Source organism: Saccopteryx bilineata, chromosome 9 (genome assembly GCF_036850765.1).
Source record: "Saccopteryx bilineata isolate mSacBil1 chromosome 9, mSacBil1_pri_phased_curated, whole genome shotgun sequence".
Taxonomy (NCBI): Eukaryota; Metazoa; Chordata; class Mammalia; order Chiroptera; family Emballonuridae; genus Saccopteryx; species Saccopteryx bilineata.
The window spans coordinates 35,438,795-35,582,973 of record NC_089498.1 but is presented as its reverse complement, the minus strand read 5'-3'; the positions used below and the strand labels follow the sequence as shown (position 1 = coordinate 35,582,973).

The 144,179-nt window shown below is 47.0% G+C and overlaps 1 pseudogene; it reads right to left on the bottom strand.

Moving 5' to 3' along the window:
* Nucleotides 1-43,273: 43,273 nt before the first annotated feature.
* Nucleotides 43,274-121,479, bottom strand: LOC136313598 (large ribosomal subunit protein uL5-like; annotated as a pseudogene).
* Nucleotides 121,480-144,179: the final 22,700 nt, after the last annotated feature.

The window sequence follows — 144,179 nt, the reverse complement described above, 5'->3', positions numbered from 1 at the left end:
TCATTTAGTGACTCTACATTTAATTGTTTCAGGGGCTACCAGGTGGTTTTCCAGCAGCTGCACCATTTTATATTCACACCAGCACTTTACGAGAGTTTCGATTTCTCTACATCCTCGCCAACACTTGGGATTATTTGTTTTTTTTAGAGTGACTGCTCTTTCCTGCCCTGAATCCTGAGTGAAACTGTAGCTAATTGAGGATAGAGCTTCATACTTGTACTTGATAAAGCTGTCTCCTGGACATAATCCTTAGTTTACATTTCTATACGTTGTGACAGTTTGCAAAGCATCCTCAGGTATAGCAACTCATTTAATCCTCCTAATATCTGTGAGTCAGGTAAGGGAGGTGCTCTTATTCCCATTTTATCAATGAGGAGACTGAGGCCCATGCAGGTTCTGTGAGTGTCCTAAGCTCACAGAGTGAGGTCAGTAACCCAGGTTGTTTCATCCCCAGCCCACCCCCAAGGAGCCTCATGTGATGCATTTTGTCCAATAGACCAGCCAGGTTGACCAGTTGCTCTATAATCATTCAGAAGAAATAAGAACCCAAGGTTGCCATTTTAACACACTGGTTTAATTAGAAGTTTTAAATTAGTTCTGAACAAGTTGGTAGAGAAAGCCAAGTTGAGCTTTTTTGTAGTGATTTCCAGCAGAGAGGGAAGAGGTCACGCCACCAAGGCCCAAGAGCAGGGTCTATTGTTTAGCATCTCAGGGCCCCAGCCCGTCACAGGAAATCCACAGCAAGGTGAAGGTCGTGCTTGCCAAGTCTTTGAAAGCAGTTCCTCTCCTGCTCGAGAGTTCCGTACTGAAGCCACCATCCACCCACACTTCCTGGGGCACTGTCTGCAGTACAAAAAGAGAAGAGAATATTTGGACGAAGTGTGGCACTGAGGTTGGTATCCCACGGAGGCGCTGGAGACTCAAGTGATGCTTCAGCTTTGAGAACAAACTGAGTTGAACTGGAAACTGAATGAATCCTCAACAAGAGTTGGTTAATAAAATATGGGCCATTGATTAGATGCAATCCAACCCTCTATTGAAAAATCTTCTTTTAGAAGACTGCTTGATGGCCTGAAAAAAAATGTTTATTGTCTATGGGTAGTAAAATAAGAAGGTTATTATAGAATCGTTTTCAACTGGGTAAAAGGGCCAAGGACATCTGACAATATCTGGAGACATTTTTGGTTGTTACAACTTGGGTGTGCTACAGGCATGTAGGGGCCAGCCAGATGCCATTGATCATCTTACAGGGCACAGGGAAGCCCATCACGACAAATAATTGTTCAGTCCGAATGACAATGGTGCCAAGGTTGAGAAATCTGCTATAAAATGTACATCATACAATTCCCATTTTTGTTGCATAAAAATGTTATATGCTTTATATGATCTAAAGAATGTTTTCTTTTTGGGTAAGAGAAAAGGTAAACTTTGAGGGCTCTTCCATAGTTTCTAGTCTCTGCAATCAGTTATAAAAAAGTAAAACGACAATACAAATAGAGAGCCCTGTCAATGAGCTGTTGGGTTCTAGTTTCTCAAGCTCAGTCCAGTTTGGTCACGAGCAGCCTGGGGTGTGTCCCTGAGTCGGTGATCTCTCTCTGAACCTCGGTGCCCTCTTTTAGGAAGCTGACTTTTCCATATTTGTGTTTCATGTCTTCCCTCTATCATCTTTCTTCTCTTCAAACTCAATGTAGCCAACAACAGCAATGCTTCTGCCGTGCAGGAGACAGGTTTGGGGAGCTAAGGGGTCCTTGCCTGGGGCCCCGTGACAAGCTTGGGAGAGGCACTGCCACCTGCATGGGTGAGCTGTGGCTGAGAGCCTCAGGTTCCACATCTGCACACTAGGTCTGATAACAATTAGTAATCTCAGTGGGTTGTTGGTGAGGATTAGTGTCCTAATGTGGATCAACATCTGTCACATCACTGGCCCACAACATAGGTATCTTATTTCCCTTAAGAGTATCATACAAGCCTGACCAGGCAGTGGCACCGTGGATAGAGAGCATCAGGCTGGAATGCAGAGGACCCAGGTTCGAAACTCTGAGGTCATCGGCTTGAGTGCAGTGTCGCTGGCTTGAGTGTGGGATCATAGACATGACCCCATGGTCACTGGCTTGAGCAAGGGGTTGCTGGCTGGGGCTGTAGCCCCCTGGTCAAGGCACATAGAGAAAGCAATCAACGAATAACTAAGGTGCCGCAACAAAGAATTGATGCTTCTCATCTCTCTCCCTTCCTCATCTCTCTCCCATCTCTCTGTCTGTCCCTCTCTGTCTCTCTCGCTAAAATAAATAAATAAATAAATAAATAAATAAATAAATAAATAAATAAAGGGAGGGCATCATACAATAGTCCAAGCTAGTGCTTATTTTCAGTATTTTTTTTATTCATGTATTCATTCAACAAATATTAATGTGAATGCCTACTCTGTGCCAGCTCTGTTTTTGTTGCTGACAGGTCAACAGTAAGGAAAAATGGTATTCTTATTTGTATTAGTTATCTATTGTTATGTAAAAAGTTATCTCAAACTTAATGGCTTAAAACAACAAATGTTTATTATCTCATTGTTTTTGAGCATCTCAGAAACGATTTTTAGCTGGGTGTTTCTGATGATCAGGGTGTTTCATGATGACACAGCTGGAATATTAGCAGGGGTTGTCACCTCACGTGATGGCTCAATTGAGGGACTACCTCCCAGGATGGCTCCCTCACATGGCTATTGGCAGGAGGCCTCAGTTCCTCACAATAAAGGGCCACTCTATAGGGCTGCTTGAGCTTCCTCACTACATGGCAGCTGGCTTCCCCAGAGTGAGTGATCTAAGAGAGACCTAGGTAGAAGCCGCAGGGCCTAGAGTGACCAGGCCTCCAAAGTCACGCAGTCACTTTCATTTATTCTGTTTGTTAGAAGCGAGTTACAAAATTGGGTCTACACTCAGGGAAAGGGGAATTGACTTCCATCTCTCAAAAGAAGGACTGTCAAAAAAATTGCAGAAATATTTTTAAATCACCATACTATCCTTAGGAGATGATGGTCTGGTGGTCGTTTTTACAACAGAAAAAAACTTTGAAAACGTGGAACACTTCACAAAGAAAATAAAGAGCAAATAGCCCACACAATCCTACCACCGAAGATAATCTAGTCATGTTCATGACTTCCCCCAGCCTTATTGAAAAGTAACTTCTGCATCTCTTCTGCCCAGTCTATACTTCTTGACATCTTAGGGACTTAAAAAAAATATATGTCTTGGTCCTGGCCGGTTTGCTCAGTGGTAGAGCATTGACCTGGCGTGTGGAAGTCCTTGGTTTAATTTCTGGTTAGGGCACAAGGAAGAGGTGACCATCTGCTTCTCCACCTGTCCCCCTCCCCCTTCTCTCTCTCTTTCTTATTTCCCCTCATGTAGCCATGGCTTGATTGGTTTGAGTGAGTCAGACCCAGGTGCTGAGGATGGCTCCATGGAACCTCTGCCTCAGATGCTGAGGAGAGCTCCATTGCGAACGCCGTCCCGAAGGGCAGAGTGCCGGCATCAGATGGGGTGGGGTGAGCATGTAGATCCTAGTAGGGGCATATGCGGGAGTTTGTTTCTCTATCTCCCCTCCTCTCACTTGGAAAAGAAGAAGAATATATATATATATATATATATATATATATATATATATATATATATATATATGTCTTTTCTTTCAGCTAATAGAGATGTGGTGGTGGTGGGGGGTGCTTAGGTGCTTTAGGTATTGATCTGTGGGATGAATAGGGAGGTTTACCTATTCACTACCCGAGAAAAATTGCTGTATGTTGGAAGGATCAAAGGAGGCATTCTCTTTTGGGGAAGGAAGTGTATTTTTTTAGAGCAGGGGTAGTCAACCTTTTTAGACTTACCGGCCACTTTTGTATCTCTGTTAGTAGTAAAATTTTCTAACCGCCCACCGGTTCCACAATAATGGTGATTTATAAAGTAGGGAAGTCACTTTACTTTATAAAACTTATAAAGCAGAATTACAGCAAGTTAAAACATATAATAGTAATTACTTACCAAGTCCTTTATGTCGGATTTTTGCTAAGTTTGGCAGAATAAATCTTTATGAAACAACTTACTCTAGTTAAATCTATCTTTTTATTTATACTTTGGTTGCTCCGCTGCTGCCCACCATGAAAGCTGGAATGCCCACTCGTGGGCGGTAGGGACCGGGTTGACTACCACTGTTTTAGAGTGTGGTTGATTGGCTTCAGTACTATGATTGGGTACTACCTCACTTCCCCCATGCTGACCTCGGATGGATGGGGCCACTCTGAGTGTCTCCTTTCGGACAGTTGTCGCAGTCAGTACTATTTCATTGGCTCGTTTCTCTGCCTCGTCTGCTTCTCAGCCCCTGAGACCATGAGTGTCAGCTGCTAACAGTGCTCGGCCACCCTTTCTCTGCACACGTGCCCGCGGCTGGGTGGGAGCCGCCTGGACTGAAAGCTGTGCACCTGTCAACCTCCGAGACCTCGGCCAATGGCTGCGTCAAGGTGAGAGCAACTCTGTGATGCAGCTCACGTTTCAGAGTCACCCTGAGACCCCCTCCTCCCTCAGTGCCTCCCCTGTCCTTCCTCCCCAAACCTCCCTCCCCCATTTGAGAGACTTTTCCCTGTAAAGCACTGTCCCCAGGATTCCTGGAAATGCCCTAAAGTACCCAGTTGATTGTATCCCCCACCATTTCCTCCTGTGTGCTGCTGAAAAAGTCTTTTAAACATCCCAAGTCCCAGAGTCTTAGTGGGAAAATGAGCAAAATGGATTTCAGAACGATGCAAAGGTCAAAAGGGATCAAGTCTTAGAAACGCAGGTGACCAGGACAACCTCCACTCTGGGTCTGTGGGGAAGACTGTATGTCAACAGTGTTTCCCTGTTGGTTGTGGCATTACTAGTGATTTTCATTTCCTTATTTTTGCTTATATGCATTTTCTAATTTTTCTTCATGCAAGTTGTTTTATTTTTATACTGTTTTTAAACATCTTTATCACTAAGAAAGCAAATCAGAATATGCAAATAAGAGTGTTACTACAAGAGGGAGAATCACTAATCAGGCTTTACTAAGTCAGGTATAATTTATAAAATTTATCAAATTTTATAAAATTCCGATTCATAGATCAAGCCTTACTTATAAAACAAGAAATGAATAATTTGCATATCTAACAATTCTTTCTAGCAAATTCTTGTGACCTGTCACACAGGAGACCCTAACTCACCAGTGTGTCAGAAACTGTGGAGGAGAATGTTGGGAGGGCAGGAGAGACCCTATAGGAGGGGAAAATGGGGAGGGGGAGAGGCAGGCTCGTCTGGATCTTAATTAGAAATAATATCAATAATAATAACAGCTAGAATTTTTCTGAGCTTTTACTTTATGCCAGTTATGGTTTTGTTTTTTTTTTTGTTTTTTTTTTTTGTATTCTCTGAAGCTGGAAACAGGGAGAGACAGTCAGACAGACTCCCGCATGCGCCTGACCATGATCCACCCGGCACGCCCACCAGGGGCAGACGCTCTGCCCACCAGGGGGCGATGCTCTGCCCCTCCGAGGCGTCGCTCTGCCGCGACCAGAGCCACTCTAGCGCCTGGGGCAGAGGCCAAGGAGCCATCCCCAGCGCCCGGGCCATCCTTGCTCCAATGGAGCCTCGCTGTGGGAGGGGAAGAGAGAGACAGAGAGGAAAGAGAGGGGGAGGGGTGGAGAAGCAGATGAGCGCTTCTCCTGTGTGCCCTGGCCGGGAATCGAACCCGGGACCTCCGCACGCCAGGCCGATGCTCTACCACTGAGCCAACCGGCCAGGGCTCCAGTTATGGTTCTTTAACACTTTTCATGTATTAACTGCTTTAATCCAGTAGTAACCCTTGACACTGTTATCCCATTTTACAGAGAAGAAAACTAAGTCTCAGAGATGGTAAAGAAGCCTGGTTGTGAGTAGTAAAGCCTTAGCTGGGACCCAGGCCACCTGGCTCCTCAGCCTGTGTCCTTTGCCATACTGGGATGCCACGTTCCCCAGGGAGCCAACCCTACATTGGCTTCTGGGGAGTGTGCCCGGCTCTCTGGGTCCCAAACTGGGACTTTCGTACATGCTTAATGAGTCCTGGACTCCATGGAACTTGCATTAAGAACTCTTGAATATGTGTACAATTTGCTGTCTTCTTTCCAAGCTATAAAAGTTCAGTTAATGGAAAGGATAGACTCAAAAAATTTAAAAACCCTGCACATTTAGGGAAACTGACTAGCATTGCTCTCCTGCCTTCCTGACAGAGGTTCCTGGAGTTTGTAACATGTCACCTGGGTGTCAAACAGCACACGTCAAACCCCAGGGGCTTTAGCCAAATTGAGCAGTCCGGGAATGAAGTCAAGACAAAGAATAAAAGGTGGGAAAGTGAAAGCTCGTGAGGCCAGAGGCAGATCCATCAGAACCGCCTGGTGGGAATTAGAATGCTTGACTGAGAACCTGTCAGATGCTGGGGTCACTGTTAAGCACTTAATTTTCCCCTAATTGGCCCACAAACTAAATTAGGTCAGAAGCATCATCATCTCATCTCCATGATACTGAAGGTGAGGATGTTGAAGCTTAGAGAAGCTAAGTAACTTAAGGTCCCACAGCTGGTGCATCAGTTAGTATAGTTAAGATTCTGCTGCAGTAACAAATAACCCTGAAATCTCAGTGGCCTAGAAGGACAAAGGTTTAATCATGCACATGCCATATGCTCATTGTGGGTTGTTGGGACATTGAGATCACTCAGGGGCCCAGGCCAATGGAGCAGCTACATCTTGGACTCTGTTGGTAGCTGTGACAGAGGGAGAAAGGGAACTTTTGGGGTGCTCATGACAGAAATTAAATAGTGTTGCAGTCATGACTCATGGGCCAGAACTGGTTTTGTGGTCTAGGAAATGTAATTCTTGCCATGTGCTTAGAAGCTCAGAAGGAGATTTGGGTAGATTGAGAAAAGTTTTCATGCAGCACCAATAACTAGTATTGTTAGTTAGAACCAATATCTGAATCCACCTCTGCTCGACTCCAGGTCACAGTGCACCTTCTGAAAAAGCGGGCTCCCAGAAGTCACTCTCATGCATCTCCATGCAGCCTACCTCGGTCCTTTCTGCCATGAGCATACCAAACTATCCCACACTTCTCTAAGGACCAAGCATGTCTAGATGGACATGTGGGTACAAACATGACCCCACGGGCCTTAGCTCTGACTATACTTACCTTGTTTGCCATTATAAGCCATTGAATGCAGAGCCAAGTTCTTCCCAAGATAAAAACAAAATCCTTTCAAGATGAGAATGACAGTTCCCCAGGGAGAGGATTTCTAATTCAGGTTCAGGCTCAGCTGCTGCAACAAAGAGACCCTCTCAGGACAGTGGCTCATACAAGTGGAGGCTTGGTTCTCTCTTAGTAGTGGACAGATCAAGGTGGCTAGCTGTGCTCTAGAGGGTCTCACAGGGATCCAATTTCCATCAGTCTTCTTCCTGCTGTCATCTCTTAGAGTGATGTTCTTACCCACAGGATGGGAGCTGACCCACCAGCATCATGTCCATGCTCCAGCCAGGGATGGCAGAACAGAATGGAAGAGAAGTAATTTCTCACCAGGAAGTGACATAGAATCCCACACAACTCCTTGATGAGAGCACAGTGACATGACCACACCCAACAGTAGGGGAGGTTGAATCGCTTGCTTGGTGGTCACGTGTCCTACTGAGACTCCGGGAAGGCTTTCTGTTACTAACAGGAAGATGGATGAGCCCCGCCTCTTCCTCACTGCCTCCACCCAATTCTGCTAAACCTCTCTGATACTGCTTTCTTATCAACCTGGTTTCCATCCCAGATAACTGCTGGGGGAGACATCTCTCATGCATCTGTGCTACCTTCCATGGGTGTATTAATCAGCTTGGGCTGCCGTAACAAAACCCTGCAGCCTGGGCGGCTTGAACAACTGTAGGACATTTATTTCCTACACGACTGGAGGCTGGAAGGCCAAGATCAAGGTGCCAGCAGGGTTTCCTGGTGAGAGCTCTCTTCCTGGCTTGTAGAGAGCCACCTCCTCCCTGTGTTCCTCACAAGGCAGAGAGCACAATCTCTTTCTTCATATAAAGTCACTAATCCAATCATGAGGACCCCATCATCATGACTTCATCAAAGGTCCCACATCCAAACACCGCCCCAGTGGAAGCGAGGGCTTCAACCCATAAACTGGTGGGGACACATAATCCAGTCCACAGCAATGAGACTCTGAGTCTTCTGATGCCCAAACCCCATGCAGCCCGACTACCCACTGAGTCCCAGCTGTGCCAGGATCCTACAAAAGCACCACATGACTCCATTGTTCCCTATAGTTTATAGTTAGTATTTACATGATTGATTACATGGTCAGGGGAGAGGAATGGAAGCCAGCAACCCAAGACCAAATTCCACCCAGGTTGATGAATAAACCTCCTTTTAAAGCCCAGACCCCGAGGAGCTGATGTATAGGAATGCAAATTTGTTATAAGTCAATGACCATCTCCTTGGCAGTTCCAAATATCTCGAGGGCTTCCCAGCCCTTTCCAATATCCCACTGCCAAATTAAACACATGCATCCAGTTGGTGACTGTGCACCCAGACATTCAAGGGTACAAAAATAGAAGAGAGACCAGGCATGCCGCTCTCCCAGGCAGCCCGAGCGCAGGGGCTGGTGGAGAAGCCCTGGGCTGTGTGAAATAGTATTCACTGGCTTAGCCTCCCACAAGACTTGCAAACCTATTTTGGGGGATAAATGGCTGCTCAGAAAGGTTCCCACCTCTTTGTATAAATGTGATTTCACACTCTACTCAAAATGCCCCAGGAACTTGCAACGAAAAACAGGGGGCTCAGATGGGCTCCCCCAATGAACAGCTCTTTATGTCTCGCCATGGCGCAGTTTGGAAAAATGACCTTTCTTGTCCTTTCGGAAACTCCTCTGACCAGGTTGGTCTCCCAGACCTGGGCTGAGCACAGGCTGTTCCATCTGCACGGCCAGTTGACTGGTCACCGTCCTACCTATGCTGGGTCATGTCACTGTGAATGCTGTCCTTGCTGCCCTAGAATCCTTTCTATTTAAATTTTCTCTGCTTTCCCAGCCCAGTTCCTCCTGGAAGCCCTCCGAGACCATCCATTCAACTTTATTCTCATCTCTTGTCAATGTCTTGAATTGTCTCTGCTATTCCATCTAGCCAGACTGACTGCTTGATCAATGCTCTTTGGACACTTGGGTGTAGTAACCTATACAGTCTCAGAAAACAATCGTCAAATCCAGGCTCAGCTCCTCATTAGCTACATTACCATGAGCAAGGTACATGCAGCCTCCCTTCATGCCTCAGTTTCCCCTCTGCTAAGAGGGTCAGTAGATGAGCCCATGCCGAGCCCCGAGCTAGCCGTGTGTGTCAGCCCGCAGTCATGCCGTGGCCCCTGTCAGACTCCCCCTCCTTCCCCTGTACTGGCACTGAGGGCCACACAGGAGAATGTGGTGGAGGAAGAGGCAGGAAGGGCGTGGGGATAAGGACTCAGGACTCACAGGAGTTTGGAATCCAGGCTCAAGACCTAGGTTGTTATTTAGGGAACTGGGGAGGGACGTGCCCAGAGCCACAGTTAGGAAGACGGTGCAGGGGGTCTATAACTTGCCTCTCACAGGGCTGTGGTCAGGATGGGGCACAGCACTGAATGCAGAGTACCAGGCTCAGGCCCTGCACAGAGTCACTGCTGTTTGTACTCGAGTGCCCCTGACACTGAGCAGACCCTCCTCACATGTCTGCTTTGTGAACAGAAACAGAAGACCCTGCATTCTGAGTGCCCAGGAAGGAACGTGGCTGGCTACCGGCCAGAAGGCCATGCCAGGCTCCTTCTTCTAGAGCATTCCTTGGCAGAGCAAAGTCAGCGCCGCTCTTGGCGCGCACTTAAGATGGAACCCTGACACTCACTAAGGCACACGCTCAAGAACTTGGGGGAGACTCTGAACTTGGGAATGCCACCTTCCAAGACCTGCAGCTTCAGGGAGGTTGAGGGGAGGAAGGATGAGGCAGCAGGCCCTGGCTGCTGGACCGCCGTGAGACCTGTCACCTGGGGTGAGTCACTTAAGCCTCTGGGCTTCTTGGCTCTCCTGGAAGTGGACCCTGCGATGAGGATTTGAGTGAGGAGTTCATTGGGGAGGGGGACACAGGAAGCACACCCAGGCACTGGGAGGTCAGACCGGGAGGGAGGAGTCAGTGCAGATTTGTTGTTAAACCAGTTGCCAATGTGGGTAGTTGGAGCTTAAACCCACTGAGAATTCTAGAAGCCAAAGGCAAACGCACACTTTAGAAGCATCCAGAGTGGTGGCGAGGAGGCCGAGGTATTTATGTTCTAGTTTCTCCAGTCGTTGGTGGGGCTGTCTCTGCAGGGTGGTCACTCCTCAGCCCTCTGGCCAGCTCAGGCATTAACCCCCGGTCACAGGGCCAGGGGCTGGCCCTGGGACTCTCATGTCAGGTGCACGAAAGGGTCAAGGTGAGGGTTCAAAGTAGGGGCACCAAAAGTATCTGCCACAGACAGATAGAACAGGGGCCATCTCAGGAAATGTGTGAGGAGAAATGAGAGATGTCAAGTGTTAGCGAGATGCTCAACACCTAGTAAAAACTCAATAGATGTTAGTTCTTCCTCATTTCAAATGCTTAGGTCGTGTCAGGTGGGTGACTTTCCCTTAGTTGGAAGGTGGGAGGAGGAAGGCTGGGTGTTGATTCTCTCATGGTGTCACCGGGTCTCCCGATAGGCGGCGATCTGCATGGTCCTGCTCTCCATTTGTAGAACCCTGCCCCTCCCCCTCAGGTCCAGCCTCTGGGCCATCTGTGATTTCTCCGACACACTCTGTAGAGAGTGTCTTTTTATTAAACTCCCCTCGGCTGTCTCCTGCCCGGCCCCTGATGACTGACCACTAGCTCATCTATGCATGTAGTGACCACATGTCGTTTTTTTCTGGCCACCCAGAGCCCTACGTGTGTTTGGGGAGCTTCCTTCCTTTTTGCATTGTAAAGGGAAGAGGCAGAGCTCAGGACAGAAGTGGGAATTCCAGGCAGTCACCATCCCAGCCGCCCTGTATCGGGGATGAGGGCACACGACCTGGCTCCACCAGTCAGACACAACTGCATGGGACATTGAGTTGGGAGCTTGTTCTTCACTGGTTCTCTCTGACAGGGGTGGCTGCGGACAGGTGGGCACTGAGCTGCACTACCCAGGTCCCCCTTGAGAAAGAGGACTTACCCCACCAGGCTCTGAAAGGACATCTAGCAGGGCAACACTCTTTGGCTATAGCAGAAAAAACGCACCTTGCCCAAGGTTATGTCCTATTTTGGGGTGGGAGCTGCGTGCACTGACTGATCTCCCGGGGATATAAGACCCAGCCCTTCACCCCAACTTGGGACAGCTCTGAAAGGCCAGCCCAGCTCCCCATGGGGGAGGCTGAGTCCTTTGTTGGGACAGTCTCACAGCTCAGCTTCCCCTCTGTCCAATTCTGCTATCCTTTTTTGCCCCCAAGACTTCTCCCTGATAATCAGCCTTCACACTAAGCCCCGGTCTCAGCGTCTGCTCCCTGGGGTCCCCAGCTCGAACGGCCTCGGAGGGCTTGGCGGCAGCGGCCGGCACAGCAGCAGTGGTGGCAAGGCTCGGGGGCTGAGTGCTGTGGTGGATTCCATTAGTGCCGAGTCTGATTCCCCAGGCCTCCCAGCAACGATCGGCTAGAGCACGGTGTCTAATAAATGCTCTCTCTCTTTTTATCAACTAGAAATGATCCCTATGGCTTTTCAACCAATGACCGACTAACAGTTACATGCTCAAATGCTAACCCATCAAGAAGAGGATTTTCACAGATGCCCACACATGGGTTTTAGGGAGCTAGATGATCCTCTCCAAACGGAAACAGAAACAGAAACTGGACTGAGTATGCATCAGGTTATCCATATGTAAATTATGCATGTAATTTCCAGAAGAGGGTACAGAGGGTCTAATTAGAGTCCCAAAGGGCTTTTTGATAACTGCTCAATGCCTGCGAAGGTGCCCCTTGGTTCATGGTCCCTCCCATGGCTTGTGTGGGGTACTCTGTTCCTCTCAAGAGTGCGATTTCTGCCAAGTTTTTTTTTTTTTTTGGTTTTTTTGTTTTGTTTTGTTTTTGTGACAGAGACAGAGAGAGAGAGAGAGTCAGAGAGAGGGACAGATAGGGACAGACAGACAGGAAGGGAGAGAGATGAGAGGCATCAACTCATAGCTACAGCACCTTAGTTGTTCATAGATTGCTTTCTTATATGTGCCTTGACTGGGAGACTATAGCAGAGTGAATGACTACTTGCTCAAGCCAGTGACCTTGGGCTTAAGCTGGTGAGTTATGCTCAAACCAGATGAGCTTGTGCTCAAGCTGGCGACCTTGGGGTTTCAAACCTTGGTCTTCTGCATCCCATTCCGATGCTCTATCCACTGCACTACTGCCTGGCCAGGCAAGGGTGCGATTTCTATACAGTTACATGCTGATCAGCGATGGAGATGTGTTCTGAAAAATGCACTGCTGGGTGATTTGTGTGAATGTCACAGAGAGTACTTACACAAGCCTAGATCGTACAGCCTACAACACACCTGGTTCTATGGTATAGCCTGTTGCTCCTGGGCTACAAGCCTGCACAGCATGTCCCTGCACAAAACAACATGAGATTAAATCAGGCACAGAGGAAATGATGCAGTCAAGAGACAGGTAAACATGAGATGTGTGAGGCTGCTGCCAACAGAACACAGTATACTGTTTTACAGCAAGCTTTTTTTTATAAGTAGAGTGTACTCTTAATAATGATAAAAGTCAAGTATAGGAAATACATAAACCAGTAATATAGTTGTTTATTGTTATCAATGGACACAGTTGTACATGCTCCACTTTTATACAACCAGCAGCCCAGTGGGTGTGTGCACACCAGGATCCCCACAACACACAGGAGTAATGCATTGTACTACAATGTTTCAACTCTATGACATCACTAGGCAATAAAAATTTTTGAGCTCCATTTTAATCTTTAGGACCATTGTTGCATATTCATCTTTTGGAAACGGTGTTACGCAGCACATGACTGTATCTTAAATGCAATCTATAAGTGGGGTCAAGTTTTCTGAGTTCCCTGTTCATTGAGCAGTATAGTCAGGGTGGGCTTCTAGCTAGTCACTCAGGGTCCCAGGCTCTTTCCACCTCGTGGCTCTGCCCTCCCCTACAAAGCGGGGTCCTCTGCATTCAGCTTGTAAACAGGAAAGACAACATGGTTAGATGTATGCTTCTTTAGCTCCTGGGCCCTTACATTCCTTCTGCATATAGTCTATTGATGAGGCCTGGTCTCAGGTCACATGGTCCCACCTCTTTGCCTGGTGGGCTGGGGAGTGCAGTTCCTGACTGAGCGGCCACCACCCAGCAGTGATTAATACATTGGTGGACAGTTAGCTACCTTCACCCACCCTTGGGGTTGATAATAACAGCGCATCATGGAAAGGAATCTATTTTGATATGATACCCCCAGGATAGGGTATTATTTATCAAATGGGAGGGGGGGGGCTTCGATATAGATTTGTTGACTGAATAAATGAAGGAATAAAGGAATGAATGAAAGAAAAAAAGCCATCAGACTCTGTTAAGTCCAGGGAATATTTCCAGGCTATTCTGGCTTTTTGGAAAGCACTCTCAGTGTGGTTCTCCGGTCGAAAAGGAAAAAAGAATTGGCTGGATGAAGATGCCATTTTTCTCTAAGACAGTGGAAGGAAGCATTTTGACTGTTGTCCAGGATGTCCGGAGCTGGGCGGATGGATTCCTTCCCCAGCCAGGCCTCCTTCCCCAAGCCCGTGTGTTTATTTGGAAGAGGCCTGTTCCTGCTGGAGGACAGGTGTTCTAAGTGCAGCCGACGTGATACGGTTGGAGACCCAGGTCCTGCACTAGCTCGGCTGCCTGAAAATTGATGGCTTTTCTTGTGTGTGTGTGTGTGTGTTTTTTTTTTCTGGTGGGAACTGGGTGTTTCCCAGCAAAAGGTAACACGGCCTGTGGAATATTATTTCCTGAGAAGCACTGGATTTCCCCCTGTATTAGTCATCGTAGAATGTATATTATTTTAACTCTTGGACTCAGACCTGGATTTTAGAGCACTCAAAGCACAGTGGAGAGTTGCTGGTAGGGCCATATGGTTGATGACTGAGGAAGGGGCAGCTCTCTTTTCCCCTCTTGGAGATGATGTGATGCTCCCTGAAGGCACGGACAAGCCTCTTCCAGGCTCAGGACGAGGTGATTTTATTTTTGGCCCTTGGTCTCCCCGGCAGGATTGGAGGAGAGGAGAGGGAGGCGCACTCGGACTGAGACTAGCTCAGAGGGGCACTCAGTAAGGGTTAGGAGGTCTTATGTAGTAGTGACCACATATTCTGTGCAGGGCACAGGCAACGCTCTGGGGTGGAGGTAAATAGGCGACTCAGCTACAAATAATAGGGAGACACAGGTTTTACAAGCTCAGAGGAAGTGGAGACACAATCTTTATAGAAGGGGTGGATGCCCAAGGATTTAGGGAGTTTTCCAAATGAGAATAAGAGTGGCCCAGGCATCAGGATCATTGAGAACAAGGGCCTGGAGTCTAGAAAGGACAAATGTCCTCATAGAGCTGGGATTGTCCCTCTTTACTCACCCTATGTCTCCAGCCTCCCACTGCAGCCGTCCATCCACATCCTGCCAAGTTGCTGGCTATCCTGGTGGGAGGTCCCAGGAGGCTACTCATCAGTGAGGGTCCAGACCAGTAAAGGCAATGAACTTGAGGGTCTCCCCTATCCATGGGAGAAAGCTGGGAAGACCCAAGTGAAGGCTGATGGCAGTAGAGGAGGTCAGGGGCCAATTGGAGGTGAGCTGGCTCAGCTGGACGATGACCAGCTGTGGAATCAGCCAAGTGCAGGCCAGCGATGGCCCTCACTCCAGCCAGGCCCCTCTGGTCCTCTGAGTCTCCTTCCCATATGCAGGGGCGCAGGGGAAGCTCTGAGCAGATGTTCCCCTTGCAGTTGTTCGTGAACCAGGCATGGAAGGTGGGCCTGGCAGCTAAGCCAGCTGAACCCCTCCCTCTGAGGTCTTGGTGTCTGGGAAAATCCTGTTGATAATTGGCAGGTAAGACTGGTGAGACAGGTGAGGCTCCCCAGGTGTTAGAGTGAGGGCGTTGGAGCCAGATGGCCTGGTTTCAAATCCCACTCTATCATTTCTTTGCTGCGTGTTATTGAGCTAGTCTCTTCCAAGACTCATTTGTAGCACAGGAAGCAATAACAGTATCTCCCTGATAGCATTATGCAGGTTACATAAGAGACATAAATGGCAGGACCATTTGAGCCAAAGTTTTATGCTCTTATCTCAGAACAGCTGACACTCTGGGATCCCAGTCTCCTGTGTCAGGCACCTCTCCTCCCGTTTTCTCTTCCCTTTCCTCTCCTCTACTCCCCCTCTTTTCCTCTCCCCCCCCCTGCCATTTTGTTTCCTTTCTCTTCAATCTCAGGAGCCTGCTCTGCCTAAACTTTTTCTCTTGGAGGTGCTAGTGGCAGTATTAGATTTCTTGCCATTCCTGTCCGTTGATCAGAGCAGGGAGGACGTCAGGAGGGGCTCCGCTGAGCTCAGCCATCAGATACACCATTCATGCATGCTTGTTTCATGAATGGTTGTCCGGTTCTTAAGGCCCAGAACAAAAGCCCCATCCTCCAGGAAGTCCTCCCAAACTCCCTTGAGCAGCTGGTGGTACCTGACCCGCTCCCCTATAACACTGAACATTGGTGTAAAATGCTGATCCCCAAGTTCTGGCCCTGTCACCCTCCTGACTCCATAGCAACCTGTCTCTGCCTGTTGAAAACTCTGGTTCACGGAGAGGCTGCAAACTTCAGCTCTCTTTATAATCTGTGCCAGTGGAAACCTAGAGACTAGATTAAAATAGCTAAGTAAGTATTAAGGGGAAAACATGTGTAAATGAACCATGAAAACATCAAATGTAACAGGACCCAGGGTGAGAAGAGGAGGGCTCATGTTTTCTGCCGGCTCTGTTGCTGTCCCAGGCATGTTTCAGCCCGTACCTTTGACAGTCAGTACTTCCATCCCAGCACCATTTTTTTTTTTTTTGTATTTTTCTGAAGCTGGAAATGGGGAGAGACAGTCAGACAGACTCCCGCATGCGCCGGACTGGGATCCACCCGGCACGCCCACCAGGGGACGACGCTCTGCTCACCAGGGGGTGATGCTCTGCCCCTCCGGGGCGTCGCTCTGTTGCTACCAGAGCCACTCTAGCACCTGGAGCAGAGGCCAAGACTCATCCCCAGCGCCCAGGCCATCTTTGCTCCAATGGAGCCTCGGCTGCGGGAGGGGAAGAGAGAGACAGAGAGGAAGGAGAGGGGGAGGGGTGGAGAAGCAGATGGGTGCTTCTCCTGTGTGCTCTGGCCAGGAATCGAACCCGGGACTTCTGCACACCAGGCCGACGCTCTACCACTGAACCAACCGGCCAGGGCAGCACCATTTTTTAACCCTTGTTTGTCCTTGCTATTATTTTTCTTGTCGCCCTGTTCCTTGTTTCTATAGGAAAGTCTTCAGATACAACTTGAGCACATGATATGAATGTGAAGTGGCTTCCTTATTAGCCCTGACAGGCTTCCACACTTCCAGCAAGCACCGTCTGGCTGTAGAGTGACCCAGGGAAAGGAAGTCCAACTTTCATTTCAGGGGTCAGCGGATGACGGATTCTGTAAAGGGGCAGAGAGTGTATATCAGTGGTAGTCAACCTGGTCCCTACTGCCCACTAGTGGGCGTTCCAGCTTTTATGGTGGGCGCTAGCGGAGCAACCAAAGTATAAATAAAAAGATAGATTTAACTATAGTGAGCTCTTTTATAAAGATTTATTCTGCCAAACAGTGAAAATCCAACATAAAGTACTTGGTAAGTAATTATTATTATTATATGCTTTAACTTGCTGTAACTCTGCTTTATAAATTTTATAAAGTAAAGTTACTTCCCTACTTTATAAATCACCATTACTGTGGAACAGGTGGGCAGTTAGAAAATTTTACTACTAACAGAGATACAAAAATGGGCAGTAGGAATAAAAAGGTTGACTACCCTGGTGTATATTTTAGGCAGTGGTGGGATTCAAATAATTTAATAACCGGTTCTCTGCCCTGATGACTTTTAAGTATAAAAAAATGATATACCGAAAGGTAGTTTATTATTTCACGTATTTAATGCTTAAATAAGAATAAAAGAAGTACACATAAGTAGATTATAAGAGTTTTAAAATATTAATGAAAAAATATTAAATAATACCTGACAAAAAACAATAAAATTGTTATTTAAGATATTTCCATATTACTTCTTGATTGACGTCCTCACTTGCAAATTTTTTCACCTATGGATGGAATGAACATTACTACAGGCACTTAGAATATGCTGTTGCGCAGATGCACGTTAAAAAAGAGTAAGGAATGAAAAAAAAAAAAGAGTAAGGAATGTAAATTTGTGATTTCCACATTGGGTGGCTGCCCAGGTGCCCACGTTAGAGAGAACCCTGATTACAAGTGCCGTTTTAACAACCAGTTCACCAAACTCAACAAAAGATCAGGTATCGGTTCTGCCAAACCGGTGCGAACCAGCTGAATCCCACCACTGATTTTAGGGTTTGCAGCCCACATAGTCTCATTCACAACAACGGAATCACTGTAATGGTAACACAGCCAGAGACAGCTCATAAACGAATGAGGATGACTGTTCCAATAAAGTTTTATTTACAAAAGCAGATGGCGAGCTGGCTTTGGCTGTAGTTTGCTGGCCCTGGTTTTATATATACGTGTCTCTTTAAGTCCATCACACAGATACGAAGTCATCCTTAATAGCAGCAAGTCTCATAAAATGTTTTCCTCCAGTTTCCAATTCTCTTTGGTGTTTGTCACAGGTGCACTGCATCGCCCCAGCCAATGCGCCCCTCCCCCCAGCCTCACCAGATCTCTTTTCCCCCTTTCTCCCAGCCTTTGAAATGTAGATCAGGTGGGCCTCTCTGGCTGGTTTTTCTGTTTGTCTGTCTCTCCCTCTCCCTGTCTCTCATACACACATCGGATTTAAGTACAGTGCTGGCAAAGGACAGCGGAGTTTGGTGGGGTACTGAGTGGTTTGTGCGTATCGTCTTCACCGTTCGTTAACTCGTTTGCTTCTCTCAACTGTCCTGCGACTTAGGATGATGAGGCTACTTTATAAGACAGTAAATAGAGGCTCGAGCAGCTCTGGCCACTGTTCAAGGCCAGGCTGTGAGTAAATGATGTGGCTGGGACCTAAGCCAGGTCTGCATAGCCCCAACGCTCCCGGTTCTGACGTATCTCTGCCCAGATGCCTGGACTCGGAACACCCGGCTCCTACCCCTGCGGCCCGTCTCCTCACGGCACTAAGTTGTATGTCCTTGCAGGGAATTTGCATCTGAAGCTGAAGAATGAGTGTCAGTGACAGGGCCCAAAGCCTTCCTGGGACCCCCCAATATAATCTCACACAGGACCCATTCTCCTACCCACCAGCAGATGGGCGGTTGGAGCTGAGGAGTTAGGGTGGCTGGAAGGAGGGGTAATGAGAGCAACAGGCTGTTGCGTGTGTCTTAGGTCCCTTGTAAAGAGCTGTGCACTGAGAATACTCACCACTTTGCCTTCATGTTTGCGAGTGCTGGCACTATGGGGTGGCGCTGCTTCCCTGCCCTAGGGGCAAGGACTGAGGCTCAGAGAGGCTCAACTACCTTCTCAATGGAGTAGAGCGGGGTTCCAACCCTCCCCCTGGCCCCGCTACACATGCTGCCTTTAATTACTAGCTAGTGCCCTCCCCCCAGATTTATATGCTTCCTAGACATGTGGCCTTATTTGGAAATAAGGTTGCTGCAGATGTGATTAGGTAAGATGAGGTCATACTGGAGTATGTGGGCCCTTAATCCCATATGACTGGTGTCCTTATAAGAAGAGGGGAAGAGACACAGAGACAGACGCATCGAGGGAGGACGGCCAAGGGATGGCCGAGCAGGGACTGGAGTGGTGTGTCTACAAGCCAAGGAACACCAAGGCTTGCCAGAAGCTCGGAGAGAGGCATGGAACAAATTCTTTCCTAAAGCCTTTAGAGGGAGTATGGCCCTGCCGACACCTGGGTTTCAGACTTCTGGCCTCCAAATCTGAGAGAGAATACGTCTTTGTTGTCTTAAGCACCCCATTTATGGCAGTTTGTTATGACAGCCCTGAGGCGTAAATACAGCCACTGAGCCCTGCCTCCCAGGATCTAGCAATTCCAGACTCTGGTCCCCCGTCAGTCCAGCCTCCAGCGGGGACATGTGGCAGCTCAGGTCTCCAGAGCTGAAACCTTGAAGGTTCTGATGGAGGCCAAGGAGGCAGGAAGAGCCCGAAGGGCAGCCCAAGGGCCACCGGGAGCGAGTTCTTCCCAAATGTTGGCAGGCTTGGTTTCCTCTAGACTCTGTACACTTGGCGTCACCCAGGACTAAGTTTGGTCTAGAATTGGCTCTCTGTCCTCTGCTAGGTCATTTGGACCTGACTCAGCTCAGTGTGTGAGGGAGCCAAGGGTTGGGTCTTCATCCTCTCCTGCGTGTTCTTGCTTGACCACGAGACTGGAAAGGGGGTAAAGTGAATAATAGGAAAGACAGAAAAGTCAGGAGGGAGACAGAGATGGGGGAAAGAGATAGAGAGATAAGAAAGGGAGAGAGATTGAAGTGTGAGAGAGAGACAGAGAGAAATGAATGGGGAAAGAGAGAGAGGTAGAGATAGAGATAGAGATAGAGGAAAGGGAGAGAGATGGAGATGGAGAGACACAGAGAGATGGGGTGAGATGGGGTGAGATGGGGTGGAAAGAGAGAGAGAGGCAGATGGGAGACAATAACAGGGAAAGAAGTGAGGGATTGAGAAAGAGGTCGGGATGATTGGACAGACACCCAGACAAGTAACAGGTGTTGACAAGAAGACAGAGGGAGAGGAAGAAAGACAGAAACAGATAAAGTAGAAGATAGGGAAAGGCACAAAGAGAGGAGATGGCCAGACAGAAAAAAAAAAAGGTGCACAAAGGAGGAACAAGTTAGAGGGAGGGAGGGAGGGAGGGAGGGAGAGAGGGAGGGAGGGAGGGAGGGAGGGAGGGAGGGAGGGAGGGAAGGAGATGCCGAGCTGGAAGCATGCTCCCTTGCAGACTGGCTGTGCTTTAGCTGCATTGCTAGCATCCCCTACCACACAGACCACCCCTGTCGTCCGTCCATACCATGCCCACTGCGGAAAGAGCCTGCAGACCAGACCTGAGAGTGCAGCGTGGGCATGGGAGCAGCCACTGGGACAAAGGGCATGCCCCAGCCCCTAGAACCAAGGATTCGGTGTAGGGCGAGGTGAACTCACCCACCATAGAGAGGGACATGGTTAATGTTCTCAAAGTCCATGGGCCTTGGCCCTGGATTTTAATGAGGCATTTAACTGGGAAAGGATGAGGCCTTCATATTTCCCCACAGATCCAGCTGCCAGCTTTATCATGATCCCCTGCAGGACACTGTAGAGACATGGGCTTGAATGAAAGAGGATGAGGGAGGGGCATGTCAGAATCGCTGGTTCCCCAGCCCAGGTTTTGTGGGATCAGAAAAAGTATTCCAGCTCAAGGAGCTTTCATGGGGAGAAGTGGGCTTTACAGTGAGCAGAGTTTAACCCTTCAGAAGCTTCCCTAATTACTTCTCTGACACATGGGGACCTAGAAGGAGCGAGTCACTGTGTCAATGCAGCCTTGATTGCTTGCAAATGTCAGGAAGTCCAACTCAGCCTGGCTGAGACGTCTAGGGCAGTCAGCTTCAGGTCTGGAGAGATCCAGGGGTTGTGATGTGATCAGCAAGCTGTTCCTCTCTTCTTTCCTCATCTCTGCTTTCCTCTGGGGGAATTTCATTCTCAAACAGGCCCTCCCAGGTGGAAGCAAGATGATGGCTGGCAGCTCCAGTCCTGCCAGCACAGCTATTCCAAGTCCCTCCCCCACCAACTTCCCAAGCTCGACTGTCTTTGGATTACCTCAAGCGTGCCACCACTGTGACACATGACTCTCCTGGAGCTGGAGGGGAGTCATCCAAACACAAATGGCCTGAGAGCTGGGAAGGGTCCTCACGGGGAAACCAATGAGTCAGGCAGAAAATAGGAGAATGCACTACAGTCAGGGCTGAGAGACTGCATGCGTTAGCTTAGCTGTGGTGATGGCTGAAATATGGAAACATTTCTGGGTAGGTTGGTAAATAGCCATTGCCTTGAGTTTTCTTTATCTTCTTCTCTCTTCCCTTCCCTTCCCTTCCCTTCCCTTCCCTTCCCTTCCCTTCCCTTCCCTTCCCTTCCCTTCCCCTCCCCTCCCTTCCCCTCTCCTCTCCTCCCTTCCCTTCCCCTCCCCTCTCCTCTCTTCTCTTTTCTCTTCTCTTTGTGTCTTTTCCTTTCTCCTTTTCTTTTCTTTCTCTCTCTCTCTCTCTCTCTCTCTCTTTTTCTTTCTTTCTTTCTTTCCTTCTTTCCTTCTTGCCTTGAGTTTTCTGAGTGCCTCCTCCACTCACTGTCTTGGACACCTTGACCCTAAAGTTTGGGCAGCAACCCCTGGGAGAGTATAGCATGTGTCTCTGGGAAGCCATGCCCTAGCAGAGAATAAATAATTTGAACATCACCCCAGATACAGGGACCACAGAACCCTAAGACTGGGGGAAAGGACTGGGCAAGGATGCTACAACCAGAGTGAGCGGGGTTGTGTAATGCCAAAGATGGCGTGAGCAGGCCCCAGGTACTGAGCACTCCCAGTGTGCCCGGCCCCGAGCCATATAGTCGACTTGAGCAAATGCAATTAACCATACCTTGGGCTTCAGGTTCCCTTCCAGCTTTGTGAGGAAACTCAAGACTCAGGGAGGTCAACTAAACTGCCCAAGACACCAAGAAGGCAGGGGTCAACTGGTAATGACCCTTGAGTCCATCTTGGCACTATGTGCTGGGGTCTTCCTACTAAACTCGTTTTTTGGTATGGATTCTAAGGTTCAGGCTGAAAGAGGCTGGGGGATGTCAGGGTCATGGTGCAGTTTTCTGTCCTTCTCACTCATCTTCTCCCCTCATTCTGGACCTTCCAGACACTCATCACTGTTCCTGCTAACCAGGGAACCAACCCAAGCAGCCCCGAGACTCTCAGTTTCTCTCCTCAGGATCATACTCTTGCCTGGGCAGAGGTGGGGGGGATCCCCTTGCCTCTTACACAGTGATCATATGGTAACTGTTCCTGCTAACCAGGGAACCAACCCAAGCAGCCCCGAGACTCTTAGTTTCTCTCCTCAGGATCATACTCTTGTCTAGGCAGAGGTGGGGGGGATCCCCTTGCCTCTTACACAGTGATCATATGGTAACAATTCACTTATAAAAACTGTTAATGTCCTTGTCTACCAATTCTATATTTGTGTTATTTCTGGTTAGTTCCGATGAATTGACTTTTTCTTTTCATTATGAGTTCGCTTTTTCTAATTCTTTGCATACAGGATCATTTTGAATTGGATACTAGATACTGAATCTTTACCTTGTTAGGTGCTAGATTTTTTTTATTTCTCTACACACTCCTGAGTTTTTTTCTGAAACACAGTTAAACTACCTGAAAGCAGCTTGATCCATTTAATTTTTATGTGGTCCAAAAGTAACCAACTGCAATAATCATTTGAACCTCTAGGAGGTTCACAAGCTGGACTAACATTTTCTTCTCCTTCTACTAATGAATAAGCAGGTAAGCAATGGACTCATAGTTTGAAACTCGACTGTGTGTGATACTGAGCTAAGTTATCCCCAGGTCAAGAAATTGGCCTAAAAGGTAGATTTTGAGCACTCACTGAGCTCACGATTTGGGGGTAACTTCTTTCATGGTCAACCAGCAGACCAAACGACGTCCACCTTTTGACCTGCTATGAGCATGTTACCACAGTAATTTTCCTTACTGTTACGGAACCAGCGACTACGGCCATCTTTTGGGCATCCACCATGTGGAGGGTATAGAGTACAGGCAGGATTTCTTCCCTGAGATGTGGATGGGAAGGTTGGCCCCAGCCAAGGACAGAAAGCTGCAAGGCCATGAGGGTGTTACCTGCTGACAGTAGCTTTCGAAGGGGACTTTAGAGACAAGGAGTTCACATCCACTCAGAAAGAGGTGAGCTCCATTGTTCCGGGGTGGTCTCAGCGAGGCTGAGCATTTATCACGCATCTAAGGCATTATCCACACCCAAAAGCTGATTTGAATCTCACAGGGGCCTTTTTTTTTTTTTTTCTTTTCTAAGTTTGTAACATCTTTTCCTCTCTACTTCTCTGTCCAACCATTTTGGAGATGAGAAAGCAGGGTCAAGGGCGGGACCCTCATCTAAGGTGGCACCCACAGACCCAGGGCAGCGACGGGAAGTGAGCGTGTCCAACGGCAGGGCCCTCTCTCCTCCACCTCCCATTCTGCCTCTTTTCAAAGTGAGTCACAAGGAAGACAGCCGCCAGCGCGCCAGGAGAGGTGGGGAGAGCCCTGCCCCAGCTGCGTGTTCATCAAATGCAGCATTGTAAAAAGATCACTTGGCAAAAGATGAGCAATAAATTAAATTACGCAGAGAACACACTCTGCAATCAAAGGCATTGTCTCAGAGAAGCGGAGCCTTGGCCTCTCCAAGCTGGGCTCAATTAGAAGCCACGAGGAGACTCCATTGAACGCGGACTAGGCTCAGGAACCTCTCAGAAACAGCCCACGGGCCACTTCCTGGTCCCTGCCTTCCCCCGGCTTCCCTCCCATGGTGGTGGTCCCCAACCTTGGTTCTGAGGGGGCCCATGAGGAGGAGGCCTGGTTCAAACGACACTCTGCCCAGAAACCACAAGTTTATGAATCCCAGAAGTTTCGTTCGCTCAGGTCAGGCTCAGAGCTTGGCTGACTTTAGAGAAGACATTTTTCTCTGTCAGGCAACAGAACGCAGCACAAAGACGCCAGCTGCGAGGCCTCAGAGCCCAAGTCTCTAATTAAAACAGTGGAAAATTAGATAACTTCACAAATTCATCACCGCTGCCGCTGGCTGTCAGAGCGGAGGCTTCAGGGGTTACCCCGCCTTTTGTTTATATGCTAAAGGGGTCCTCCAGTTGGCCTTTTTGTGAGCGTGTGTGTGGGAGTGTGTGTGGGAGTGTGGGAGTGTGTTTATGAGGGTGTGTGAGAGTGTGTGAGTATGTGTGTGAGTGTGTGTATATGGGTGTGCGTGTGTGTGTGAGAGGGTGTGTGAGTATGTGTGTGCAAGCATGCATATTGTGTTTGCATTCTATCTTCCTCTTGGTCTAGCCTTTCTATTTTTTATTTTTTCCTTTCTTTTCTCAGGCCAGTCCATAAAATCTTCCGTAATGGTCAAAGAAGAAGAGAAAATTTCATCGAACAGTGATTTTTATCACCTCTACGAACTTGAAAAATATTACTCTTGAAAGCTATCGTACTCAAGATTTCATTTAAGTCCCCCAATAACCAGGCAATGTGTTTTTATCCACTCTGTTTTTCAAGAGGAAACTGAGGCTAGGTGAGCCTGGCTACCTGGCCCAGGTGAGCCAGCTAAGGGCTGGGCTCAGGCTTGAATCCAGCTCTGTCTGACCAAGAAGGCTTGCTCTTCTCCCCTACAGGTCTAACCTCACACAGACTCTGCTACCTTCAGGAGTCCAGCCCTGTGCCAGAAAATCACGGTGGTAGTTGTGATAACTATTATTTATTGTGCTTCACAGGCACAGTCTGTTTTCCTTCACCCAAAACAGCATGGGTTAGGTACTATAAATACCCCATTTTACAGAGAGGAAACTTGAGGCTTACAGTCTGTCTGTTGAGCAGACAATGTATCCCATTTTCTAGCTCCTTAACCATTACAACTGCCCACACCCAGGTCTCTCAGCCTGAATTTTATTCCGGCCGCTGGAGCCTTCTCTGCCCAACATGTTGGTAGACCCTAAATACTGGGTGCTAATGTCCCGAAAGAGTATAAATACCTAAGCTCTTTCATGTCAGGCAGAGTGACCCTGAGGTGTGATCTACTTGATTTTACAGGGGTTTATTATCTGGTGGGGAGACAGTTAATAAGTATCCAAATCAATGTGTGATATAATATGAGCTAGAGACACATGCAACAAAAAAGTGAAAAGCAGGGTGGAGTTTGCCAAAGAATGGGGCATGGTAGTACCACTTTGTAAGGAGTGTTCAGGGAAGACCTCTTTGAGGAAGCATTAATTGGTATACAGACATGAAAGAAGCAAGCAAAGGAGCCATGAGAAGAATTATAAAAGGGTATTCCAGGCAGGAAGAACAGGAGATCATTCATCACTATCGCCACCGTCATCACCACCATCATTTTCTTCATCATCATCATCATCACCACCATCATCATCATCACCATCATCACCACCATCATTGTCATCATCATCATTGCCACCACCATCATCATTGTCTTCATTACCACCATCATCATCGTCATCACCATCATCATCACCACCATCGTCATCATCATCATTGCCACCACCATCATCATCACCATCATCATTGTCTTCATTGCCTCCATCATTATCATCATCACCATCACCATCATCACCATCCCTACCCTCATTGTCATCACCATCATTGCCGTCATCATCATCACAATCATCACCATCACCATCATCACCATTATCATCATCATCACTACCATCACCATTCCAATTCCAATTCAGTTGGTTTGGGGTAGGACACAGTAGCTTTTTTTTTTTTTCTTTTAAGCTTCACAGATAATTGTAATACACAGACAGGGTTAGGATCTGCTGCCTTAGACTAAAGTACCTTTAAAATTTTATTTTAAAATTCCATACTCACAAAAATTCTATAGGGTTGATTTTCTTTGTCATCCCATTTTACAAACGGGAAGAGATTTAGAGAGTAAGGGAGTTGAGCAAGGCTACAAATCTGAGTTGCATGCTGTCCATGGACCCTGGCACTCACTCTCTTAGGGTGAGTTCCATGTGGCCCTATTGAGTCAGAGGGAACTTCAAAGCAGTGGCACATAATACGTGCCCAGGGAATACCTGTCAACAAATTCAAGGTCTCTGAGTTCCAGCTTAGACACCACCACTTCCCAAATTTGCTCTAAATCAGTATGCTGCCTTTCAAAGAAGGGAGCCAACCACAAAATGTCACAAAATATATAAAGGTGACAAAAACATTATAGCTGTTGCTATGACTGCTGTTTCTCACATGATAGAACACACTTGGTAAAACATCCTAAGAAATATCTTTACATCTATTATTAGCAACAACCATATGAGAAGGCTACCATTCATTTCCCCGTTGTTGTTTCTCAGTTGGGCAAATCTAAGCACAGAGAGCTTAGGAAACTTGCCCAAGGTCACACAGCTGGTGAGTGGCAGAGCCAAGATAATGAACAAGCCTAGACTTATGGGGACCCCAGCCTCATCTTCCCCACCCCTCTCTCTCACACCTGATTTTGAGGTAAAACACAGTTTGAAACTGGAGGCTCCAGGTCTGAGCAGTGATGAACTCAGGTCATCATCTCCACACATTTCCAAGCCTCAGTTTCCTAGTCTGTAAACAAGCGTGTTTCCTCCACTAACTGCATAGGGTTACTGTGCCACATAAGTAGAAGGGAGGTCGCTGTATTTTGTAAACTTCCCAGTGCTGTGCACATCATGCCCTGTTTTGTCTTATCATATGCACACATGTGGCCAAGCCTTCTTGGCCGCAGTAACTATCAGTCACTCTGTTCCCTGGCACCCCTGCCACTCCCTACTGGAGGAGGCCTCTAAACAGCGTTTGGTCTTCAAACGCCTTCTTCGTTCAGGTCTGTGTGCCAGGTTCCCCTGACCCTGTGCGCTTCCCAGTCTCACAGCCACCATTCGCCGCCATGCTGAAGGGCAGGTCAGGTGGGTACTGAAGGCAGGCTGGGAGCAGGCTGGGGTTGGAGGCTGGTGATGAAGACAGTGATGGGTCCAGAATCAGAACCTCTGGGATATTTGTTAAACATGCATGTTCTGGAGCCCAGTACAAGAGACGCCATGGGGATCTGTGTTAAAGGTCCCCAGGAAATTACATGGCCAGGAAGTATCTATTGGTCTTTACTCTGTGGTATGCTTTAAGTTCCAGCTGGTAAGGGGCTAGTGCTGGAACTGCAGTGAATGGAACCATCTATGGATCTTCCTATACCTTCAGTAGTTTCTTTCATCTCTGTGGTATATTCATCAGTAACAATAATAATGGCTAACACGTATGACCATTTACTATGAGGTAGTTACAGTGGATTGCTAGTAAATGCTCAACAACTAACTCTGTGGTGGTAAAAAAAAAAAAAAAAAAGAAAGAAAAGAAACTGACTTGTAGCATCTTCCAGTTTCCATGGTGTAAATACTCTCTTTGTGGCTAATTTTAAGCTACCAATGTGAGGTCATAGGACATGAGATTAGGAGAAGATGTGCGACAGCTCATATTGTGCGTTACCACCATAGTGATTCAATAGACATAAATAATCCAAGGGAAGAGATAATAGTAAGAATCTAGTAAAATAATTAGAAAGCAATGAGTTTTGAGTATTTATTACCTTTGCTTTTAATACGGTTTATATGGTTTCAGGTATACCTAATTTAATTTTTAATACTCGCAAAATTTTAATTCTTATTCAAATTTAACAGTTAGCTCCTGCAAGCTGGTACAAGTTAGTTCCAGCACACCCCTGGGTAGCTACTGTGATTATCTCCATTTTGCAGACGAGAACCCTAAAGACAGAGAGGTGAAGCAATTCACTCGCGGTCACAGGCAGAACCAGGATTCAAGCCCATTAGCTCGGTTTCCAAGCCTCGCCATGGGCATATCATACCAGTCTCCTAGCGTTATTTTCACGATCAGGGCATGTAACACAGTCAAGGGAATGCCCAGCATCTAGTATGTGCTCAGTCGATGCTGGTTATTATGAACAATCTTTCTGCTAATACAAGCTGGAGATCCATGAGTGCATGAAACACAAGTTCTGTCCTTGATGAACCCAACTTGCTAGGATGAGGCACAGACCTGCAAGGCACAGCTGAGGCATCTGCACATACAGCACAGGAGCACAGAGGAAGGTTGCTCAACCTTGTTTACAGAATAAGGAGGGTTTCATGGTGGAAGGAATATTTATGCCAGGTTTTGAAGAATGAGTAGGAGTTCACCAGGCAGTTTAATGAGGCAGGTAAATGAGCCCAGTCACCTGTTTGGCTAGAGGAGCCTTAGCCCAGTTGCTGCTGCTCTATTTCCCGGACCTGTCTTGCCATGAAAATTGATGCAAACTCCATCCCCAAGTGAAGACTTGGTGATATGTCTTATTCAGAGAGACAAGCCCCTCGCACCCTCGGGAGCCTGACTTGGCTGGCTGCATCTCCCAAGGAGGCTTCTGGATTGAAGCTGTGAAGCCTTATGGTTACCAATTATGGAACCTCTATGTTTGAACATGGCTCCTCTCCTGACTTTGTGATGCTGGGCACATCAAGTAACCTGACTCATTTCAGTTTCCCCATCCACAGATGGGGAGTCATACAGCTTCTACCTCGCCCGGCCACACAAAAGACACGGTGGCAATGTCTTTGTGCTTAGCATAGAGCGGGGCACAGAGAACGTGCTCGAAATAAGCTGGCCTCCAAGTGCAGGCCAGCCCTGGAAACAGCCAGTGGTCCACACTGCCTGCTCCCAGGAGGGTTGTTTGGTGTGTAAGTCAGGTGAGCTTGAGCGGCAGGTATGGGGGTCGGTGACAACTGGGTCCACCCAAACCCAGCCCCGCCGGCCCCCTGCCAGATCAGTGTGGGTGTCAGGAAGCTGGCGGCCCGGGTCAGAGCAGGCTGTCATTGTGCCTTGTCCCATGAGGTGAAAGCGTTACGGGTGATGCTGCGGCCGGCGCCCCCACCTCGCAGCCCTTCCTTTGAACTCTGACAGTGATTTCACGTGTACATGTGGCTGCCAAGCAGTGTGTCTGATCTCCTTTCCGGCTTTTGTAATGTCATTTCCCGTCAGGGATGGGGAGATGCGTTATTGATGTAGAAGAGTCACTATGTTGGCATAAATTTCCCAACCTAGGTAGAAAATCAGCATGGGCAGACCTCCTCATTCAGACGCTGTGGCACTTCGAGTGGTTGAGCTTTTCCATCATTTCTCCTCCTCCTTCTCTGCCTCCTCCTCCTCCCCTACCCCCTGCTTCTTCTTCTTCTTCTTCTAACTTGGTCACTTTGGGGATAATCAATTAGGAAAATGCACCTGCAGAAATAGAAACACCAAGGGGAAGGCCATCATTTTTACTTGTTGGTGGATTTCACTTGAGAATCAATGTAAAAAGAGACAGAGAAATTACAAATGCAAAGCCTTAAATCTTTGATACGGATGATAGCATATACAGTGAACGTGATATGATATAATGAATACAATTAATAAAGTAGAGTGTGTCCGTAAAGTCATGATGCACTTTTGACCGGTCACAGGGAAGCAACAAAAGACATAGAAATGTGAAATCTGCACCAAATAAAAGGAAAACTCTCCCAGTTTCATACCTATTCAGTGCAGTTCGATGTGGGCTCACGCACAGATTTTTTAGGGCTCCTTAGGTAGCTATCCCGTATAGCCTCTACAGACTCGTCACTGACTGATGGCCTACCAGAACGGGGTTTTTCCACCAAACTGCTGGTTTCCTTCAACTGCTTATCCCACCGAGTAATGTTATTCCTATGTGGTGGCGCTTCGTTATAAATGCGCCGATATTCACATTGCACATTGGTCACGGATTGGAATTTAGTGAGCCACAGAATACACTGAACTTTCCTCTGTACCGCCCACATCTCAACTGGCATGGCCATGGGCTGCTTCGCTGTATACACGGTGTTACGTCATCATCTGCGCATGCGCACATGCTGCCACATCATCCTACAGAAACTGGGAGGGTTTTCCTTTTATTTGGTGCAGATTTCACATTTCTATTGTCCTTTGTTGCTTTCCTGTGACCAGTCAAAAGTGCACCATGACTTTACAGACACACTGTATATTTTACAGGGTGGGGAAAAAGGTTTATAGTTTTTGTATGGAAAATAATACAATAATTCATAAATAATATTACAAGAATAAACTCTGTGTTCCATATACTCACCACTGTAAACCTACTTTTGGCTCCCCCACCCCTGTTGTACAGTCTAGTCTAGTGTAAAGATCAGGGTAGGCAAGCAGTCTTTGAAAGGGCCAGATAATAAGTATATTTTAGGCTTTACGAATCATACCATCTCTGTTGAATTATGCAGCTTTGCCATTGAAGCAGGAAGGCAACCCCAGACAGTACGTTACAGAATGGGCGTGGTTGTGCTCCAATTAAACTGTAGGTTTAAGAAACCTCCTGGTTTTGGTGGTGTGAGCATGATCTGGCAGAGGTCTTAGATGGCTGCCCCGTGTGGCCCGATACCTGTGGTTTGTCCACCTCCAGTTTGGAGCACTGGTTTCGGAGTCACGATAAGTTCATTTAAACTCCTGGCCCCACTACTTGCTTTGAGAAGTGACTTTTGAGAAGTAGTGTCAGCTCTCAGAGCCTCGGCTTCGCTGCCTGTAAAATGCAGGCGGGGACAGTGGGCAGAGCACTAGGCGCTGGGAGGTTAATCAGAGGAAGTATGGGAGACACTGAGCACGTGCCAGCAGGAAGAGGGAGGAGCATGGGCGCCGCCCTGGCTGGTGATCCTGATCATGATCATGATGGGGAGGAGCAGGGAGCAGGGTCAGGATCTACCTTGCTGACTCGGGCGAGCTGGCTTCAGTTTTCTCACCTGGCAGGTAAGGAGGTTGGACTGGGTGGTTCCCAGGCTTCCTTTTCTCTCAGTGCTCCAGGACCTTACAGGTCCCTCTGTCACACCAAATCACACAGCGGGTACCAGCAAGACTGGTGCAGTCTTAGCCATTTCGCCTTGGGCACAGCACAGAGTCACAGGCTCCAGTCATCTGAAAACCTGGATTTCATCAGAGCCACCATCCATACTCTGTGAGGCCTGCATTAGCCACTCCTTCATACACTCATCGGTGTGTTCCTTCAGAAACTCGCAAGCTTCTTCCACGAGAGGTAAGGAGCTAGAGCCATGTGGGTGGGAATAACCACATAAACTTGCCACCCTTGAAGGACCCACTCTCGCGAGAAATCTCCTTTTGGGAGGAGTAAGTCTGATCTGGCCTTGGTCACTGTAGTGGGTTGAATTGTGTTCTCCCAAAAGATCTGTCTACATTCTAACCCCTGGAACCTGGGAATATGAACTGTTTTGGAAATAGGTCTTTGATGATGTAATTAAGTTCAGAAACTCAAGATGAGATTGCCTGGATCAAGGTGGATGTTAAATCCAAGGACACATGTGCTTATAGGGGACCGATGAGGAGAAGACACAGGCACAGAGAAGTCAGGTGATGGTGGACACAGCCACAAGCCATGGGACACCTAAGGCCACTAGGGGCTGGAAGAAGCATGAAGGATCCTCGCCTAGAGCCTCCAGAGAGAGGCAGCCCTGCCAATACCTGGATTTTGGACTTCTGTGCTCCAGAACTGTGAGAGAACCCACCATTGTATCAGCCCCAGGGCAGAGACCCTGTCACCAACCATGGTGTTTCTGGGGAGAGTGCCACCTAGACTGTCCCCTTGGAGTCAGTCATGCTTCCAACATGACACTCATGTCCCTTCAGGAAATTCCATCTGCTGATAAGTGGGAATATTTTTTCACTAGAGACATTGCAGGTCCAAACTCACTAATGAGGCTCAGTGTCCTGTTTCAATGCCTGGGTCACTGCTGGTGCAGAAAACATGTTCCGGATTCTGAGCGCTCCCTGGACCAGCGAGTTCAGCCAAGTGTGTGGTGAGTCAATAAGTGATTTCTGTGTGTGCATGTGTGTGTGTGTGTGTGTGTGTGTGTGTGGCGGGGGGGGTGTCTGCACATACACGCTAAATTTTTTAAATGTTAGTGATTAAAAATAAGTTTTAAAAAGTTATAAAAACGACATAATGTTAAGTTATAAAATTATACCGTAGATTATATATAATCAATTAACATTTCACCTCATACCTTTTCATTCTGTTTGTTCTTGTTTTGATTTTGGTTTGGGCTTACATTCTATTTTGGTCAACAACTTGTTACTAAGTGTGACCAGAGTCTTGAGGGGACCCATCCGATTTCTCCACTTTGGAAAATTAACCTGGGCTTCTAAGCTTCGGTTTCCTCATTTAAAAATGGAGCTGGTCCAGGCCGTTGTGAAGGTAAAGAGAAGCTGTTCCCCTCAGTGCCCTGAGCTGTGCCACTTGTGTTGGTGTAGCATGCATGTCCCTTCCTGGTGGTGTGTGGAGGATGGAGGATGACATAACTCACTGAAGTGTCATCTCTGGTATTTTTACGCCTACATGTGTATTGAAAGCGTCCTTCACCCAGCATTTTTGAGAAATGAAACATTTCCCCAGAGTTTTTAGATAAATTGATGTTTACCCCTCTGAGCACACAAGGATCCCCCTCTGTCACTGCTCTCGAACTAAACAAAATTCACAAAACCCAAACCCCCTGCAATGAAAATGTTCTAACCTGGGGACGGGAACAGAGCAAACTTGGACTGAGAATGGCGTGCTGGCAGCCGATGATGTGTCCTGGCAATGGGGTCAGGCACAGGGCAAGTGGACATGCCTTCCATTCCCTCCTCCCCAGACCAGAAATGGCTATCTGCTTAAAGCAGGTAAAGCTCTTAACTGATGAGACTCAGCTCTGCTGTTGGGGAGGCGTGGGGTTGTAAGAGGGCTCAGCTCTGGAGCTGGGCCCCTCTGGGTTTGAATTTGGCTCCCCTATTAAGGCAGTCATTTAGCTTCTATGAGCCCCTTGGTCTATCAGTTGCTTAAATATGAGAATGTCATGGGGCTGTTGGAAAAACTGGATAAGACAAGGTTTAAAAAGCAACAAAAATAGTGATAGGCCCTTCCCCTTTTCCTAGCAGTCAGAACTGTCTGTCCAATACCTGTTTGTACCATAGTGAGTTCCCCATCAGGAGAGGCATTCAAGAACATATTGGGAAGCTTCAGAGAGGACTCATACACACAGAGCAGTGTTGCTATCCTTCTGCATTCTCTCACATTGCAGTTCCCACTGTGCTTCTTTACAGACTGAGCCCAGCTGTGCACAGGGCTCCAGCGTTTTCCAGTTCCTGCTCAGTCCGTGGTGACAGTGACCTCAGGACCAAGGCTACAGCTTGAAATTGTGTCCTATGCACTTCACTCTAGAGTCACTTCTAAGCAGTGTGCATTACTAGCCCAGAAATAAGAAAGTTAATTTGATAATATCTTATTTGGGTCACATAAAAAAATGCCAGCCTCGTTTTAAAACTCTTCATCCCAGATCTCTCTGGGTTTGTATCTGTAGCAATTCACTGGAAGGGAGGCTCCCAACCTTGGCCCCCTCAATATGACACCCTCTTGGATCTTAAGTTTTGAAACTTTTTTTTTTTTTTGCTACCAAATGATAACAACTTCCTCATTCTTTATTCATCACACACACTGATGGCAGCCAATCAGAGCATGAGATAATCAGCATGACTGTTGCCAAAAGCAGTGAAACTTGACCTTAAAGTCACTCTGATTTTGGTTCATGTACAATTTCTATTACGTTTTGTGAAATTATGAAAATAGCTCCTGGGTCACCATTGTAATCTACTTTGAATGATAAAGAGGCAGCCTGTCTTCTTTCCTCCCTCTCTCCATTTCTTTTTCTCCTTCCTTCTTCCCTTCCTTCCCTCCCTCTCTTCCTTTCTTCTCTCCTACCTCCCCTCTCACCTATTTTTTCCCTTCCCTCTCCATTTTTTCCTCCCCCCTTTTCCATCCTCTCGTTCCTCTATCCCTCTTTCTTTCCTGCAATCAATCATCGTTCCTTTAACCAAACATTCGGTTGGACGTATATCCCCTAAGTCACCCATCCCTTCATCCATTTGTTCAATAAGTCTTTATTGGGTGAACACTTCATGCCAAGCCTGTGTTGGCCCCTGGGATTTGGGCTGAATATGCTAAAACCCTGCTGTCATGGGATTTTTCCTGGTCCTAGGGATCAGATAAAAGGCTGCATGTAGCAACCAATATTTTCAAAACAATGAGATGAGGAAAATCCTGGATCGACGGGAGGATAGTAGGAGAGTTGGTGGTGCAGGAATAGGGGGTGTTGGGCATGACATTACAGAAGGAGTGGAGCTGGAGATGGATCTTAAAACAAGGGATGGAGTTCAAGTGGAGAAGGGTGTTTCCGGCAGAGGGAGCAGCATATGCACCACCGGAGGGGGGCTGTTAGGGCGTGGAGGACTGGGAGCTGGGGAATGGTTTGGGGTGCTCTCATGACTGGAAAGGTAGGTAGGAATCAGATTATACATGCCCTGGTGGGCCCTATTGGTAAGCCCAGGTATCTCCTTTGGACAAGGCTCTGGGCTCTGAATACCTAAATCACAGAAGGTATGGCTAAGGGTACAGCTCAAGTTATAGAACCTTAAACTCTTTGAATCACACAATTAAAAATGTCCCTTCCAGCTCTACCTGCATCTCAGGGGAGAAATTCTCTTCTTGACCTCAGTGGGAGCTCAGTTCTTATGGTTGAAAAAATCAGAAGCTTTCTGCCCCACCTCTAAGAAGCCAAGTTTTGATACAAGAATGAATGTGGGATACAGGAGTCTATAGGTCCTCTTCTGGGAACTGCCCCAGCGGTGTGTTCTGGAAGTACACCTGGGGTTAACACCTGAGCAGGATGCAGGACGCAAGACCAGACAGAAGGAAGAGGTGGGCTGCGATGCAGATCCATCATGACTTCAGCAGTCCAGGGGAAGCTCTGGGCCTGGGCGCCTGGTAGACCTGTCTTACTGAAGGCCAACGGTACTGGGTCCTTGCCCAAGAGGGCGGTGAGACAGCACCTTTCAGCTGAGGGGCGTGCCTGTGGACAGTCAGCATCTTGATGAGTCCCAAGTGGTGGTGGCTCCCACAGCATCCAAATTAGGAACCGAGTACAATCTCATGGAATCAGGGCCTGGACAGCACTCAGGGGCCTGAGTGTGTTGGCCCCACCAGCATTACACATGTTTGTGAGATCATGTTCTGCCTCTGTCTCTCCAGCAAGGACTTGGAGTTCTGCTTCTGTGTCAAACACTCCCATTCTCTGTGTGTCTCAGGTTCTGATCCTCCGGTGCCAAGTCTTCACCAACATGGGGGGTGGAGACTTGGGGCCAGGACAACCCCCAGAGTTGGCTGGTGAGCTTAAGTGGCAAATGTGGTCAGATGAGCCACGGCCAGGGAACATACCCTCAAGTCAGCACAAGGTCACAGGCCACAGGTCGCTTTCCTTTCTTTTCTTTTCTTTTCTTTTCTTTTCTTTTCTTTTCTTTTCTTTCTCTCTCTCTCTCTCTCCTTCCTTCCTCCCTCCCTCCCTCCCTCCCTCCCTCCCTCTCTCTTTTCCTCCCTCCCTTCCTTCCTTCCCTCCTTCCTTCCTTTCTTTCTTTCTTAATTCTGTGAGAGGAAGAGAGGCAGAGACAAACTCCCACATGTTCCCAGTCTGAGATTCTCCCAGAAAGCCCACTAGGGGTGATGATCTGTCCATCTAGGGCACTGTTTTGTTGTTCAGCAACTGAGCTCCTTCTTAGCGCCTGAGGTGGATGCCATCCTCAGCACCCCAGGGTCAATTTTTTCCATTCAAACCATGGCTGCAAGAGGGGAAGAGAGAGAGAGCTAAATGAGAGGGGAAGGGGTGGAGAAGCAGGTGAGTGTTTCTTCTGTGTGCCCTGACTGGGAATTGAAGCAGGAACATCCACACGCTGGGCTGACATTCTACCACTGAGCCTACCAGCCAGGGCCACAGGTACCTTTAAAAGGCATCTCTTGATGTGGCATGCGTTCGGTGCTTGACTCATTCAGTACAGTCTGCCAGGATGCAGGTTCCAGACTTTTCCAGCTGACTCTAGATTTAGCAAATTCAGTATAGTTAGAAGCAGCTCATATTTAATACCTCTAATAAGTAAACAGCTCACCTTTTGTCATATAGGAAGTTGCCTCCCTGAAATGTGCTAGATCTGGAAAGTGACATTAAGTCTGTCCAGTTCCATATTTGAGGCCAGGGCAGCAAAGACAGCAATGCTGCTAGCCATTTGATCCCAAACATTCCCCACCCCACCCGGCCCCAATTTTCTCGGAGGGTCATGTGACTGGTTCTGGCCAATGAACTGGGAGCTCGTATAACGCGTGCGCTCCAGATAAGAGCAGTGAAAGGTACTCAGGGAATTCTCTGGTTGGCCTCTTTTCTCCCTGAAGACCCAGGCAGCTGCAGTTTGCAGACATGCAGCTACCGGGGGTGGTGTTGCCAAGAGCTTGGGTTCCTGAATGACTACCTGGAGCACAGTACCATGAAACCCTTACTGGATGTGAGTGTGAGTGAGAAATAAAACTTTGCTGTGTTAAGCCATGAAGATTTGGAATTTAATTTGTTCCCAAAACATCGTCTAGCCCAGTGGTAGTCAATCTGGTCCCTACCGCCCACTAGTGGGCATTCCAGCTTTCATGGTAGGCGGTAGCGGAGCAACCAAAGCATAAATAGAAAGTTAGATTTAACTAGAGTAAGTTGTTTTATAAAGATTAATTCTGCCAAACTTAGCAAAAATCCAACATAAAGTACTTGGTAAGTAATTATTATTATTATATGCTTTAACTTGCTGTAACTCTGCTTTATAAATTTTATAAAGTAAAGTGACTTCCCTACTTTATAAATCACCATGACTGTGGAACCGGTGGGCAGTTAGAAAATTTTACTATTAACAGAGATACAAAAGTGGGTGGTAGGTATAAAAAGGTTGACTACCCCTGGTCTAGCCTATCCAGACTAACAGAAATTGGTGCCAGATGGGGATGTTGCTCTAACAAAAACCTAAAAGGTTCAGCGATCAGCTGGAGACAAGGTAACTCACTGGATCATGGAAAGGTGGAACCTACCCTATGCAATGACAAATGTTTGGTAGAAACTACAGGAGCTCTGGATGCAGCTTATTAACATGATGGACTTGAAGCTTTAGGGAAAGAAGTTGGAACGTGATCAGTCCCATTTGGCCAAGTGCAATAAAAAAAAGAAAAAAAAAAGAGAGACAATCTCAAGAAAACGACTCACTTGTAGCAACAGTAAAAGGGAATCAAAGGTCTCACAATACTGGAGAGCCAGATGCTTCTCAACTCCAGCGACGGAGAAGCAAAGCTGAAAAAACTTGGAAAGGCGAAGATCCAAGGAAACCTTTATAACTGACTTTAACTAATTAAGTTTTCTCTGGTCCAAGTACAAACGAATGGGATGGCAAATCATTTCAGTTGGGCAAAATGACTCCTGGCAGAGATTAACGGTGAGATCGTCCCAACAAAGGTCAACAACTTCAGTCCAGAAAGAGAAGATGGGAAGAGGGAAAACAGAGACGTATGTCTGAGCTCTGTCTTGAAATGCTCCATGGTCATGTCCCTGGACGCCTGAGATCAGCTGCAGTCAAATAGATAAGCAGCCTCCTGGGTGTTTATGGGAGTTGTACTACCAGTGAAGGACATGGTCCTCCCAGCCTTCCACAGGTGGCTGGGAAAGTGGTACATACCTTCAACATCCACTTCATAGGTGGCTCAGGAGGATGAAAAGCAAGGAAGAATCTTTTAGGGTCTTTAGAGAAGAGAGCAACAGGAAGCTCTGGTCAGGGCGACTTCCCCACTTCAGGGTGGTACTGTCCAGGGCTGCCCCAATGGACTGGAGCAGTGCCTGAGACCAGTGATGGTGTGTGGCTTGAACAGGAACGTAACTGAGGTTCTCCTGTCCCTCCTCCCCATGGTCCCCACTCTGTATGTTAGGGGTGGATGGAAAACATATCACTCTTTAGTTCAGGTGCTCCACCAACTGCCTCCACATCTGGATATATCAGAGAGACCACTATGCATACCCCTAAAGATCCTGGCTGTGAGCTGGGACAGATCCTAGGTGGGACTTGCAAGTTGTCTTGCATAGGGAGGGGTTGAACACATGTTTGTGTGGGAAGGAGGAAACCATAGGAGTATTTGGTGTCCAGAAGGCAGACTGTAGCAGAGACAGTGACACTCACTGTTACATTTAGCTATTACTGTGTAACAAATAGCCCCCATGCTTAGTGGTTTAAAATAATTACTTATTATTACTACATCTCCAAGCAAGATTGGTTAGTCTCTGCTCCACGATGTCTGGGCTCAGTTGAGCAGCTGGGTCTAAGCGCTGGGAGGGGCCCAACAGCTCGCTTTCTCCCTCTCCACTTGGCCAACTTGGGCTTCTACAAGCACAGTGGCTTCAGGGAAGCAGGACTTTTTTCCTGGCTACTTCAGGGCTTCTGTGGATAGAAGAGGGACTTTAGTCCATTTAAAGGCCAGGGCTGGAACTGGCCTAGTGTCACTTTGGCTGTATTTAGTGGGTCAAGGCAGTGAGAAGCCCATCCAGACTCAAGAGGAGGGCTATAGGTCCCAATCTCAGAGGGAAGAGTGCCAAAGTGCCAAGTATGTTATAGGCTCCTCTGCATAACCTCTGGCAAGAAGCTGGTGTCTCACAGCTGTGCAACAAACAGCCTCAGTGTCGCCGGGGCTACAGTGATGGCGGCTTCCACTCAGCTGAAGGCCCCGGGAGGCATTTGGGGCTGTTCAAATGGGTCGTCTCTTTCCAGGACCCACATGGCAATAAAAAAAAGAATAAAGCTACCATATGGATAACTCTTAAAAATATTATACCAAATGAGAGAAGCTAGACTCAAAGGTCACGTGTTGCATGATTGCATTTATATGAAATGTCCAGAATAGGCAGAGATCCATTGTGCCAGAAAGCAGATCTTTAGTAGTGACAAAGGGTAGGGGGCTTCTTTCTGAGATGATAAAAATGTTCTGAAATTGACAATGGTCATGGTTGTACATACTGTATCTCTGAATAGCACTAAAGGTAAAAAACTGCCTCTTGATTATTGACTGAAATAAAGGATTGATTTTTTTTTTTAAAGCAAGATATTATCCCAACCTTTCTATTATCCTTCCTTTGGCCCACAAGATGGAAGTCACAGGAGCTGAGGCTTTGGGGTCAAGTCCAGGGCTGTCCCATGCTGCTGTGTGACCCCAGGAAAGCTCCTCACCTCCTGAACCCAGGCTGTTGCATCTGAGTCAGATGGAGTAATAATAGCACCTGTCCCATAGGACTGTTAGGAAGAGTAAATACAATAGTCTGGGCAGCACTCTGAAGGAATCTAGCCAACAGTGAGCGCTCAAGAATGATGCTTGTCACGCTTGTGGTTGCTTTTGCATTTTAAGGAGGTAAATATTGAGTCCAGTGAGCTAATTCTCACAGGGCCTCTGAGCCAAGCCATCCCCATCCCTTCTTAGAGATTCCAGCAATAGCCCAGTTGGCAGGGGGGGTGGGGGCTAGCTGCCTGGACCAGCTGCATCTTCCCCGGGGTCCAAGTCGGGCTCAGCCACCAGGGCCAATGTGTTCATGGTGCTGATGCCGGCTCTTCAGCAGTGCCCGCTGTTGTGGTTTGGGGAGGTAATTGACATGCTGCATACTTAATCCTAAAACAACGTGAATTTTCTCTTTCTTAAGGAGCAATGACAGGAAGCTGGCAAAATGGCAAAACTGGCCACATGAGTTTCGGGCTATTTTCTGGGGGCGGGGAGGGGAGGGTGGTGTGAACTGAGACACAGGACTAAATGGAAGTCGGGAGCTGGCCTTCCCCTGCCTTTCCTCCTGGAGGCTCTGTGTGGCTCTGAGACCACTGCTCTGTGCCACGCGCTGGGCTCCCGCCTGCTCCCAGCAAGTTCGCGTTTCTGTGTCCTTGCTTAAATCTCTCTCCTTCCCTCTTTCTCATTTCATGTGAAAAAACTGAGGCCTAGGCACACGAAGTGACTTCCCAAGGTCTCACAGCCAGAGCTGCTAAGTGAGGTCCTGTCTTCCACCCCTCCTAAGCATCCATCCCCTTCCTGGCGGCCCTTCTTCATTTTGGGAACTGGTTGTAGAATTGAAGGCTGGAGAGACTCAGCAACAGTTGGTCCGACTCTCATATTTTGGAAGAGGAGACCCAAGCTCAGAGAGATTGTAAGTTGTCCCGAGTCACTCGGCTAAAGCGGCATGACGAGAGGACTCAATTGCACACCGGGGCCCTGGGCCGTGTGGATCCTGAGGCCTCGGCCCTAGTCAGCATCCTTAAGTCACTCTGGGGTGGATCTTGAACCTGGCTCAGGAAGTGCTTTGTCCCTCTCGGGTTGAGTGAGCCCCCAACACCCGCACTCTCCCGGGGCCGTCCATGAAGAGCAGCTGGGGGCCCTCTCTGCTGCGAAGGCGGCTGTGCCTGCACAAAGACCTCAGCGTCTCTGACAACCGAAACACTCGGTGCTGATTGACAAATGAGCTGGCACCTGAGCGTCTTAAGCAGAGTAATGACACCAAGTGTTAGCTGGAGGGCCGGCCAGATAAAAACAAAAGGCTGGGAAGGTCTGGGGGCAGCTGGCTGGGCCCCTCCGGCTCAGGGTCTTCATGCAGGACACGGAATCAGTCACTCCTGAATGCTAAGTCTGGGCCTGCAACTGCGTGCTGGGTGGTCCCGTGCTGGCCGCTTGTCAACTCCCACTTCTCCCACACCTCTTTCTCCTTCCTTGGGTCCTGCTGATGTGACAGTTCCCTCCTGTCAATCACTCAGCAACTCCGGTATTTATTAAGCCAGACACTGCCCCAGGCTAGCGATAACAACAACAATAGGACAACAATAATAGTAAGGATCTTTAAAACTCCCTGTTCGTGAGGGTGACTGGCATTCGTAACTCATTTAATCTTCACAACTTTTTGAAATAGATACTCTTCTCTCAGCTTTTATAGATGAGAAGCCTGGGTTACAGAGAGGTGAAGCAATTCATGGAGTAAGTGTTGGAGACAGGATTCATTAACTGGTGAGCACATTTGTCTGGCTCTAGACCAGTGAGGGACACTTGGGTGAAAAGTACATAGTTCTTGACCTTTTAGACTTTCTTGATCTTAAAAAGGCACAGAAAAAAGCAACAGTTGCTTTCTTCTACTGTACATTGCAATGTCTGCAAGGGATAGCTGGAACCCTGGCAACCCTTTTGTGATATTGAGGAAGAGCCTAACATGCTGAGGATGGAAGAAATGCAAGAGGGGGTAAATATGGATTCTTGATTAACCGTTCCTGGAGCCACTCAGCCAGCAAACTTCTTTTCCTGCAAGACTATACATATTTTTTATAATATAAACTGGCTTGACTTGGATTTCTGCTACTTCGAGTCAAACTCCTCCTATCTGATTCATGGACTGAGAAAGGAAACACCATTTCAGTAATCCTCCTGCAAGGGAGCTTCTCCACAAATGTAAGTGCTCAGTAGATGGGGGTTATGACAATGAGGATGACGATGGTGATGGTGCTGGTGGTGGTGGTGTGTAGAGTGTTGCTCACAGTTGTTTTCCCTAACGATGTGGGAGACCTGACTTTTAGAGAATTCAGGGTAGATATTGCCAGCTTGTTTCCATTCAGGCTAGGACAAAATAGTCTCAGAAAAAGCAAATAATGACAAGGAATGCTACTTTGGGTTGACCATGGAATACACCACCTTCTGCTCTTTTAAAACAGAAATTTATTTATTATTATTATTATTTTTTAGAGTGGAGGGGGGGAAAGAGAGTGAGAGAGAGAGAGAAGGGGGAGGAGCAGGAAGCATCAACTCCCATATGTGCCTTGACCAGGCAAACCAGGGTTTTGAACCGGCAGCCTCAGTGTTTCCAGGTTGACGCTTTATCCACTGCGCCACCACAGGTCAGGCACCTTCTGCTCTTTTATTCCTCAGAGTAGTTGCCACAGACTGAACCATAGCACATGCAGGGCCCTGGGCTGGGCACTTCCTTGTGTTCATACCTTCCACTCTCACATCCATCCTGTGAGATGGGTACTATCCTTATTCTCCTTTTACAGATGGGGAAACTGAGGCCCAGAGATATGAAGTGATTTATCCCAGATGACCAAGGAGGAACTGGTGACACCAGGATTTGAATTCAGGTTTGGCAAGTTGCTTAATCTGGAGAGTGAGGAGAAATGGGTGCATTCATCAGAGCCGACGAGAGTGCAAATTGCGGTGATCTTGAAAACAGCCCCATGAAGCACGCATGCAGATGTGGCCCAGAAATCTTCAGAAAAGTCATCCTGTGGAACGAAGAGCTCCAGCATGTAAGGATATATTTACAGGGATATCTGGTACTGCATCATATGGTGTGGAAGCAAAAACAAACAAACAAAAAAAGAAACAGACAAATAAGCCAAGCCACCTGGACACAAGCAGAATGTCCCTCTCTGGGGGTGGGGGTGAATCACAAAACATCCAAGCTATGGGGTATCAGCTGCCAATGAAGAAGGAATTGGAGAAGCACCAGGGAGGCTATCCCTGTGAGAAGAATAAACTGACGTGCAGAGTAATGCTTATGGTTTAATCTCATTTGGTTATCTATGGTTCTGTCTGATGTGTAAGTGTATGACAGTCATGGAAGGAAATGTTCACACACAGAAGGGTGGGGTGGGGGGAGCGTTGCAAGTGCAGGATTAGTTTTTAAACATACAGAAAATAGAGAACACCAAACACAACCAGGAACCATTTCCTAATGTAACTCACCAACATTCCTTAATGAAACATGACAATAGGTGGGTAGTAGGCAAAGTTAAGGTGGCTCCCTGACTCTCCCCACCTCCCACATCCACACCTTTGTGAACCCTTCCTCTTGAGTGTGGCACAACCTGTGATGACTTTCTTCTTCCTTTTCCTCCTCCTCCTCCTCTTCTTCTTCTTCTTCTTCTTCTTCTTCTTCTTCTTCTTCTTCTTCTTCTTCTTCTTCTTTTTCTTCTTCTTCTTCATCTTCTTCTTCTTCTTCTTCTTCTTCTTCTTCTTCGTCTTCTTCTTCATCATTATCTTCTTTCTCCTCCTCCTCTTCCTCCTCCCCCTCCTCCTTCTTCTTCTTCTTCTTCTTCTTCTTCTTCTTCTTTTTCTTCTTCTTCTTCATCTTCATCTTCTTCTTCTTTCTCCTCCTTTTCCTCCTCCCCTTCCTCCTCCTCTTTTCTCCTCCTCCTCCTCCTCCTCCTCCTCCTCTTCTGCTTCTTCTTCCTCTACATTCAATAAAAACATTGTATTGGCCTTTTGGACAGAAACAGGAATTTATTTGCCAGGAAGGCTGAGCCCGTTACACTTGGGCTGGAACCAGTGCACGACCTCCTCTTTGCAGATTCTGTGTCTGGCCCCAGCGCAGCTGTCCTGCGTTTCTTGCCTGCAGTGCTGAAACCTGGCCCTCCCAGCACCACATAGAAGTCCAGGCCATAGCTACCAATGCTTGGGCCATATTTGATCTCCAGATCAGTGTGTTCTTGGATCCCCAAACCAAAGTTTCTAGTGTCCAAGAAATTTTTTTTTCATAACTCACACTTTTGTACCTTTAAAACTTTTTCCAAAATTTCTTCTGTGTTGGCCCATTGGACTGTGGATGGCAATATTTTCATTTCTCCTGATTGGAAAGGTTCTAACGGTGTATCTGGCTTTGGAATACAGGGGTCTGTCGGACCTGTGAGCTGCTCCAGGACCGTGGCTGCCCGGGTCAGTCTGTCCACTTCCCCCACACAGATACCGAGGCAGAGCTCACAGATGAAAAGCCCTGACCTGGGGTTCTCCTTTTCACCTCAATCTGCTGTGATGAGAAAGAGGAAGCATCCACGACCTGTTTCTAACCTATGGAATATGGTGCAAGTGCAGGGATTTTGCAGATGTCGAGAAAGTCCTTAATCAAATGATTTCAAGTTCATCAAAAGGGTGATTGTCTTGGGTGGGCCTCACTTAATCAAGCAAAAGTGTATCAAAGAGAGACTGACTCTTTCTCCTTGAAGTTAAAGATTCTTTCTCCTGTTGGCCTTAAAGACACAAGCCAGTATGAGTGCCACAGCTTTAAGGGAAAGAATTCTACCAAAACCTGCGGGAGTTTTGAAGTCAGTCTGTCTGCAGCTGAGCCTCTGATGAGAACGCAGCCTGGCTAACACAATGATAGCAGCCTTGTGAGACCTCGAGCAGAGAGAGACCCAGAGACACCCACTCAGACTCCTGACCCAGAGAAACTTTGACATAGTAAGTGTGTGTTGTTTTAAGCCACTAAGTTTGTGGTACATTGTTACACAGTAATAGAAAAATACTATGCCCAGGGTTAGACAATTGAAACAGTACAGAAGGGAATAACATACAAAATCCAGGTCTGGCCCCATCCATTCTCCACCCTCGCCCCTACCCCAATCTCTCTGCTGTGTCTGATATCCCTTTTAAGTACCACTTTCTTTTTTTTTTTTTTTTTTTTAAATATTTTATTTATTGATTTTTTTAGAGAGAGAGAGAAGACAGAGAGAGAGAGAAGGGGGAGGAGCAGGAAGCATCAACTCCCATATGTGCCTTGACCAGGCAAGCCCAAGGTTTCGAACCGGCGACCTCAGTGTTCCAGGTCGACGCTTTATCCCACTGCGCCACCACAGGTCAGGCTTAAGTACCACTTTCATGCATATGAGGGCCTCAAGAGTACGGGGAGGGGCGAGTTTTCAAGTAAATGCAAACGATCCTTCCCCCCATTTACCACAATAGAATAGGTAACACACCCTGCCTTAAACAAATTTTTTGTATTTAATTTAACAATGCATTTTACAACCTTTTTATTAGTTCCCTCGGGCCCCCTGAATTCTCTTTCTCTAATGAAAATGGGTCTGACCAGATCTTTCCCCTCCATTCTCTCTGGGGGATACGGACCACAGGGAAGCAATCTTCCCCATTCCAATTTCCGACAGGGGTGAAGGTTTGGCAGAACCATGGATAACTCTAACTCTCAGGTCTCTGAAAATGATTAGGTCAGCTAATGGAGGCTTAGAGCCTATAAAATTCACGGGGCTGTCAAATCATTTCCAGACGCGGGAGGGGTGAGCAATAGAAGACTGCGGAGCTGCTGCGAGGCCGCCTCTGCTGAGGAAGAGGAAGACAATGCTGGAAGGAGGAAGGAAACGGAGGGAGGGTGAGAGGGAAGGGGGGAGTGGCCCTGCTCTGCTAATTAGGGTACTTTGGCCATTTGCATATATTTCATTGGACTTTTTACACCATAAAAAGATTATATGATTTTTTTTTTTTAAATAAGCCTAATGATTCAGAGGTAGGAAAAAGACGAGCTAGGACTTTGTGAAAGCGCACCAAGGTGCTCAGGAGTATAACCACCGCACTACTTGTGATGGGACAAATAGAAACTGCTCGATCCATTGAAAGAAGGTGGGGTAAATAAAGCAGGGTGCATCCACATGTGAGAGCACTGGGCCGCTGTAAGGTGCAAAGATGGAGTAAGTATGTCGATGCAATGAAATATTACACTGTAACATGAATGGAAGATTCATAACCATGGGCAGGCACCAACATGGACAAATCCCGCCTACTTCATGTTGATCAGAAGCAACCAGAAACAAAAGAACACACACTGTAGGGTTTTATTTATATAAAAGCATAAAAACAGGCAAAGCTAATTCATGCTGCTAGAAGTCAGGATATCAATTGCTCCGTGGAGGAGAAGGATAGAGAAGGGAGAGTTTCCGGGGACTGTCATGTCTGTGTCCCCTTTGGGGTGCTGGTTACCTGGGTGTGCTCAGTTGGTAAAGTTTTATCCTGCTGTACAGTTAGGATTTATGATTTATGCAATTTTCTGTAGGTATGAGACTTCATTAGCGTTTAAAATGCAATCCTTCTTGTCATGGCGAAATGTGACCATGTTTATAATTCAAACATTGCACAATGTTATGTATGGTACATTTTAGAAACCCATCAAAAATGGTTTATAAATGATTCCAAGAAGAAAATGAATGTTTCATTTTAAGAAAATGAAAGTTTGGGGAGCTAATAAAAGAGGATTGTAGGATACATTGTTAAATGAAAAGAGCAGAGCGGCAGCCCTCACCCACTGTGAAGCAGGAAGGGGCAGAAAGCAGGATCCAGGAAGCACTAGTTTCCTAGCAACAACCCCCTTCTCACAACTCATTGGCCAGAACAGTGTCACATGCTTACCTCTAGCTGCAAGAGAGCCTAGGAATTGTAGTATTTCAATGAGTTCTATTGGTACTCTCTAGAGAAGCACAGAAAGAATCTTGAAGTGCATATACTTGAAGAAGTGGGTATCTCCTTTACACCTATTCAGAATCAAACTCACCTAGTGAGCCCATTTTCAGGGGGTCACCAGGGATGAGGAAAAAGATGCCTTCTAGTTGAAGACAGGGATCTTTGAGGACTGAGCAAGTCTTGGCTGACTGCCTGAGTATCTATCAGCTCACAGAGACCTGCCAGGACTGCTTAACTATTCAGGGTCATTAAGAATTAAGGCAATTACGGACCATTAAGTATTAAGGCAATTATGGGCAATTAAAAAGAGGAGGAAAAGGAAACTGCCATATCTCAAGTACTTCCCATATGTGCGGCGTGTGCCTCTATGAGGTTGCAGAGCATCCTGAAAAGTGAGGAATTATCACCCCATTTTACAGATGAGGCAACAGGAGGTGAGGACCAGACAGTGGTTATGTTATGCAGGGTGCTGGACATGCTGCATGCTTTGCCTGCATTCCTCTAACCACACTTCTGGGAAGTACTATGGCTTTGGTTTTCATGACTCTTGCACAAATAAACTCAATGTCAAAGGAATTGGCCCTGACTCAGTACCTCCGAACTCTAGCTTAGACTCTCTCCCCTCATTGCCTCCTGCCAGTGGCAATTAGGCAGGTCCACGTTGAGGCTGGTGGACTCAATGCACTAGAGGAGTCTGGAAGGAAACTGGGACTCTGAAAGGCTGAGGAAGTCAGCCAAGTACACAATGATTAGAGAGAAGTGGGGCCATGGAAACCCAGTTCTGCTTGACCCCAAAGAGCAGACTTTTCCCACTATACTTCCTGGGTGCCTGAGGTCAGCTTTTTCTATTCATCCATCCACCCCATATGTAGCCCATCTGAGCGACTCCTTGGCTCTGTGGGCCATGGAGTCCTGGCCTCCGTGAAGAAGAGGAACTCTAAGTTTTCTAACACAACTTGTCCTCAGGAGGTCAAGAGCAGCATATCCTACCCTTCCCCTCGCCTCTTTGGCCATTCATTCATTCATTCATTCAGTCATCCAACACCACTAGCCCGAAGGACTCCCCCCAAGTAACCTGGAGCTCTGGGTTCACAGCACAGACATTAGACATTGATTCAGACTTCCCAACATCTAGGTTGTCACAGTGGCACACTTGGTGTGTGGACATCCACGTGTGTGGCTCTTGCTGTCCATCACAGCCCTCCCCCCTGAAGCCCACAGGAGGGTGCCTATAGACTGATCTACAGCATCTCTCCATTGGCCTATGTTCTGGACATTTCTCATTTATGAGAAAGCCCAGAAAAGCCCTGTCCTCAGCTTCATTATCTTTAATCCTTTTCTAAAGAATCTGCTTACCCATCAGTGTCCTGCCCTAGTCCCTCCCAGGTTGGTGCAGAATTATACAAAGAAGACAGCTCTTTCTGGGATGATAGATGAGCCCCTTGCTGGGGTCCCATCAGTCTCCTCAAGTCCTGGCTCCTCGGGCCAGGTATTGCTGGGGTCATGGCCCTAGGAAGGTCAAGAGGTCAGATAAGGATGATGTTCAGTCTGTCAGTGATTCCCCTGCTAGACAGACCCTGCATGAGGGGGCTGTGCTTGAGGAATTAGTGATATTTGTCATGGGGTCAGCGAGAGAGGGGAGAGGACATTGCTGGCTGAGTCACAGGGTCATTTTGCCTCGGTAACTGAGTGATTGGCTTATGGGTAATGGACATGCCCCATAGCTCTTGCTAAGCTGCGCAGGGTCTAGCATAGGCTGAAGAACCCAAGCCCAAGATAGTAATAGAGAAACTACATGGCAGGCAATTGAGTTCAAGTCCTAGCACAGTACACAGCCCATAGTAGCTGCTCAATAAATGAGTTGAGTGAATGCATGCATGAACGAATGAACTTGCTACATGACCTTGAGGCGGTGCTCATCCATGTCTTGGGGCTGCCCAGCACCACTCCACCTCGTTTTGGTCAGAGCACTCTGACTTGGCCTATATTCCGGACGTTACTTTTTAATGAGAAAGCCCAGAAAAGCCTGGGCCTCTAGCATCATTATCTTTGCTCCTTTGGAAAGAAGTATTTCTTCCAATAAAGTTTTGTATCATCATGGTTTCCTACCCTCCCCGTGCCACGGGGTGAACTGTGACTCACGCTTAGGCAGCAGCTCTTTCCCTGTCTAGAAACTTGTCTGTACACAGAAGGAAGACGGGACCATCAATGATTGAAGTTATCTATTCATTCCAGGTACATGCCCCTTGGCTGAAGAATCACAGAAATGAGGCATCAGCCTAACTCGGGGGCAGGGAGAGGAATTCTATGCATCATCTCCTACCCTAATCCTCCCCCCCTTTGGCTACTCATCCATTCATCCAACAAACACTGGTCATACCCCTGTGCATGCCACACTCCACAGGCACTGACAGAAACAGAGTCAGGCCCACAGTCCTGTGAGTGACAGACGGGCCAGCTAGAAAAGAACGGCTCTCCAGGCTCAGGGAGCCAGGTGAGGGCTGGGTCAGGGAGAGTTGCACCACCAGTGAAGAGTGAAGGGGAAATCATTTCCATCCCGAGGAGGTGAAGGTCATGGCGGGGAGCTGGGGCGCAGAGTGGGCAGCAGTGGCTGCAGAGGTAGGAGGCAGCTGGAGAAGCTGGGTCCTTCCTTCTTAGCCCTGTTTCCTGCTCCTGTAAGGCTTAATCTTCATATGGAGACTTACCAAACAGCATCAAGAGGCCCATGGGTGCCAGACCTAAGTCCCCACCCCTATGTCACCCCCCACCTCTGTTTCTGGAAACAGCAGCACAGGAAGTGAGCGTTTTGCACATCCAGTCCTGCATGAGCAGTGTGAGTGCCCATGGGAACGAATTCTCTTTAACTTTTTGTTCTCTTCTGGCATAAGCAACACTTTCAAAGGGGGATTTTCCTAGCCAGTTTTGTTATGTGCTGTTTCGTTTTCCTGGGGGGCTTGGGGGAGGGCTAGGTGCTGAGTAACAGGGTCTTTGAACCCTAGTCCGTGATAATTATAAATCAGACCTCCCCCCCCACACCCCAGGACCATGCACACAATTCTTGGAACTGTCCCGTTCGCTCCATTATGTTACAGAAAGTGCAACGCTGGAGGCCTTTTCTGAAGAATCGAGATCTGAAACCAACATTATCTTACTCTCTTATTGTTGGCACTGCGAGAAACCCCGGCCCTTGCCAAGTGAAACATGTCAGACTTCCATCAAGTTCCCGAAGGTTGGAACCTTTCAGACTGGTGAATTTTGATTTCATCTTAGGGAAAAACTCAGACTGTAATGCCAGGACATGGTTACTATTTTAAGTAACATTAAATAGAAAACAAAACAAAAAAATAATAATAATAAAAGGAGCTCACTGGTTGAAATCCCCCACAGGCTGAAAGAGCAGAAGAATGAAAAAACAGAGTCTAACAAGGTCCCTCAAATGCCCGCGTGCTCTGTTCTCTCAGTCCCGTCTGTTCTTTCTGTTCAGAACAGCTCCCCTCCCCACCTGTCAATATCTTCTTTAGTCTCATTATATGCAGGTTAGATGCCTCTGCTCTGGGACACTTTCCCTAAAGCCTCCAGTCCAAACTAAAGATTCTCATCTCTGTAGACTCATACATAGTGTCCTATTTCACATAATATTTATTATTATTATTACTATTTTGGCCTGATTATATGATTATTCATGAGCACACCTGTCTCCACTACCAGTTCACAAGTTCCCTGATGGCAAAAAGCTTCAGGTCAGCATATCGTCTAGGGTGCCTGGCACATGGCCAGATCCTTGGCAGGGGAGTAATACCTGTTACATTAGTTAATTAATTAGCTAATTCTTAAAAAAAAAAAAAATCATCTTATTGACATGATTCCATATGTGACCAGTGTGCCACAGTAGTGAATGTGTGTTTGCACTGATGAACGTGGGTGTATCTTTATTATTTACCAGCCACCAAATGTAAAAAAAAAAAGGGGGAGATTGTTGCAACCTTAAAACACACAAGAACCGTGAAAACGCACCAAGGCCAATCTGAAATCATTTAGAAGCAGAAAGACCAGGAACCTGGAATGCGTTAGGTGCTCTAATCAAACATAAAATTTTACTCTGAACTTCCTGGCAGCGAAGACAAAATGGAAATGATTCAGGATCATCAGCGTCTTCCTGTTATTCAATTCGAGGAGAACATTAAGGAGTAGGTGCCTATTTAAGGGTGGTGGAAAAATGGTTTTGACTTCTATTTTGTTAAAGATACAAAACAGTCACATATTCAAATCTGAGGTCACCCAAAGGTGAGAGGAAAAGGACGTGGGAAGGACAGACACAGAGGGCCCAAGCCTCCAGACCGGTGGCTCCTAACTGGGACTGTGTATTAGTTATAATGATTGCTAGCTGCTGTGACAACTATCCCCCCCCCGCCCCCACGTTTCAGGGCCGCCAAAGGTCACTTCTTGCTCATACATGAGTCATGTGCAGGTGGTGTCATTCAGGGACCTAGGATGCTTCACCTGGTCGTCCTGCCACTCTCTCCCCTCTATGGTTCTCCTCATCCAGCTGGTGGTTGGGGAAAAGGAGGAAGAAGCAGGCACACCCACTTCTGAGCCACTTTGACCGAGCCGTGACATCCATTCACATGTCACCGTGGGAACTTGTCAAAGAACCACCTTAGATGCAAGGGGCCGAGAAATGTCCCTGGCTTGGCAGCTGCCCCAGTGACAACTCCTCTAAGGAAAGGGGCTCACTGCTATATATATCAGAATTTCCAAGGTAACACTTTTTAAACCTACATGCTGGGCCCAGAGATTCTGGTTCAGAGGGTCTGGGCAGGCACAAGCCCTTGGCATTGTAAGAGCTCTTCTGCTGATTCTGAGGGGCATCCTAGATTGACGATTCTCCCTCAGACCATCCCTCTTCACTACCAGGCTGTTCTCTGACCACATGCATTTGGTTGAATAGTGGGTCCCCTTCTCCCCAAATTCATGTCCTTCTCGAAACCTTGGAATATGAACTTATTTGGGAATAGGGTTTTTGCAGATGTGAGTAGTCAAGTTAAGATGAAGTCATACTGGAGTAGGGTGGGCCTTTAATCCAATAAGACTGAGGTTCTTATAAGAAGAGAAGAGAAGAGACAGAGACAGGACATGAGACCCCAGGAAGAAGGCCTGTGACAATGAAGGCAGATAGAGCTGCAAGCCAAGGACCACCAGCCACAGGAAGAAGCTGATAGAGGCAAGGAGAAGTCTTTTCTAGAGCTGTTGGAGAGAGTGGTCTGGCAGATATGGGACTTCTGGCCTTCAGAACTGTGGGAGAATACACCTCTGGTGGTTTAAGCCCCCAGGAAACTCATACACCAAGTGAGAGTATAGTCATTTTAACTAGACTCCAGAATGAAGAGCCTGGGAAACCTGAGAAGCTCTGTAGCAATGAGGGCAGGAGATCTACCCAGGCCTCTGGTCCTCTCACTAGCAGGGGCCTGGGAGGGCTGTGCTTGAAATGAGACACCAGGCAGCCAGGCTGGATTTGGCCCCCACTCCGCTGTGAGAACCTGGTGGTGCTTTCCCACTCTTAGCTTCCTTTTCCTCAGCTGTGAAGTAAAGGGTTTGCTAGGAAGGGGTTTCTTAAAGTATAGACCATGAAACACCAGTGACAGAAACACCTGGGGACATCACTAAAGATGTAGCTTCCGGGCTCCCCCCACCCCCAGGCCCTCTGGATCAGAATGAGCAGCGGTAGGTCAGCGAGTCACATTGTCAAGGACCCTGGTGTAAGGGGGAGGGGGGTGTCTGACACCCACCTTACAAGGAGTGTCCTGCAGATGTCTAAGGGCACGGCGGTCTTCATCACTGGTCCACAATTACGGGGAAGCAGTTTAAGGATTTAAGCAGCTAAATGTTCCTTTTCTTTATCTGCCTCTGGGACTGAGCTCTGAATTCCTCCATGTGGATATGCTTAAAAAGATGCCAATTATGGGGTGGAGGGGGGAAAAGAAACTTATTATATTAGAATAACAACTTCAGCTGTGCGTCAAGCAAATCTGGAAAGGCATTTTTTAAACATAGACTCATTATCCAGGCAAAGAAGGTTAGTAGTGAACAAAACATACTGCAGCCAGGGGACTCTAAAAGCCACGTCCGACTGTCTTTTTCTAGAACAGAAGTTTACGACATCATCGGGTTCATTTCTCTCGTTCCTGGGTTAAGGAGGTTTTGCCCAATTTCATATTTACTAATTGTTTCCACACCCGTCGGGGAAAGTTGATTTTCTATCTTTTAAAGTTTATAGGTAGAGAAAGATCTTGAAGAAAAAGAGGGATGCGTTTGACCATGTTAAACCTTTTTTCTTAATCCATTACAAGATTAGAAAGTCAACAACAAATTAGGGGATATGTTGGCAACACCTGTGAAAGACGGCCTGACTTGCTAATTGGCCTCTAGAAGAATAAGAGGAAATTCGTTCTAATAAAGGGCTAATAACAATTAAAATTCTTAATATGCAAATGACATAAAAATCAAGAAGATTAAGGCAATTACCGTATCTTAACAGAAGGCAACAAATATTTTCAAACAACTCATAAAAGAAGGAATTCAAATAGCCAACTAACAGAGAAAAATGTCCACCCACAGTAGCAATCCAGAAAAATAAATTGAAACACAGATGTCCTTTCTTTTCTGCCAGGGTTTTAAAAAATTATAATACTCAGTATGAGAGTTTTGAGAAAAGTACTCTCATCACACATTGATGGTGAGATTGTAAATTGATAAAAACCTTTATGGAGGGCAATTTGACAGAGGGTATTGAATGCACACCCTCTAAAGCAGTCATATTTGCAGAAATTGATTCAAAGAAAATACTCAGAGATGTTATGGCAAATATATATTTAAAGATAAATAAAAATGTAACATGCATATAATATGTAGTGTATATTATATTGTGTATGTAAGATATAATATATTAAATAACATAATAAATTATTACAAAATCTGTGCTAAAATATGTAATAAGTAATCTATTATATAATGTTTTAATAATGTTATAATATATAAAATTAATATATAACTAATATTATAGTATTGTAGTATATCATATAATAAATAACATACAACATATACTTTATTATATATTATGTTTATTATATTTTGTATATTTACTACAGCCTTATTTATATATTCTGGGGAAAATGGCAGTTGCATAAATAACTAGTAACTGGGAATTGGATGAATAGAGGATGGGCCATGCCCACAAAGATATGTTTTAAATCATGTTCTTAAAAAATATTTAAAAGTATAAGAAATGTTTACAAAATATAGTTACAGAACAAGTATATGCAAGAAAAAAAATAGGTTACAAAGCAGAACATGTGTTATTGATTTTAAAATTAAATAATTTATTAGCCTAGGAAAAGCACCAGTTGAAATGAGCCTGGATGTTGGCCGTGACACTGACTTTATTTATACGCTCAGGTTATTACAAGGGAATGGGGTCAAGACCACAAAACGTTATTGCATTATGTGATCTTGAATTTTAGTTTAGGTGCTTGTGTATGTTTTCCAGATTTCCTACAATCAACATGTGTTGGGTTTATTATTATTATTTTTAAAGATGTATGAGATCCTCTTGTCTCTGTCTAGGTCCTCTTGGTTTTTGCTTTGCTTACGGGTTGTGAGTTCAGATGGGCCCTAAATACAGACTTGAATATTGGAGGGAAGGTGAGGCAAGGCAATGGATTGGCGGCCGAGTGGAAAGCTGGGAAGGCCTCCTCCTGATCTGGTTCCCCTCCGAGGGCCAGGGACCAACGGCACCCCCACCAGCAACTTCTGGGAGGAGGCTCTTCCCCTCTCCGTGGCCTCCACCTCCCCCCCACCCCCAGCTTTCAGTGGCTTGATATGTTGGGTTTTCTAGACATACATTTGAACAAAGGGCTCTGTGGATTTCAATATTGTAATATCGTGATTTATAATAAGAAATACATTATTTGGCTTTTATCCCTGTTCCTGGAGCAGAGCTCCCCAAACCCTGGGCGTTTTCTAACAGGGAGAGCCACGAGGTGCCCCACCCCCACCCCGAGCCTTCGGAGGGAGCCGCCCGCTGACACCTAGATTTCAGACTCCGGCTTCCAGAACTGGGAGAGACAGAATTTCTGTTTTCAGCCCCCAGTTTGTGGTCCTTTGTCATGGCAGCTCCAGGACACGCTTATGGAAGGAGACGTACTAAGGCACTTCTTGTACCTACTGTGTCTTTTCTGGGCCAGTTTAGAGGAGAAAGTTCCTTCTGTGTAGGAGGCTGGAGGTGAGACGCAGGCATGGAATCCACAAGGCTGTGCCTCAGAGCCCTGCCTGCCCAGACCTAGAAATAGCTCTGGGCCGAGGGCCCTTTTTTGGTTAATGGATTGGGTTTGGGGTGCCTGCCACTTAAACAGCCTCACCAGCCGGGAGGCCGCGGGAAGCCTGGCTCCTTCCCTCCCTGGCCCTTCTTATCATGATGGATTGCCGCTAGGGAGTGAGATGGAAACTTAAAAATGCCCTCGCTCCACACAGCTCCGGGCAAAGCCTTGCTGGTTTTACTCGCAAATCCACGGTTGTAAACTTTTTAAAAATAGGTGCGGGGCTGCCAGTGTCATTAAAGGAGGCTCTGATTTATTGAGATGCACTGTCGTCTTCTGTAGATGGTTCTGGAACTTGCTGGAAAGACCCTGCTGGTTGTGACAGTGATAAAGTTTTACCTTCAGTTTTTTCATTTCTCCTTGGCTGTTAGTTTTCTCTCCCCCCCCCCCTAAAGAGCTGGTGACATCCTTGAGGGGGACTCTCTGGGTTCTGCTCTTCATGGGAGGGAAACAGCTGGTGCCCCATAAATGCTTTCCGGATGGCTATGGGGGCCAGTTGGACTAAGGAGAAAGCAACTGTCTAGATTCTAGTACCATGCTTTTACTGAGTATGTCAGAACAAAAGTCTCTGTAAAAAGGGGATAAAAAAAAAAGAAAAAACAAAGGGAAGGGAGGTGGAACATGTGCCACCCTAAGAATGCTGTTGTTGAAAGTATATTTAGCCAATTCTATTTGTATAACAGTGGAAAATAAAATTTTGCTAGGGACCAGCTGACCCCTTTACAACGGAAGTCGGAGCCACTCAGCTGAGGGGCAGTGCAGATGCGCTTCTCTACCATCCTTGGTTCCTCTTTCACGGAGGCAAGAAAACATGGAGACAGCCCCTAAAGCAGTGGTAGTCAACCTGGTCCCTACCGCCCACCAGTGGGCATTCTAGCTTTCATGGTGGGCAGTAGCAGAGCAACCAAAGTATAAATAAAAAGATAGATTTAACTAGAGTAAGTTGTTTCATAAAGATTTATTCTGCCAAACTTAGCGAAAATCCGACATAAAGTACTTGGTAAGTAATTATTATTATTATATGCTTTAACTTGCTGTAACTCTGCTTTATAAATTTTATAAAGTAAAGTGATTTCCCTACTTTATAAATCACCATGACTGTGGAACCGGTGGGCAGTTAGAAAATTTTACTACTAACAGAGATACAAAAGTGGGCAGTAGGTATAAAAATGTTGACTACCCGTGCCCTAAACAGAAGATATCACGTATAATCACACTGCTTAAGGCAGGGGTCTCAAACTCAACTCAGCATGTGGGCCGCAGAGCAAGATGCTAGAGAAATGAAAAATACAAGTAGGCCCCTAGGCTTACTTAATTTTATCCAAAATATTTTGAACTTTGTGGATTAGTCTGCGGGCCGCACAAAATTGTTCGGCGGGCCACATGCAGCCCGCGGGCCGTGAGTTTGAGACCCCTGGCTTAAGGGAACCCCTTTATTCACGGTGTAACTCTTTTTTAGTTTTGTGATTTTGGTTTTTTGGGTCCTACATGCGGTGTGTACACCTAAAATAAAATTTGCATTCTGGCTATTTATAACCTTTGCCCCTCACTTACTGGACAGGGGTGGGCAAAAGTAGAGTTAGAGTTATGAGTACACAAAACACAGAGTTTACTCTTGTAATATTATTATAATCTTCTTTCATAGGAAGGACTGTAAACCTACTTTGTCAAACCCCTGTATTGTGAACATTATTTTAAGCAGTACGTATTTTATCGCAGCATTTTAAATGCACAGAGTTCTGCTATATGGCTGTACTATCATTCATTTGACCAGCCCCCCCCCCTATTGCTGCCTATCTGGCATTAACAACTCAGGATTAATTTTTCATTCTTGGGGTTGGGCAAGAGGCAGATTCTTCTCCCTATAAATTTTTTTTCCTCTCTACCCTGAGCACACGGGCCACACTGGATGCCAGTTTTTCTCCTCCTGCTGAGATTAGATGTGGTCAACAGGGAATGTTCCCTCACCAAGTGGCAAGTTCAAGGCTGTCATTTCAGAGCTTTTCCGGCAGGGTTGGGAGCAAGCTGATGACAGAGAGGGACGTGGAATTGGTCCAACAGCCTGGGGGTCCCTAGGAAACTGGAACATTCTTTATCTGATTAGAGGAGGAACAGCATTTCTGCAAGTGAGTTTCTGTGGGTATAGCAAGAGCCCTAAGCAGGGTCTGTCTTAGACAGTAAGCCGTTAGGATCTATCCTTAATGGAGTGTTTCATCTGACAATTGCATTTGAATGTTACTCACAGAAATCCCCAAATAGTGGCTTAAACACACTTGGTAGGTTATTTTTCTCAAGTATTGGAAGTTCCAAGGTAGCAGCAGATAGCATAGGTTCAGTTGAGATCTTGTCTGTTTTCTTGGACTTTCCTTTATTGTTGCCTCATGGCATTAAGATGACTGCCCCATCTCCACCATTGCATTTAAGTTCCAGGCAGAAAGAAGGAGGGAGTGAAGGTTAAATAGACCGAGTCTATCTGAAGCTACTGGGACTCTGCTTGCAACTCATTAGCCCAAGTTGTATCACCTGATCACATTCATCTACAATGGAAGTATTTCTAAACTTGTGTCCCCTGTGCGTGCTATGACATCCTTTGGGTGGCCAGAAAATAAATGGTGTCTAAAAAAAAACCAAACAAGAAGAGTAGCTTTTTAGAGTGCTCCCTTCATGAAAATCGGGTCCTTTTTGAATTCAGTTAAGGTTCTAAGTGTGGTGATATTGTCAGGAAACGCACCTGGTGGCATTTTGGGACTGGGGGCAGGTGTAGAGAGGTGAGCTCTCAGACAGACCTGGTGTCAACCCTTCCCTATATATCTCACTCTAGGGCCAGCGACCTAGGCCTCCTTGTCCAGAGAGTACATGCCAGAGCCACCTCTACCTGGCTCCTGGTCCAGAGCGTGTCACCATACGTTTACTTTCAGAACACTGTCCCTCTGCATAACGTGCTCACAATTCCTGTCCTGTATTATCTCTACTAATATTTTTGTTTAAGTCTATTCAACTGTTACCTAAACAGGTTTTTTTTTTCTTTTCTTTTTGTATTTTTCTGAAGTTGGAAACGGGGAGGCAGTCAGATTCCTGCATAGGCCCAACAGGGATCCACCTGGCATGCCCACCAGGGGGCGATGCTCTGCCCATCTGGGGCGTCGCTCTGTTGCGACCAGAGCCATTCTAGCGCCTGAGGCAGAGACCACAGAGCCATCCTCAGCGCCCGGGCCATCTTTGCTCCAATGGAGCCTTGGCTGCAGGAGGAGAAGAGAGAGACAGAGAGGAAGGAGAGGGGGAGGGGTGGAGAAGCAGATGGGCGCTTCCCCTGTGTGCCCTGGCCGGGAATCGAACCTGGGACTCCTGCACGCCAGGCCGACGCTCTACCACTGAGCCAACCAGCCAGGGCCAGGTTGTTGTTTTTTTTAAAGAAGTTTTAAATAAATTTGCATGCAGCACCCCAGAAACACCTGCTAGAGGTAGACAGGTGACTTTCAAAAAGTAAATGTGTCAGGACAGCGTGCTGCTGGGGCTGGATACAGACGTCAGCTGGAGCTCCGGGCCGGCTCTCTTCTTGGCACAGTGAGAGGTTGGCAAGTTTAAGATGCTGAAGAACCACTGACACCCACGTGAGGCTTTCTCTAGCTGGAAGGAGAGGCTGTGCAAGGAAAAGGGGCAGGTGCTTTGTTAGCTAACGTGAGTTCAGACCACTTCACCTGGGGACCACGGCACCTGCTCCCAGGGGCGCTGCATCCTTAGGGCTGCCCCACTGAAAACCTCACTGCGGGGAAACCATCTTTCTGTAAGCAAATTATATATCCAAACAATTGCACTTCCTTCAATGCTAGGCTTTCCCTGGAAAGGGAAACGCTAGGCTATTCCCTCCTGTTTCCCACAGTCACCCCTTGGCTTCTGCCATCTGACCCAAGATGCTGTTTTATATAATAAAAGCCTTTGAAGTGCTGTATGTGCACATTTACATGGAACCATTCTCATGATCCCTCCCCCAGTTTAATACATAGTCCCATAATAGCAAATATTCTGGTCTAATTAAATTACTTGCCTGGCCACTATAGAGATCTGAGTTTGAGACCTCTGATTTACATAATAAACCTTCTTTGTAAAACACTTCCCATGTCACATAGTCACACTGAAACACAGTGTTACCCCTGAGCCCACGGTAATTTCTTCAGAGAACATCTCTAGTTTCCCTCCCATGTCCCCACACCATGCTGTCTGGTTTTGTTTTCCATCAGTCATTCTCAGTCACCTTCTCCAGTTCCTACTTGAGAGCCGAGGCCAATGACCATCCACTGAGGGAGGCCTCTCAGAGTGGCATTGGGGAGCAGGAAAGAGATGGCAAGGATGACCCCCAGGCTAGTTTGCTAGGTACCACAAATCGGGCAACTTAAACTACAGAACTTCATTCTCACAGTGTTGGAGGCCAGAACTCTGAGATGAAGGTAATGGCAGCGCTGGTTCCCTTCTGGCGTTGCAAGGAGAATCTGTCCAGGCCTCTCCCAGTCCTGCGGGTCTGCTGGCAACCTTTGATGCTTCTGCGCTTGTAGAAGCATCACCCACCTCTGCCTCCATCTTCACATGGTGTTCTCCCTGCATGCGTCTCTGTGTCCAAACCTCCTCTTTTTATAAAGACACTGGTCATTTTGGATACCACTTGCTCTAGTATGACCTCATCTTAGCCTAACTTATTACATCTCTACCAACTCTATATCCAAATAAGGTCACATTCTGAGGTACCAAGGGTTAGGAATTCAATATGTGAATGGGGGGGGGGGGGCACAATTCAGCTCATACTAGTGCCCCCTGCCAGACTGAAGACATAGAAGGCAACATCTAACCTGCAAGATGGTCAGAAGTTAGCTCAGCTAAAGAAGAGGTGAGGAGTGTTCCAGGCAGAAGTGACAGCATATGCAAAGGTCCTGAGGATGCACAGAAGACAAGAGGTGCTTTCTGGAATAAGTGGGATAGAAATGCTTGGAGGCAGGGGCAGCTGAGACTGGAGAGCTTACCAGGGTACATTACATATGCACATAGTGTGATCTCATTTGTAAACTCACAGACACATTCATATATACCCAGGGCGAAAAACAGCAGAAGCAAAGATCTGTACATGTTCCCAGGATCATCCCTGGGTGGTGTGGCCAGCACTCAAGCAGGGCTCGGGGGGGGGGGGGGTGCTGAGAAGCAGGAAAAAAAGACTCTGGTTCCCGAACCCCATCACTCCCATGAGGACACGTTTCTCAGTGCGGAACGGAACGGTCTGGGCTGAGCAATTACGAAAACTTTTAAAGGCTTATGCAGCAACCCCTTCCAGAACGCTTCACTTCAGCCCTCCTCGTAAACAGATTGTAAAGACGCAATCAGCCCGGAGCCCACTCCGCTGTGATAATCTGATGTAAGCCAGGCACTGATTTATATGCGCCAGTCCAAACAAACATACCTGTAGACCATCAAACTGGAATTTCTTCCATACTTTCTTCTTACACATTAAGGAACTGCTTTTATTTCTCTTTTGCCGGAGGGAAGTGATATATTTATTTTGCGGAAGAAGAAAAGCAGTGTGCAAGATGTTAGGTAAAGAGCGGGAGCAGAGCTGCAGGCTGGGCGGGGATGACAATTCCTTTCCAGACGGGGCGGATGCAGAACTGGGGGACCAAGCCGGCGTAATGTCCAGTTCATTTTGCGTTGGTGGTCAAAAAACTACTTATAGAGTGCTTAGTACGTGCCAGGCTCTATTCTGAGAGCTCTACAAATATTACCTCAGAAACTCTTCCATCCCCTTTTCAGAGATGGGTAAACTGAAGCCCCAGGAGCAGCCACTTCTCTCTAATAGAGAGCTGGGTTTTGGGTTGCTCTCTGCCTTCTCCTCCCATCACTCATGAGCTGTCAAGATTTGGGACTGGCTTTGCCTTCTTAGTCCTGGTTGGTGGAAAGGTGAATTCAACACAGTGTCTTTCACTTATCCATCCTTCTCCTCCCCCTCATCCCCTTCTTTTCAGCCTCCTCCTTCTCCTCCTTCTCCTCCTTCTCCCTGTCTTTTGAAAATAACATTCTCACCATGTTCATGTATGTTGCATCATGGGCGCCAATCCTCATTGCCTCTTATATCCATGACTCTCGCCATGTCTCATAGCAGTTTCCCCTGCACCAGAGGGATAGACTATGTTTCATCTCCTCTTTTTTTATCATTTTTTTTTACAGGGACAGAGAGAGAGAGTCAGAGAGGGATAGACAGGGACAGATAGGAACAGAGAGAGATGAGAAGCATCAATCATCAGTTTTTCGTTGCGAGACCTTAGTTGTTCATTGTTTCACCTCCTCTTAATTTTGAGTTTATCCATGGGACTTGCCTTGGTCATTAGACTGAGGTGGAAGTGGCAGCACAGCAGTTCTGAGCCCAAACCTTAAGGGACATCGCATGCTCTCTTCCTTCTGCCGTTACCATGAGCACAGCACGGCCAGGCTAGCCCGCTGACCCCAGAAGGAGGGTCAGAGACATGTGGAGCAGAGCCATCCCAGCTGAGCTCAGCCAGCTCCCAATCAAGCTCAGCCTTGTGAGCTTAAATAAATGCTTCTTATTGCACACTGCTGAGACATGCGGTGGGTTGTTAGGCAGCATTTTTATGAGCCATAGATAAAGGCTGCAATGTTCATTGTTGAAAATCTGACAAATTCAGAGAAATGTGCAGAAGACAAAGTCAGCAGAGTTTCACCCCCCCAGAAGTTAGTCTCTGTGAACATTTGGTACTTGTGCTGTTTTGCCCTGGGTATATGTGAACGTGTCTGTGAGTTAACAAATGAGATGATACTGCATGCATATCTTATGTACTCTGGTTACCTCTTAGGACTCAGCTGCCTCCCTCCCCAAGCATTTCTGTCCCTGCGCATTCCAGAAAGCACTTTTTGTCTTCTCTGCGTCCTCAGGACATGCTGTCCCTTCTGCCTGGACTACTCCTCACCTCTTCTTGAGCTGAGCTAACTCCTACCCATCTCTCAGGTCCTATTCCACTTGGATGTTGCCTCCATGATCCTCCAGACGATGCTCGGTACCATTCCCTGGGGACTCTCAGTTTCTTGTCCTTACACTTTCTCTTAACTGCCTGCCTTGTGTGTGCCTGGGTGCTGTCTGGCCCCCTCAGACTGTCAGCTCAATGAAGGCAGGACTCTGTCTAGTCCAGTGGCCTCAGGGCCACAGCTGGCACACAATTAACATTTGTGAAATGAAGTTGTAACATGACAATGTAACATGATGTTGACATAACGTGACACTGAGCAGATTCCCCAGTGTCATTAAAGGCCCACTTGCTTTTTCAACGGAGAGTTGTCTGCAGCTGTAAGAGATGCCTGAAATTTTACATGGCTAGAGGAAAATATAATTGCTTGAAGAGAACTTATACAAGACGATAGGACTCTTCCCCAGATAGACAGATCTATGGCCGTATCCTGTCATCTCTCGTTCCCAACCATTCTAGTTGCCAACTCTTGCAACCCAGAGCACTGCTTTCATCATAGCCTTTCGCCTGCTCAGTAAACCTCAGTGGCTCCCCAGTTCCCTGGCAGAGTATACAGCCAGGCTGATCACTTAGAACAGGGTTCCTCAAACTATGGTCCGCAGGCCGCATGCAGCCCCCTGAGGCCAGTCATTTATCCGGCCCCTGCCGCACTTCCGGAAGGGGCACCTTTTTTATTGGTGGTCAGTGAGAGGAGCATAGTTCCCATTAAAATACTGGTCAGTTTGTTAATTTAAATTTACTTGTTATTTATTTTAAATATTGTATTTGTTCCTATTTTGTTTTTTTACTTTAAAATAAGATGTGTGCAGTGTGCATAGGGATTTGTTCTTTTTTTTTTTTTTATAGTCCGGCCCTCCAACGGTCTGAGGGACAGTGAACTGGCCCCCTGTGTAAAAAGTTTGGGGACCCCTGACTTAGAAGGTAGGAATGGAGTCATGGTCAAGGGAGAGTCTGGGAGGAGGAGAGATGAGCAGGCCTGTCCTTGGCTCCCCCTGGGCACTGGGCCCTGCCCTGGTCTCCCTCAAGACCGCCTGCTTCTTGCAAACAGAGAACAGGTCTTCCCTTTCTCTCTTTTCAGGGCTAGGAGCTCTCAGAAAGGGTTTAGTGATGACATCAATGGCCTGCTGCCTCATAGAGGCTCATGACCTCTGCTAACTGCCTCTGTGCCAGTGGTCCTACTATGTGCACGGGGTCCTGACCACAGTGCTGCCAGAGGCCTGGCTCTGCTCCGGAATACTCCTTTCTGGGCTTCTAGGTGGTCCTGCTTATTGTGCCTGGTTTTAAGGAGGCATGAACATAACTTACTTTGATTTTACCCACTTTGGTCTTTAACTGTGAACCCCTTAAATGACTGAGCTTGCCTTCCTGGTGGGATGGGTGTCATTCTGACTGTCATGTTGGGAGGTCTTCCTGATTCCTGTATCTCTGAGCCTTTACAAGCACAGCCCTGCTGACATCTTAAGTTCACATTTCTGGCCTCCAGAATGGTAAGACAAGAAGTTTCTGATGTTTCGGTCTATCCTGTTTGTGGTCATTTATTACAGTGGATCCAGGAAACTAATCTAGATACCAAGCTGTGTGTACTTGGGCAAGTGACTTAAGCTCTCTGAGTTGGCTTCCTCACCTGTTACTGGGTTTAGTACTGACCTCATTGCATTGCAATGAGGGATATAAAGGACCAAACACTCTTCATGTTTCATAGTAGGTGCCAGAAAAATCACCATCCTCATCACTGCCATTACTTCTGTGCTGTCTGGAGGAGACGGGCTTGTTGAGTCCCTCAGATGACCCGAACCTTGGAAATAAATGGTTTCTGACCTTCAAATGGGCATTTTTCACCACTAAACCTGCTGGCGGAAGGGTCAGTTACTACAGCCTTTCAAGAGAAAAATATACTTATAGGCATCAAAAGCCTAAAAATGCAACTAGCTTTTGACTCAGTAATTCTTTCCGAGACATTCATCTAAAGAAATAATTGTACACACGTACAAAGATTTAATTAAAAGGAAGCTGAATGCAGTATGATTTTATGCACACTCAAAGCATATAGATCACAATAAAACAGAATTTTCACTTGCCAGAGGAATGCCTAAAATAGATTATTGATTAAATATGGGGTTGCTTTCTCTTTTACACCAGAGGTTGGAAAATGTTTTCTGTGAAGGGCCAGATAGTCAATATTTTAGGCTTTTCGAATCATACAGTGTCTATCTAACTAGTCAACTCCCCTGTTGTTGTGGGAAACCAGCCATAGACCACACATAAGTAAACGGGCTGGCTGTGTACCAATAAAACTTTATTTACAAAACAGATGGTGGGCCACATTTGACCCACAGGCAGTAGGATGCTGACTCCAGTTACAGACAGAATATTTGCAAACCACTAGAAATAATGGAGTAGGAATAACCTAATATTGCCCATGGGGAGTTGCCTGCTACATGCTCTAAGGTTGTCCGGGTCCTGGCTCCCCCAGAAGCACCCTGTAACATGAAGATTTGAGTACAAAGAGTTTACTTTGGAGGTGACCCCAGGAAACACCAGTGGGAGATAGGGCAATGGAACAGGGAAAGGAAGTGGTCAATATAAGGACCCTGGGAGACAGCGCTAGCCATGCTCTCACCACCAAGTGGGATTTCATCCATGAAATTCCTCTTCTTTGTCATTGAGGGATATTGGACGGGCGGGAGAGGTTATCACTCCAGCACTTCCGCTTGCCCTGTGTGTGGACAAGCATCCCCAGAAAGGGCAGGCTCCAGCAGGAGGGGCAGAGATCCCAGCGGGCAGCCTTAGGTGGGGGGCAGTGAGTACAGACCAACAGAGAGGACAGCCAGGCAAGTGAAAAGAAGAGTTGCAAGAAAACTACATATGGTGTGACACCATTTCTGTTTCAGTAAATAACATGTGGGTATGTTTCTACCTGAATTAAAAAAAAACAAAAAACATGCAAGGTAGGAAGCATGTACTCTGTTCATTCGGCCATGAGCAACTGTGCGACAGGAATACAGAAGCGCTGTCTTTACTTGACTCGCTTCTGCATTGAGCTGTATAGAGAGTACATGTTGTCCCGGTAATGTAAAAGTCAATAAAAATATACAAGCGATGCTATAGGAAAAAAAACTAATGATAGGGTTTGTGGTTACTGAATTAGTAGTAAGTTAATAATGTTAATGTAAGACAGGCTGAACAGTAGTTCCATTTTTATATCATTCTGTGCATATGTACTTATGAACTTGTGTCTATGCACATATGTACACACATCTGTATGCATGTGTATATCTATCTGCAGGCATATGTCTGTGTGTCTATACCTATAGCCATCTATCTATCTATCTATCTATCTATCTATCTATCTATCATCTATCAATCTATATTTCTCTATCTTGGGAAAAGAGAGAATAAGAGTATTATTTGGTAGGATACATACCAAAGTGTGAACTATGGATTCTTATTTTCAAAGTTACTAGGCCCTCCGGCCTCTGCGTCTGGATGTGTGGGGTATCCAAGAGGCCCCCGGGAGCAGATGTGAGCCATCTCACCATGTGAAAGGTGAGGGCCCACGAGTGCCACTTGCCCCCTGGAGCTCATTTTGTGGACTGTCAGCTGCAGAAGGGCTCCTCGATGGACAGCTCATCCAGGAGGAGGGCACGCAGCTGGCACCTAGGCCAAGGATCGGAAGAGGTGGCAGGGCTCGGGAAACCAGAAGGGAAGAGGATGGCTGTGACTGCCATCTGAAACCCGCTGGTCTCCACTTGGTTCCTTTTGGCCCCCCGTGGGGAGAGCAAGGACCTGGGCTGTCTAGTTCACCGCTACATCCCCAGTGCTGGGATGTAGTAAATGCTCAATAAAGCTTAGTTCCCACCCTATGTCTCTCCTCCTCCTGGAGAACAGGATTTGGGGGGCCCGTTGGGGTCAAAACCATGCAAAGGAAAAAAGACTTTCAAGTGGGCTAGCTGGCCGCGTGTTGCACTTCCTGCTTGAGTTCAAAGTCAGTCCTGCCCCTGGAACTGTCATTACGAGTTTAGATTGTTCCAGAATCCCGCTGCTGACTTTTCAAAAGGCTCCCAGCTGCTATCAGGAAATAGCTCAGGAAGGTCTCCATTAAACACCAAGAAACTGAGATGCAATCAGCCGGGCTGGAATTCAGGAAAGTGCTGGCTCTGGAGTTTAAGAAAGAAAGAACACATTTCAGGGTAAGAGGAGGCAAATCTGCCAGCTGAACCCTTTTTTTTCCCTTCCACCTGTCAGGCAAGGCCAAACCCGCCGCTCCTACCCTTCCATTAACCACAGGAAACAGCGACCTCCAGCCCAGAATGCCACGCATCCTTGTGGCAGAGCTGGGATCCCGCCGCCTGTGGTCAAGAATGTCCTGTGATTGCTACTTCTTCTGGTCGTTGGCATCAGCCCGTAATCTTTCAGTTGTGGTCTCGAGGGCCAAACATGAACCAGGATTTTCCATTATGGTTGCAATTTTGGCTTGTAATTTTATCACTCGAATCTAAATCCACTTCAGAAATGCCATAAACTAATTGTCACTGAATAAACTGAAACTTTTGAGGAGTTTATAAAAGTGATTTAATGAAAAAAAAAAAAAAAGCAAGATAGAAAACAAATGTTGCCTACAGAATTGTTGGCAAAAAGGTAAAAAAAAAACCTCTCTTTGTTTCTTTTGAACGCATGCCCTGGTGTCGGCCGAGCCCTGCCCGCTGTGGCCTCAGAGCCCGGTGGCGGGAAGCCGTTTGTGTTGGAGCTCTTGGCATCGATTTCAAGTTTGTCCCGGGGAAGGCTGATTGCGGGGATGACGGGGACGAGGGCATGGGTCGGGTCAGCCGAAAATAACTGGGCACAGAGCAGATCATAGCCTCATCCAGCTGAACGAACCTTGTTTCCTTGATTAAAAATACTAATAATAACAAAGTGAATGTTGGGGTTAAATAAATGTGAGTTAATTACCAAGCTGTGACCATTTTCACAGTTTCTGAAGCTAAACACTTCAACGCGCGTTGTCAGTTTACGTTAGGCAATAATTTGAATGACTACCGGTTAGCTGTTTCACTTCATTCATATTAAGAAACAATATACAAAGGGTATAAAGTGATCAGCTCTGTTTATGCTGAGGAGGAGGTTGTAGCAGGCAACGCACAGGAGTGGGGCAGAGGGAGAGAGTGTTCCTGGCTTGGATGGGCTTCTGCTGATGGTTTATGAGTGAAAAAATCCTTAGAGAAACTTCTAACCGCCAACAACCTGGGAATGGTCAAGCAGAGCAAATCCCATCAAAGCGTTCCCAGCACCAACAGAGAAATGAGAAGAGCTTTCTTGGGGTGAGGCTGGTTGACGAGGAAGCATCTGTGATGATACAAAGATCCTTCTGGGTCAAAAGGATCAGAATTTGGGATTGGTTGAGCTCCCACAAGAAGAATCTAAGTGGGACCCAGGAGAGCTGGATTCCAGCACTTTCTATGACTGCTGTGATGAGGGAGGGGCTGTTGTGGAATTCTGAGCATCCTGGTTGGCTGGGGAAAGTGGGATCTGGACCAGAACCTACCTCTCAAGTTAGCCTCAGAAAAACCCAAGAACCTCTTGGCCTCAAACCCCAGAAATCCCAGGTCTTCCGTGAAAACAAGGCACACAGGTGTCAGAAATAAGCCTGGAATTTCAGGAGCCGTGACCTCTCCCACGTCTGTGGTAATATGGCAACAATGAAGCAACAACGACAAAAACTGGGGGGAAAAAAAGCAAAACTGTTTTCTTTAGTTAAGCCTCACGGAATAGGAAGTAAGGAGAAACCCAACTGTCCGCCGACAGATGAGGAGATAAACAAAATGTGGCGTAGACATACAAGAGAAGATTATTCAGCCCTAAAAAGGAAGGAAATTCTAACACATGCCACAACATGGATGAAACGTAAGGACATTATGCTGAGGGAAATAAGCCAGTCACAGCCTGACCTGTGGTGGCGCAGTGGATAAAGCGTCGACCTGGAAATGTTGAGGTCGCTGGTTCGAAACCCTGGGCTTGCCTGGTCAAGGCACATATGGGAGTTGATGCTTCCAGCTCCTCCCTCCTGTCTCTCTCTCCTCTCTGTCTCTCTCTGTCTCTCTCTCTCTCTCCTTTCTAAAATGAATAAATAAATAAATAAATAAGCCAGTCACATCAGGGCAAATAATGTGATTCCACTCATATGAGGTCCCCGGAGTAGACAGATCCGTAGAGGCAGGAAGAATAGCAGTGGTCGCCAGGGGCTGGGGGAGGGGGCGGGGAGGGGAGGGTTGATGTTTAACGGGGACAGAGTTTCAGTTTGGGAAAAAGAAAACGTTCTGGAGGTGGATGGTGGTGATGGTTGCACAACAACGTGAGTGTACGGAATCCCACTGAGCCGCACGCTTAAAAATGGCTAAAATAACAACTTTATGTTATGTATACTTTACAACAATAAAAGGAAAACAGTATAAAATAGTATAACGTTGAGATGAAATGATGCACCCAAACAATTTAGATTTGGTTGGAAAATAGTAGGCACTCATATATGTAAATATTCATTATCATCATTATTACTGGTACCCCATAAACGTTCATGAAATGCTTTATGAGGGAGAGAGGGAGAGGGAGAGGGAGGGAGGAGGAGAGGGAGAAATAATTAACTTGTACTATTTATCTATAGCAGGATACATCTAGGGTTGTTTTAAGTAAAAACATAGTCCATGTGACCTCATTTATAGTATTAACTTGATGTACCAGGTCTTCAAAATGAAAGAGTATCAGGTAGATTCCCCTTAGTCCCATCCCAGCAATCACAACTTTTTAAGCATTTGTGGGGCATCTGGTACATTCTGAAGTTGGGATCCACCAGACCATATGTTGCCCATTAAAATCCAGGACACAGGACCTTCTCATGTGTCACCTCTTACATTTCGAACTAGCTAGAGCATCTTTCAAACGCTCTTGAACTTCACTTCATGTTCCATCCTCTCCACAGTGCTGTGTGGAACAAGGCACGAACCATTTATGAACGAGGAGACAGAGGCAGCCTGGTCCTCGCCTCACTGGGGCTGGCCCCATCTGGGGCGCCTTGGCCTGAAGTAGAAACCACCTACCATCCAGTTTTCTCTCTCAGAGGGGGCACAGTCTCTTGATGGGTGAACGTTTTTTTAAAGGGCTGCTGATTCTGGCTGGCACTGCACAAACGCAGGGAAGGAGGGGGGAGGGTGACTTTGCCCTCTGCATGTCTATCCTTCCAGCGACGGTGCTGTGTCATGGCTGATTGGCAAAATCCCTACAGATAGATACCTCCTCCTAGGGGACTCATTTTCCCTGGAACTAGACACACTTCAAGGAATAGCTAGCTACTCCTTACACGATCTTCCTTGCCCTCCCCTCCCTCTCTTTCTTCTCCCCCTTTTGCTTCTTCTCCATCTTGTCCCCTCCCCCTCCTTTCCTCACTTTCTCCCCACCCTCATCTCCCTCCCCTCCCCCTTCCTCCCCTCCCCCTTCTGCTCCTTTCCCTCTTCTTCCCCTCTTTCTTTCTCCTTCTTCCTCTTCCCTCCCTTTCCCCTCCCTCTCTCTCTTTTCCCCCTTCTGCTCTTTTCCCCTCTTCCTTCTCTCCCTTCCCCTCCTTCTCCCTCTCCCTCTCTTCTTCCTCCCTCTTCTTCCTTTCCCCCTCCCTTCTCCTCCTTCCCCTTCTCCCTCCCCTCTCTATTCCTCTTCCTTTCCCCTCCCCTCTGCTCTCTCTCTCCTCCCCTCCCTCTCCCTCTCCCTCTCCCTCTCCCTCTCCCTCTCCCTCTCCCTCTCCCTCTCCCTCTCCCTCTCCCCCTCCCCCTCCCCCTCCCTCTCCCCCTCCCCCTCCCTCTCCCCTCCCTCTCCCCCTCCCCCTCCCTCTCCCTCTCCTCCTCCCTCTCCCTCTCTCTCCCTCTCCCCCTCCCTCTCCCTCTCCCTCTCCCTCTCCCTCTCCCTCTCCCTCTCCCTCTCCCTCTCCCTCTCCCCCTCCCCCTCCCCCTCCCCCTCCCTCTCTCCTCCCCCTCCCCCTCCCTCTCCCCCTCCCCCTCCCTCTCCCTCTCCTCCTCCCTCTCCCTCTCTCTCCCTCTCCCCCTCCCTCTCCCTCTCCCTCTCCCTCTCAGTTTTGGGTGGCTGCCAAGAGAGACCCACGGCTGGGCACCAAGTCCAACCTCTATGTCTACTAAGGAGCCAAGAACCCTCTCCTGGAGGAGAAAGAGCGCCAGGATTGTTGTTGTTTCTTTCCTGGGAATACCATCACTGTAGCCGGGCCATCAGAAAAGTACCCACTTCCCCTAACACCCTCAAGAGCCTGCAAAGGGTGACTTGGTTCTCCAAGGTTTAAGGAGGCTCGTGGAATTCAGGACTTGGGGGACTAAATCTGGGATGAGCTGGTCAGCCTCATTCACAGGCCAGTCTTTGGGCACCTCGAGCTTTTTGTCTGGCTTGAAACAAATCCCTACAGCCCGCTGGAGTCTGGACTGTCATCAGAGCCCTGGGCTGCTGGCCCCCTAATAGTATCTCTGGCAGTTAAAGACGGCATCTGATCTTATCACCTTCTTCTCTGGCAAGACTGGCTCCACCAAAATAACTTTTATCTGGAAATAAAATAATGCAATTAATGTCCTGACTCTCTAATGCCCTCTCGGGTGATCTCAGCTCTAATGATTTAATGGGTGTCCTCCGTCTGCTAATTACCTGGAGCATTTATTAAGTCAAAAGCATTTGGCTCAAAAACTAAGGCACGGATGTACAAGGACCTTGTGGGACGAAACAAATCCGCAGGCATGGGGGTTTGTTCCTTTCCTCTTTCTCTACTTGGCTCTGAGATGGCTCTGTTCCCCACACCCCACCACTTCCCGGGGCAGGAAAAGTGCATGCCACTCGCAAGTGTCTTGGCTGCATTTACGTCACCTAAGAATTTTCTTTTTCTGGCTCGCTCTCTGGCATCACCCGGCTGAGAGGCTCCAGGAAAATCGTAAACCCTATTGAATGGCACCGCAGTAACGGCCTGTCCCATTGGAACACATTTGTGCTTTTTGTCTTGTAATGTCAAAACGAACTTGGCCGGGAAACTGAAGCAGCCAGCTGTGTGTGGGGTTTCTGGGGGGAAGGCGGGCGGCAGAGTGTGGGGGGGTACTGAGCCCCAGCAGGCGTCCTCCAGTCCTGCCTCACCTCCTCCTTCATCTGTAAAATAAGCCCGAGACCCTTTTGGAATTGCCCCAACAGCTCCATGAGCGCTTCCAGAACCTTCTTTTCCACACTTAGGACTAAGTGTATCACACAGGAAGCGTATCACACAGGAAGCCCTTCTTGACCGGACTCAGGGCTAAGCATCTCACCCAGGAGAGGAACTAAGCCTGACTCTGCCCCTGACTGCTGTGTGGCCTCGGGGAAGGCACATCCCCTCTCTGAGATTTAGCTTCCGTGTCTCTGAAATAAGAGGGTATTGGATTAGTCAGGAATTTTCAACTTCGTTTCCTCCTAGGATCTTATTTTCTATGAAAACCTTCACAAGAAGTGACATTTTAAAATGGCTAAACATTGAGACCTGTTTGAGGCGAGTAGTTGGTGGCTTGGCCCCGCCTGCTGAGGGCCCCCTGCCACCATCCTGGCCGCTCCAGGGGTCTTCTCGCTGCTTAGTTAATATGCCATGAAATGCATTCTAAGGGAGTTTCAAGTTTGTGATTTTGTGTTCTAGAATTCACCAAAACCCACATCAGCCTGTCTATCACCTTTCTCTGTCTCTCTCTCCTTCTCTGTAGCTATTATCTGTCTGTCTCTCAGATTTATCTTCATTTATTCCCAAGCTTATTCTGTCTGAGAATTCCCTAGAGATCTTGTTCAAACATGGATTTATTTTCACATGCAGAGTCTCTGATTCCCAGGTGTGTGGGGGTGGGGGGCGTGCTGAGTCGTGTGTGTCTAACCTGACCCTGGTACTGCTGATACTGCTGGTCCTGGGTCACATTCTGAGTGTTCCTGCATCTTCATCTGCATCTGCTAGCCAGCAGGTCTCTTCCTGTTTGATTTCAGAAGTTTTCGGAGAAAGCTAAGAGGGTAAAGAACAAGAATAGTACTGTCCACATCTCACATGCACTTGGGACAACAGTCAATAGCATACTTGTGTCCAAGTTACTTTTCTGTAATTTGGGCCCTAATAGTATTTGCATCATGGAATTCTTGCAGTTATTAAATCAGGGAAAGTTCCCCTTTATGGTTGAGGCATAAAACTCTGGCTAGTTAGTAGTTAAATTAAGTGTCCACATACCCTAGGGCCCAGCCACATCCTGTTTTGGGTAAGTTATCCTCAAGAATACCCACACAGGTCTACACGGGACGTGTAGAAAGATGTTCGCCGAAGTGTTATTTACGGTAGTGAGAACTTAGGTGTCTGTCACTGGTGGACCACAGGACGGGGAGGGGGAGTCCTGCTACAGGGTGCAATACACCAGTTAAGGACAATGAATTGGATCCACTCAACACCCCAGATGAATCTTACTATTGTGCTGAGGAGGAGAAAGAAAAGGAGAATGAGATGTGTAACATCGGACCACTTCTGCCAAGTTGTCTGCACACAAAACCTTGCACAGGGACACAGCATACATCGGAACAGTTGCCTTTGGGGCAAGAGGGGCCAGAAGTGGGAACTTGGAGAGAGGGGATCAGGGATAAAACATGAGAGGGATTCAATGGGATCAGGAAGGAAAACGATGCCCTCTGTACCTGAGTCCAACTAAAGACCAACTAAAGTGGTAAATAAAGATACGATGAGTGAAAAAATAAAAATGAAAATGCTGGCCCTGGGCCTCCACAGACAAGTAAGATGACCCTTTTTCTCCAGCAGACTCTGTATCTCCTATTATTTCCTCAGGGTCTCTTCTCGTCAGCATGGGATGCATGCCACCTGCTCCCCTGCCCCACGGAGTCCACAGAGCAGGGGACTCCGGGCGTGGTCAAAAGATAGAGAGAAATGAACCGTGAGGACTTCCCTCTCCTTTGTCCTCCTCATCCCCTCAGGATCGACAATGGGTGGAACTGTCTTTGTGGAGTCTTAGTGCTGAGTCTGTTTGTGGGTGACCCGGACCAGGAAGTAGTCCACAGATCTGGCAACACCGTAATTAACCAAAGCACTTGATTAAAAAATAATAATAATTGAACTAAACCCCCAGAGCCCACTGCATACGAGGCTCTCACTGATGTTAAAGAATCTGCAGATTCTTTTCAAAAGAAAAGTTTTACATACATTTTTCAGGTGTTTGGGATGAAACCTAAATTAGAACAAGAAGCGTAGCCCCAAACTGAATCACCAGCTGCTGAAGCAGAGAGGACTCTCCTTCGCCCCCTGGTGGCAAGGACAAAATGCACGCGGTCCTCCCTGGGTTGAGTGTTCAGGGGCAGGTGGACACCAACAGAAGCCAAGTCTGTGGCTGGAGGCCGGTGGAGGCAGGTGAAGCCAACACCACGCGCAGGAACGTCATCCCTTGCTTTTCACCCTGTCCCACAATTTATCACCATAAGTATTATCTAATTTGATCTCGCTGGTGTTTTCGGATGTGACTTTCCTAAGTCCAGAGGAAAGGCTTTTATGGTGGAATTTTAGCTGCTGTGGCTGGACGTCAAGGAGATGGTTTGCTGGAGACCTTTTCTTCCTTTCCTTCGCATCTGTTCAAGTCGACGCGTAGGTCAAGTTCTCTATTCCCTCCACTGCTCAGAGGCCTCTCTGTTGATACCTGATGAACAGGAGATCGTTTTACTGACATTTTAGCAAATGGGAACATCACCAGCACTGAGCATCCGGGTATGAGAGAGGCTTCTGCATGTTTTATCTAGAGGGCTGAGCTGCCTGACTTTGTTGTGCCCGGCAGCACTGCGGCGAGCCAGCCTGAGCAGGGCTGTGCCAGAGGCCGGAATGTGTCGCTTTGTGGGCACACAGGACCCCTGCCCTGCGGGAACTTAGCATCCAGGAAAACAGATAGTTAGATTTTAGAAGCTCTGATTAAGTCTACAGCGACAGTTAGGAAAAGAGCTCTCGGAAGGAGGGAATAGCACATGCTAAAGTAGGAAAGGCCCTCTGGTGTTAAGTGTGGCTGGAGCGGAGGCCAGAGAGGGAGGCAGGGCCAGACCAGCTCGGCTCTGAGTCTATGGGAAGGGCTGGCGTCCTGTTCTGTGAGTCCCAGGTATCACGGAAGGGGTTTCAGCAGGGGATTGACACGATCCAACTTGTGTTTTTGTTGTCCCTAATGTAACAGTGCATGTGGTTAAGAAAGATCAAATAATCCTAAGACTCTTTTAGTGAAAAAACATTGGCATCCTGCTTTACTCCAACCCATCCCCAGTTCTATTCCCCAGAGTAACCGACCATTTGGGGTTTCTTTATTTTGTTTGTTTGTCTTAAGCTCTATGTTTTCGTCCTGCTCACAACAGAGGAGAACATCAATCCTCAATAAATAAATAAATACATTAATTCACATCCCAAACCCAGCATGGCACACTCAGGAAGGAGTCTAGAGGACAGTCAGAGAGTGGGACTCGCACCTGTGGCTCCTCCCCGCTGCCTGGGGAGGTTTCTGCAGTGTCCCTGCTGGGCCCCGGCTCTCCACTGAGGCAGGGGCTATGAGCTCCGTGGAGAGACTTGGACTCCAGGAGCGCTCACTAGTCCCGTGTATAGGAAGCTGGATGTTGGAAGTAACTGCAAGCGGGCGCAGGGACCTTTTGTTTCAGAACATCAGTAGTTGGAAATCTGACAGGAAAATACATTTCCCAGGAGAAGATCTATTCACGTTCATCGGAAATGGCCGTGATAGGCCCAGAGTGGTGGGCGGGAGAGGCAGGGAGAGGATGATTCATTCACTCATTCAGTTATTATTTATTCATTCATTTATACATTCAGCAGGTATTTCTGAGCACCTATAGTGCCCCAGGCTGACAGTGACTCTGTCCTCAGGTAGCTTATGATCTAGCACAGACAGACAGACAGATAAAAAAGAAACAAATGAAAAGATGAGTAAGTAGTATGCCTGCAGGTATCATGTTCTAGGAAGAAAAACCAAACAGCGCAACAGGATAGGAAAGTGGACGGTGCTATTATAGTATTAAGTTAGACCTGTCCTGCGACCTCTCTCAACAGGTAACACTTGTGTGGGGGGGCCAGGAGGAGGGGAAGAGTGACCACGACATGAATTCCTGGCTCTATGCACACCTAGCAGAGTTGGCTCCATGACTGAGGTGGGTGAGGGGCAGGGGGGAAGAGAGGAAGGGAACGTATGGGACCAAGGATCAGCAGGGGCCAGTTCATAGGGGTCCTGGGCCATTTTAAGGACCTTCGATTGTAAGGGAGGAGGAGAGAGAGAGAGCCTGAGGCTTGAAAGTCCTGGGTCCCCGCACCTGGCTTCCTGCTGCCTGGGTCACCTTCCCCCAGCTCCAGCACTATGGCCAAAAGGACTTTGCATTTCTTTCTGCAACATTGCATCTAGATGCAGAGCCCCCTCAAATGCGTTCCCTTTGGCTTCAAGCAGGTAGAATTTGCTTTTGCAGATGCACATGGACTGTAGGGCCAGATGGACATGGAAATATATGTATTTAAGTATATTTTATACAAATATGCTTGGTTTATGTGATGCATAAATAATTACACATTATATTGCATATATTATGTAAATTTTATTATATATTAATTATAATATAACTATATGGATAAATTATGTTTATATTGAATATCTATGCTAAATAAAATTATGTATTTTATTTATAAATTACAATACAAATATATTTATATAATTTATATAATTATATTTTGTAGCATATTACACAACTATATAATATGCAAACTATACTGCTCACAAAAATTAGGGGATATTTTTAAATGAATATGAAGCTATAAATTATCCCCTAATTTTTGTGAGCAGAATATAGATGATAACTAATATTTTATAGAATATAATTATTTCCTCTAATATGTTGTAGAAAAATAAATGTGCACACATAAATATATATAAAATACACGGATAAATATGTGTAACTTGCTTTTTTTATTTAATTAATTGTGTTTACGTAGATTCTAGGGTCACCCCGAATGCATCCCCCCTCCCCCCATTCCCCTCAACATCTCCCTTGCCAATATGTGTAACTTTCACAGGAGATCACTCAAAGGAAATCATGTACCTACTAGCCAGCCCCTCAAGGTCAGAGATGCATCTGTCTTCTGGTCAGCGCCTGGCACAGAGCCAGTGAGCTTTACCTAAAAATGCTGGAAAGACAGAAGCCATTTTTTAGTGGGAACACCTGGATTCCAGTGACTAAATTCTGCATGAGCCCAGGCAAGTACCCCGGGTCCCTGGTTGACCCTGCGAGTTGGGTCAGGAATGTCCCCTCACCCTGCACATCTAATCACGGAGGAAGGGTCTTTCTCAGGGTCCCTGGGAAAGCTGGTGGGAAAAGCACATAAAATACCCTCAGGCGGTTTACGAGGCAGTCAGTTCCCCTGGGCAATGCCCCCAGATAAGAGACTATTAACATGCAAAGGAGGACGCCCGCCCTGGGATCTTCTTCTCTGACACCCAGCTCCAGGAGGAATGGGAACCTCCCCCGCCCCTTCTCCCAGACCCTCCCGGCCCTGTTCCCAGCAGCCCTGTGCCCATTACTGGCAGAGTGGACCTTCTCTGAGCCCTGGCCCTAGCCTGGGCTGGCCAGGCCCTGGGAACTCACAGGGAAGATAAGGAGCTCCCCATCCATTCTTCTGACCTAGGAGCCTGGCAGACCTGCTTTGGAAACTCAAATAAGCATTGTGATAGAAAATAACCATGGTAACAAAACTCAAAAACACCCTTGAAAGAAGTGCATATAGAAATGTCCAGAAAAGTGTACAGATCATAGGCATGTAGCTTGATGGATTTTTTTGAAATAAACACAGCCCTGGAACCAGCCCCCACAGACCCCAGAGCCCCCGTGCTCCTCCCAGCTGGGCCTCCCACTCTTTCGGCTCCTGATAAGGCTTATCGGGGCCAGGTTCAGTCAGGGAGGCTGAACTGCCTAAGCGATGTGGGATAACAGATTTATTATGGGGATTAGACCCTACACATTGTGGGAGGCGCTGGGAAGGGCCAGGGACAAAGCCCGCCCCAGCCTCCCAGAAGCCCAGCACAGTGGATGAGTGTGACTTGCAGGGAAATCTGGAATGCAGGCTTGCACCTGGTTTGCCAGATTGGAACCCGGCAGGGGAACCAATGGAGAAGCCTATGGACTAGTTGCTGCCTTTGCAACTAGTGGTCCAGGGGTTACTGTTGGTCAGTGAGGCTGGCAAGAGAGAAGGAAAGGGAGACAGCAAAAAACAAGCTCTGTGCTGTCTCTCACTAGGGCAGCTGCCAGGACTTCAGAGGGCGATGGCCGCTGTTCCACACCTACCCTTCAGATCAAGAACACATCCCTCTTTCTGCAAACTCCAACCTGGGAAGTTGGAAAAGTGGCTTTTCAGCTCAGCGAGGCTGACAGAGCCCAACACCCCCACGAGTGCAGCTCAGGGGCACCTGTTTGAGCAGGTGTGTGTGTGCAGGCTTCTTTCACTCCACGTTCTATTAGTCACATTCACCCATGTTGTTGTATGGAGCAGGAATTGTTCATTCTCTTTTTTTGCATAACATTCCATTGCACAACTATCCCATAATTTATTTATTCATTCGACTATTGAAAGGCACTTATTGTAGTTTCCAGTCATTAGCTATTACAAATAGGGCTGCCTGAATATTCCGGTATACATCGTTACGGTGGACATACCTACACATTTTTCTTAGGTGTATGCCTAAGTATGGAACCTCTGGGTCATAGGCTAGGCCTGTATTCAGATTAAGCAGATGCAGGCAGTTTTCGAAAGTGGTTGCACACCACTTTCTTATTTTTAGTGTTTCTTGTCCTTATTTGGTTTGCATCTTGAATCCTGGCTTGGGACTGAGGCCCCTGCATTAGGGGAGGGGCTGAGCACATACAGGAGGAGGTAGTGAGACCCTGAGTAAATTCATTTATTTTTGGTTTACTTCTTTATTGCCTGCTTCTCTCTCTTACCCTCACCTCCCAGCCCAGATTGTGAGCTTCATGAGATCAGAGATGTCCAGGTTCCTCATCCCCATAAACTGTGAATATGTTATCTTCCATGGGAATAGGAACTTAAGACTGTAGATGAAATCCAGGTCGATAATCAAGTGACTATTAGATGGGGAGACCCTCCTGGGCTATCCAGGTGGGCCCAATGTAATCACAGGGGTCCTGAAAGCAGAAGAGGGAGACAGAGAGAAAACAAAAGAGCATGAGAAGAACTTAAACTGTCATTGCTGACTTAGAAGATGAAGGAAGGGGACACGAGCCAAAGAATGGAGGCGACTCTCAAAGTTGGAAAAAGGAAGAAAACAAATTCTCTCCTAGAGATTTTTGAAGAAACCGGCCCTGCTGACACCTTGACATTAGCCCAGGAAGACCTATGTTGGACTTCTGACCTACAGAACTGGAAGAGAACACGGGTGTGTCATTTAAGTCACCAAATACATGGTATTTGTTGCAGCAGCAATAAGAAACGGATACTGTCTTATACCCTGCTATGTCCCCACGGCCTAGTCCACAGTAGATTTACAATCAATACTGAATGAATAAATACAGTGAAAGGCACTCTCGCTGGGAGCCTTTGATGAGGCAGCTGCTTGATACCCAGTTAGCGTTGCCAGATACAGTCAACAAAAAATACAGGATGCCCAGGTAAATTTGAATTTCAGATATACATCAAACCACTTTTATAAAAGTTATGTTCTGTGCTATACTAAAAAATATATATATTTATTGTTTAGTTGGAATTCAAGTTTATCTGGGTGTTTAATCAGGCAACCCTATATATAGTCATTTCCCAGACATCAAAATGTGCCCCAAATTTGCAGCTAGTCAAGGGCAGGCCCCAGGCTGGAAAGCAGACCCTACTTCTTCCACCCCAGTGGGCACCGCTGCTTCATGGACTGGTGGAAATGAGCCAAATGCCATCATTTCAGGTTCCTGCGCACTGCGGGCAGATACACCATCTCCCAGCAGGTCCCCCTGTGCTCTGAGGAAGCAGGTTTAAAAAACATCTCTGCTGAGCACCACCAGGGATCAGGCAACATCCAGTGGCTGTATGATGCCAGGTCTGTCTGGTCCTTCAGGAGGAATGAGAGGACCGAAGCAGGACCCTCAGCCAAACAGGGAAGGCTCTGTGAAGACCTTGGCCGCGCGTGTCTTCCTGCCAAGCCGGCATTCCCCTGAGCGGGGGTCTGAGGAAACCTGCTAAGGAAACAGGAGGCAAGGGAAGTCCTTCCTTCAGAGAGAGCGCTCCAGGCGGCAAAGCCACCGGGATGCAAACGGGACAGAATCATGCCATTCTATTTTGGGGAAAACAGTACAAAAATAGGGTCCACATGGAATTCTCTTTCCCCCACGGTACACTGCTGGAGGAGGGAGAGTCAGCTCCTAACGCCCAGCGACCCCTGCCTTGCACAGATTCTCACAAACACCTCCAGGAAACGCCTTATCAAATATGCTCACATCCATGTGCCGACACACAAAAATAACCTCCGAAAAAAGCACCAGGAATGGATATTGAACTTGCTTTGGCAAAGGGCTTTCCATTTATGTTCATTAGTGAGGACTCCAAACCACCTCAGATTGTTCAAAGGAAATTAAAATGCAAGAGATCAAGGGATTTGCCCAAGGTCATGGAGTACAATAGACACTTCCCAAGTCTTCCAGTTTCCAGGCAATAGCTTGGTCTGGGAAGTTGGATGGCCTCTCCTTTAAAACTTTAAAACACAATAAACATTTAAAGCACCCCACGCAGCCAGCCCAGCCCTCCATCCAACTCTCCCGATCCTGGGCAGGAGTATTCTGAAATGATGCCAACTTCCAATAGATTTTAGTATTTGTCAGCTCTCCTGTAAATCTGGTGTTCTGGAGTTGCAGAAGTGATTTTTGAATCACTCCCCAATTAACAAATTAGGAGGTGGCTATTGTCAGGCTTCTGGGAGCAAATGGGCTAGTGGCAGTTAAATTGGGAAATTCGAAGAAAATATTCAACTGTTTACAAAGTTGAGGGCAAGGTGTAGGGACTGTAATGAACAGTGTGGCACCCGAGGGCCGTATGGGTTGGGGCAGGGAGCTGTTACTACCTCAGGACAGGAAAGAATGAGCTAAGAGGAAGTTACTGGAGCTTGGAGAGAGGGGCAGTCCAGCTAGAAGCTGGGGCACAGCAAGCCGACCCAACTGGGTTCGACCAGTCCAGAACTAGAGAGGGGCCAGGTCACTGGAAGAATGTGGCAGCCCCGTATTTGAACAAAGCTGGAGTCTATTATCAAATACTGTGCAGGGAAGGGAGGCACAGGGGACAGGAGGCAAGATAGTTTGGGTTAACCAAGGAAACCCCAATGGCTGACTTATAACCTAATTGACTGACAGTCAAATCCTGTAAATCAGATCCTTATCACCTAGGGGAAATTACTAGGAACTAAGATTCTATGTTACAGTATATAACTTGTTTATGAAGAACAGATAAAATACAAATATGTGCTTTATCAGGCAAACATCACGTCTGTAAAACCCAAACACTTGAGCTAAAAGTGTCTCACTTTAGCTCCTTCAGGGGACTTTGCAGACGCTGCTCTGGCAAAGGGGTATAGAAGGCTGTATTCCGGAGTGTTTACGCTTCCTGAGGGCAGAAGCAGAGATACCAAGTGCACTGCTGTAGCTCCGCCCAGCATGCAGCCCCGCCCAGCACGCAGCCCCGCCCAGCACGCGGCCTGGTCCAGTACGCAACCTGGTCCAGCACATAGCCCAGGCTCCAGAAATGTATATACGTAAGATAAGGGGTCCTCACAGCTGACGCCATATTTTCCTGAAGTAAAGAAGGCACCACGCACTACTTTCAAGAATCGTCTGACTTGGTTTGAAATGAGGGTCATCTGCCTGGAAAATTTTTGTTGCTGATTCAGTGTCAATGAAATGCTTTGGAAGGTCAGATCTGAGGGAGAGAAGAGGTTCCATGGCGACAGTTTTCTCCACTGTATCCATGATTTGGGCTCAGCTGAGTCACTGAGATGTGGGCAGTGGTTCACTAAAGGGTCAGAGTTCACAGGGGATGGGCCACCCTTTTTGGTCCTTGAGTTCTCATTCATGATTGTAAGAGCCCTCCGGGTGGGTGTGGGGAATGGGAAGGGTGTGGGTTAAACCTAACTAAAATGAAGGTTTCCCAAGAAGAAGGGGGACTTCAGACTGGCTTCAGAGAGACCTGGGATTAGATCTTGTGATCCCTACAAGATGTGGCACATTAATGTGCTGGCGCATTAATTTAATTTAAAGAGTCGAGTGTCTGTGCTCTTACCTCACTGGTGGGCTGAAGGGAATATTCAAAGAGATAGTATTTGTCAAGTGCCAGGCACACGGTCAGCACTCAATAAGTGCTGCGCTTGGAGACTCCTGTGGTTCCTTATCCTGGGACAAAGCTGTCATATCAATTGAAGATAGCTGTGATCTGTGAAAATCCCTTATCTCTTTGTCTCAGCAACACGTGGTCCAGCAGAGATACTTCATGTGTTCATTCCATCTTTCCAACTAGTCCAAAAGAAAACAGATGCTAGGAACGGAGCCAAAAGCCATATGATCTATTCTTTCCCCAAAAAAAACATTACAGCGGCCCTGGCCGGTTGGCTCAGCGGTAGAGCGTCGGCCTAGCGTGCGGAGGACCCGGGTTCGATTCCCGGCCAGGGCACATAGGAGAAGCGCCCATTTGCTTCTCCACCCCTCCGCCGCGCCTTCCTCTCTGTCTCTCTCTTCCCCTCCCGCAGCCAAGGCTCCATTGGAGCAAAGATGGCCCGGGCGCTGGGGATGGCTCCTTGGCCTCTGCCCCAGGCGCTAGAGTGGCTCTGGTCGCAACATGGCGACACCCAGGAGGGTCGCAACATGGCGACGCCCAGGATGGGCAGAGCATCGCCCCCTGGTGGGCAGAGCGTTGCCCCTGGTGGGCGTGCCGGGTGGATCCCGGTCGGGCGCATGCGGGAGTCTGTCTGACTGTCTCTCCCTGTTTCCAGCTTCAGAAAAATGCAAAAAAAAACCACAAAAAAACAAACAAACAAACAAAAAAAAACCAAAACATTACAGCATCTTCTTTGCAGGGTGATGTCGGGATGAGGTCTATGTCATTGACTTCTCATAGCCACCTGACTATGCCAGGAATCTGGTCCTGTGGAAACCTCTGAGGCTCTGTCCTCAAAGCCAAGACAGGCCAGTTGTCTTCCAAATCCAATTACCTGAGATCATCAGCGGCTTTGGACGCATCCCCAGCTGACTGTTGAAATCATTTGTTGCTGGAAGCAGTCCCGTCAGCACACGATGCAGACAATAATAGCTCTGGGGCCTTAGTAACTGCATGAGTAAGTTAATTAACCCCAAGTTTGAGATTTTTCAAGTTCTTACTTTGTCAATGGCTATTAAGAGAATTACGGTAACATAACCATCTAGCATGGCCCTATGGCCATAACATTGACAATTTGGGGGTTATGAATCATTGGAACAACTTGGATGGCTTCTGTTGTCAGTGAACCGGGGTGGTTGTTTGGAGTAAGGAATTGAATTAAACATTGTGAAGACAGTTGGGAGAAGCTGGTCAAGCCAGACACGTTTCTGAGGACTACCTACTCCCTCCACCCACCACCCCCTTGTATTTTGGTTTCAGGAGGAACTTTTCACTCTTTGTTTCATTTCAGTTGTGCTAACAGTAACCACAAGAGCTGTAGCACCTGACTGTCAACACGGGGCGAAGTGCTTTTCAGCAGGCATCTCACATAATGCTCACAAGCATCTTGTGAATGGGCATGAGTAACGCTGTGCAGGCAAAGAAATGGAGAAACTTTGTGTTCATGAACTTCCTCAGAGCCAAACTTAGACTAGCAAAGGGTGAGGGGTCCCCCCAGGGATGCTGGTGTGAAAGTTCCCTCCTAGCTGCATTCACATGCTACTTCTTGCCACCTCGCTCTCACTGCAGACACAACTTGTTAGATCAGGATAACTAGCCCTCCACACCGATGGCGGGAGCCTTTATAGTGAAAGAACGAATGTTTGTAGAAACGGCCCTGACTATTAATTTGTGAAGAGACCACCAAAAATGTGTAAGTCCTGCATTCCCCTGACCTTGAGCTGTCACAGTCTAGTTGGGTGAGGGACAAGACATGCAGATGTGGGAAAGTTTACTAATAATATTGAGGTAAGTGGAAGTGTCACAGAGCTGCCCTGAGACAGCACGTCTTGGAGACTTGAGGGAATGTGCTGGGCTGGCTGGGATGACCTTTAGAGGGGACATGGATGTGCGCGCACGTGATGTGTATTATGCAAAATAGTTTGTTTTTCTATTTTAAGGCATTTTATTTTGAAATAACTTCAGACCTTCAGAAAAGTTACAAAGGACTACAAAGAATTCTGGCATACATTTCACTGAGATTTCCCTAACTCTAAGATCTTACCATATTTGCTTTGTCACATCTGGTTAACAAGATGTCCCCTTACATCTAAATATTCCCGGGTATATTTCCTAGAAACAGGGACAATTTTTTACATAACCACAATATTAACAAAATGAGGAATTTATGCCTGATATAATACTTTCAGAGCTTGTTCAAATGTTATCAATTATCCCATCAGTGCCCTTTATAACCAAAGAGGGGAGGAGAATACTCTTAGACACACACACTTTTTATGGTTCAAGATCCAATCCAGGATCACAGCTCACATTCAGTTGTCCTGTCTGTCTCTCTCTCTCTCTCTCTCTCTCTCTCTCTCTCTTTTTATTCAGTGAGAGGAGGGGAGGCAGAGACAGACTCCTGCATATGCCCTGACTGGGATCCACCTAGCAAGCCCACTTGGGGGCAATGCTCTGCCCATCTGGAGTGTTGCCCCATTGCTCAGCAACTGAGCTCATCTCAGCACCTGAGGCAGATGCCATGGAGCCATCCTCAGCATCTGAGGCCAACTCACTCCAATCAAGCCATGGCTGCAGGAGGGGAAGAGAGAGAGAGAGAGAGAGAGAGAAAGAGAGAGAGAAGTGAGGGGGGTAGAGAAGCAGATGGGCACTTCTCCTTTGTGCCCTGACTGGGAATCGAACCCAGGACATCCACACACTGGGTGGACACTCTACCACTGAACCAACTGTCCAGGGCCGTCCTGTCTCTTTAGTCTCTTTTATTCTAAAACATTCTTCGTCTTTTTTAGTCTTTCATGACTGTGACACTTTTGAAGATGGAAGGCTCATTATTTTGTTGAAAGGCTTTCAGTTTGGGTTTGTCTGATGTTTCCTACTGGCGAGATTCAGTGTATGAATTCTGTTTTCTTTTTTCTTTTCTCTTTTTAGTGAGAGAGAGAGAGACAGGAAGGGAGAGAGATGAGAAGCATCAACTCATAGTTGTGGCACTTTAGTTGCTCTCATTTAGTTGTGGCATTGTTTGCTTCTCATCCTTACCTTGAACTGGAGGCTCCAGCTGAGTGACCCCTTGCTCAAGCCAGCAACTTTGGGTTCAAGCCAGTGACCTTTGGGCTCAAGCCAGCAATCATGTCAATGATCCCACACTCAAGCTGGATGAGCCTGTGCTCAAGCCAGCGACCTTGGGGTTTCAAACCTGGGACCTCAGAGTCCCAGGTCAATGCTCTATCCATTGAGCCACCATTGATCAGGCTCAGTCTATGAATTTTTGGCAGGAATAAACCAGAAGTAGTGTGTGCCTTTGTTAGGACTTCATGTCAGGGGCCCATGATGTCCCTGTTACTGGTGATGGCAACTTATCACTTAGGGAAGGTGATGCTTCTTCTCGGCAAAGTTACTGTTTCCCCTGATGTAGTTAATTGATAACTGTCTTATAGCGAGATGCTCTGAGACTGCTCAGTCCTTCTACTTACCACACTTTCTACTAGTTCTAGCATCCATTGCTCATTCTTACCTGAAACAAGTGTCACAAGAGGGACTTCCAAATGGTGATTTATTTCTTACCCCATCATTCCTGCTAAAGTTTTTCATTGTAATTCTAGTGGAAGGAAGAACTCCTCCTTCTCTGTCATTTAGTCTATCAATACGGATTTAAGAATTCTTCTTTTATTCTCTGGGTTATGACTTGTTATTACTAACATTCATTCTGTTGCTTCAGTTGTCCTAAATTTGGCCAGTGGGAGCCCCTGCAAGTTGACATGTCCTCATTATTTATTAAGCACTTCCTTATGCCTGTCACAATATGTCCAGGCTCATCTTGAACTTTTTCTACCTGATCTTGGAAGGAGCTATTCCCCCTCCCCCTCCCACTTCCTTTATTCCAGTATTTCCACCCACCATAACTAGCATGGGAGTCATCTGTTGGTACCCAGGTGCTATCTATGTTTTCACACATCCGCTCAGGTGTAAAATGTTGTAAGGGCTCTTCTCAGGAAACAGACCATTCAAGGACCAGCAGTTGGGGCACTGAAGAATAAGCTGGGTTCAGGCAGGCATCTCACATCCTTGCAGTTTGTAGTTTTCAGTCTAAGGAACACTTTAATTACCCAAGGTCCACTTTAGCCTCCCCAATTACCTGCCTCCATGTTGCCCCAAGTCCCTGCAAGTAAAGCGCAGCTGACAGACACTCTTATTGTTGTACGACAGTCATTTAACTTGGAGAATCGAAGATTAAAACAATACCTTTCAGAGATGAAGTGACTGCAGCTCTAAGTCAGGATAATGCACTAGGATTAAAATGTTTAATCTCCAGAGTGCCCCAAATCCCCATGATGTGCTTTCAATACTTTGTTTTGCATTTGGAAGTCTTAACGAGCTAAAAGAGGTAGAAACTTCACAAAAGCAGGGGATTTACTAGTAAATGATCTGAACTGCTTGCCACTAGCCTAATAGAATCTTTGTGCAAACTAAAAAGAGGTGCTTTCTCCCATCCTGGTAAATATAGCCCTGAGCCATGTGTAAGGCTATGAGTCCAGTGTAGGCTAACCACTGTCCCCTTAGTTAAGTACCTTGTGCAGTGAACAGCCTACCTGACTCTATCCAGCAGCCCAGGGTCCAAGAGAGTTCTAGATGTTTTCTTACTGACTTTCACAAAGAGTTCTACTGTCAGGCCACCAAGAATAAGAAAGGGTAAGTGCATGGTTACATGTCAGCAATTGGTTAAATACACATGTCAACTCTTCAGAATCCTTGCTTTCATGAATTGCTGTCACCTGGGCAGGCTCAACGCTTGCTAAGGAGAAGTAGGTTAAGAAGCTTCTTGTTGGCACCTTTGCTTTGTTTGTACCTCTGAGTAAAGAAAGGCTCAATCTGTAATCTGCCTGGGGAGGTTCTTCTATGGAAGGTAGTGTGTCTGGAACTGCTATGATTACTCGGTGTCCAGAGCCTTGACCAGTGGTAGCACAGAAATTGGGGCTGTTCCTGGCCTGACCTGTGGTGGCGCAGTGGATAAAGTGTTGACCTGGAAATGCTGAGGTCACCGGTTCGAAACCCTGGGCTTGCCTGGTCAAGGCACATATGGGAGTTGATGCTTCCTGCTCCTCCCCGTCTCTCTCTCTCTCTCTCTCTCTCTCTCTCTCTCTCTTTCTCTCTCTCCCCTCTCTAAGAAAAATGAATAAATAAAAAAAATTAAAAAAAAAAAAAGATTAACCTTAAAGAAATTGGGGCTGTTCCAATCACGTGTCACGAATGTCCGAGAATGTAGGAGGGCATCTCAGAGGGCAGAGCCAGGCTGTGAGGACAGCATGGAGAGGAAGAGGAAGAAGCAGGAGCTGGGAGTCCAGGCGAGGGGGCGGCCCGTCCATCTCATGCCTGTTTTATGTTGGCATTTATATTTTCATTTCACAGAAGCAGCTTCCTGTTGCAAACAAATAATTATACCCTAATGCAATCATGTGACAAAGCTCTGTCCTGACTGCATAGGTCCCGCATTCTTTAGATACATATTATTACCTCACTTAACCTTTGCAGGATTCCTACATTTTTATAGGTAAAGAATGGAAGTGTTAGGATTAGGTTCAGATATATTTAACAGAAAACACAGAAATAACAGTGATTGTGACATATAAAGAGTTTTTTTTTTCTCTTGTAAAATAAGTTAAAAAAAACGGAATCCAGAGTCAACAGTGGCTCCACAGGCATCAAGAACTCAGATTAGTTTTGCATTTGTTCTACCATCCTTACCACTAATGGTTCAAGATAGTTGCTGGAGCTCTAGCCATCATGTTTGCATTCCAGGTAGCAGGAGGGTCAAGGGGAATGTACTACTGTCTTTTTTTTCCCTCAAAGAGCTTTCCCAGATGTTCCACTCAATATTCGCTGACATTTCATTCACTAAGTCTAGCTGCAAGGGAAGCTGGAAAGTTAGTTTCTCAGGTATAAACATGAAGTTCTGTTACTACGTATACTTCTCAGGGAAGGCCTTGTACTGATACAAACAGTCTCTAAATCTCAAAGACATAATAAAATAAATGGTATTCTGTGCTCATATCACAGTATAACACAGGTTGTGGATGTCTGCTCCATCAAGTCACTTAGAGACTCAGGTTCCTTTTGTCTTGTGGCTTCCCTCTCCTCTAGGCGCTTGGAGGTCGCTGGTGGAGAAAGATAATGAAGGTGTGTCACAGGAGGTTTTTAGGGTCCAGACCTGGAGGGACACACCCTACTTCTACTTATATAACATTGGCCTGAACTTGGTCACATGGTCACCTAACTAAAGGAGGCTGGGAAATGTAGTCTCAGCACACACAAAAGGAAGAGGGGCTCACAGGTATCAGGAAGCACAGTGGCCATTGTGTAGACAATGCACAGTTGGCCAGGCTGCAGAGAGGGAAGTAGCTTACCCGTGCAGAACTAAAATTAAAACCCAGGGACCCAAGAAGGGGTCAGCTTCCCTAAGCAGCAGAGAGCCAGAAGCCCAGGGCTTTGTGGGTAAAATGCTCATGGCTCAGTGACATCCCGTCCTCTGTAGCAGGAAGAGTCCCCTCCCCGGAAACACGGGGACCAAACCAACCTTCTGCCAAACTTCCTCTGAAGGATACAATTAGTGGAGCTCTCCAGACAGGGGCTGAAAAGTGCAGCCTCCCCCCATGACCTGAATGGATCATTTGTGGCTCAAATGACAGACAAATGCAATAATTAGGCCTATTTAGTAAAGAGGGGTGGAAGGTCAAACTAGGAGGCCAACCGTCTCCTGTTACCGGCCTGGTGACCAAGTAGGTTGATGTTTGTACGTCAGCCACCGCGGTCCTGGACCCTGCTGCCTGCTGCCGCCCTGGGGCTTTTGGAGACTGGGCTGAAACACCAAGGGCTTGGTTTCCAGGAGGCTGACCCCAGGATTCCAGGACTCCAGTCCCCCTTAGACGACCGTATCCCTGACAAGGGCCCGGGGGCTAAGACACCCACACTGGCCATGGATTTCAGTTAATGGGATGCGTTGGCCGTGTCAATGGCGAGGTCAGGTATCACGGCCTCCTCCCGCCCTGCACTCTCAGTCCCCAGCTTATCTCTTTCTTCTTTTTTTTTTACCCTAAAAATCTGATTTCATTTTATTTTAACCCAAAGCAGATGATTCGGCTGTTTCTCAGCCTTTCCACAGCTCCCTGCCTGGGAGGATTTTCTGAGACTACATTTCCCAGGCCTAAGGGGTGAGAAGGCAGGGGCTGCTGGGCAGGGCCCAGGGGGCTGGGCTGGGACAGGCGGATGCGTGGAAGGATTCCTGAGCATGCAGCACCTGGGTGAAGACTGCAGGTCTCCCTCCCCTCTTCCCTCCCTCTCCTTGCCCTCCCATCCCCCCACCCATTCCCCTCTCCTTCATCCTGGTAAAGACCATGGGGACTGACATACTCTCTGATGACTGTCCCTTAAGCCTTTGCCTCTCGCCACTCGCCCCTGTACCAGCAGATCTCAGAGAAGGACAGATTCTCAATAGACACCTTCAAACACCTGGAAAGGTGGGGTGGTTCCTCTGCAGCCTGCATGGGGCATCTCAGTCTAGAGGACAGGAAGCAGGGAGCAGCCCTATTCTTCACAAGCCCCCTCCTCTCCTGTAGCCTCAATTTACATGAGGGGGGTGGGAGGCTCTGGTTGGTTTCTCCTTCAGAAACCACTGATGAGCTCATGGTGAGTAGGGCGAGGGGCTCGTGACTATGGGATCTGACAAGTATTAGCAGGTGTCAGTGGAAGGTCTTAAGCTCCCTGGGACTTAGTTCCCCCATCTGTGAAATGGGGATGAATGCAGGCCTCATGTCACAGAGTTGCCATCAGGATCAAAGGTGCCTAAGTTGTGGGGGCTCTCCATTTTTTAAAAAGAGTTGCTCATCGCCCTCACAGGATGAAAACCAGTCCTCTTTGCTTTAGGGAAGGCCCTTGTAAAACTTCCTATCATCCTCCCATCTTTCCCATTTGGTTGTCCTTGCTTCAAAAGATGGATATAGCTGGGGAGGGGGCAGAGGAGGGGAGTCCCGCCCCTCTTGCTTTGGCCTAGTCACTCAGGAAGAAAGGACTACCCCAACGGTCTGCCCCTTTAGGCCTGGCAGCAGCCAGGAGGCAGGAGGCGCCAGGCCAGAGCCGGTCTCCACCCAAGTTTGGCAGATTTCGCATCTGAATTCATGGAGCCTGTGGTGGAGGTTGGGGCAGAAGGAGGTGTCAGTTAATTTGCTCTTAGGCAAACACTACTTCCTGGTTTACGAAACAGAAAAAAAAAAAATATATATATATATTAAGAATAAATATATAATATATATTATATATATTATTATATATATATATATATATATATATTTTAAGCTTCACTTACTTTCTGGCCCGTTGCATCACTTTTTGAGAAGCGACACTGGGGTGAATTAAGGTACAGGAATCAGAAACCAGTGGGGTTGGGGGTGGGAGTGCCAAGGGCAGGGAAAGCACACAGGACATCCTGTCTTGGAGCATGGGGGACCCAAAGGCACTGGACAAAGAGATGAGGGACACATGAGACACTTGTCCGAGCTCATTTGGCTGCCTGCCCCCCACCGTCCAAACCCCGCACTGAGACCCAGAGCCCGGTGGGGCTGATGGAGCCCACGACCGGCCCCTGACCAGGAGGCCTGGGCTGTTCCCGTGCCTTTGTTGGAAGGAGAGCGGAAGGAGGCCTGACCTGTTTGTTTGTATGTACCCTCCAAAGCCCCCTGGACTCCAAGGCACAAGCCAGTCCCTCGGGAGGGGTTATTTTTGTTTTATTGTGCAAATTAGAGCCCAAGTGTTAAAGCCACCAAAATATATAGTCCTTGAAAGGAGATCACTGAAGATGGGTTGGGCTAAGAAGGAAAAGACAACCTTGTCCAAAACATGATGAAGTTCAACTCAAGAGGTGCTGGAGACCCTCCTCAAGTCAGCTTAGGGTTTGGCGTTTCACAGAACAGAACATTCGCCTAAGTATTTCTGTCATGCTAACTGGAAATCAAATCAGCTTCTTGTCTGCATGGGGCTCACCTTTCAGCCTGAGTACAAATATGCTGCTCACAGAAATGAGGGGATATTTTAAAATGAATATGAAGCAATAAAACATCCCCTCATTTCTGTGAGCAGTGTACTTCTGAAAGTACCCGGGAATACTCGTGTTTGGGTTTATTTGGAGCCAGAGATAGGAGGCAGCTGGGCGTGAGGAGGGCTCAGACCATATGCCTGCCTTGGCCAGCAGGAGCCGGCAAACACTGGGCAAGTGGTTAGTAGCGCCCCCTTGTCTGGGGCTTGTCGTGGGGTTCAAGAAGGGAGATCACAGCTGCCACTTGGTGGCCTGCGTAATGCACCTGGGCCGGTAAGTGTCTTTATAACTTCAGTTATTCATCATACCCTCGTACGACATTGGCGCTTCTATTACTGCCATTCTACAGATGGGGAAACCGAGGCACAGAAAAGCTAGTGGATGGAGGTCACAGAGTAAGTTGAGAAGGCAGGCACCAAGCTGTGTCATAACCCAAGTACTAACCACCACTCGGGAACTCCGACACTCTTCTTTCTGCACCTGGTACACGTTTGTTGGAACCATCTCATACGCCAACATCCAACTGCTTTTTACCTACAAAAATATCAATTTTGTGCAGTCCAGTCCAACAGGAAGCATCCAATAATGGGAGCCTCTGCAAGCGGAGCACGGCACGTGGTAGTCACAAGTGGCCAGAACACGCTGGGCCAGCTGGTGGCCCCTCTGCGCAGTGTGCGTGCGTGCGAGCGTGCGTGCGTGCGTGGGCAGTAAGGAGGAAGGAATTGCGGTGGATGCCTCAGAAGGGAGATGCTGACCCTGCGAATAGAGCTTCATTTGCAGAGGAAAAAAAATCAGCTGGGGTTAGTGGACAGAGCCAATTTTTTTAGTTAAAGAAGTAAAGGACCATCTCGTCTTGGATTTTACTTAACCTAGCAGTAGAAAATCCAACTTTTCAGGGTGAGTTAAGAAATGTTAATATGACTCAGCCAAGCTACACACATTGGTTGTGGTTCCTTGCATGTTTTATGAGTGTTGTATTCTTACCCAAGTCTTTAGAAATTTGAGGAAAGAATCTGATACTTTTGTCCCCATTTTAAAGATGAGGAAATCGAGAGAGGGAGGAGATATTTCTTGAGCGTTAAGCCAAGAAGCCACATTAAAGCCCCTGATCTCTCATTCCAATGAATTATAACCTATTTTCTTCTCCGCTACGATGGTTTCCTGAAAAGTTTTGCATTTCTGGTGCAAAGTCACTGTAATCAATTAAAATGCTTAAGCTGGTACCTCACCCTGAATTTATCGCAAATTAGATTTAGTAATAATCTGACTTCGGCTCTCTTGGAGTGGGTAAAAAAGGAAAAGCTCTCTTTTCTGTGAGATTTTGGTTTTGGTGCCTAATTAGGTTGGTTCTACCATTATTGCATTTTAAAAGTAAAACATGATTTTATAATGAACAGTGAAACCACAGACAAGATGGTGTTGCAATTGGAATCATTCAGATAAGCAAGAAAGTCGTACCAGATGCTCACATGGCGGGGATGGGGGGTGCGCCCGAAATCAGGCTGAGCAGATGTTCTGATGTCTGGGGTTGTCCCAAACAGTCCATATTCCAACGACTGGCCCATCCCTCCATCTCTCACTCTATTTGGAAGGAATGTTAGAAATGGGAGGGAAGGAGTGGTTCAAACTAATCAGAATCTTTTCCAGCATCCAGCCCAAGCTGCCTGTCTCTCTGCCAATCTAAGACATAGTGGGCTGGTTCTTAGCGGCTGTCATCCCCACCAGAGGCGGATTAAGGTCACTTGAGGCCCTGAGTGCAGAAGAAAATGTTGGTCCCCTTACATTAGAAAAAAAGTGTAAAGTTGGGGTTTTGTAGGGCCTTTTAGAAGTCAGGGCCCAGGGTACGTGCCCGGTGCGCCTGCTGTTAAACCCACCTCTGCTCCCCACCCTCCCTCGTGTCTCCTCGCTTTCCGGTTTCCACCCTGGTGTGAACAGAGATTGTCCCCAAAGACCTGAACACAGGTCCTTGCTGGAAGAAAGTTCCAGGCCAGCTGCTTTGTATGGCAGAGGTCCTGCTCAGATCCCCAGCTTCCCAATGATGGGCTTCTCATGGGAGGACATTTCCTGAGACCCAGGAGGCTGCCCCTTCTGCCGCCAACAGTGCTCACCTGAGGAGCTTAGCTCTCTTTGAAAACACAGAGAAAAACTTGACCTGAGCGCTCTGATTACAATGGAAGGTGCCTGCAGCCAGGAAGGAAGCCAAAGTCAGCCGCAGCCCATGGTGAGAGGGCGTCTGTGGGAGGCGGTTTCTAAGTGGCTCCAAACACAGGAACCACGAGGCCCAGGTTCCCAGCACCTTCCCTTGCCCCTCCCCCTTTCCCTATGTCTACCAGAATTTTGCACCCAAAAGTTTACAACTTATATAAAATAAGAAAAAAAAAGTTCTTTATAATAAAGATATTTCCAGTAAAGTACCTTAAATATAAAAATTTAACTTACTACAAATCAATTGCATAAGTATTCATTATCTGCATTATCAAATGCAACAATGTTAACTAATATTTTATTGGGCCAGCATTTATTGAGTACCGAGACACTGTATTAGGCATTGGTGGTAGAGGATAAAACAAACAAGTATCCCTGCCCCCGTGGAGCTTTCAGGGGAGGAGTGGGCAGGAGAAGACAATAAAACAAACAAATAAACTGGACGCCAGACTGTGATATGTTTAGGAGAAAAGAGAGAAGTGGGTAGAGGCAGGGGATAGATGTTTGCAGGATGCCCGGAGATCATTGCCAGGTTGCCTTCCACGTGCCCTGAGATGACCATTTTACCGGTGAGGGAACTGAGTCTCAGCAGTTAGTTGAATGACTACCCTAAGGTTATCTACAGAGTGGCAGAATTCAGATTTAAGTCTGAGTTTTGCCCAGAGACAATGTCCAAGTTCTTTGCTATCCATTCATTACCTAGAGTGTTGGGTTTTTTCCTAATCATTTCACTTGCTTGCTCACGACATAGCACCCCACCCTGGCAGAAATTATTGTCCTTTTTATGGATGAGGAGATGGAGGCCCAGGAAGTAATTGGCCAATGGCTCCGCCAGTGCCAGGCAGCTGGCCAGGACTGGCCGTCTCTGAGTGTGAGGTCAGTAGACCGTCCCACCGGCTCTGTCTGCCTGGGGCCACTGGGCACATCTGATAGCAAAGGACCCTCATCTCTGGCCAGATCTTTAAAAAGTGACAGCGTGACCTCTGACATGGTCTGGTTCGCAGAGCTCTGTCCAGCATGAGTGGGTCATAAAGTTGGGAGCGTGTAGATTTCCAGGGAGATTGGGGCGTTTATCACAGGAAACCCTCCTTAATTGCTGTTAACTTAAACCTTTGCTACCCTGCGTGACCGCAGATGGAGAATTTGATTTGTGCCTCAAGACTCGGGGACAAAGAAGGAGACTAGACCTTCCAAGGACCTTAAGGAAATGGGCAGTGGCCATTTGGTGTCTCTTCCACTCATTTTTTTTTTGAAGTATCAAAGTGAACCTGTTGTTTGACTCATTGGAGCCCATTTCTGATGGGCAGGGCTGGTGCAGAGGAAGGTGGAGGTGGTCCTCCCAGAGCCTCTTATTTTGCAGCATTTTGCAGCACCTGGTAATGGCAGGAGGAGCCTGCAGTTGGCAGGGGCGATGTGCACTTGACCATGGGTAGCCCAAAGCTTTTCTCAGAATGGCTCACCAGTGCCTAAGCCTGCCTCCACTTTGAGGCATTTCCCGAGGGAAATTTTCTTCCTTTTCTATATATTCAAGCACAACTCCCTACCCTCCATTTGAGCTAAGAAAGAAATAGATTCTTGCTTTAACAAATTCAATCAATATAGACAAATATAAATAAAAAGTACATGCTTCCCTCTCCTGATGCCACACCCTGTAGAGAAAACCACTGCCCCTTTATCTGTGGGAGATACATTCCAAGACCCTGGTGGGTACCGGAAACCACTATGTATACTATGTTTTTTCCTATAAATGCATACCTATAATAAAGTTTTAATTCATAAACAGTGAGAGATTACCACCACCAATGAATAATAAAATAGAACAACTAAAACAATATGCTGTAATGAAAGTTATGTGAATGTGGGGACTCTCTCAAAATATCTTATTGTATTGTATTCACCCTTCTTCTTGTAAGGATGTGAGATGATACAGTGCCTGTGTGATGAGATGGAGAGAGGTGAAGGACATAGGCACTGTGACATAGTATTTGGCTACTGTGACCTTCTGATGGTACACCGGAAGGAGGATCATCTGCTTCCGGTGATCCTGGATCAGTGAGCCATGATGATGCTGATAGTTGCATGTCAGGAGCAGATAAAGTTGAGATTGAGAGCAATTAATATTTTTTAGACCAAGAATAACCACAGGTAACTGAAACCACAGAAAGCAAAATCGCAGATAAAGGGTGGACTACCGTATTTGTTCAGAGCTTTTTATTTATTTTTATTTTTATTCTGTGCTTTCTTTACAAAAAAGGGATTGCTGTATACACCGACCAGTCAATGCAATTTCTGGAAAACTCTTTCTCTGAGCAGTGGATTCATATAGCCAACTGAATTCTCCTTTTCTTTTGGCTGCCAGGAAGCTCACATTAATTCCATTACTAGCTGGAGTCGTTCACTCCTGCCCTTGCTCTCTCCTAGCATTATGCAGGTGACAGTACTGGCACCCTCCACGCTGTAACATCAGAGTTGTTTTGTACAATACATGAGTCTACTACCTGCCCTAGATGATGACCTTTTTGTAGATAGGAGACATGTATGTTTCATCTTTGTACTGTCTCCCTGCATCCAGTGCCCTCAGTGATGTCCAGTGATGTCTGATGTTGCCTAGAATGAATGCCCCAAGTGCCCAGTGAGGTCCAGTGATGCCCATCGGGAAGGGCCCTTTCTACAGCCCCGGTGCCAGCCCGCTCTGAGTGTGTTCCCCCGCCACAGAGCCAGGCAGGCTCCTGGTGCTGTCCCATCTCATTTTTCTGTGATCTTCTCGAGCACCACAGTCCTCCCTCCTGTGCTCCCCTGTTTGGACCCCATTCATACTGATGGACAGTTGCCATTACCCCAAGCCATCATGTTTAGCTCTTAGAAAGCCTTCCTGACAAATCCCTTCGGTCCTTTCCTTAATCATGCCTGTTGCATTTCCCTAAACAACCTCCAATTTGTTGACATCTCCAGGATGTGTAGCCAAGGGCTATACACAGAATCCAGGTGCAGTTTCAACAGCCTCAGATAAAGAGGGGCTGAGGGAACAGTACCCCTCTCTGGGTCAAGGAAGTTCTTCGGCCGGGTCCACATCCGTTAAGCCAAGGGGGAGAAGGCCACTACCAAAGTAATTTTTACCTGTGCAGACCTGGCCAGGAAGACGTCACTTGTCCTAGATGATACTTTTATTGAGTCCTTACTTATTACTCAGTTGACATAAGTTTATTATATGACAAGGAGAGTAAATGTATACAGAAAGAATAAGGAAGGAAAACATCTGTAACGCCGGCGCCCAGATGCAGCCAGTGCTGGCCCGGTGTCTCCATCCAGTCCAGGGTAGGTGAGCACGTGGGTTCTGGAGGTACCTGCCTGCACTTCCGCCATTGCATCTCTCTCTGCCTGCTCCTCATTCTGATTGGGTTGCTAATGATTGCGCCCCCTGTCATTATATAGATATGACAGGTAACTTCAAGATAACAAAACAAGCTAAACCATGTCTCAAATGCTCCTGGATAAATAAGCTTTCCTCTTTCCAGGGGGCATTCCCCATGCATGTGTCATTTTTAAAATTACATTATACTATGTATTTATAGTGTCTTGCACAACCTTTTTTTAAAAAAAAATAAAAATAAAACCTTATAGTAGCTTGTGAACTTGTAATTTCAATAAAGATTCTTCCTCAAATTAACAGTATATAATATTGCAGGGAATGAAAATAGTATGTTATTTAACATTTTCTATATGGTTGGACTTTTGCGGCTGGATCCCACTTTTGTGGCCGTTACAGAAGGTTTGGTGGCCATCTCTGAAGCCTAATTAAGCCCACACCTTAATTTGGTCCTGAAAATCTGTGCCTGGAAATACACATGTGTGAGTGAACACACTGTTGAATCTCCTTCTGAAAAGTTCTACCCACTCGTACACTCCAGTGCAGGAGTATATCTGTGCCAGTGACAGGTATCTTTAAAAAAAAAATTTATTGATTGATTTTAGAGAGGGGGGAGATAGAGAGAGGGAAAGGGACATCAATTTATTGTGCCACTCATCTATGCTCTCATTGGTTGACTCCTGCATGTGAGCCAACTGGGGACTGAACCCTCAACGCTGGCACATTGGGATGACACCCCAACCAATTAAGCTACCTGACCAGGGCCAGTGACCAATTTTTTTAAAACTTGATATCCCCAGATCGGAAGTCCTCCCTCTTAGCTGCAGTTAAAACCACATGGGGAGATTTTTTAAAAGGAAGTTATTTTTAAAATAACCCCCCCCAGGTGACTATAGTGGGCAATCGGCCCCAAAAGCCACCCCAAAGGTGATTTGCTTGTTCGTGCATCCCTTTGACTGTGTGCCATCAAGTGTTTCTTAAGCACCGACGAGAAGCCAGACTCTCTTCTGGGTCTTGGGGATACAACAGAAAAAGGCCCCGTGCTCGCGGAGTGTGCACTCTTAGAAACTAAGCAACAAGCTAATACACATACACTATGTTGGGGAGGGAAAATTTCTACTGTCTGCAAAAGTTCTGCTACTGTCTGAGCACTTCTGCTTGGAATCCTACTTAAAAAAAACACACAGTGTTATTTCTAGGCCCGCCTGAAAGAACCAACCTGCAGGAAGAGGTGGGCCACGTCCTGGAGAATTAGGCCCTTTGGAGTTGTTTGGACAAGAGCCTGCTGTTCAAAGAGCCGAAGCCCACCAGCTAAGGGAGCAGGGCCCAGGCTGCTTCGGGCAGGGCGGTCCAGCCTGCCATCACTTTCCCCTCCTTCCTGGTGGCCCACAGAGATGAGATGAAAGACTAAGACCTTCCAAGCACAGGCACACCTCCCGCTTATTGCTTGACCACTAAGAGTATTGGTGGTGGTAGGGCCTCTCTGGGGGCCAGCAAAAGGCCATCTGCACCCGTCTTCAGAGCAGTGAGGCAAGGATGTGCTGAGCAGTCCCTTTTTTCCTACCCGTCTCCACCCCCAGCAATCAATTCTTCGTGAGACGGGTCCAGAATCAATGGCTGCCAAGCTGAGACTCACAGGCCTGGTCTGATGGCTGCTTTTCACCACCAAACCAACCCCACGGCATGAATACAAAGCACGTGCATTAGAGTTCTTATTCATCGGTTCATTCATTCATTCATTCATTCATTCACTCATTCTTCCCCCCCCCCCCGAAGTTAGAAGCAGAGAGGCAGTCAGACAGACTCCCGCATGCGCCCGACCGGGATTCACCCGCTATGCCCACCAGGGGGCGACGCTCTGCCCATCCAGGGCATTACTCTGTCTTGACCTGAGCCATTGTAGTGCCTGAGGTGGAGGCCATGGAGCCATCCTCAGCGCCAGGGCCAACCCTGCTCCAAAGGAGCCTTGGCTGTGGGAGGGGAAGAGAGAGAGAGAAAGGAAAGGGGGAAGAAACAGATGGGCACTTCTCCTGTGTACACTGACCAGGAATCGAACCCGGGACTTCCACATGCCGGGCTGATGCTCTACTGCAGAGCCAGCCGGCCAGGGCTCATTCATTCACTCCTTCTTCACTTCTCTACCCCTTGGCTAGCAGGACCAGCACCCATCTAAGCTCCCTTAGCTTGTCAGCATCAAAGCTGTGCTAGAACTCTGGCCCAGCACATTGCTGTGCACATAGTAGGTGTTTAATAAGCATTGGTTGGTTGGAGTGAATCAACACATCTTGTTTGTGCTTTGAACATTAGTGAAACCTCATACATGTTCCATGTACCGGGCTCAGGCTGGGGATCAGAGACAAAGCGAAGGCTTGGCGACTTGATAGAGTTGGGGGGTGGGGGGGACACAGATCTGGATTAGGACTCTGCCTGTGCAGGGACCTTGGGCCTTGTCCGCATGGTGTGAAGATTTTGTGGTCAGTCCAGTCAATATTAGCAAATACTTAATTGTTCTGATAGCAGAAACAAAGGCACAGGGCTGTTATGAGCTTCCTAGGGCTCTAATTATACAGTGAAAGCACTGTCCTTCAAGAATCTGAAGGAGCAGAAGCCACTTTCAAATATTCTGCTTACAAGACTTAGGGGATATTTTATCGCTTCATTTTTATTTTGAAATATCCTCTAATTTTTGTGAGCAGTATAATTTCATCGAGTAAAGTTTTTCGTGAGAAAGAAGGCAGCTCAGCTCAAGGGAAAGTCGGCAATTTCTTAACACCAGAATGGTTTTCTTCAACTGCAGTGTGCAGTCAGAATCCCAAGGGTATGCCAGCAGGCGGGGCCTGGCCTCAGGCTCCGAGACTCTGCCCAAGGGCAGGTCAGGGGCCCTGCGAGTCACAGGTTCCGAAGCTGGCACTCAAAGGGTCACACTCTGGGAGATGCTCTCGTGGCACCTCAGGGAATTACTTGTATATTAATATTTAGTAGGGGGTCTTTTCTGGGAGGAGACAACCAAAAAGATTCCCTTGACAGTTGGCCTGTTTTTGCAGCTGGGTAGAAAGGAAGCTGAAAGGGGTGTGATTATTGACTGGTTGAATGAAAACCCAGCGCCTGTGGGGAAAACCAAGGATATAGTGATGGGCAGCTGTCCTGAGCCACACCCACGCTGTCACCTTTCCCTGGGAACTTCCAGCGTTCGGCCACAGGAACACCAGCTCAGAACAGGCTCTGGGTGCCCTGAGAGGGCTTGGGAAGCTGGTTCAGCCAGAAAACTGAGGCTGGGTACCAACATGGGACATTCAGCATGAATAGGGTGGAATGCTTAGGGGAAGAAAGAGGAGTGGGAGGAGAAAGAGGGAAAAAGAAGAGAAAGAAGCAGAAGGAAAGAAAGAAGGGATGGGAGAAGGACAATGGGAGGAGGAAGGACCATGAAGATAGAAGAAGATAAGGAGGAGGAGAAAAAAGGAAGAGAATAGAAGAAGGAAGGAGGAAGAAATGGGGAAGGAAGGAGGAGGAAGAATAGAACCCGACATACAGCCCTGTGAAAACACCTCTGCTCAATTTCCCCTGGACTGCCCCCAGAGGCTTCCAGCTAGGTGCTCCTACATGCATGAACAACTCCACAAACCGTTCATTAAATTTGTGACATGAAGGGGTGGAGCTTGGTGCGCCTTCCGTGGCTTCCAGCTCTGATGTTCTAGAATTCCATGAAATCATTTCCATGTTGGGTCATACTCAGGGCTAGCCACACTGATCATATTGTGTCCCGGGTGGGCACTGCATTCGCAGTAAATGAATATGATTTCATTACAAGAACAAATCATCATTATTGTCAAGTGGAGGGCAAGCATTATTAAAACCATGCTTCCGAGGGCTCTCAGCTTCTGTAGGGAGACATCGATCTCTCCTCCCCAGCAGCGAAGCCTGGAGAAACCCGCTTTTAATTACCAGTCGGCATTGACTTAATGTGCCATAGTTGTCTTATCACATTGAAAGTATGTGTCTACTTAAGATATTTAATTTAAAGTGATATCCTTAATTTCCTCATGGTTTCCAAAGTTTATGTTAAGGTTAACCTGCTGGTTTGCAAATGCATTCTCTCTTTGATTGCTCCAGTCAAACCCCACACTTTGTGTCCAGTCCCTCCAGGGCAACCCCCCAGCTGAGATTTGTCATCACTGCCACCTCCCCATTGAACACAGTGATAGCGGTGTTTTGCGTTTGCATGGCACTCTTTGATTCATATCAGGCTTTCAAACACATGATACTACGACGCTGGCTTGCGCTGATCGAGCGCTTGCTGTGTGCCGGGCCCGAGAAGTGTTCTAGATGCATCATCTCCTGGCATTGACCCAACAGCTTAGTAGGCAGGTGCCATTGCATGCCCATTGATGGAGGAGGGTGAGGCCTGCTCATACAGCTTGTGAGCAACAGAACCAGAAACCAACACTACGTCTGTCTGCCTCCTGAAGCTGCTCCCAGGGTGCCCATCTAGACAGATGACATGCCCCGGACACAGTAGGAAGTGAAATGATGGCAGACCCTTGGGGTGAATGGGAGAATAGTGTGCGTTGCCATCGCGTTACCCTTGCTCTGAGCCCTCCGCGTGACTGTAGCAGGCATCATTCAGTCTCCACTTTCAAGATGGGCATGTTCACATTCAGAATGAGCGGTTTGAATGTGGTCTCACATGGGAATCTCTGACACCAAGACATGAGCCCTCCCTTTGTGCCCTTCTCTCCAGATAAGGTGTCATCGATTGTGCCCTGTCAATGGGGACCACTGTTCGACCTGGCCTGCAGGGCAGGAAATGGGCTGGAGAGCTTGCTGTGGTCACACAGGCCTGAAGGGGCGGGACCGGGTTTGATCCTCAGTGTGTGACCGCAAGGTCTAAGGCAGGGGTCCCCAAACTTTTTACACAGGGGGCCAGTTCACTGTCCCTCAGACCGTTGGAGGGCCGGACTATAAAAAAAAATATGAACAAATCCCTATGCACACTGCACATATCTTATTTTAAAGTAAAAAAACAAAACAGGAACAAATCCAATATTTAAAATAAAGAACAAGTAAATTTAAATCAACAAACTGACCAGTATTTCAATGAGAACTATGCTCCTCTCACTGACCACCAATGAAAGAGGTGCCCCTTCTGGAAGTGCGGCGGGGGCCAGATAAATGGCCTCAGGGGGCCACATGCGGCCCGCGGGCTGTAGTTTGGGGACCCCTGGTCTAAGGGTTCCAGCGATATGGGACGCTGCCTCGCCCCGCTGAGGCAACCTTTCTGTGTCTTGAGAAGTCCTGCAGGTGGGAGAAGCCGTTAGCACTTGTTCTGTCTTTACACAGGAATTGTTTGATTTGAATGACATCTTTCCCTGACGGGAGTGTGAACCATTGGGAGTCATCACAGTTTACCCAGCGTTTCCTCGTCATTGCCTCAGCCCAGTGTCTTCTGGTTTATGGTATTTCAGGGAAGGAGCTGCCTCTTTGGAATTGGTCTTCAAACTTTTGTTAACAGGCTTTTGTTTTGTTTTGTTTTTTAGAAGGGAATATATATGATCATTTCTACTTAGAAGGGCACACTGTATTAGGATGGGGACAAAGGTCACAGATTCTGGGGCTGAGCTGCTGGGTTTGTCCCCTGGGCCTGCTGCTCACAAGCCTGGTTCCCTGTGACATAGTCTGAGCCTTTCCGTGCCTGTCCCTCCACCTGCAGAGTGGGGATGACAGCACTTTTACAGGTGAGGGCCGTTGTGAGGACTGAGTCATTCTACAGAAGCGCCTAGCCTGCTCCCTGACACTCAGCAGTTATCATGGAAACATGAGGTTTATTATTAATTAATTAATTGCTCAACAAATATACTATTTATGCCAGGTATTTTACAGAAAATCAAACCCGCATACACTGCTGGTGAGGTTATAAGACAGAACCTGCTTGAAAGAAAATTCCTGCCAGTTATTTCTATCCCCCAGTTTTGCAGCTGTCTCAGATGCATGGCTTTTTCTCCCTTTCTGAATAACGGATTCAATTTACACTGTGAAACTGGAGCATAAATTATTCCCAAACCTTCAGTAATGGAAATCCTGCCACATTTATTTCATCTCTTCTTCTCAAAGCCACCAGCCACAGATCTTTACTTTTTAAAATTTTTTTCTATTGATGTGAGAGAGACGGGGGGGGGTGTGTGTGTGAGAGAGAGAGATGGAAAGGGAGAGAGAGCAGTATTAACTTGTTTTTCCACTTAGTTCCATTTAGTTGTGTTCTCATTGACTGCTTCTTGAACGTGCCCCGACAGGGGATGGACCCTGTGACTTCAGCATGCCAGGATGATGCTGAACCATCCGGCCAGGGCTCACAGATCTTTATTTATTATTATTATTATTATTATTATTATTATTATTATTTTGTATTTTTCTGAAGCTGGAAACAGGGAAAGACAGTCAGACAGACTCCCACATGCACCCGACCAGGATCCACCCGGCACGCCCACCAGGGGCAACGCTCTGCCCACCAGGGGGCGATGCTCTGCCCCTCCGGGGCGTCGCTCTGCCGTGACCAGAGCCACTCTAGCGCCTGAGGCAGAGGCCAAGGAGCCATCCCCAGTGCCCTGGTCATCCCTGCTCCAATGGAGCCTTGGCTGCGGGAGGGGAAGAGAGAGACAGAGAGGAAGGGGGGGGTGGAGAAGCAAATGGGCGCTTCTCCCATGTGCCCTGGCCGGGAATCGAACCCAGGTCCCCTGCACGCCAGGCCGACGCTCTACCGCTGAGCCAACCAGCCAGGGCTACAGATCTTTATTTTAACATTCTGTTGGCATTTCAGGATTTTCCACGAGAACTCACAAAATACTTCCCCATGAGTAATGTGCTGAATGTGCCCCGTGTGCCAGAGTGTGCCAAGCACTTCCTGTGCCCTATTTCCTTTCATGTTCACAACAGTTCTACGAGGCAGATGTCCCATTTTATAGATGAAGAAACTGAGGCTTCCCGGAATTTGGTGACCTTCCCAGGGCTGCACTTGGCGCCTGGTTGCTGGAGTGCGACGTGATGCTATAAAGGGATGAAATTAAAAACCGAAGGCCGTGAATATCAGAGAAGAACACGCCGCACTAATGTTTCCTGGAGGGAAAAGGAATTGTGTCATTCCTAATTCCATCAAATATCTCATAATACATAAAACCACGTAGCGTAAACATGTGCGGCTGTTCCGCTCTCCGCCGACTGAAGCAGTGCTCACTTTGTAACCCGCCGAAGTGTGTGAAATGTGTTTGTTTCAGATTTCTACAACTTGTAACATTATCTAAAAAGTTTCACTTTTTTGGTAACTTTCTTTTGTGATGTCTTAAGTTTCAGAGAGAATTTTAGAGTTGCTCCATTTTTTCAAAAACATATTCCCTGTTAAATATCAATGGTGAGTGCTCAAAAAAAAAAACAAAAAAAAAACAAAACAAAAAACAAAAAACAAAACAAAACAAAAAAACAACCATACACACAAGCCCAAAAAAGTTTTGTGTTGCTCCCAGAATTACAGATTGAAAAGATTTAGGAGTAATTTTGGAACTGGGTCACAGGGGATCCCATTTACCAGGCCCTGGGGGCTGGGGATTCCCAAGGGGCTCAGGAAGGGCTCAGGGGTTGGGGACGCCTGAAGTGTGTGCGAGCTCTTGGAATGCCTGCTCCCAGACACAGGCCCCATGCTTTCTTCATCTTGTTCTCAGCGCAGCTCATGACTCACACACCGGGAGCAGGCCCCCTCCGTCCCCTGTCCCAGGGGAGAGACGCCGCTCACCGCCACCACAGAGCAAGCTGGCAGGAGTCGGCCTGGGACCCCACCTCATGTCTCACGAGGAAAGGGGCTGGCCCTTCTTCTCCTTCCTCTGGTCACTATCAGGTCAATATTTGTAATCCACCAGGAAGGAGGTACTTGGGTTAACAAAAAATGTCTAATATTTTTTTACCTAATTTCAGGAAATCACAAATAACCATTCCAGGGCAGCTATTCTATTTTTTTCCACAGGGAAAGGAAGTTTGCACACTTTAAAACATTTCTTTCTTTCTTTTTTTTTTTTTTACAATAGAGGAATAGTAAAATAAATCATGGCACATCGAAAAGATGGCATATTAAGCAACCATTAAGATGATGTTTATCAGGGACTTTAATGACTTGGAAAAATGATTCTGAAATATTGACAAGTGAGCACAGCACAATATAAAATGTTTGAGATTGGCTTTGTGAAGGATGTGCTGTCAGACACGCACACACACGCTTAAAAAAAAAATAGGTTGGAAAGAAATTTACCACCACGTTAATATAATAGTGCTTACTTCTGAGTGGTTAAATTTCACGTCGATTTAATTTTTCTTTTTAAACTTTCTTAAATTTTCTCCAAAGAAAGTATTATATTTATAACAGAAACTAGAGGATTATTAATAAAACATCTTCCCTCTAAATAGAAGAGGTTGTTGAGTCAGGGTACAAAGAGAAAGTCTGTAACGATCATGTTGTAAGTAGGAAGGTTTCAGAAGGATCTTTCAAACTTTAAGTCCAAGTCTTCAAGTTTGATTCTGACTTTTGAAAAACAGCAGATCCCATTACATACGCTTATTTATTTCGCATTTAAGCAACGAAAGTGGAGGAATCAGATTCTAATTTCCACGTCTGCTATTAAATATGCGGATGGTTGCATTTCAGACAGTTACATTGAGAACTCTGAATGCTTTCCAGTTTCATCTTTTTTCCACTCCCGCCTCTGTGTACCTTGGTATAAAAGTCCAGAGGATCAAGATTCAAATCCAATTTGTGGTGTGACCCACAAAGAGAGAGGAGTATCCCCATCCAGGCTAATTGTTTCTTGTTTCATCTAAAAAGCAGGACAGGTTGATGTTGGCCTTGGGGCAGAGTTTCCAGAATGTATGAAATGGCAGGTCAGTGCAGACCCGCTTTGCAGGACATTCCAGGACAGAGGCAAGCCCACAGGGCACCTCGCTGGGAGGTTACCCTGCCCTACCTCTGCCAAGCAGGGGTCTTCGCCCCAACCCCAAAGGAGCCCCTTGCCAGCCCCAGCTCCCTCTCATCCATGTTTTTTTTTCCCCAAACTGGCGAGTCTGGATGTATCCCCCCCCCAGGGTCAGCGCCAAGGCGGGGTGCAGCTCAGCAGAGCTCACGCAAGGGCCCTCTGCCTGGGGATGGAGTAAACAGACTCCTTAAAGGTCACTTCTTCAGGCTCTGGCTCCGGCGGCCAGAGGAAGCTGCAATCATTTTTCAGGGCTGTAAATGCCAAAAGAAAAATGCACTGAGTCACAGCTTTCCTCCATGCCCCTGGTCAGCAAAGCGCCTTCTCACAAGGCATTTCCTTGCCAAATAAAGCTTCTTTTTTTTTTCCGCCTGAACCCAGAATAGACCTCTAGTAACCTTTGCTTAGGGGTCTTGGGATGCAAGTTTTTAAATTTAGTTTGCAAGCTGTGGTGGTTCCCAGCTAGCAGGCCCTAAGCCCAAAGGAAACCTTGTGAGGAGAACACCCTTGTCTTCTCTTTATGTGCTGGACTAGAAGATTTGGGCCCAGGACAGAATCTTTACATTATAAGAGATCACAGTGTGCACTTTTGTTTTGTTTTTATTTTTTGAGAATTGACTTTCATTCGGTTTGGCTTGGTTTGAAACACAGTGAAAGATTTTTTATTTTTATGGCCCGATCTTCCTTAGCTTCGAAGCAGCCCATACAAGAATAGAAGCTGAACATGTTACTTGGTGTACTGAAGACAAAGGAGTACTCAAGGAAGCAGAAAGGGCGGTTGAGATGAAACTGAAGAATTAATTTTCCTAAAGCTGAAAGTGTGCTATCCAACTAATTGTGTCTTCTCCACTGCTCAAATCAAAACATACGTCTTGTGGATGAACATGCCACCTTTAAATAAAAAAAAAAAATGCTCTTGATTGAACCGACTATTTAGTTGTTAGAGTAATTCATACTAAAGTGTGACTGATGCTAGAGCTTTTTCCTCTGGGACCTAGAGCTAGGGGTAGCTGGGAAACAGGGAGCAGGTAATTGGAAAGGCAGGGCCAGAAAGTGGATGAGTGAAGTCATTGCCAAGTATGCTTGTGCTCTGCTTAATAGCATTTCTGCAGGTAGAAAATTTAATCTCTAAAAACAATTCCCAGTGTGTGTGTGTGTGTGGGGGGGTGATAGGGGTAAGAGCTTTGGACTAATTTGGGGTTTATATCTATTAAATTATACTATAGACATTTTTTACTTATGTAATCTGTGATCTAAAAGCCAATGAGCCAATGACACCCTAAGTCAACTGGGACATCTTTGAGGCTGAGCTGGCCTCCTTCTCAGTAGTCTGAGGTGCCATTAAGGCTGTGGGCACAAAACTCAAACTCAATAGGTGTTGAACAGTGGCTTTATTTTTCTTCCACAGCTAAAGAAAGTGTCTTTAGGAGAAGTCTTTAAAGTTATCCATAGTTTAAGACAGTATTTTCCAAGTTAGATCTCTAACCAGCTTAACATGTCCTTTGTAAGCCTTTTAAGTGGTGCGGTTTCTATCTGTTTGAAAAGCAACACAGTTCAACTGCGTATTCTGCTGCTTTATAGCTATGGGATGTTGTTGAATTACTTAACCTTTTGTGTTTCAGTGACCTTGACTGACTGAAAAAAGTTGGACAGAGTAATAGGTGCTTCCATCATTGTTGAAGACTTGAGATGGTCTGTGGAAGGCTTGGCACAGTCCCTGGCACAGTGGGGCTATTCCACATGTACTGTCCTTTAAGGTTTAACAAGGCAGAGCTGGTGGGTAGGGGGCAAGCTGAGGCGGTGGTGAGCACCCCAACTATGAGAATGTTCAACACCGAACACCAGACAATCTTTTTTGAGAGAAACAGTTGAGCTGATGAGTATTCTCCATAGATGGATAGAGGTGTGAAGGTGGAAGTCAGACCTGTGGAAATTTAAAGAGCTTTGTAGCATCAAGATCAAATTCTAGGCCCTGACCAGGTAGCTCAGTTGGTTAAAGCACTGTCCCAAAACACCAAGGTTGTGGGTTTGATCTCTGGTCAGGGCACATACAAGAAATAACCAATGAATGTGTAAATAAATGGATCAACAAATCTCTCTCTCAAATCAATAAATAAAAATTTTAAAAAGATCAGATTTTAGCCTGACCTGTGGTGGCGCAGTAGGTAAAGCGTTGACCTGGAAATGCTGAGGTCGCCGGTTCGAAACCCTGGGCTTGCCTGGTCAAGGCACATATGGGAGTTGATGCTTCCAGCTCCTCCCCCCTTCTCTCTCTCTGTCTCTCTCTCCTCTCTCTCCCTCTCTGTCTCTCTCTCCTCTCTAAAAATGAATAAAAAAAAAAGATCAGATTTTAAATAGCTGTATACCAGTTTCCTGGTACATAAACAACTGATACATATGTCAAAAGTAATTTTCTCAAAGAAAAGAGAGCAGCAATAAGATGCTACTTTCTACCTAGAGTATTGGGAGATTGAAAGGATTGTGTGATACTCAGGGTGATGTGGGGATGGGAACTGGGACCCAGGTGTAGTAGGTTTGCAGAAGAACCATTGTTAAATTTTTGCTAGCCACAGATTTGCTCAGATACATCAACATTTTACATGTGATTGCCTTATATTCCAGTTATCCTGCCTCCAGGAGTCTATCCCAAGTAAATACTTGGGCTTATGTGCAATGGATGTTCATTGTGGTGTTGTTTATAATACATAATAGCAAACTTGGGAAAAATCTAAATGCCCCAACATGGAGAGATGATGTAGACCTATCTTTGTTGACATGAAAATACGTCCCCGCCATAGCATTGATATAAAACTGAAAAACAGGTCAACAGCAGCAGGTAGAACATGATCTCATTTTTTTTTTTTTGTAAAATAGTACACTTTCGTCATTATGAGTCTAATTTGCATAAACAGATGTTTAATGAGATTTTACCAAAATATTATTTCTGGGTGGTGAGGTTGGGTGATTATTCCTTTCTTCTTTCCATTTTGATTATTTTTTTTTGGAAATCTTTATTTAAAAATTTTATTAGAGTTTTAAAAGAGTGTATTTCTGTCCTAAATTTGAAAATAAAAATAAAACAACCGACTGAGCCCTGTGGAAAGTCTCTAAGCTGTCATCACATCAAGGCCTGAGCCACCTAATAAGATGACATTCCAGGACAGGGAACTTTCAATGACAATGGAAGACAGTTGATGGATGGCAGAACCCGTGGCCTATCTGGGCTGATGGGGTGATAACCCCTCACGCAGCTTGGCTCGCTCGGGGTCCACAGACCCTGCAGTCCCCAGCCACCCCTAGAAGTAAACAGGAAGCAGAGGCAGTGCTGGGAGCTGTCAGAAGACTGGCCTTCCCCGGCTGAGAGTGGAGAGGACCTGGCCCCTCGCTCCACACGAGCTGAAATTCCCAGGAAGCAGCAGGCGGTGGGCACGGACGCCGGACACTGTGGGAGCGTGAGTTGTGAACTGGGCTCCTGACTCCCCTCAAGGGGAGGGTCTGAGGGAGATGTGATGGGGACAGTCAGACAGAGGGACAGAGAAGGACAGAGACTGACAAAGGGAGAAACAGATGACGGACCTGCTTTATTGCAGGGTCCTTTCTCAGGAAATAACGATAGGAATGAGAAGATAAAAAGGTGAAAACCCTGAAAACTGCTGATGACTTTGCATAAATGTAGGGACATTGGTCATGAGCGCTCACTGTCACCCCAAAGAGTTGACGATACCACCAACCATAGACTTCAAGGAGGCGCGGCTCTCCCTCCCGGGGGTCCACCCGGCTGGCGGGCTCAGGCTGGACCCTGGGCTGGCAGAATCCAACTTGCTCTACTTAACACAGGGGATTTTAAAGGCAACTGAAGAAAGGCAGGGGCGGTAAATCATTTTAACATTTAAAATGCTACACTAATACACGATAGCACGTTTAGATCCCCAGATTTACTTTGATTAAATTAAACTGAATCCTAGGTTATTTGAAGTTAAAAAAAAAAAATCACAGAAATCCTCTGTCAAAAAATGCTCTAAAAAAAATCTCACAGCAAGTATCCTATTTGTATGGTTTATTTCATTTTTCTATTCATTGGTTCATTTATTTACAATTAATTATTGAGCTCTCCCTATGTTCCAGACAACGTTCTCTCCCAGAGGTTAGTGCAGTAAACAGAGGACAAAAATCCTGCCTCCACAGGATTTATTTTCCACAGGAAACAACCACCATTCATGGGAAGTTTGTAAAAGACGAAGCCTCGCAAAGCCCTGGCAGCCCATGAGTACAGTACTGGTCAATATGGAACAACCAGCCATCACAGGTTATCATTTTTTTTTTCAGGAGAGAAGATAAAATGAATGCTTTTGAAAACCTGAAGCTAAAAAACCAAGGCCAGAACTAACTCTGTAAACCTCCACGCCCACACAACACAGGCACACACACACAGGCCCTGATCCCGTGGGACAGTCGGCGCCTACGAGGGGACTAATTGAAAAGGGAACAGCCCTCCCATGCACATATTGTGTGTGGCCAAGAGGAGCAGCTCTAGGGGCTGTTTTGTGACAAAAGACACAAACACATCTACCTGCTACAAAAAATACCTTAAAATAGGTTTTAGCAGAGTAGAAGTAGGGTTTTGCCCTTTTTATTAGCATTTTTGCCACGCTGTTCTTTGTGCAATAAATATTTTTAAGTGATTGTAAATCAAAGGTTTCAGAATAGCAGTTCCCCCTAGAGTGATAATCATAAAAGCCAGCGGACTGTAAGCCAGGGCTCTTCTCAGTGCACTGCATTTACTGACTCACTTGAACTCAACCATAATTATCCCCATTTTACAGATGAAGAAACCAACCAAGGCACACAGAGAGATTATGTAATTTGCCCAAAGTCACACAGCTGGCAAGGGGCAAAGTCAGGATTTGAACCCAGGCCTCCAGGTTCCGTCATTTGTGTGTACGATCCCTTTGCCACATGGCCTATAACTGGGGATGAGGGAGAAGATGGTAAGAGTCACCAGGACTCGAAGCCTGCTTGCTCCCTGTCAGGCTCAGCTGAGTCATCTGCGTTCTCATCTCTAATTAGCCCACGCTTTGTGGGGTTAAGTTCCAGCTCCGTCGCATTTTACCAGGGAAGGGGACATCAAGCAACCCCACCCCAGATCACAGACCCAGTGAGTGGTGGGGCCCAGGTCACATCAGGTCTGTGTGACGCAATGGCTGTGTCTTCCCATGAGTACTCATCACCTCCAGTCAATAAAATAGAGAAAAAACAAAATAGCACCTCTGAGTTAAATAATTGTTTCGTGTTGTTTCTGAATCCTTGAGTCCTTGAAGAAGATAAACATTTGGGGAGAAAAAAAAAATCTACCTTAAAAAAGAAATCAACTTAGCTTTTCTCCCAGGAAGTACCAGTTTCAGAGACCGTACATTAAAATCCTGAGGCGTGCTGGAAGTCACCGAGCATCTTTACCCCACAGAAACGCTGGCTCCAGGGAGCCTCTCTCCTTGTCTGCACAGGTCCCAGGAGAGAATTAATCAGGCGTGTTTACTGCATGCCTACTAGGCTACACTGTGAACACGCGCCTTGGACCCAGCAGACCTCAGAAGCTGCGCCGTCCCCGGAGCGCTGCCTGGGAGACTCCCCTGATTCAGAAAGCCTCCTCCTCGTCCCCCTTTATGGATGTCCTGCTAGTGAAACTGGTTTCTGTGGGGCCAGACTCCTTTCTCCCTCTCCCTGCAATGTGCCAATAGCCTCTGGATTGCATTAAGCTGCATAAATAACAAGTCTGTTGTCAGATTTCCCCCTGGTGAGGAAAGGGCAGATGGGGAAGCCGACGGGGCATGACCTTCGTGTTTCTCAGCGGGAGTCAAAACGCCTCCCATGCTGGGGACCGGAGAGGAGGGTCTGTGTTATGCTTGCACTGGGCCCTGACAGGCGAATGTAATTCCTGTGCACGCTGGAGGGGCGCTGGGGTTTGTTTTATAGCCTGGTGCGTTTCACTCTGTCTGTTCAGCGGCCAACATCTGGTGGAAGATGGAAGTCTCATGCCGAAGCTTCGGGGCTTGGGCCACTCTCGGGTTGGGGCAGCCCACCCTTGGGATGGGGCAGTGACTCTTGTCGGTGAGAGGGTTCCGTGACCCGAAGCACATGAACATCAAGGCGCCTGGCTCAGAGTAAGTTAAGTGTCACTGCTCCCTTGATCCGAAAGGTACGGGGGACTTTACTCTCTGGGAGCCGGCACTTCCTCTCCCCCCACGGGTCCTGCCCTGGGTAGTAGCCATGTGGAAGAGAGACACAAACCCCGTGCAAAGAATGCAGTGCTCAGAGCTTACACATCAGGCTTCCGGTCCTGGAGCTGATCAGCTTCCCCATGTAGACGGGACAAGCTCTGATGACGCTCAGCTTCCAGTGGTTGCTTTCAGTGTCCTCGCTGGGATGTCTCCTGGTTTTCAGTGACTCTGTAACATGCTTTAGTGATTTTCTTTAAAAAAAAAAAAAAAAAGGATGGAGGGCGATGAGACATAGGAGAAGGGAAGGAGGGAGGAGGGAAGGGAAAATGGAAGTCAGATTTACTCCTCTCCTGTGATGTGTTGGGGCCTGTGCTTTGCCTTTTAGAATTCAATATTCGCAATCTTCCTGGGGATGGGGTGAGTAGACCCATTTCATGGATGAGTACGTTGAGGTTCTGGAAGATTAGGTTAACTTGACTTGATCATACCCTCACATGGGATGGAGCCAGGATCTCAAGCCTGAAGGTTTAGTGGGTAAAGGTGCTGGAATAGCAGCAGTAACCATCTCACATTTCTTAAAGGTATTCCAATAAATTCCTCACTCTTCTCTCTAGGTCATTCCTCCATCCTGTTAATATCGGTTTGTTCCCCTCTTTATATGGCTTTGCAAGCTACATCAATGCCTATTTTAGCAAGAAGAAAATGATTTCTGGATGCATCTTCTGTGGAAAGCCTCTCACACATATATATAATTATTCACTAATAATTCAACACCATCCAGAGGAATGGGGTGAAGCAGTTGATGGAACCTTGAGGGACAGGACTATGCCCTTCCTCCCTGCCCAAGATGGCAGGGTGTCTCCACCCTCTGTTCATCTCCACCCAAGATTACCGGCAGATGCTGAGAATCCCTCGCGGTAACAGTCACCACCGCAGCCACCATTTCTCCAGCTCTCACTGGGTGTCTGTGTGTATGACATCATTCAATCCTCAAAGGAACTCTAGAAGTTGGGAATATCTGTTGTGCCCAATTTTCAGATGAGAAAACTGAGGCGGAGGCCACGGGGGCCAGAGACCTGGACCTGGAAGGATGATTCAGAGTCACAGATAAACCAATTCTCATTTGATAGTATTTTCAAAGAGTTTCTGATATCAAAATTCAAATGAAGCCCCTCCTGCCACAGAAGGGCTGCCGGATTGCTGGCTCAGAAGCGCCTACCTAGCCCCAGACATCTCTGTCCTGTTCTGTCCAGTTGTCCTTGTTTTCCCTTCCCTCTCTGAGAATCCGATTTACTTCTCTGTTCCTTGTCTGCCTCTTCCACCAGATGACAAGGCTCCTGTCATTGGTGGTCATCACTGTGTCCTCAGAGCCAAGCCAGTACCCCTCACAGTAGGTGCTCAGTAAAAATGGACTGGACAGGAAGAAGCAGCTAAATGTGCAGCAGTGCAGAGTTCAAAGGCTCAGCTCACACCCACCCTCCCAGGGGGCTGCTCCCAGGCCAGGACTGAAAGCACCCCATGGCAGGAGGATGGCCCGGGGCTGCCATCCACCTCGCTGTGGTCTGCAGAAAGGCAACCTTGAGGATGCCTTCAAAGCACATCTGCCAATAGATCAAACCTTCTCTCGGCCATGACAGCCTCCCATCGCTCACCTCCCCAAATAAACCTGCGTAATGAAGACAGATGGCCCCGGTCAGCCACCGGCTGTGCTAGGAGTGGAGCAAAGCCTGCAGATGGTGCCATGGGCGCCGAGGCCACACACCCACCTGGAGCTGTGGCCCGAAGTGTCACTGGGATGGAGACTTCTCTGCTCAGCCTGCGCCCCCTCCATCACCCTGGGGGCAATGTCTCTAGTGGATAAGCCTGGTGAGTCTGAGAAGTGGGGTCCTTCTAAGGAGGGTGCCCTGAGCCAAAACCACTGCTCGCCCCACCACAGCCAGCAGGCAGGGTCTTTATTCGGTTAGCTCCTCATTAGCGAGGTGTCCAGGACTCGCGAGCCCTCTCAGAGACGGGCGATGGACTGAGGAGGGGTCAGGACTTCACCCCAGGGTGTTTGAAGGGCGGGTGCTGAGCGGGGCGCAGCAGCAGAAACTTGGATACCCTCTCCTCTTGGCTTCCCGCCCACCTCGTGCCAGCAGAAATGAGGAGCAGGGAGGACCTTGCTGGGGGGAGGGGGTGGCGGGGACTCTCTCTGCACGCACTAGGTGGGGGTGGAGGGGCGGCTACAAGCAAGCATTGCTCAGAGGCCTCCCACCTGGCAAGGCTTTCAGGAGGCAGCTTCAAGCGTATCAGGCAGCCCCTGGGTTTGAAGGTCTTTTCAAGGGAAAGGTCTAGAACTGTGTCTAGGCAGGAAGGTGGCTGTCTACCAACACATGACCAGCGTTCAGAGCAGCCTCTCACCGCTCACCACAGGCCTCAGGATGGGTGCAGACCACTGGCCATTGGGAAATCATATTAACAGGGGAATCCGAAGAGTAGATGAGCAGTGGGCCCTGGAAGGCAGGGGTCCACATACCCCACACATCAGCAGCTGCTGGTAGCACCCCAGCTCACAGATGGGGAAACTGAGGCCTCAAAGGGGTGCCATGATAACCTTCAGTGACCACAAAGCATGTGACCCCGAGGTCCTGCTCCTCAGCCTCTTCCAGCCCCGTCTCCAGAAGAGACACGCATACGCTGGTTTGAGGGACTCTCGGAGGCCCCGTGGAAGAAGCAGGGTCAGCCACAGGTCTACAGCATGCGGGTGCTTCTAGACACTTCTCCAGACCGCCTGTGGCGCAGAGGAAAGGCGCAGTGAGGCGAGGGCGGCCTGTGTGTGCGTGTGGCATAGGCAGGCCGGGCAGGCGGATGCCTGTGTGGTCCGAGGGGGCTTCGTGTGTGTGGTCCGCCACCAGCCCAATGCTGATCATCTGTCCAAAGGCTGCTAACTGCCTGCCCGATGACCAGTCTGTTTACTTTAGTCCTGTCTGCACCAACTGAACTCAGAGCGCTGTCTCCTTCCAGCTGGACCTCCTCAGGGGGAGAGGGAGAAAAGGAGAGAGGGAGGGAGGGGGGAGATGAGAGAGGAAGGGGGGGGGGGAGATTGAAGGCAAAAGAGAGGAGAATCTGGAAAAAAAAAAAAAAAAACGAGAAGAAAAGGAAAATGATGTGCATGGGAAGCCCTACAACAAATAGGCTGTAAATGGGGTTCCAGATAAAGCGAGACACCATTATCAGCCATTTCACCTCGCTCCTTTCTCTAGCGCCTTCCCACCTCCCTCCGTGAACCTCGCGCCCCCCATCTTACCCCCTTCACGACACATTTGCTCAGATGGACCTGGGTCATGAATCACCCATGTTGAGTGTTGCTTGTGTTCCTAACCACTGACATAAAACTATGTTTGTCTGGTCTGGACGTGTGCACGCGCGCACGCATGCGACGAGCCGGTTGCCATGGAGTAAGCGTGTTTGTTCTGCATAGGTGGGGTGAAGGAGAGGCCGGTTGGTCTGGAGGTTTGGGTGAGTGGTGGCAGGGGTCTGGGGACCCCTCAGTGTCTGTACCTCCTACGAAGAGATGTTCAGCCTCTATCGTGAGACCTCTTGGGAGTCTCATGAGGGTGAGCGGAGTGAGAGTCCTCTGGAGGTAAACACACCATGTAAATATCTGTGGGACTGAACAGATGGCCAGCTGTGCGGGATTTCACAGCCTCGACGGATGTGTTCTAATGATTTCTCCGCCTGAAATCCTTAGATTCAGCACTAGTTTATATTTCTCTCAGTTTTACATCTTTCATTGATGATTTACTCCTTTTAAATATTTATTTCTTATAAGGCATCTCAATATTGTATGTAATGCAGAGGGATGGAAAGAAGAGAAAGGGACAGAGAGAAAGGATACTTGCCTGGTTTTTTGTTTGTTTGTTTGTTTGTTTTTGTTATTGCAAAGAAGATTCTGGAAGGTCTAGATTCAATGGATGTCAGATTAGAACCCCGTGGTAAGAAGATAAGATCTGCGTGGTTTATAAGAGAATAATCAAATGTCATTCATAAAAATGTTTCTTTCTTCAGAACATTCTATTTTTGAACCAGAAGGAACATTACCAACTACTTATCTGAGTCCCATTGTAGTCCATTCCTCCGGGTTACACAAACGCAGTCAGAAATTGGGCCCCCCGTGGCTCATGAGCCAGTCCTCTGACCAACCACTGTTCTCCAAACCAGGAAATTATTAAATACATAACTTGAAGATAAATAGATCATTGACTAGGTGGCTTGTCCCATGAGAGAGAGAGCCTGGCACTTTCTTTTAAATTGATGTCAAATTCACATTACAGAAAATTAGCACTTTAAAGTGAACAATTCAATAGCAGTTAGTACATTTACCACGATGAACAATCTCCAGCCCTATCTAATTCCAAAACATGTTCATTGCCCTGGAAGAAACTCCATTTTCCTTAAGCAGTTTCTTCCCAGGCTCCCTCCCCCATCCCCTAATCTGCTTTCTGTCTCTGAATTTACCTAGAAAATTGAGTATTTCTTATTCACTAAAAGTGTTAAATGAAAAAAGCTTAGGTCTTTTTTTTTCATTACAGAGATAACCCATATTCATGTAGAAATATTAATAATTACAAAAAATATAAAGAAGACATTTTTAAAAATGCTCCTTCCCAATTTCTCACCCAAAGTAATCGCTGGCAACATTTGGTGGCTCCCAGCCCTCCCAACCCAGACATCTCTCTGTATAAACACTCGAACAACACAACCTTTTAAAAGCTGGTGGAATCATACTAGACTGCTAGTTTGGAACCTGATTTTTTTACCTTAATAATATATGTCAGGGACATATTTCCATGTCAACACACACAGTTCTCCCTGATCTTTTGTGTCTGCCCAGGGCTCCTTCCTGCAGACATACAAGTTGGTTTAACCAGCCCCTCGGGATAGGTGATTAGGTATAAGCATCTAGCTTTCATTCAAACGGATTGACTTTCTGGGCTGTGTTAATTGATTGGATTTAGGGGGCTTGCTCACAGGCGGGAGGGATTGAGGAAGGATTTAAGAATTCTATGGAAGAATTCAGGACTTAACTGACACCACAAATGAGAGCTGAGTGACATGCAGACACCTGCTCGATGCACTTTTCTAGATGGGGGGGGGGGGTGAGAAGCAGATGTGACCAACCTCTAGAAAGAGCTGCCCAAGGACAGGAGACCTGCCAGCAAGTTCACCTAAGAAGGCAGCGTGGGCCACTTATGCCCAGCGGGGAGCAAACTCTGATGTGGGCTTCTCGGTTGTTCTGGAGGTGAGTGGTCATTCTGGGCAGCCTGGGAGTGAGGGAGAAGTAGAAAGATTGGCCTCCTTCTGGGGTGCTGGCTGATGTGTGAGTGTGTGTGTGTGTTTGTGTCTTCATGTGTATCAGCCAGAAAGGAAAGAGGAATTCCCCTTGAAGGGAGGGATGGGTTCGTTTTCCAAAACTCTCTTTAGAGCTTTGTAACTCAACTGGACATTTTGCCTTAGAGATATAAGTTGCTGCACATGGAGATTTCCTTAATGTCTGTTATCTCAGGTATGTACTCCCCTCCCTCCCCCCAACTCTTCAATTTCTCTGAGTCCCAGGCAGAGTCCCTGCTCTTCCTGGGAGGCCTCCTGGGCCACCCCAGCTGGTGGATCCTAGAATGTGCTCCCATCCGACCACTCAAGTCACTCACTCACGCAGCTCCACCTTCCCACCCTATGATTTCACTTTTTCTGCATTTTCTGGTCTCCCCAGCTACACTGTAAGTTCCGAGGTTCAGGAAGTTTTTCAGGAGTTGGCCCTGGGGCTTTGCACATGAGTGAGCACAATACCATGTGTGAATGAATGAGTGAAAAATGGAGGACTAGAAGTCAAACATGTGCTCTACACCCTGCCTTGCGGCTGCAAACCCTCAGGATCCCCGCACTCCCGGTGCATTGGGGAGGCCCCTCCCTTGGGGTTTCTAGGGACACGAAAGTTCAGAGGGCTGAGATTATTCACAGCTTGGGGAGGAAGGGGAGGGAGGGAGACACTTGCCTTAGGCACAAAATTGAGGGTAGCTCTGAAAAACTCAGCCATCAGGAAGAAAGATCTAAAATAACACAAAAGTAAACCCAGGAGAAGCAAAATATCAAATGTTTAAATAAAGCCAAGATACAGAGTCAGGATCAGGTGAGATGTGTGTAGGGTAGGATCCTATCTTTATTTAAAATTCTGATTTTTTTTTTTTTTGGTTTATTATGGATTTGTTGCATTCATTGTGATTTTTAAAAATATTGCATTAAAACATGATGTATCTTGATGACTGAGTTTTGTGGTCTCCCCTCAGTGTTGTACATGAACTAAGTGCCTCCCTCCTTACCCTAGCGCTGGACCTGCTGACATAGCTCGTCCAAGGTCATCAGTGGTAGAGTTGGGGTGCAAACCCAGGGCTTCAGCTGCCAGATCTTTCCTGTGAAACTGTTGGCCCAGAATTGTAGCTGCCAGCTAGACCCCTGAGTCTCTCTGTTACATCAGTATTGATTTGTCTGGGCACCTTGGGTTTCTTAGGTGATCAATGGATAGAGAGAATGAATTGTGCTAAGGTGCCCACGAATGCCCAAGGTGCTGGGACACAGAAGCTGCTTAAAAATTCTTTCTGTTCAATCCCCACCACCCCTCAGCTCTAGTGTTTGTCACATGATTTAATTAACTAAGGTTAGCGATGCACTTAAAATTCACAGGCATCGAATTCCTATCAACGGAGGGGGATTGTTAGCCTGGGTGTAGCAATGATTCCATTTAAAACTTATAGATTAACACTGTTGAACAGTATTTTATGGAGAGGAGTCACGTGAAATATACACTTCACCCTACATTCATCACAATGTCGATGACAAAACATTTTCCTCCTTTTACTTAATGTCTGATTTTATTAAAACAAACGTTCCCCAAACCCAGATCCTCACGCTCTGGAGAAAGAGAAGTTTATAGGACACATGGGAAAGGCCATTTATAAATTGATTTCACTGTTGAGCAAATAGTTTGCCAGCCTTTTATTTTTGTAATGACAAGATAACACTCTAACGCGCCCTCCCCCAGGGCAGAGCTGTTGTGCTAAGATACAGACTTGCAGTATCAATGCAGGCTCTCTGTAGACCCACCACGAGGGCTATCAGCCTGCCCGTGTTAATTAAACTGGCTGACCGATTTGGTTAAAAAACAACAGTGTGATTTTCTTGGTGGCACTGAGCAGTTTTTTTAGCTGAATTTATCTACCACTAAGACAGATGGGGAAGGAAGCAGTAAGAGCAACAAGGAAGGGTGAGCTGCTCCCTCCCATCCCAGCCAAATGGCTTTGGGGCTGAGATGAGCTTCTCGGAGCCCTTGGCCTCCTCATCTGAAATGTGGGGACCCCACACCCTTTTTCCAGAAGGTTCCGGTCAGATGGAATGAGACTTGCGGTGCATTTGGCTCAGGGCTGGGTACCAGAGGGGATGAGTGTTCTTGCTGTCCTTCTCTTCCTCACCCCCCACAATCCCCCTGCCCAATTAGAACAGATACTGTGCTGAAAGGGCAGAGTCAGCTCAGGAGTCCTGACACGGCCTGCCCAAGACTGGAAAGTTTTTGTTGGAACTTGATGTGGCTGGGGAGGTTGTGAAACATCCTTTTGAAAAAATATTATTTAATAGCATGTATTGATTGTCTAGTACAGTATGTGCAAAGGCTTCTGCTAAGCTAAGATCCAGTCCTAGGAAGTGACGGGGGCTCCAGCGAGTGCTGGGGGTGGGGGAGCGCAAAGCTGGCCAGCCTCTGGTTTCAAAGATGCCGCTTCTATTACCGTGTTTCCACTTCAGAAGGACTGTTCATGTTGCTTAAAAGAAATTTGTAGAAATAGTTTACAAAAGTAACACACGTTTATTGTGAAATATCTGCAAAACACACAACAGCACAAAAGGGAAAAAGAAACACAAAAATGACACTACAGAGAGATAACCACTTTCCACATTTTGGTGTGTTGTGCACACACACACACACACACACACACACAACATTGTGGAAAAGCCTGGAGTCAGCATCCAATGGGCTTTAGTTATTCTTATTATTGTTATTTATTTTCTCTGTCTTTCTAAAAATAGGCTCAGATTATGCATGTGCTGTCTTTGCAAATTCTTTTCTTGTTTTAATTGCTTGAACCTCTCCCCAGCCTTTCAGTATTTTTCTACCATATATTTCTTCATGGCCATAGAATCGAAAACTGCTTTCAAACCTTCCACTGTCCACAGTTTTCCCTTCCCTGAACTGTAGAGCCTCAGGGCAGCTCAACCTTCCCAGAAAACTCACAGTAGGCTCCACACGTGGGCTTTGGGAGGCAGTAAGAATAAGATAGTTTGGCTAAGTCAACAAAAATCTACAATTTTGTGAATGCAGCTCTCTATCCTAAGCTCCTGTGTCCTGCACAGATGCAGCCCAGGGGAAGGACAGGACCCAGCAAAGCAGCTAGGACACAGAGCTGTCCCGTTTACAGTCAAATCAGCAAAACAGCAAAGACATTTGGGGCGGCGGGGCTGCCTTCCCCTCCAAATTGGACTGTGGCGTTTGTCACAGACCCAAGCAGGGCGGGGGAGGGGGGCAAATTCCAGGGGAGCAGGCAGCGCCAAGGTTATCAGCCATTGCAGAGGCAGAAGAGGCTTCCGACCAAACCTCAATGCAAGCATGGAAATTGAATTTCAGTTTATGTGTGCATTGAGGATCAAAGGGTGAATATTTTAACAACAATAAGAACGCCACTAACACTTACTACTCACTATGAGCCAGGCAGTGTTTTACATATTCTTAGGTGAACTCATTCCATTTCTACAACTATCCTTGAAGTGGGGATATTACCAGCTCCTTGCAGCTGCGAATCGGTTCTGTATTGTCCCAAGTTGCCCATGATTCCTTCCCACCCTCACTGGCCCATTCTTGTTTATTTTACTTTATATAAAAAAAAATCATGTTTGCGATATTATTCTTTTGTCTTGTTATAACAACAGTGAATGTTTGTTGCTCAAGTTTCAAGCACCACAGAGAAAAATGACGAAATGAAGGTCTCACACAGACCCAGAGCATACCTCTGCCTGTCACCCAGGAAGTCAGAATTACTATTTCTTTACTGAAGGGAGGGCGTTTCTATCTGGGAACTGGCCTTTCGATCACTCACTATTCCGTCTGGCGTGGTCCTCTCTGATTGTGGATGGAGTTCATGAAGTCAGAGGGGTGGAAGGTTGCCCCAGAGCAACGGCTGGTGGCATTGAATGGAAGAGTTTGTGTCCCGTTTCTGTGATGTTCAATCTGACCCTCCCTAGCTCTGTCATCCCAGCTGGCTTCTGTAAATAGGGGCTCCAAAAATAACCAGAAGCTCAGAGAGGTACCAGGGATCCACACCGGAAATGGAGCAGGTCCCATACTGATGATCATGATTAGTACTGACACTGCCCCTGAGTCTTCCTTCGTTCACTCCTCACTGAAGCTTCCCAGAACCAAGGGTAGGAAATATTCCTCATTACAACTGATCTTCAGGGTGAGCAAACCCGGGTCTGTGGTCCTCTGCAACCAGCTGCTGCCTGTTTTCCTTTCTAACCCGAAACACCAAGTCCCACCAACGCCCTGTCTCCGTCTTCCTCCCTTTTCAATAACATCATCAGACCAAATGGGATTAACTTTTTCTTAGAAATTTACTCCCTTTACTTTTAAAATAAAGTTTCAATATCACACGCACAGATAGTGACTAAGGTCAAGGTTAAAATGTGACCATTCCCCTGCCGCGTTCTTCTTTTTATTCGAAAGAGAAATGGACGCAGACAATTGTGCTGAGGATGAGGTGGGAACTAATGGGGGTAGTCGCGACAGCCAGCGACGGCCCCCAGGGCTCCTCAGTCCTGCGGAGCGGAAGGGCGCTGGGGACACGTGGCGATGAGCTGTGCGGGGTCCCGGCACCCGGACCTTCCCCTTCACCTTCGGGGCCGGACTCCGGCCGCTGCGACCTGAGCCAAACAGACCCCGCGCAACTGGCACGGGGGTGGGGGTGGGGGTGCGCGGAGGGGTCGTCCAAGCGCCTCGGGTCCCAGCGGTCTGGCCGGCTTTGCGGCGAGAATTGGGGAGGAGAGAGAGGCTCCAAGAGTGGAATGTTCCGGGGATCCCAACACCGAGAAGTACAGGGGTGCCTGAAGGGGGAGCCCGAAGAGGGACGTTAGAGAAGGGCGAGGAGGACTGCAAGGGAAGATTCGAGAACACCCACCGAGGGCATCACCCGTGAAGGGGCGCGCAGGCGGGGAGTTCGGAGCTGAGCAGGGGCGAGCACCTGGGGGACAGGGGAGGAAGGCAGAAATGCCCAGCGGGGAAGAGGGGAGAAAAGTGAGAACCGGGACCTCAGCTGAGCGGGGAGGGAGGCAGCCTGGGGGAGCGGCTCCCAAAACAAAGGTGCTTCTAACCCGCTGGGCCTGGCAGCCCTCAAGCGTCCTCCTCGTTCCCCATCCTGCGCTGCCGCTGCCGAAGGGCTCTGCGCGGGGGCTCCCCATGCTTCCAGAGCCCCTGCGTTCCCGCCCCACAGGCCTGCCAGCCTGATGACCAGAATGACAAAGGATGGCCACAGTGTGGGAGCAAGCACAGCCCCAGCGCTCTGCAGGCTGGGCCCCACCACTCAGCGGACTCCTCCCCATCCCGGATACACTAAGGGGTCCATGGTCTCTTCTTATAAGCAAGGGGATTAAAGCTGAAGCTGGGAGCAAGGTTATGGACTGAGCATCTATTGCTGGGTCTGAGCCAGTGACAGCCAGGCCCCAGAGTCCCTCCTACCCCCTCCCACCTCCACCACCCCAGTGTGATCAGCCAGGCGAGCTCACCTGTAACAAGTGAGTAGGTCTCGACACTTTGTGCCAGCTCTGGCGTCCAACTCTCCCAATCACAAGAATCACCCTGACACTTAATAAATAGAGTCCAGGATGCCAAGCCTGGACCTGTTAGATGGGAAACGCCAGTGGAGCAGTCTGGGAATCTGGAATTCCAGCGTGTGTCTTAGGTGACATTAGTCACCTGAGTTCCGGCCTCACTAAACTCCCTTGGTTCTGCATCCAGAAATGGGTACAGGTGCTGCAGCAGGCGTGGGGTATGAGTTAGTACACACAGAATATGTTCCTGTCCGAACAGCTTGAGAGCAAAGCTTTGGGGCCCTAGAGAGACTGGGGGTGGCAGTGAGTCCAGTGGGGCTTCATAGTCCTGTTACAAACAAGGGGGCAGGGTTGCTCCCCAGGTCTTTCCGCTGACCTGCACTAAGTGCTTTGTGTCCATTTTCTGTACCAGTCTTCATAGTACCCCGAGGCACCACGAGGTCATCACTTGCTCCAGGTCCCACATGGGTGAGCAGGGCTTGGCCATCTGCATCCTTGCACAAGGTAATGGGCTGTGCCAACCCAGAAGGGGAACCAGTGCACCCTGGAAGAGGTTACAGGAGCCTAAGTGCTTCTCCGGGTTTCCACTGGAGCAGGTGGGGACCTGGTGGTTACTGTAGCCTCGGTGAAAGCTGGGCACATGGAGGATGGGGGTCTGGGGCTTTGGGAAGATGCCCCAGAAGCTGCAAAGAATTAAAAATGTGTGAGGCTGAGTGGATGGAGAAAGCAGCAGAGAGAGAAGGGAACAGAGGAGGGGTATTTGTACACTAAGTCTGGAGGGAGAAGGAGAAGGGGCAGGGGAGGGGGAGGGGGAGATGATGGATTAGAGAACAATCTAGCTGGAAGCAGATCTTGCTGCCTTGTGGGGTCCTGAATGGTAAGGGGGCAGGGGAGGGGTGAGGATATGCAGCCTCAGTCACAGCTCCTTAAACCCTGAAACCCAGACCCGGAGAATTCAGTGAGGTGATGCCAGGCTAAGTGTGAATGTCCTCCAAGCTCCTGGGAGCTTAACAGTTGAACTCAGCAGTGTCATACTGCACCCGATTCCCATATCAGACCCCTTTACCCCATCACCTCAATCAGGGAGCTAGGGGCCAGGGCCTGACTCTTTCAAGGTTGTGAGTTGGAAGGAATGAGCCAGGAGCCAGAGGGAGGATTTCACCAAGGGATGCCAGGCTCACACCAAAACAACATCATCTTAGGTGTTCCTTAAGTGCCAAGGCTATGCTCAGACCCCGTGTTTTTATCCTATCAGATTTTCACAACAACTCTAGGAAATATTGCTAGTGTTCCCATTTTATAGAAGGGAAAACTGAGGCTCCACCTGGAGGACATTCCTGTGCTGATTCTTTGAGCATCTATTTCTGTGCTCCTTGCAGAACCCCGGTTTCACTTTTCCTGATCTTGCTGTATCTATCTCTTCCTTCCCTGCCTGGATGGGGTAAGGCACGTGGGCTGAGTTCTACTTGGACAGCTTCCATGAAACAGGAAGTTGGCAGACCTCTGGAGCTCAGGTCTCAGGGTTAGCCCCACCTCCCTGGGAAGCCTTGCCACATCCAGAGTTTCTGCACCAGAGACCTCCTGGCCTTGCCCCTTAATCTCCCGTGAAGCTCTATAGCCATCCCTTTAAAAATGGGCTTGAAGGAGAGAAGTCTGCCTTCCCCTGTTATCCTTGTGATGGGTAGAATAACAGTGTTTAAATAACACCCGGAGACCCTAGGACGCCAAATTAGCCGTTGTGTGCTAATTAGCTCTTGGCCAAGTCAAGGCATTTGGGGAAGAACCCAACGCAAAAATATTTCAAGTCGATAACATCATCATTATGCAATTGAGGAATTCACACAGAGTCTGAATTCCTCCTGGTCTGTCTGAATGGGTGTGGTACTTTAGGTTCTGTGAGACGCGTGGCCAGGGCCAGCAGCTAGACCTATCGGGAAGGGAATCTGGCATTTCAGAAGGCTCCTTGGGACTTCCCTTACCTTGGCTGAAATCCGGACTGAGGTTTGGACCTTAACATTGCGTGAGCAGCCTAGAGGTTCCCAAGAACGTTCAGAAGAAACAAATGCAGTCATGGGTATTTCCCTTGGAAGGCAAATGAAATACATCATGTCTTTGCTTGGGAAAAGACATAAATGAGAATTTAGTACTGTTTCTTGAAAGGTTCAGTGTAATTATCAACCTGGACTAATGGAATAGCCTCAGTGAGTGCAAAACATTTTCATCAAAAATATATGAGTGGTATGGGGTATTTCTTTTGTTCTGCTTATTCTTGCTATATAGCAAATCACCCAAAACTTACAGCTAGAACAACTATATCGTTCTGCTCATGAGTCTTTGTGTCAGGAATGTATGTAGTTAAGGCTCACTGGGCAGGTCCCACTGGGAGTGTCTCATTTAGTTGAGATCAGATTTTGAGTTGGACATTCAAGGTGGCAGGTTTTATAGCTGCCAGCCAATATTTACTGCTGTCCAGGAGCTCAGCTGGACTGTGGGTTGTAGCACCCAGTGTGGCCCTTTCAGCATGGTGTCTCAGTGTTGTTGAGCACATACGTGGCAGCCTGCTTCCCCCAGAGCCAGTGCCTCAAGAGGACGAGGCAAGAGCTGCCTGGTGTGTCGTGGTACAGCCTCAGAAGTCACAATGAAGCACTTTCACCTTTTTGGGGGGGGGGGGGAACAAAACTACTGGATTCAAGGGGAGGAGACATAGACCTGACTTCTCATTGGTGGAAGAGCACAGGGGAGAGGAGATCACCGGTAGGTTGTGGTTACTTTGGGAAGATGCGACCCTACTGCACCTTGTGTTGGGAAATACAGACTCATCCTAGTGAACCTTTCCAAACATCCAGAGAATTAGAAACCATAGAAATTTGGTGTTTGGAACAACTTTGGAAATCAGTTGATCCATTTATAGACAAGTTCACTGAGGTTCAGGTAGGGCTAGATGCAGGACCTCCAGAGTCAATGGCCTGGCAGAGAGGGGGACTTAGGTTGATTCATTCAGTTCTAGGCAAGGTAGCCTTGGGCACATCTTTGAACAGACACCTGGCAACATATAATAACACTAATTGAAACAAAGATTGATTGAGCACCTATTATGTACCAGCATTCTAAGTGTTGTCATGAGTTAACCCATTTAATCTTAACAACATTGGATGAAGCAAAATCATTATTATCTCCATTGCCCTGATGAGAAAACTGAGCCACAAAGAGGTTAAATAGTTTTACCATGGTCATGTAGTCTACAAGGGGTGGAGCCGGGTGTGGACCCCAAACACTTGTGCTGCAGAAGCTCTGGTCCCATCTGCTACACTCAGTGTAGCTGTAGTATTTGGACTGTAGGAGTTGAGCAAAATGTTGGAGTTCATTGATGACAGAGGTGAGAAGTGAACTCTCTGGTGCATCACACAAACACAGCAAGACATCATCAACCATCTTTCCAGGCTGGTTCTTTTGTGAAATCCTTAGTAGGTTTCTAATAGCAACCAGTTCTCTCCGTAAACCTTTGGCTTGGCAAGGGTGACTCTGTCTTCTGCATATTTATCTAAAATAAATTACTGCTATTTCATACCAGTTCCAACTAACTAACAAGCATTTTGGGTTTCACAGCAAGAACGTGGAGGTAGGAGAGTCATAGAGGGTGCAGCTACTCAGCCATTCTGTAAGGGCTCTGGGCCTTTCTGTCTTTTTTATCTCCGTGTGTGTGTGTGTGTGTGTGTGTGTGTGTGTGTGTCCTCATGGTTGTAAAAGGGTTGCTTCACCTCCAGAAACATGTAACAATGGCCAACATCCTCATAGCCTTCCTCTTTGTCAGTGCTGTTCCAAGGGCTCTGCATGTATTAACTCATTTAATCCCCTCAACAACATCTGAAGAAGAAACGATTAAGGTACTGAGGCTTTGAAAGGATAAGGCACTCTGGAGACAGAGTCGCAGGACTGGTAAACGGCACTGCCGGGTGTGGAACCAGGAGTCTGGTTCCAGATGATTAAACTTCAGCACTTCACTCTGCCACCTCTGCCCAACAGCATTTCAGGCATAAAGAAGGGCGAAGAGGGAGGGCTTCCCAGAGACAGGAGGCCCTCACTGTATGCCTCTTTGGCTAGAAATGTATCACAGAGCCACAGATACCTGCAGGGGAATCTGAGGGTGCCGGTGCACTCTGTTAGGCATTTTGGGGTCTTGTTAGGAAAGAAGAGGAAACACTATTGGGGGAGCTAGCCAAGGCTGATGTGCAGGTCATTTATCTTTCTGGGTCTCATTTTCTCTAAGTTCACCCTACAGTGAAGGATGGAAACCAGAACTTGCATCTTCCAAGAGGCTTGGCCTCACAGAAAGAGGTTGGGTCAGCTTGGTAGCCAGCCAGGAACTCCACAGTCCAGTAGCTTAAATGGCAGTGGGACAAGACTCAGACTTAGCCATCAGCCAAATGTTTTTAGCAACATCAGGTACAGCCTCAACAACCCTTTCCTGTGAGCACAAGGTCACTTGGATCGATCTTAACAAGGAGTAGGTGGATAACTAGTCACCCTCAACTGAAGTATTGGTATCGGCAATCAGAGCTTGTGCAGTAATTTATAGCAGGCAATTGTACTGTATTAGCCAGGCGCTCCTTGGTGGCTCAGTGCTCTCCACCAGGAGGTAAATACCCAACTCCCTCTGCCAGGGTAACTTTGAGCATTTGTCTACACTGGCGTTTAGAGTTTCCCCAATAGGGTTGAGCTCAGTGGCTCAGTAGTGCTGAGTGCCCAATGACCCACCCGCTATTGGCTGCCCTCTGCCCCCATTTCCCTTCCCATTCATCCACTGATGTTTCCTGGGATTGTCAGCTAAACAAACTTCTTCACTTGTCTCTGCATCTCTTGGGAGGGAACCCAAATTAAAACAGTCCCCAAGGAATCTGGCTGCCTCTCTCCAGCACGAAGTCTTCCCCAGACAAGCCCTCCGTGTAGGACGCTCCTAAGAAGTAAACAGAAGTAAAGGACCGCAGACTCATGGCGACTTGCACAATTAGGACTGCCCCATACAAGGCTCAGGGAACATCTTAGAAACCACTGACCTGGACATTGCCCAACTTCAGGTCCTTGAGTCGTCAGGAGGATTTGGTTTTAGCAAAACAAGACACACCATACACCCAACTGTTGCTGAAAGTCAAAAGCAGGGATCTGTGAAAAGAACTTTAGTAAGAGGTTGGAGAGGGGTCTGGATGGGGAAGACTTGGTCCTGGGGAGTGATGATGGACCTGCTGGATTAGCCAGACGGGGTGCCATGATGAATTAATTGGTCTACATCTTTTGAAAATTCACAAGCAGGTCTCTGAGTCTGGGCACTGATGGACATACCTAGAATGAATCTCCCATGCTGAGAACAGCAGGATTCATACTCTTGGTCTTGGCAGCCCTGAATGTTCGCAGTGGTGTAGAAGACCAAGCAGTGGGTTGAAGGCTATGTTGGGTAGGGTTCCATGTTCATGGTCAACTTAAAAAAGGAACTTACTGTATTGCATAACTCAATAACTAGCCATAAAGTTGAAAAACTAGGCCCAGGATAAAAAGAAAAACACATTTTAAAAACAGGATGTGCTGGAGTCTAAGAAACAAAAACTATTTGATGGTTTTCACAGGTCATCACTGCTGGGGGTTATTGTAGTTTTTTAACATGTGTATATAACTTCATAACAATCCTGTTAGTAGTATTATCTCTGTATTTTAGACAAGGAAATTGAGGCACAAGAGAGTTTAGAATGACTCACTTGTGGTTAGCAGCAACCAAAGTAAGAGGCAGCAGTGTTAGGATTTAAGCTCAAGTAGTTTTATTTTGAAATATTATTGCTTTTTCCATCAAAATAAGAGATCCAAAAAAATGTGGGAACTGGCAAACAAACAAACAAAAACCTTGACCAGATAGCTCGGTTGGTTTGAGCATCACTCCAAAGCACAAAGATTGTCAGTGAGGTCCCCGGTCAGGGCACATACAGGAACAGATCCGTGTTCCTGTCTCTCTCTCTTTCTCCCTTTCTCTCTCTTTAAAATCAACCAAGGAAAAATTTTTTTTTAACAAGGGAACTGGCTATTGGCTCCAGAAAGACCTTCAACTCCATAAAGCTCTTTCTTTGAGGTCTCATGGCCCAAGAAGGCTGCTGGAGCAATTATATCCACATTCCAGACAGAAAAAATAATGATAGTGATGAGAGAAGGAAGACGAAAGGCAACCCTTTCAGCTGAGTCAACACTTTAAGATATTTTCTTAGAAGTCTTATATAATACTTTTGCCGACCTCTCAACAACAATAATGAATAAGATTAAAAATAAATATGATAATAATAAATAGAAAACTTGGCACCAACCTCTCTTCTTTTTCTGGGACTAGGTAGAAAGAACCAAGTGAAATTATAATAAAATCTGCCATAGGCTGGCTAACACTTGAATTTCTACATTTAAAACTGCTTTGGGTAACTAGTTATCAGAACAATTCTCAATATGCAGGTATGGCCCACACTTACTGGGGTGTGGGGATGTCAAAGAGAGTGAGCTGCTGGAGACCTTCTAGGTTCTGTATTTAGATGAAATTGGCCTTAGCCATTCTCTATAGCAAGGCTTGCTTTCTAGTTCTTATTGGTGTAATTAAGTGAGGTCCTTTGCAAAGAAGACACGCCCCTGTTTACTCTTACACCCCTGGAGACCCGGCAATTGGCAATTACCTCTCCAGCCCTCAGAAGGTGTGACAGCCACAGGAGGCCCCATGCCCTGTTTCGTGAGTGCAGAACACAGCTCACCATCAAACCTAAATTTAAGCACCAAATCTTTTCAAGTAGATATCTGGTGTTTGTTTGTGTTCCCATTGCTCAGTGTCTCCGGGGACTTTTGGGAACTTGAGGATAGGTGGGTGCTTGCGCTGTTTGGCACCAATTTCAAAGTTGGCTTCAACCTAGCTCTTTGCTTTTGACACCCCCCCCCCCCCCCGAGCCTGGGGGAAGACAATTTTGCTGGCCACCCGTGGACAACATCCCAAAGTGAATTCTGAGCCTCAACACTGCCGCCAGCTAGTCATGCCATGCTGGGAAAAGTGGTTTACCCTTCTGGACCTTAGTTTCCCATCTGTAAAGTGGAGATAATAACCATAAGTAAGTGAGAGGTGTTTCCAGTCATTGTATTTTTATTAGCTGCGAAGCTGTGCAGAAACAAAGTGCGGAGCAGAGAAGCTGAAATCACTGAGGAGCAAACAGCCTGTTCCCTCCCCCCCCCCCAAGGCTTTCCCCCACCATGCATTTTATTGCCCCCATTTTGAATTGCCTCCCCTCCCCAGACTGGTCCTTCTAGGCAAGAGCATCAGGAATTGATTGTTTCCAATTGAGTCCTGTCAACAAAAGGGACAGCTGATGACTCTAAGGGTACACGTGCCATTCTGCCAACAAAGACTCAAGTAGCTGATGAAAAAGCACTTCAAGTAAAATAGTCCCAGCGTCCCTGTGCTGACCGACTAGACTCTGAGAGGGACCGGAGGAGCGTGTCAGGGCCTCGGCAGCGACTCCCCCTGGGGTTTTTAAGTTTGATTTCCTTGGCTGAGAATTCAGTTCTTGGCTTAACCACAACCTCATGAAATATTAACAATTTCCCCACTGGAGATTGTGTGTGTGTGTGTGTGTGTGTGTGTGTGTGTGTGTGTGTGTGTGTAAACATAATTTTCTTCTAGAAAATTCTAAGAATGCTGTGGTAATATGGTTTAAGAATACGTTGCTGTGTGCCAGGACCCATGCCAAGTATATCTCGTGAATCGCCGTGAAATCTTATCAGGTTGGGATTGCTTTGCTCCCATTATAGAGATGAGGAAGCTGAAGTCAGGCAGGAAACCTGCAGCTCACCACGGTCATGTGGGCGGTCAGGAGTGGAGTCAGACCCAGGCCCAGGACTCCCGCTGCAGCTGCCCCTTATTCATAGGGCAGGGGTTCTACCTTGAAAGATAGTGCCCAGCCTTGATTCTTGGACTTTCCCGGGGAGTTCTTCCCCGTGAGGGCAGAGCCTGTACCTTCTTCATGATTAAGGGAGGACAAACCCACGGTCCCCAAGCTTCCGGGTCCCCGGAGCTCACTGCTGCCACCTCTCAGCACTAGAGAGCATAGGCTGCTTGCATTCCTTGGCACTGTGCCATGCTCCTCCATCTTTCACCTATTCCTTTCCGGCACCAGGATCTGGGCTTTCTCTGACTCTTTATTCCTCTATCGGGGCCATCAGTGGCCCAGCATCACCACTGTCCTGTGCACTGGGTGGTTCTTCTCTAGGTGGTCTTCTCGGCACCTTTGCACTTGGTAACCAGTGCCCACGTTCACCACCATCAGATCCTCAGGCCAGAAGGAAGTTCAAAGACCACAGCATTCACTCTCTCGAGGGCAGGAAGTGATTCAGGGATTCAGGATTGTTTCTGTGGGTGATCTCCTTGGTAACATTTCACAGGGTCTATGGTATTTTATGTCTGGGTGGATTCCCTTTCCTTCTGCAATCAATCCCAGCCTCGGTATGAATCCCAGATCTGCCATTTCATATTGTGTGACCTTGGGCAAGTAACCCAAGTTCTTTGGGCCACATTTCCTCATCTTAAATTGAGACCAATAATAACAGCTGCTTCCTGGGATCAGGTGGAGACTGTGTTGCTTTAAGGTGCACGGGCCCAGCGCAGCACCCAGTACACAGTAAGCCCTGAGGTTCTGCTGATGTTTCTTGCTTTGTCTTCGGCACATATTCAGTGTTTGAGAGACGCGAGTGCCTCTTTGCAAATATAAGCGATGCGGCCTGACCTGTGGTGGCGCAGTAGATAAAGCATCGACCTGGAATGCTGAGGTCGCCGGTTCAATACCCTGCACTTGCCTGGTCTAAGGCACATATGGGAATTGAAGCTTCCTGCTCCTCCCCCTTTCTCTCTCTCTCTCTCTCTCTCTCTCTCTCTCTCTCTCCCCTCTCTAAAATAAATAAATAAATAAAAATTAAAAAAATATATATAAGCGATGCAGTAGTTTTGTAGCCCTTAGGGTCAAGCTGAGGCATATTTCAATTTAAACCCTAGATAGAGTTCCCCGTTTGAAAAGCCAAATACACAGAACCCTGTCTTCTTACCACTCTTGAGTGCTCCACTGTGGGGGAAATGACACTAAACAAAATCAAATCGTATTTTTCATCCAGCAAACTTAAATACTGGTCATTAAAGGAAACATGGGAATTTTCTGGCATTAAAAATACTGTTGCTCAAAATAAACCAGAGAATACGAATACCAAGAAGTTAGGGTTGAGTTGTGGTTGCGGAATAGTCCTTGAAAGACTGCTTGCCTGGCCCACCAGACTCAGCTGAGCCCCTGGGATTCAAGTAGCTTCCCGATTTCAACCGAGACACGTTCTCAGGATCCTATCTCAGGAGAATAACCCCTCTCTGGCTTTCACCCTCTACCAGGGGTCTCCAAACGTTTTACACAGGGGGCCAGTTCACTGTCCCTCAGACAATTGGAGGGCTGCCAAATACAGTGGTCCTCTCACTGACTACCAATGAAAGAGGTGCCCCTTCCAGAAGTGCAGTGGGGGCCGGATAAATGGCCTCAGGGGGCTGCATGTGGCCCACGGCCCGTAGTTTGGGGATGCCTGCCCTAGACACATTTCTGGAACCAAGCAAGTGCTCCTGGTGTTTGGAAGAGAGCTGGTGTCCCTGGACATACACCAAGAGAGAAACAGGAACACATCAGCAGTGGATATAAAAAGGCTACAAAAGGGTGATGTGGGGACATAAACTTGAGGGGAACATTTGCAAACACACAGGCAACACAGACAGAAATGGAGGACTCCTAATTATTGAAACACATGCCACAACAATTCAGTGAAGGAAAATTAAGACCTAATGATTAGACAATAGTCCACTAATACTGCTTCCCCAAGTGTGAGATGCATATCAGAGGGATATGAGATGCTTCCAGTTGTCTAAGGCAATAATGTGCTTTAAGTAAATGTGGCAACCCTTCCCAGCACCCAGAGAATTTAATTTCAGAATCATCTGAAAGTCATTTATCTACATTGCAGACAATGCCCTGTCCTCCAGTGGATCCAGCTGGTGGGGATGACCAGATTTGCTTCAGGTGTAAACGACCCTAAGTCCCCGGGAAGCTGTAAAGTGTGTGATGGAGCAGAGACAGCTCTGGGTGGAAGCCTAGGGGCCTGGGACTCAGTCTCGTTTTCAAGTTCCAGACCCTCCTGGTCCTCAGGGTCTTCATTTGTAAAATGAAGGTCCTTTTGAGATGAAAAATTTTGCTACTCCAGAATCTGAGGGTACGTGGGGAGCTGCAGGAAAGGAGGCTGGAAGAGTGGTAGCGGGATGTCATCACCAAGTCCTGACTTTCAAGTCCAAGCCTTAATTGTTTAAGAAATGTGTCTCACCTGACCAGGCGGTGGCGCAGTGGATAGAGCGTCGGACTGGGATGCAGAGGACCCAGGTTCGAGACCCCGAGGTCACCGGCTTAAGCGCGGGCTCATCTGGTGTGAGCAAAGCTCACCAGCTTGGACCCAAGGTCCCTGGCTTGAGCAAGGGGTTACTCGGTCTGCTGAAGGCCTGCAGTCAAGGCACATATGAGAAAGCAATCAATGAACAACTAAGGTGTTGCAACAAAAAAAATACTGATGATTGATGCTTCTCATCTCTCTCGGTTCCTGTCTATCTGTCCCTATCTATCTATCTATCCCTCTCTCTGACTCTTGCTCTGTCTCAAAAAAAAGGGGGAAAAAAAAAGAAATGTGTCTCTAATTCTTGATAACTCAACCTAACCCCAAGTTTCAGAGTCTGTTCCACTGAATCTCAGTCAGTTCTGAGGTCTCCCGTTCACCTTGGCCACGGCAATATCTAAGAACTACGGGGCTCACATAGTGCTAAAGTCGGAGGCAGACACACCTGCCCCAAAATGGTAATGTCTGTGTCCATTGCCACCAAGATGGGCCCCTTTCCTATCCATTTGTTCCTTTAAGTGCGGTGGCTATTTCCACCCCAAACTTGGGGGGAGTCACTGAAATTCAGTGTAGCCATCTATTGACCTGCCTGTCAGGGTCATTTTCCAGCCATTTTCCCTTTCTGGGTCTTACTCCCTGTAAGACTGCCACTTGCATCATTTAGAAAAAAGATTCAGCTTATATGACAGAGACCCAAAGACCAAAGGTTTATTTCTCTCTCGTGTTAGACACAGGCAACCCAATTTGAACTTAACCACTAGGTCAAGGATGTCAGAATCAGGAAGGTCAGGTCCCCGAGATGCCAAGAAGTTGGAAGGTTCATCCACGGGTGCTGGAGATGGGATGAAGAGGAAGACGATGGAACCAAGATGAAAATACCTCTGGTTGCTAGAGGAAATACAGTAGATTCCATCCACGGGGGCGATTTCCAATAGCAGCGAGGGATGGTCGAGATGCAATGATTAAGAAATGACGGAAGTGGAGAAAGAGGCTGAATAAGGGAATACTCCTCTTTGTGTGCAGTTGAAAATGATGCAAACAGTATTCCCCACTGGGAGGGACCCTCAGGGAAACCATAGAATCAGGAGATACATAGTTTCATCCCTTTAAAAAAAAAAAATCCCCAACCTTTCTGATGCAGTTCAGGCATTACCCTCCCTTCTCGGACCAGCCCATTCTTAGACAAACCCCCAAACTGCCTTCGGGGTGTGCAATAAAATGCTCAGAATATTTCCCTGGCTGCACCAATCTCATAAGCCCGATTGCAAACCCTAACTAGGAGAAAAACAAGTGCTGGTTTCCAGATTTCTACAACTTGACTTCCTTTGGCCTCTACTGTTGATGACTGGGAGGCCTCGGTTACTGGAAGGGGCCTCCTCTGTGTAAACAACTCCACCGCATCCTGATGTCATGGCTCGGGATTTTATAACTTCCAGTTTCTAGTCTCTTCTATGGGACTTTCCACCTTCTGCCCCTTTTCCCAAATTTAGTGCAGAAAAAAAATGACTTTGAAATAGTAGGGATTTAAAACTGAAGGGAAATGTATGAGGACTCGGTTATTTGAAACATTTGGTCCTGTAACAGCATTGATGAAAGGCCAAAAAGAAAACAGGTGCGATAAAAGGCTAAAGAAATAATTAATAATTATAAAATAATTGTTATTGCGGTGGCCCTTACTAATGGGCCAGGCAACAGTGCTTACTAATTTCTACATGTGACCCCATCCAGTCACAACAGCGCTGGGAGCTAGATGCTGTTATTATGTCCACATTACAGATGGGGACATGGGAAACTCTGGTTTATTTTTAGTTGTCCTCATTGATTGATTGATCGAGGTAATACTCAACTTCTGTGGGTAATTCATAGCTTACACATAAAAACTAGGCAGAAAAAGATGTGTTGTCCCTGTTACAGTCTGTCACAAGCCAGCAAGGCAGTGACCTTGACGTTTGGCTCTTTGCACCTTTCCTGCTTTGTCCTGGCCTCAGGAGACCGTGCTGGGCTTTAGATGAAGTCTCTCCCACGTGTTTGCTCTCCTCATCTTGGGTGAGGAGATTGAAGGGTTTTTAGCATGTGCTGATGGATTTTTCTCGGGCCACCCAAGAAGTCATAGACCAAAGAGATTGAAATGCCTCTCTCCTGAGTGTCTCTTCAGGCTGGAACTATAAATGATGGAAAATGAATGTGGAATGCCGAGTGAAGAAACTGAGGTCAGATAGTTACTGAGGCCTCCCAGGGAAGTGGTCAGAGCCCATGCTTTGAGTCAACCTCCAACTGAGCACAGGCGTGGAGGGTAAGTCCCAGAACAACGTCACGCAGCCCTGGTAACTCATTGAGTACGCTCAACCACGATCAGCTGAGGAAGGCTGGGGAAAAGGTTAGCACGTCTTAATCGGAGAGTCCCAAGTGGACTGTGAATTTGGCACTGAGATAAACATCCCTGAAGCATGGGTGGCAGAGGCAGCCTGGTGGATAAACCAAGTAAAAAGCAGCAGTTTGAAAGCAGACGGACTTAGGTTCAGATTCCCCTCTGGGAAGAATTCTGATTTCCACCAAGATAGAGGAGCTCTATCCTCCTGGTCCTCCCTCTTACAACTGAAAACCCTGAATACACACAGTAAGCAAACATACAAAGACTATGAAAGGTGGGATGAAGAAGACAGACTGCTTATAGACCTCGGGACTCAAGGAATGACTTGACAGTGAGTTCCCTGAGTTTCATTATTGTCTCCTAAAAAGCCCAAAGAGGACACTGGAGAAGCCTGGAATCTGCATCCACTAACAAACAAAAACATACTCCAAGAACAGCTTCTTTTCCCTAGAACCCTGGTCGGCAAACTGCAGCTCATGAGCCACATGTGGCTCTTTGTCCCCTTGAGTGTGGCTCTTCCACAAAATACCACATGCAAGTGCTACCTCAATAAGGAATGTACCTACGTATATAGTTTAAGTTTAAAAAAAAATGGCTTTCAAAAGAAATTTCAATCGTTGTACTGTTGATATTTGGCTCTGTTGACTAATGAGTTTGCCGACCACTGCTAGAAGAATGTACCAGGAAAAGGATGGACTAACAGAACGGAGAGCCAGGTGACCATACCACCTTACTCTAGCCAACCAACACCAATTGAAAGACTCCTTCTTTCCCCTGCAGTTTCAGAGGGGCTGATCAGGGAGCTCATCTTCTTGCCCCATCCCCCTAATGCCATGGAACTTTGTCATCTTTCCAAATTGTATCCAACCCAATCCAATCTCCCACTCAATGTTACTGGCCCTGCTGAGCAGGTACCTAAACTTCCATTTCCTGCTCAAAAGAAACAGGTGGTGCTCGATCCCCCTGCTGTGATGGTGTCATTGCCCCAAGTAGGGATCTGAACCTCCACCACATCCAGCAGTCAGGAGACTGAATGTGGCAGTGTGGTGCACGGCTAGTCAGCATTATAGTCCTTCATCCCCATCACTCCCCCAGCCAATGTAAGCAAGCCATGCTGCTGAGCTTCCACCCCATCAGTGGGCTGAGTGAAGACAAATAGGCAGGGCTAGCTGGCATTCTGCTTCCCCTTCCTGATATCACTGGGATGCATCAGCAAGCTGAACATCTGCTCCCAACCTAGACTTACATGCTACATCCAAACAGGGTTAGTGACTAATAACAAAGAAGATCAATACAGGATCCAGACTCTCACAACACAGTCCTCGACATGTCCAGATACACACAAAATTCGCTCATCATCCCAAACACCAGGATAACCACAACCTGAATGAGATAAGACAACCAGCAGACACAAAAAAATGAGATTACGTAGAAAGATTTGAAAAAAAAATATGAATAGCAATCGTGAACATACTTGAAGCACACAATTAAATTCAAAGTCTCAGCAAAAAAATAGAAAACATAAAAAGGAACAGAAGAGAAATTACAGAACTGAAAAATACAATCACCAAAATAAGAACACTGTATGGGTTCACTAGCAGAATGACTATAACAGAAGAAAGAACAAGTAAACTTGAATATAAAACAGTAGAAATTATCCAATGTGAATGAGATAGAAAAACAGTAAAAGCAAACAAACAAACAAAAAACCCACAATAAATACAGCCTCAGATATTCATGATAATCAGAATGCCAGAAGGAGAGGAGAAAGAGTGAGGGGTTAAAAAATGTTTGAGGAAATAATAGCTGAAAATTTCTGAAATTTGTTGCAAGGTGTAAACCTAACAATCAAAAAGCCGAATAAAACCCAAATGAACCTACACTAAGACACTTCATAATCAAACTTGTGAAAACTAAAGACAAGTAAACAATTTTGAATGAAGCTAAAGAGAAATGACACATTATAGGGGAACACCAATATAATTAACAATGGATTCCTCACCTGAAACCATGCAGAACAGAAAGACAGAGCATAATACTTCTCAAGCGATGAAGGAAGAGAATGGTCAACCACAAATTATATACCTAGTGAGACTGAATGGAAAATAGAGATTCTCTGGTAAAGAAAAATGAAGAGAATCCATCTCTAGCAGACTTATCCTTAAGGAATGACGGACCAGTTCCCTGAGGATGTCCAGAGAGGAAAGAAAAATGGAGTAAACATAATAGGCTCTACTGCTCCTGGTCAGTTTCTTAAATTGTATCTTTTAGTTGAGACAAAAATCATAACACCATCTGTAGTGGTGCTTAATATAGAGAGAGGAAAAACCTAAAACAATTGTATTTTGAAAGTAAGGAGGATACAGGACCTCAAATGAAAGTAAATTTTATAAACGACTCAATGGGGTAAAAATTGTTATCAGCTGACTGTGATAAGTTATGCGGGTATGTTCTGACATTTAGAGCAGCCCCGAAGAAAGCTGTAACAGCCACATACCCCAAAACAACATAAATAAATCAAAATGGAATCCAAAAAATGTGCAAGTATCCTACAAGAAAGCACGAAAAGAGAAACAGGGGGAAGAAAAACAGGAAACAAAAAGAAAATAAATAATAAACTGGCAGACTTAAGCTGTAACATAACCAAATTGCTTTAAATGTAAATGGTCTAAATGCAACAATTGAACACAGAGACCGGCAGAGCAGACTGAAAAAAAACACAACTGAACTATATGTTGTCCACAAGAGACTCACTAAAAGTAGGATGACATGGGCAGGTTGAAAGTAAAAAAAAAAGAAAAAAGATCAGTCACACAAACAAATGTGAACTTAAAAGAAGAAAGAATAGCTATATTAATATCAGATGAAGTGGGCTTTGGAACAAATACGACTAGTAGGGATGGAGAGGGACGTTACGTAATGATAAAAGAATCAATCTACCAAATCTTTCCTCGGCCATTTGTCATCTCTATTGATAAGCAGCATAACTTCTTTGAACCTCAGTTTCTTCATCTCTAAAAGGGAGGCAATAAGCCCTTTATAAAATACTATGCAGATTAAATACTGAGCATAGATTAACCCATGGTAAAGGCTCAATAAATAATAGTTCATCCATCATTTTAAATAATGTGTATGACATCATCACTATTTAAATAATGTGTATCAGTCAGGAAAACAAGAACCACACAGTTCTGTGTGTGCGTGTGATAAAATACATGCATAGCATAAAATTTACCATTTTAAGTATACGATTTTGTGGCATTAAGTATATCCACATTGTTGTGCAACCATCACCACCATTCATCTCCAGAATTTTGTCATCATCCCAAATTGAAACTCAACACTCTTCCAATACACCAGTTATTTTAACACAGATAATTTAATATAAATAATTTTTAAGCCAAGTATGAGATGACTGACTAGGCAGTAAGGCAACCCGAGACACTGCCAAGGTGCAACCACAGGCGGATGCAGCTCCCACCTCTCAGGCTGCTGGGACAGAGGGAGGAGGAGTTGATGAGAATTTGGGAGCTTGGAGGAGCGGTTCTGTGGAGATGGGCCCCAAGCCCCTGAGGGAACAAGGCTGAGCTCTGAGGTCGGAAGTCCAGAAGTCCGAAAACAAGGTGTCAGCAGGGCCACCTACCTCTGAAGCCTCTGACGCTTCCTGCCTCTTCCAGCTCCTGGTGGCCCCAGGCATTTGTTGTCTTGCGATCATATCCTTGTAACCTCTGCCTCTGTCTTCACATGGCCTTCTCCCTATGCCTGTTTCTGAGTCTAAATTTCCTTCTTCTGAGAAGTCCACCAGTCATATTGAATTAGGGCCCACCCTAATGCGTGCGTGCGTGCACACACACGCACACACACACACACCACAGAACTCAACCCATGACAGGTAGGTTTAGAGCTGAAAGATGGAGTTATAGCCAGCAGAGGTATTGTTCTGATAATCAGGGACTATAGACCCTCTTCTGCCCACACAAATCACAATCTGCCCATTTGCAAAATGACAGTGGAGGGTTGGATTAGCAAACAGGTGATGACCAACTACATGTGGGGCTCGGTGTCACATGTGTGAGACATGAGATAACAAGGACTGTGTCCTGCTCTTGAAGTACTCAAGGTGATGATGGCAGCCCAGAACCAGCAGGTGATTGCAAGGTAGGAAAGGGATGGCTTGAAGGCCAAAGGGTGTATGGGTAACTGAATTCCTGGGCTGAAATCCCTGCTTGATTTGCCTGAGGAGACAAAGACCGCCCAGCTGGAGTGTGAATCGGTTCATGGATTTATGGGATTGAGATGCCTTTCCAGAAGCTTTCTGATGGGATTGAGGGATCCCAGACGGGCAAGGAGCTTAGGTACACGATGTAAAGTGGTTTTCAAAGGGCCGGGGCTGCGGCTTCCATATTCATCTGACCCAGAGTAATGTAAACTGCCTTCTCCGCTAGCCCTTCGGTTTATTTGTACAGTTTGGGCCATTTCTGTAAATGTTTGACCCGTTTGGAAATCCAATCCAAAGGGAAAGCAAATGAAGGCTTTTATTTTGTGTGATGGAATTCGCGGTCCATGGCGGTGACATTATACCTACGGCGATGTATTGAATGCTGCATTCAGTAAGCCAGATGAAGAAAGGACCCGTTTTGTTTTGTTTTGTCTTGTTTTGAAACATCTCAAAATCTAAGGAGAAAGAAAAATGCATGGCTTTGTGAAGAGTAAAGAGGTGTGAGACTCAACCCACAGGGCCCTGGGCATGTGGGTGTCCAGTGAATCTTGGATGAATGGAATGCCCAAGAGACAGAGTCAGGGGCCGCCCTGGGAGTCAGAATAGGGTGCCCAGGCGACCGGGTCCACTCCGGGGCACACTGTTCTTCCTTGTGTCAAAACATGATGAATCACTTACAGGCTACATGCTTCTCTTGCTCACTGAGCATACTGCAAATATGCCATGGTGCTTGTTAAGAAAAAGATACGCGACTTTCTAATTGAATGACTAATTGCCACCAACTTTTCATTTTAAAAAAATTAATATAGACTTTCATAAAGTAGGACTTGCTACCACTAGTATATTAGAGGGAAAGAGAGAGCATGAACAATATATGTTGAAGTGTGAGTATTATGAATTGTTAAATACATAACAAATTCTTGGTTTCTAAATCATTATTACCTTATTGTTGTTACAGTCTTCCATGATTGGAGATACATTGCAAACAGCAGAAAACTGCAAATGGGGAAATAATGAACATGTCAGCTAGTTCCTTGCTTGAGAATTCATGAGTGATTCCCAAAACTTTAACTCCCAGTACAGACAGCCAGCTCCTGGCCATTCACGTGGTTGCTGTCCGTGATGCCAGTTCTGTGCGTACCAGATGGGTCACAGTCCTGCTTCATGGAAGGTGTTACAAAGGAAAATGAGCAAAACTCTGTCAGCTTTGAGCATGCTAGTTGGCCCTTGGTAGGGGCCATACTTCAGTGTGCGCAAGAGCCCTCGAGGCTCTTGTTATATTTCCGGTTCAGGGTCCCTCCCCCGGAAGTTCTGGTTCCCTAAACCTAACCTGCGTGGGTGCTAATGTCCTCGAGGGACGTCCTGGACTATAACGTCCTGTGGGATCATTGTCCTCTGTGCTATGCTTGGCACACACAGCCAGAAATGCAGCAAATACCTGTGAAGTGACTCAGGACTTTCGGGGAGTGAATGTACAGTTTGTGACTCAGCCCAGAGTCCCAATGGGAAGCAGATGGGCCACTTGAATTAGGAGAATTTCAGGAGGATCTGTTTATAAAGGGATTTTTTTTATACAGGTTGGCTTGTGGGGTGGAGGGAACACCTGAAGGGAAGGTTGGGTAGCTGAGGCAGTAGCAGTAAAGTTGTTGTCACCCTCTGTCTTAGGGGACAAAGGGAAAGAACAGTAACAGGACTCAGGAAAGAGAGCTATGTAGATGTGACCATGTGAGGAGAGCAGTGACTTTAGATTGAGGGACATGCAAGCAGAGACAAAGGTGACATCCCAGGGAGGGACCCCCCCACACAAAGGTGACATCACAGGAAAAGCCTCCCCCCCCACCAGAGGGAGAAGACACTCTTCCACCGCTGCTGGTCTCCTGTGGTGTTCCCATGGCTGAGCTCTCTGGAAACAGAGGGCAGGAGAACCTGGAGCAGGGGGTTCTCCATAGGCCCATGGGGCAGAGAGAGCATCTGGGGGGGGCCACACCCAATCTAACATCCACACCCGGTCATGCCATTAGCCTATTAGCTCCCTTCTGGGGCTCCACTGCCTGCAGGGCCGTCCCGTCTCCATGTTCAGCTCCCCACCCCCCCGTGTCCTCCAACATCTGACTCCCACCTCCCCAGCCTCCTCTCTACTTGTGCAGACACCAATCTTGAAGCTCCTGGCCATTTCCCACCCTTATGCCTTTGCACAACTGCTTCTTCTGGTTGAAATTATTTCCCCTGCTCTTGGAGAGTTTCTATGTCACCTTCAATATTTTGTTTCAACGCCATTTCCTCTAGGAAGCCTCCCCCAAACTGCATCAAGCCGCCTCCCTCTGAGTTCCCAGGGAGTCTCAATCCCTGATAATCAATGATCTCCTATAAATGAAGTTCATGTAGTAGCCATACGCTTGCAGGTAGCTGTGGACCTTCTAGGTAGGGACATAAGGGAGGTTTCTTTCCCCTCAATGTCAAGGAGAAATGAGACTTGATCGAACAAATAGCATCTGCATATCAGATCCTTCAATAACGAAGCTTTTATTGCTGATAATCAATAGTCATTGTGTGCCAACAAGGAGTCAGGCATTTAAGCATTGCCTGGGTTTGGTGCCAGGTAGGCACTTACAGGGAGCATCTGCCAGTCTCAGCTCTGCTCACTAAGAATTTTTCTGGGTTCAGTAAATGCATTGTCCTTCAGCCATTTCCCCTTCTTAGCATGATCGCAGGGCCTTTAACCCTGGAGCACATAGTGTCCTGGGTGATTGACTGCAGGGTGACCCATCAGCTAAATAATGGCTGGAGACAGGGAGAGGGGTGTGGGGGCCGAGGGTCCTTAGCCTAAGATTCTCTATCCCAGAGCCCTCGTCAAGCAGCAAGGCACCAGATTAGGTTTGGATTGGGTCCTGATTTGAAGCACAGTGAAGCCTCTATTCTGCCAGAGCTACAAACCAACCCATTCCAGGGCATTCACATTTCAGCTGGGTTTGCGGTCGCCTCCGAGCTGTTCAATTTCACCTAAATCAGCAGCACGCGGGGTGTCGATCTCAGCCCTGTGGGTTTGGTGACCATCAGTGCCAATTACACGAAATGCCAGTTGCCAGAGCAATTCTACCTTCTCAGAGGCCAACAGAAAAAAAAAAGAAAAAGAAAGAAAGAAAGAAAAAAAAAAAAAAAGCTGTTCCTAAAGTTAATTGAAACCAAACCAAGACCACATGGCTCCTTTTTGGGGGAATTGACCCCGGCCCCTTTCCCATCTCCATTTCCTCTCGGTGGTGTCGGAGCCGATCCCACCCAGTACATGTTTCGATTTTTGGACAATTCACCTTTGTTAAATCCAGGTTCGATTTCTTCTACTAGCTGGTTGAACCAACAGCCCATGTGTATATCAGCATTGAACGGGCAAACTAGATCATGTCTCTGCAGCAATAAATGGCTGTATACTGCAAATGTTCCCCTTCCCAGAGGCACTTGTAAGCTCCAGGATTATAAAAAAAATTCAAATCATAGTAACTGGTATAAAGAGAGAGGGGAGGTGAGTGACGGAGGCAGTGAAATATCGAGTTACTTCTGAGACCAGCTGATTTCTAGAAACTGCCCAACCTTCTTTCATGTCTGTGGTGGTGAAATTGATTGTGAATCAATCAGCCAAAAGTGTGTCAGGCGAGATTCTGAGTTTGGCCCATTCTCTGATGTATCTTTGATTTTCTTTTGAGCAAAGGCGTGGTTAATAAGAAATAAAAATTAGTCGAGAGTGTACTATTCATTCCTGAATTGCCCATGATGATGAATAGAGTTGTATCTTACCATCATGGGCTATATAATAAATATACTGCTCACAAAAGTCAGGGGATATTTCAAAATGAATATAAAGTGATAAAATATCCCTGAATTTTTGAGAGCAGTGCACTTTTTAAAGGTATCTTTTAAAAACTTTATTTTAATTTATTTTTTTTTTGAGGTAGCTTTATAGTGACGTAAAATCAGATATGATACAATTCACCCATCTAAAGCATACCATTCAGTGAGTTTTGGTACAGGACATTATTAACCTTTCTTTTAAAATGTGGTAAAATATATATAAAATAAAATTTGCAATTTTAACTGTTTTTTTTTTAAGTGTGCAATTCAGCAGCAGGAAGCACTTTCACAATGTTGTGCAACAACTCCTTCTATTTCTAAAACTTTTACCCCCCCCCCTCAAAATCTCATTTTCAAAGGAGCCTTTGTTGCTTCCCCACAGATGGTGAGAATATCCAGACAAAAAGTGAAAAAAAAATGTTGTCAAGTTTCTTAAGGCATTCACTCCAAAATGCAAACATCTGGTACACTGGTTGCTAGAAAGTTCTAGAAGGTGTTGCTTCTTGAACCTGAGCTCTCCAGAGGAAGAAAATTTGGCTCAATGTCTCCAGTAGTATCAAGAACAGTGTTTGGCACATATTAAGCACATAGGCAATGTCAGTGAGATTTGTTCTTCGAAATGTCTTAAAATTGGGGTACCGTGTTGGAACCGCCAAGGTTAGGTGTGGAATTGTTGGCCAAGGACGTAGACATCTTTGTGCTGCTGTGGGGTGAAGAGACAGGGTCTGGATCTGAAGTGTCCAGGGAGCACTCAGGTCTCCGTGCCGGTCTCTACCCTCTTCCTCCGTCCGGCAGCAGCCAGAGAGCCTAGCATTGTCATAATGCTTGATGATTTTCTAGGACTTTTTTTTTTTTAACTTTGGAAGCCTTTTAATACAACAAAATAATGCTCAAACTGTATTAATATAAATGAAAAACTGTATTGCAGGAAGGGGGAGGGATTTTTATGTTTAGAAGCATAGCTATGTCAGCTGAGGTAACCCCAGGAAATTCAAGGGCTTTCCCCTCTGATTGAGCTTCCTACTTCTCTGTTTTTCTGTCTGTCTGTCTCTCACATGCATACACACACAAGTCTAGCCACACAGGCCTACTATCTACTCCCCAAGCACATCAAACTCACTTCCACTTGGCATTACTTCCTTCTAGAACGGTCTGTCCCAAGTTTCCCTCTCAGTTTGAGGGGGCCGTCCTCTGAGAGGCTTTCCCTGCCCATCCCACATCTCCCTCTTTCCTCTTCATTCCAGCTCTTACCTAGACCAGACATTTTTTGGTTCACATTATTTGTTCATTTTCTGTTCCCCACTCCCAATCAGACTGTGAGCTTGTCTGTTTGCTGCCATAGCCCCAGTGTTTGGGACACTCCTTGGCACATAGTAGGTGCTCAACTAATATTTTTGTTCTGATGTCACCCAGTGGGCAGTGGATGAAGTC